General features: G+C 40.9%; 3 protein-coding genes across 4 annotated transcripts; 2 read left to right on the top strand and 1 right to left on the bottom strand.

Moving 5' to 3' along the window:
• The first annotated feature begins 57,802 nt into the window (after positions 1–57,802).
• On the top strand, positions 57,803–118,918 carry MORC4 (MORC family CW-type zinc finger 4). Of its 2 annotated transcripts, none has more exons than XM_049644749.1 (17): positions 57,803–58,164; positions 58,258–58,330; positions 64,725–64,857; positions 76,784–77,001; positions 78,104–78,251; positions 80,749–80,881; positions 81,192–81,320; positions 83,170–83,289; positions 84,708–84,808; positions 94,695–94,793; positions 99,657–99,785; positions 102,204–102,272; positions 102,677–102,725; positions 104,095–104,270; positions 116,395–117,088; positions 117,383–117,628; positions 117,972–118,918. In XM_049644749.1, the coding sequence occupies exons 1-17, from the start codon at positions 58,063–58,065 to the stop codon at positions 118,050–118,052; spliced, it is 2,700 nt and encodes an 899-aa protein (XP_049500706.1). In that variant the 5' UTR covers positions 57,803–58,062; the 3' UTR covers positions 118,053–118,918. The 2 variants fall into 2 exon arrangements, with proteins under 2 accessions (XP_049500706.1, XP_049500705.1); XM_049644748.1 differs by having other exon boundaries at positions 117,383–117,666.
• LOC125932228 (histone deacetylase 1-like) lies at positions 96,042–98,947 on the top strand. Its single transcript, XM_049644728.1, is given in 2 exon segments — positions 96,042–98,774; positions 98,777–98,947. Coding segments are annotated over 2 exon segments (1,443 nt in total). The 5' UTR covers positions 96,042–97,405; the 3' UTR covers positions 98,851–98,947.
• A 13,082-nt stretch (positions 118,919–132,000) lies between the features above and the next one.
• CLDN2 (claudin 2) lies at positions 132,001–132,771 on the bottom strand. Its single transcript, XM_049644737.1, has one exon. The coding sequence runs from the start codon at positions 132,760–132,762 to the stop codon at positions 132,070–132,072; it is 693 nt and encodes a 230-aa protein (XP_049500694.1). The 5' UTR covers positions 132,763–132,771; the 3' UTR covers positions 132,001–132,069.
• Positions 132,772–144,179: the final 11,408 nt, after the last annotated feature.

Below are 144,179 nucleotides of genomic sequence, written 5' to 3'. Positions count from 1 at the left end.
TTTAAGTTAAGTAGGTGCCAATGTGAACATAGGAGTTAGATATCTATGGAAAATTGGTGTAATTTTGAGAAATAAATTCCATGAAGAAGGAGCAGTAAGGATTACTAACAAATGAGAAGAATTCTTCAATGAAAAGGGTGTTTCACAACTATCTTTATGAAGTTTCATAAAGATGCATGATATAAAGTATTTCCCTGGTTCCCCCAATGTCTTTGGTAAAGAATCTATAGCCCCTTTTTATGAAACAGCATTTGAGAAAGGTGTTAGAAAGATCATTACTAGAAATCAGATTTTATTGCTATCCAATCACAGCTTCACAGAGTCAAGGGGATGAGACCAACCTTTCTTTATTTTTCCCCATCAAATCATCACCAATCCAAAATTTTCTTCTAATGGACATTTGGGATTCCCACCTTTACCCCCCATCTCCTCTACTTTCAAGAGATCTCATTAAGTCTTGCTCTTTACCCCCTCCCTTTCCACTCTTGAGTTCTTCATCTGTGATGACTTTATGTAGGTAATTTAGATCCTTAGAGATCTGTGAAGCAATTAGACCTTCAGTTGATAATGCTGACAGTTTTCTGGTATGTTAATGTGCTGCTACCTGTCTCAAGCTCCCAAGAATAGGAGAGAAAAAGAAGAGAGAGAAAGAAAACTTTCCTATCAGAAATACGATTTTGTTATTCCTGTGTGGGCTTGCATTTATTTAGGATTTTCACTGGTAGACCATGAGTAAGATCAAGGGCTGCCATGGGGATCCTGTCACACATGGGTGGTATTGTTATTATTCCCACCATGTTTAACAAATATTATAACCCTGTTATTATTGAAATAACTGAACTTACAGCTTGGAAGTGGCCCTTTTCCCTTAAGGGCCCTAGGCTTGAAGATGTCCTGGAAGATGTCATAGTATCTTTCCACCTCCCAGCTGGTGGACCTGAAAGCCACTTTTGAAGATCAAAGAAATTTAGGAATGATACAAGACTTACAGATCAGGAGAATTAATTTCAAAGGCTCAGAAAGAATGTGGTGCTCAAGGAGGAACAGAGGGTATAAATTCAATGAAGGAGGGGTTTAATTACAAGATTAATGATACAAACAAACTAGCATTAAACACACAGCAGAGAAGGTAGAAAAAAGAAACCAAAACCATTTGATGACAGTAGTTCACTGTGTGCTTTGAAAGTAGCTAAGAGAAGCTCAAGGGGGAAAATTCTAGGTCCAAGGTTGTTGTAAAGTGGAATGTAGAAATATCAGAGGACAGTTACAGAGTAATATAGTGAAATAGAAAAAGGGAGTTTACAAAATCAGAAAAAAGCAGTGTCCATTGGGGAAGGAAAAAGGTACTTTATAAATAGTATGTATTATTGGGCTCCATTCTCCCCTCTGTAGGAAAAAGTAAAAACAGCTCTGAAAAACTGCTGATAAAGTACACACTAACCACTATGACTGATTGTGTGTGAAATACACCCTATAAAGTGCAGTATAGAAGAGATTTAAGTGACAACTTATTCCCAAGAAGAACAAGGCTTATTAAGGAAAACAACTTTTCAAGACCCAGATATGATCTGGTCACTTAACTATCTTTTAGCTGTGCTTTCTATTTTTAAATAACCATTGTGCATGGACAGGGTAAACATTGAATTAATACCATAAGCTGCATTTCTCATAATTTAGAAAAGAGAATACTTATTTCATTTTAATGTTCTAGATTTTCTGGTGATTAGAAAAAGTGACTTTACTCTATTGAAGTTCCAATTATTTTAAAAAAATATACATGTACCTATGACAGTCCAGATACCCTAGTTTCTCTGGCTACTTATAGGTAAATCATAGAAGGAAAGCCCCCAAAATTTGTGTAAAGCCAAGGTAAAGAAAAAGAATGGTTCATTACCTTTTCTTAGTAGTAAAACTGAAAAATTGGTGGTCTCTCTCTGTAGAATGTTCAGCCTTTTCCAACCAGGGTTTAGTTTGAAAGAGATTAATGTAAACTAACTTTTGTACTTAAAGAGAATAGTCCCGATGGTGCTTAAATATTATGTGTGTCTTCCTGAAGAATATTCTTCACAAAGACCTAGATCAAGTATGACTGACCCCTAAAATTTTCATTATGTAAGTTACTCCTGGTCACTTCCTCTTACAAATATCTGAGAGTAAGAGATAGATTCCTGGCTCATATAACATTCTATAACTCCAGTTTAATGGTACATGTACATATATGTGTCAAGCCAGATATGCCCTCAAGTACTAGTCATGGTTTATTTTCGTATTTTCTACATGTGTCTCTAGATGACATATTTAGATTTTTAATGAATCATAGACCAAGAGGTACTTTGAGATATCACTGCCTGATTAGAATAATTTATTTATAAGGTATTCATTATTTGGAAATTTGATCTTATCCACATATTTGCAATGAGTAGCACATGTTTCCCAAATAAAATATTTACCAAGTATAAGTTAATTTTGGTAGGGTTTTATTTTTTGGTAGGAGTGTGTTAAGATACACATTGTAGAAATCAGTCCATTTACAATGGGAAGTCTACCTGACTAGTGAACATTTTTATCAGAGACTTAAAAGCAATGAAGTTCATTTCATTGAGCTTTAAGTTCCAAAGCAACTGAATTCATGAAGAAATAATATTTTAAAAAATTCAATTGAGTTTTTTCATTACTTTTAAATTAGTGTTTCTCCACACTAAACACAATTGAAAATATATATAATTAATTTTTCTCAGGTGAGAACAAAACCAATCTTGTCTTTTTTAATCCCTGAATTTCAATGAAATAGGGTAGGTCCCCACTAGCCAATTTGCAAATGGGACATTTCTTTTAGATGGGCCTAAACATTCATGTAATTACTTCTTCTGGTGAGCAATTTCATGATACTCGTCACTTCAATTGATTAGACTCCAAGTATTACTGTTGATCTATGCTTCCTTCTTTACCATAAGTATCCCTTGAATTATCTGTTAGCTCCTTGGGGGACTCTTAGGTTTCTATCATGATCAGGAGAAGACTGTATCAGAGTCAAAGCATTGCACAGATGAAAGGACCCCTTTCCTACATTATTTAAGGAGGGGGTGCTGTTCTGTTCTCCCCAGAAGGAAGGGGAAAATAGACCTGGCTATAGCATTCGTGGTGATAAGGGAGGGACAATTCAGAACTCTGTTCTGTATTAAAGTAGTTTCTCTGTTGCTATGGCTTTATAATTTATCCAACAAAAATCTAGAAAGACAGCAGCATGTTCCAAAAAAGTTTAGAGATGTTTTTAAAAAGTCTTAAATTTATTCATAAGGGAGATACTGTTGCATTACATGGGCCAATGTTTTATATTATCTTTATGTCTTCTGAGACTATGCTTGGAGTTAGAAAGACTTCAGTTCAAGTTCTAATATAAGTGTTTTCCCCTTCTCTGTGATTATGACTGAAGCCAGTGGAGAATGATGGATGCATGCATTCATATGTACATACACAAAGTAAGGAGTCAAAGGAACATGATTCTCCATCTTGATAATATCAAGGAGTTCTGCCAACTTTGAGATTTTCTCACTTGGCTCTCAAGGAAGTTTTCCAATCACAAGGATATCCTTTTAAAGGCTCAGACAGTAACATACATGTGAATAGGAGAGGCCTATTAAATAACTCTTTCCAAGTGTAATGTCAGAGGGCATGTCATTTATTCATTGATTCATTCAAAGAAAACAAAGTTTGCAAAACCTGACTTGGTGCAAGAGACATAATGATCAATAAAACAGGGTCCCTGGCTTCAAAAGTCACTCAGACTAGTAGGAAGGACAAAGTAAATACCCAATTTTAATGAATGACAGCAGGTATCTTCTTAGGATAGCCTGGTGAAGAGCTATATGGGATCCCTTGCCCTTCCATGATAGGAGCTGCACATGACCTCAACTTCACGACCTCTAGATACTAAGAAGTTGGCATTACCAGCAACTCCCAGGAAAATTGACACCTATGTTCAGATCATTTGGTGTCACAACTTGGGCTCTTTTTGTTCTTCTGGCAAAGCTGCTCTCTTCGTTGTGCTGTAAAAAGGGAGAGCCACAGGGGCTTGGTTTCCTCTCTTGTAGCACAGACTCAATGTGTCCAGCTGCATCTGACCCTTGTACAGCTTTCTCCAGGATTTCAGTAAAACAGGGAACTGTGCATCTACTCCTGGTGTCCATCTGAGTACTGTGCGTAACATTTGAGTATTCTGTGGGAGTATATAGGAGAGGTTCCTATCCTGTCTGGATTATGGATTCTGTTTTATAACCAGATTAAGTCTTATGTGCTTTGTCTGTGGGTTGATTCTGAAGTTTAAAAACCAAAAACCAACATTACATTGTGATGACTACCTAAATACTGACCAGTGATAGGTCAAGTGGTTTGCTGGGTTATATTCTAGTCTCTGAAGATCCAATGTCAACCCCATGTCTAGTGAATCAGTTGCCCAAAATCATGCAATACACTTGGACAGCTTTCTGGTTTTTCCTATAGTTTTTAGTTGCTTAATTCCCTTTCAAAGAACCTGCATAAGAGCCAAGAACTTTAGGGCTCTAATCCTTAAATTTGGTTCAGTATATTCCACAGAAATCCCCTCTACATTTTTAGTTTTATAAACTCTCAGTCAAGTGCTTATTCCAGATAAAGTCTGTGGAGACTATTGATATGAGTGTGGGTTCAAAGTGTATGCCTCATCATCCCTATGTATTTGCTATGTGGCTTTGCATGTCTGACTTGATGACATGTCTTCAGTTATTTGCTTGAAATTCACTTATTAATGGAGCCAATTTTATGACTCAGCAGTTTCCTGAGAGACTCAAAGTCAGCCAGGTCCCAACAGTAGTCTGTGTCCTGAAGAAAGTTGCTGGACCTCCTCTTCCCTTCTCAAAGTTGAGCTTTGGAGCTTCTCAAGCTGGTCATATTTTTTACCCCTTTCCTAGTGCTTTATGCCAACTGCATAAAGGCTGTTCTCTGTAGGCTTGTACCAATTGGATTTCCAGCATGAGTTGAAGCAGAACTTACTACCAATCCCAACAGTAGAAAAGACTATGAAACCTGGGGCATTTGCATCTTGGGGACAAAAGAACTTGATTTCTTTGACTTATCCAGTTACCAAATCTTCTCCAGGTAGATGTGAACTATTTTTATTTAACACTTGATGTGGGATATCAGCAAAAAATGAAAACCCCAGAATTTTGCACCTCCATAAAAACAATTATAAAACCAGCAAAACTGTCAGAATCAACTTTTCAGGTAACCTCAAAACTTAACAAAGCTTTAAATAACATGGGGAGCACTTATTCAAGAAAAACAGCTTATTCTCAGTAAGAATGGCAAGTTTTGTGGCATTTTAACTTTCTCTAGCCCTATCCTTCATTTTCCAGATCAGGATAGCCTTGAAAATATCAGCCCACCTTCCCATATCACAGGGAGCAAAATGGACTGCATTCATAAGGAGTTATAAACATTATTATTCATAGCTTAAAAAATGGAAACAATCCAAATGTCCATCAATTGATAAATGGATAAGCAAAATGTGTTGTATTTGTACAATGAAATATTATTCAGCCATAAAAAGGAATGAATGCATGCTACATTTGGTTTAACCCTAAAATTACTATGCTAAATGAAAGAACCCAGGCCATGTATTATATGATTCAATGTATATAAAATGTCCAGAATAGGTAAATCTATAAGGATCAAAAGTAGATTAGTGGTTTCTAGGGAATGAAGGGGAGAGGAATTGAGAGTGACTGCTAACAGGTAATAAGTTTCCTCTTGGAATGATGAAAATGTTCTGGAATTAAATATTGGTCATGTTTACAACATTGTAAACATACTAAAAACTTTTATACATTAAAATGATAAATTTTGTGTTATTTGTATCTCAGTTAAAAAACTGCTCACACATAAACACACAAAAACAAGTTTGATGAGATCCACAACTACCCTATATGCCCCTACTGACTGTAGCTTTATGATTTGATCAGCTTCAAAATTCCTAGTAAAGTTGTAGCAATTAGGATTATTGCCTGTAAAAGTGACTAAGATACTGGAATGTGGGAGAGGGTGCCCCACAGATAGGATAGCTGGTTTGGGTCACATATAAGCCATAAACAGCTTATATAAATAAGCAGCCATCAAACAGCCATCAAAGGCTGTTTTCATTGGGGTGAAGGTCAATTTAGGAGTTGTAAAGACCTTGGACTGTCTCCTAAGAGTTATGGGAAGACCAGTCAGCTTCATACTCTGTTGAAGAACAGCTAACAGCCTCAATTCCATAAAACCACAAGACCAAGACAATAATAATGACGGGAAATGACCTATAATTAGATGCATGTGCATGACTGAATTCTAAGTAGATTCCAGGTACTGGATATGAAGTGGGGAGGATAAAGATGAAGTTGGCAATCTTGATCTGAAAGATGTCCTTGTTTTGTAGCCATTTTTGTGCATGAGTATAAGTGATACCCCACAGTTCTAAGCAATTTTTATGTGCCAGACCCTGGGAAATATGCTTTGCCTATTAGTACATATAGAAATTATAACTATTATTAATATTATACTTTTAGATTGGATCTAAAAGAGGCCAAGAAGATCCACAATTAGAACAAAAAGCACATGTTCCCAACTTCTTCTCTAAAACATTTCTATGGATGCCTGTCTGCTAACCAACTCCATTAGGTTCTTAGGAAAGTCTTAGACTGAACTGCCAGTTTTTGTTGGCGTTCAGACACTGAATAGAGACAGTTCCTCTGGGAACCTGGCTATATTCCCTTCAGAGGTGTGGTACAGTTGCTTTGGCCTTTGGAGCAGAGCCAATTCTTACATCAAGGTCAGTTCCTTTTGTGAACAGCGGTAAGCCAAGACAGAGGTTTGCAAAAGGTGTGTGTGTGTGTGGGGGGGGTCAGATGGAAAACAGACTCTTAAGAAAGAGACATAGGTTTAGACAAAGTGGATCCTTGACTAAAGAGCAGATTTGAGTCTGAGAGAGTTAGAGGGAACTTAAGAGCAGAATTTCTAGACTTTGTACTCCAGGCTTAACCTGAAAAGGATGGGGTTTGAATCCTGACTCTACAAGTATCCTTATAGCCACCACTTTCTTTCCACAACTAGCTTGATTGGGTCTTGGTTCTTCAGTTCTAATCAAATGATCCTTACTGAGACAACATGCTCCACATTGCAAGTGTTGAGTGTTTGATCATACACCTTCGTCCAATTACCCCTTAGAAACCCTTTCTCCAAAGGCAATCATACTCTGGGAAATAACAAGCTAGTAAATGGGATTTAAAATTCTATCCGCTTGCCATGGGCCTCACCATTTCCTGTGGGCTCTCTCCCCGACACATTTGTTAAAATCAAACCTAAATAAAGCTACAAATTTAATATGAAAAAATAAAATGCCATCCATCTGAATTACCAGTTTCAGAAATGGGATCTTCAAACTTATTTCCTCTTTTCCTGAATCCAAGCCACAGCTGCACCATTGCTCACTCATCCTCCTTGGCGTCTCACATCAAACACTCAGAAATCTTCTCTATAATTCCCATGTCAGATGAGATGGAATCCTGCATAACTATAATTTTTAACCAAATAAAAATATAACTGCAAATTTCAGTAATGCAGCACCTATAGGTATTCAGTCCAGTAAGTTTGGACATCAGTGACATACAGAAAAGAAAACACAACTAAAATTAATGAACACACCCTGACAATTGATTCATGTGTTTTTACATCGTTTTTATTTGAGAAAAAGAGCAAGTGGGGGAGAGGGTGAGAGAAAGCTGAGTGTGGAGCCCAATGCGGAGCTCAATCCCACAACCCTAGGATCATGACCTGAGCCAAAATCAAGAGTCGGTAGCTCAACCAGCAGAGTCACCCAGGCACCCCAATTCATGTGTTTTTAAAGGAAAACTTAAGGAGAAATCAGAATGAAAAACTCACAAAACAATAAACATTCCATGTTGACATGATAGGAATGAGACATGTCAATTTACTATAAAAGCTACTACAGCAGGGTGGCTGGGTGGCTCAGTTGGTTAAGCGTCAGACTCTTGGTTTCAGCTCAGGTCATGATCTCACAGTTAGTGAGTTCAAGCTCCACCTTGGGCTCACGCTGACAGTGCAGAACCTGCTTAGATTCTCTCTCTCTTTCTCTCTTCCCCTCCCCGACTTTCGCTCTCTCCCTCTCTCAAAAATAAACTTTTTAATAAAAAGCTACTAGATCACTAGGTTTTGAGGTGATTTGGTGAGGACCTGTGTCTCTCGACTGATCAATAGGGTTTAGGTTGGCTACAGTAGATGGCCAGGGAGGAGTCTCCTTTCTTCATCAGGAGCTCTTTGTGTGCCTCCCAAAGCTGCATATTTTGTCAGAAATTATACTTTATCCAAATAAAAAGAGCCATTCTTTCCTAGAGAATACCATGTAGACTCCTAGAACTGAGACTCAAATATATTTGCTATAATACCTGCCGTGTTTGTGATACTCACTGAATATATAATAATTTTTCAATGGAATGGATCTCTGCCATACAAAGCAGAGATTACTGTATCATTAAATCCTGTGCTCCTCACTATGGAAACCCTTTGAGTGCACCAAGAGAACAGTGGATTTAGTCACAATAAGGTTGAATGAAAATACCTTATATTAACAGATTTCAGTCAAGAAGAAATTGGCACATTCACACTTGGGTAATTTTAGAGAACAATGTAAGACTGTACCAGGCTTATTTTAAACAGAGAAGGACTTTAATATATGGCACAAAACTGCATGCTGGATAAACATGTTGGATACCTGGAATTAGAAAACTTGAGAGGAATCCCTTCCTCCAGCTCTTCCCATCTATGTGAACTTGAGAATAACTTAATTAACCTGTCTCAATTTTTCCACGGAAAAATGGAGGTTCTTCCTCTTGGATACTCCAATGGCATTTTGTACTGCCTTCATTTTAGTATTGATCATGCTATGTTGTAATTACTTGGCAATTTCTGTACTCCTCACTGTTTCACAACGGCATCCCCTGTCTGTAATTTAGAGATTATATTCACACATCTACAAGTGTAATTACTGAGACTGAGGGAGTGCTTAATCTTAGAAGTGTAATTTCTGAGCTTTAGGGAATGCTTATTAAGTGTTTCTGAATGGCTTTCTAAAGTGGTTAAACCAATTTACACTCCCACAATGAGTATGTGAGTTCCTACTTCCCAACATTGGCCACCACACTTGATGTTATCAGTCATTGATTGTCTTTTCAATGATGGCTATAAAATTAACAATCATTTTAATATGATTTTACCCAATTAGTAGCAAGGTTGAGTATTTTTTACATGCTTCTTATCCAGTTGGGCATCTTCTGTGAAGTACCAAATTTCATCTTTGGCACAATTTCCTATTGGGCTGTTTGTCCTGTTGAATTGTTATTTCTCTTTATTCTGTGTGTAAATCTATTCCATGGTTTTACAATTCTTCAGTTTGTGTCTTGTCTTTCACTTTTTATAGCATCTCTTGAATTTTTTACATCAATTAGTATTTATAAATCCATATTCTGTTTATTTGAACATTGCCTCACAAGTATTTGAAACAAATAAATCATAAAAGTTTAATTAAATGCAGGTTTCAAGGAATTAATTAAAAGTTAGTAGCACTAGGAGAATTCTTACTTTTTCTCCTTGAGTGTTGGGAGACTGAGAATAACTTCAAAGCAAAAATGCAATTGTCTTGGAGCACATGGGTGGCTCAGTTGGATTAACGTGGGACTCTAGACTTCTGCTAAGGTCATGGTTTCACAGTTCCTGAGATCGAGCTCTGCACTGATAGTGCAGAGCTTGCTTGAGATTCTCACTCGCAGTCTCCTTCTGTCCTTCCCCCTCTCAAAATAAATACATAAACATTTAAAAAATGTAATCATCTTGAGAAATTTTCTTGGCCTCCAATATCTAGCTAGCAAATGCTTTAAAAAATATTAAAAGATGACATCAAATGCTGACAAAGGTGTGGAACAACAGGAGCTCTCATTTATAATAGGTGGACATGCAAAATGGGACAGCCAATTTGGAAGATAGTTTGGCAGTTTCTTACAAAACTAAGCATATCTTTACCATGTGATCAATCATGTTCCTTGATATTTACCCAAATGAGTTGAAAACTTATATCCACCCCAAACCCTGCACCAGATGTTTATAGCAGCTTTAAAATAATTGCCAAAACTTGAAAGCAACCAAGATGTCCTTCAGTAGGTGAATGGATTAAGAAACTGTGGCACATGTAGGTAACGGAATATTACTCAGCACTGGAAAGGAAAAGTTTTCAAGCCGTGAGATGACATGGAGGAAACTTGAATGCATGTTGCTAAGTGAAAGAAGCCAATCTGAAAGGTCTGCCTAATGAATGATTCCAACTGTATAACATTCTGAATGATTCCAACTATATAACACTCTGGAAAAGTCAGAATTATGAAGACAGTAAAAAGATCAGTGGTTGCCAGGAGTTTTGGGGAGGAAGGGATGAATAGGTGGAACACAGAGGATTTTTAGGGCGGTGACAATACTCTGTATGATAATATAATGATGGATACACATCATTATAGACTTGTCCCAATTGATAGGATGTACAACACCAAGAATAAATAACAATGTAAACTATGGACTCCAGATTATGATGTATCTGTGTAGGTTCACCAATTATAACAAATATATTACTCTGGTGGGGGATAATGATAAGGAGAGAGGCTTTGTATATGTGGATGCAGGGAGTATTTCAGAAACCTCTGTGCTGCCTTCTTAATTTTGCTATGAACCTAAAACTGCACAAAAGAAATGAAGCCTTCTAAAAGATAAAAATAATAAAGAATAAAAAGCTGCCTTCCATTTCTAATTGAGAACTCTTATTTCTGATTTTATGTTTTTCTAAAAGAGTGAAGTTTACATACTTTTCTCTCACAATTCCTAGGCTCATTATAGTCTTTAAAAAGTTTTTATTTTTAAATTGCTAATGAAGATATATAGGAATATAATTGATTCTCAGCCATCATTGCTTCAAAAAAGGTCTCTTCATTCATTCTCTCTAGGACTCCTGCTACATGTATATTAAGCTTTTTCATGTCTAGTGTCCAACATCTTAACCTCTTGTTCATATTTCTACCTATTTTTGCTTTATTATTTATGATTTCTAAATATCTGTCTTCTGGATCACCAGCTCCCTTTTTGACTGTGCCAAAGGGCAAAGAACCATACAGCTTTTCAAGTATCAAACCAGAGGTAATCTCTAAACTTTCTCACATCTCCTATATCACCTTGCCACCAAGGGTAACAGTACCCTTCTAACTGGCATGTAACTGGAATTAGCTCTCCTTTATTCCAAGCTCAAGATATACTGAATTAATGTCAACATTGTACATTAATGTGTCAAAACCCATCCTCAGAGGACAAGCACTAGAGTACCTCTCTCAAGAGCTGGACGTGGCAGCTAGACTGAAAGAACCCCCAACCCCTGTCTGCTAAGTTCCTACTAACACTATTTCTCCACAGTCCTCAAGGATGATGCAGGGGAACATCCATCACTTTGATCTGAAAATTTATAGATATCTTGGCCTCTATAAATGCTCATAGGTATGCATTTCCAATATAGGAATTCCAGCTTAAGTAATGTGCAAAACTTATAGTCATAGAGGCTGTATTTATCTGGGTTCAAGAATAATGTTGGAAGTTTTGCTGTAAATCTCATATTATTTTGGAGTACACACAAATATAAAAATGTAAAATATTGAGATCTAAAATTAAAATTCCAGAGACGAACAACTGCCTTTAATTAAAAACAAAGATGATTCTTTCCACCTTTTTCTTTATGCCTTTCTTTTCTTCCTTAGAGAAGAATCTCATTCTATCAAGGTAGAACTGTAGAGTTGGGGCCACCATGTAACATATACCAAGGTCAAGAGGAACTAAAAATTCTCAAACTCTGTAGCTTTTTTTAAAGTTTATTTATTTACTTTGAGAGAGAGAGAGAGTCAGAGACAGAGAGAGCATGCCTGGGGGAGGGGCAGAGTAAGGAAGAGAGAGAATCCCTAGCAGGCTCCCTGCTGTCAGCTCAGAACCTGACTCAAACCGTGAGATCATGACCTGAGCCAAAATCAAGAGTCAGACACTTAAATGAGCCACCCAGGCACCCCTGTAACCTTTAATAATAGGTGTCAATCCTTCTTGTTTTTGAGAATATTTTACAACTTCTTGCTCTAGAAGGAAGAATAACTTTTAAAACTTAAGTTTGAAAAATAAACATGTGATGAATTGTAATCATGGCCAATAGTGAATAAATGAATGAATGAAAGGAATGAAGGGAAGAAAGAAAAAGGATAGTCTGTCCAATGTATAAGAGGAGACTATAATTTTAATCAATTTCAAGATGGATTTCAACAAATACTATCAAAAAAATAAAATTGTGTTTAAAACAAGTAATTCAATTTTCCATGAAAAATATTTTCTTAGAAGAATATTTAACTTTTAGACTCTTCTGGAAAATGGCAACACAAACAGAAATAAACAAAATAATTTAAGACTTCTTGTTACAGCTCTGAAGTCTAAATAGTTTGGAAGTCATCACTCCCATCCTAACAATAGGCAAAAAGATGAACAAACTAAAAAGCAATGACCTAAGACCTATCAGAGAATTGAGTGGCAAGCTGCCACTCCAAAATCTAGAGACACAGGCAAATACAGAGAATCACAGACAAAATTAGTTTATATGGAACAGAATGCACTGGAGCCACAGTTGATAAGGACACTTACATGATAATTTCAACAAATTGCTGGAGGCTGAGTGTGGATTAGCTTTACAGTGAAAACCTTCTGGGGACCCACTATTAGGAGCACCTCTACATTTTTACACATTATACCTTCAAGAAAAGATGTAGCAAGCTTGTAAAGTACTTTTTTCTAAAAGAAATAGGAGACATTCTTATCCTTATTATTGTACTTTTGATTATGCAAGCACTTTGATGATATAAATGTTTATGTCCCCTAAGAAAGAAAGAAGAAAGAAAGAAAGAAAGAAGAAAGAAGGAAGAAGAAAGAAAGAAAGAAAGAAAGAAAGAAAAAGAAAGAGAAGCCAAGCAGATTATCAAGATAAAGATCTGAGAAAAATCACCTCACTTCTAGCAGGGGAAAGGGAAAAGTAACCATTTAAAAACATTCCCAGAAGTTTCTCCATAACAAAGCCTTACTATCCATTGGAAAGATTGCATCATAACTTTTCTACCTGAGAGAAGAGCAGTTAACCAACTCCAGCACCATATGGACTTCCGATCTCACCTAAGGGGCCAAGGAAAAATAATCAGTGAGCTTGAAGATATGTCGATAGAAACTACCCAAACTGAAATGCATAAGGAAAGAAAATGGGGAAAAAAGAATAGAGTATCCAAGGACTTGGTACCATTACAAAAGTGTAATCGCAGAAGAAAAAAGGAGAAAGAAAAAGGAGTAGAAGAAAAGGAGCAGAAGTATTTACCCAATTGAGCTGAAAACTTATGTCTACACAAAAACCTGCACGTAAATCTTTACAGCAGCTTTATTCATAATTGCCAGAAACTGGAAGCAGCCGAGATGCCATTCAATAGATGAATAAATAAACAAATTGTAGTATATCTATACATGGAATATTATTCACTGGTAAAAGGAAGTAGTGATCAAGCTGCGAAAAACACAAAGGAATCTTAAGTGCATATTTCTTTTTTTTTTAATATAAAATTTATTGTCAAATTGGTTTCCATACAACACCCAGTGCTCATCCCAAAAGGTGCCTTCCTCAATACCCATCACCCACCCTCCCCTCCCTCCCACTCCCCATCAACCCTCAGTTTGTTCTCAGTTTTTAAAAGTCTCTTATGGTTTGCCTCCCTCCCTCTCTAACCTCTTTTTTTTCTTCCCCTCCCCCATGGTCTTCTGTTAAGTTTCTCAGGATCCACATAAGAGTGAAAACATATGGTATCTGTCTTTCTCTGTATGACTTATTTCACTTAGCATCACACTCTCCAGTTCCTCCACGTTGCTACAAAAGGCCATATTTCATTCTTTCTCATTGCCACGTAGTATTCCATTGTGTATATAAGCCACAATTTCTAGATCCATTTATCAGTTGATGGACATTTAGGCTTTTTCCATAATTTGACTATTGTTGAGAGTGCTGCTATAAACATTGGGGTACAAGTGCCCCTTTGTATCAGCACTCCTGTATCCCTTGGGTAAATTCCTAGCTGTGCTATTGCTGGGTCATAGGGTAGGTCTATTTTTAATTTTTTGAGGAACCTCCACACTGTTTTCCAGAGCGGCTGCACCAGTTTGCATTCCCACCAACAGTGCAAGAAGGTTCCCGTTTTTCCACATCCTCTCCAGCATCAATAGTCTCCTGATTTGTTCATTTTGGCCACTCTGACTGGCGTGAGGTGATATCTGAGTGTGGTTTTGATTTGTATTTCCCTGATGATGAGCGACGTTGAGCATCTTTTCATGTGCCTGTTGGCTATCTGGATGTCTTCTTTAGAGAAGTGTCTATTCATGTTTTCTGCCCATTTCTTCACTGGGTTATTTGTTTTCTGGGTGTGGAGTTTGGTGAGCTCTTCATAGATTTTGGATACTAGCTCTTTGTCCGATATGTCATTTGCAAAAATATTTTCCCATTCCATTGGTTGCCTTTTAGTTTTGTTGATTATTTCCTTGGCAGTGCAGAAGCTTTTTATCTTCATGAGGTCCCAATAGTTCATTTTTGCTTTTAATTCCCTTGCCCTTGGGGATGTGTCAAGTAAGAAATTGCTGTGGCTGAGGTCAGAGAGGTTTTCTCCTGCTTTCTCCTCTAGGATTTTGATGGTTTCCTGTCTCACATTCAGGTCCTTTACCCATTTTGAGTTTATTTCTGTGAATGGTGTAAGAAAGTGGTCTAGTTTCTTTCTTCTGCCTGTTGCTGTCCAGTTCTCCCAGCACCATTTGTTAAAGAGACTGTCTTTTTTCCATTGGATATTCTTTCCTGCTCTGTCAAAGATTAGTTGGCCATACTTTTGTGGGTCTAATTCTGGAGTCTCTATTCTATTCCATCAGTCTTATGTGTCTGTTTTTGTGCCAATACCATGCTGTCTTGATGATTACAGCTTTGTAGTAGAGGCTAAAGTCTGGGATCGTGATGCCTCCTGCTTTGGTCTTCTTCAAAATTACTTTGGCTATTCGGGGCCTTTTGTGGTTCCATACAAATTTTGTGATTGCTTGTTCTAGCTTTGAGAAGAATGCTGGTGCAATTTTGATTGGGATTGCATTGGATGTGTAGAGAGCTTTGGGTAGTATTGACATTTTAACAATATTTATTCTTCCAATCCATGAGCACCTAATGTTTTTCCATTTCTTTATGTCTTCTTCAATTTCCTTCATAAGCTTTCTATAGTTTTCAGCATACAGATCTTTTACATCTTTGGTTAGGTTTATTCCTAGGTATTTTATGATTCTTGGTGCAATTGTGAATGGGATCAGTTTCTTTATGTGTCTTTCTGTTGCTTCATAATTAGTGTATAAGAATGCAACTGATTTATGTACATTAATTTTGTATCCTGCGACTTTGCTAAATTCATGTATCAGTTCTAGCAGACTTTTGGTGGAGTCTATCGGATTTTCCATATATATTATCATGTCATCTGCAAAAGGTGAAAGCTTGACATCATCATTGCCAATTTTGATGCCTTTGATTTCCTTTTGTTTTCTGATTGCTGATGCTAGCACTTCCAACACTATGTTGAACAACAGAGGTGAGAGTGGACATCCCTGTCGTGTTCCTGATCTCAGGGGAAAGCTGTCAGTTTTTCCCCATTCAGGATGATATTAGCTGTGGGCTTTTCATAAATGGCTTTTATGATGGTTAAGTATGTTCCTTCTATCCCGACTTTCCCAAGGATTTTTATTAAGGAAGGATGCTGAATTTTGTCACATGCTTGTTCTGCATCGATTGACAGGATCATATGGTTCTTATATTTTCTTTTATTAATGTGATGTATCATGTTGATTGATTTGCGAATGTTGAACCAGCCCTGCATCCCAGGAATGAATCCCACTTGATCATGGTGAATAATTCTTTTTATATGCTGTTGAATTCGATTTGCTAGTATCTTACTGAAATTTTTGCATCCATATTCATCAGGGATATTGGCCTGTAGTTCTCTTTTTTTACTGGGTCTCTGTCTGGTTTAGGAATCAAAGTAATACTGGCTTCATAGAATGAGTCTGGAAGTTTTCCTTCCCTTTCTATTTTTTGGAACAGCTTGAGAAGGATAGGTATTATCTCTGCTTTAAATGTCTGGTAGAATTCCCCTGGGAAGCCATCTGGTCCTGGACTCTTATTTGTTGGGAGATTTTTGATAATTGATTCAATTTCTTCACTGGTTATGGGTCTGTTCAAGCTTTCTATTTCCTCCTGTTTGAGTTTTGGAAGTGTGTGGACGCTTAGGAATTTGTCCATTTCTTCCAGGTTGTCCAGTTTGTTGGCATGTAATTTTTCATAGTATTCCCTGATGATTTCTCATATTTCTGAGGGATTGGTTGTAATAATTCCATTTTCATTCATGATTTTATCTATATGGGTCCTCTCCCTTTTCTTTTTGAGAAGGCTGGCTAGAGGGTTAACAATTGTGTTTCATTTTTCAAAAAACCAACTCTTGGTTTCATTGATCTGCTCTACAGTTTTTTTTAGATTCTATATTGTTTATTTCTGCTCTGGTCTTTATTATTTCTCTTCTTCTCCTGGGTTTGGGGTGTCTTTGCTGTTCTGCTTCTAGTTCCTTTAGGTGTTCTGTTAGATTTTGTATTTGGGATTTTTCTCATTTCTTGAGATAGGCCTGGATTGCAATCTATTTTCCCTCAGGACTGCCTTCGCTGCATCCCAAAGCATTTGGATTGTTGTATTTTCATTTTCATTTGTTTCCATGTATTTTTTAAATTTCTTCTCTAATTGCCTGGTTGGCCCATTCATTCTTTAGTAGGGTGTTCTTTAACCTCCATGCTTTTGGAGGTTTTCCAGACTTTTTCCTGTGGTTGACTTCAAGCTTCATAGCATTGTGGTCTGAAAGTATGCATGGTGTGATCTCAATTCTTGTATACTTATGAAGGGCTGTTTTGTGACCCAGTATGTGATCTATCTTGGAGAATGTTCCATGTTCACTCGAGAAGAAAGTATATTCTGTTGCTTTGGGATGCAGAGTTCTAAATATATCTGTCAAGTCCATCTGGTCCAATGTGTCATTCAGGGCCCTTGTTTCTTTATTGATCCTGTGTCTAGATGATCTATCCATTGTTGTAAGTGGAGTATTAAAGTCCCCTGCAATTACAACATTCTTGTCAATAAGGTTGCTTACATTTGTGATTGTTTTATATATTTGGGAGCTCCTGTATTCGGCACATAGACATTTATAATTGTTAGCTCTTCCTGATGGATAGACCCTGTGATTATTATATAATGCCCTTCTTCATGTCTTGTTACAACCTTTAATTTAAAGTCTAGTTTGTCTAATATAAGTATGGCTACTCCAGCTTTCTTTTGACTTCCCATAGCATGATAGATAGTTCTCCATCCCCTCACTTTCAATCTGAAAGTGTCCTCAGGTCTAAAATGAGTCTTTTGTAGACAGCAAATAGATGGGTCTTGTTTTTTTATCCATCCTGATACCCTATGTCTTTTGGTTGGAGCATTTAGTCCATTTACATTCAGTGTTATTATAGAAAGATATGGGTTTAGAGTCATTGTGATGTCTGTAGGTTTCATGCTTGTAGTGATGTCTCTGGTGCTTTGTGGTCCTCGCAACATTTCACTCACAGAGTCCCCCTCAGGATTTCTTGTAGGGCTGGTTTAGTGGTGATGAATTCCTTCAGGTTTTGTTTGGAAAGACCTTTATCTCTCCTATTCTGAATGACAGACTTGCTGGATAAAGGATTCTCAGCTGCATATTTTTTCTGTTCATCACATTGAAGATTTCCTGCCATTCCTTTCTGGCCTGCCAAGTTTTAGTAGATAGATCCGTCATTGGTCTTATCAGTCTCCCTTTATATCTTAGAGCATGTTTATCCCTAGCTGCTTTCAGAATTGTCTCTTTATCCTTGTATTTTGCCAGTTTCACTATGATATGTCGCATAGAAGATTGATTCAAGTTACATCTGAAGGGAGTTCTCTGTGTCTCTTGGATTTCAATGCCTGTTTCCTTCCCCAGGTGAGGGAAGTTCTCAGCTATGATTTGTTCAAGTACCCCTTCAGCCCCTTTCTCTCTGTCTTCCTCTTCCAGAATCCCTATTATACAGATATTGTTGTGCTTGATTGCATCACTTAGTTCTCTAATTCTCCCCTCATATTCCTGGATTTTTTAATCTCTCTTTTTCTCAGCTTCCTCTTTTTCCATAATTTTATCTTCTAATTCACCTATTCTCTCCTCTGCCTCTTCAATCTGAGCTGCGGTCATCTCCATTTTATTTTGCACCTCATTTATAGCATTTTTTAGCTCCTCGTGACTATTTCTTAGTCCCTTGATCTCTGTAGTAATAGATTCTCTGCTGTCCTCTATACTTTTTTCAAGTCCAGCAATTAATTTTATGACTATTATTCTAAATTCATGGTCCGTTATATTGCTTAAATCGGTTTTGATCAATTCGTTAGCTGTTGCTACTTCCTGGAGTTTCTTTTGAGGAGAATTCTTCTGTTTCATCATGTTGGATAGTCCCTGGAGTGGCACAGAACTGCGGGGCACTTCCCCTGTGCTGTCTGGAGTAACTTGTGTTGGTGGTCGGGGCCACAGTCAGACCCGATGTCTGTCCCCAGCCCACCACTGGGGCCACAGTCAGACTGGTCTGTACCTTATTTTACCCTCTCCCAGAGGCAGGACTCACTGTGGAGCTGTGTGGCCCCTGTCTGGGCTGCTTGCACACTGCCAGGCTTGTGGTGCTGCTTTGATGGGATCCTGCGTATTAGCTGGGGTGGATCCGCAAGGTGCACATGGGTGGGAGGGGTGGCTCAGCTGGCTTTGCCGTGTGTGGTCCCCTGTGGGAGGGGCCCTGCAACACCAGGAAGGAGGCAGACCCATCGGAGGGATGGATCCACAGAAGCACAGCTTTGGGTGTTTGCGGGGTGCACACAAGTTCAGTGATGGGAACTGTTTACCTTTGGGATTTCGTCTGGGAGATGGGAGAGGGAGATCGTGCTGGCCAGCGCCTTTGTTCCCCGCTGAGCTGAGCTGTCTTCCGGAGCTCAACTCTCCCTCCCGGTGTCCTCTTGCCCTCCCACTCTCCAAGCAGAGCTGTTGACTTTTAACATTCCAGATGTTAAGCCCCGCTGGCTGTCAGAACTCACACAGTCCAGCCCCTCCGCTTTTGTGAGCCAGACTCGGGGGCTCTGCCTTGCTGGGCGGGCTGCCCCTCCACCGCCTTGGCTCCCTTCCACCAGTCCATGTAGTCCATATTTCTGAGTGAAAAAAAAAGCCATCTGTAAAACCTACATACTGTATGATTCCAATTATTTGACACTCTGGAAAAGGAAAAACTATAGAGATAATAAAAGGATCAGTGGTTACCTGGGGTTAATGAAGGGTGGGGGAGAAATAAATAGGTGGAGTACAAGGGACTTTTAGGATGGTGAATTTATTCTGTATGATACCATAATGGTGGATAATGACATAATGTATTTGTCAAAACCTATAGAACTTTACAATGAAAAGTGAACTTCAATGCATGTCAATTTAAAAAATCATTGAAAAGGTCAGGAAATCCCAAGAATGTAAACTGTGACAAAAAAATCTAACTGCCTTACAAATGTATGAAACGACCTCTCTGTGGGGGCTTAGGGAAAAAGGTGATGACCTAAATAACTTTAGAAACCTGGGGCAGCTGGGTGGCTCAGTTGGTTAAGTATCTGACTTTAGCTCAGATCATGATCTCACGGTTTGTGGGTTCGAGCCCCACATCAGGCTTTGTGTTGACACCTCAGAGCCTGGAGCCTGCTTCGGATTCTGTGTGTGTGTGTGTGTGTGTGTGTGTCTTTCTCTGCCCCTTCCCCCTCCCTCTCAAAAATAAACATTAAAAAAATTTTAACTTTGAAACTTAATGGAATCTTTAAGACTGAAGACAAAAAGTACTGTAGTCTAGAAAATAAGTTATTTCTCATTGGATATGGGTTAGCAATTCTGAAACTGATACACATGTATCGGGAATTGAACAATTAAGTAAATAGATGGCAAATGGTGGGAGTCAGATTTCTCACTCGGAGTGGACATTTACAGTATGGCAAGGGGGAGGATCCTAGAATGACCTATGCAGCAATGGATTAGAGCTGGAAACAACAATAATAACCCACATTTAACATAATATGGATACAGATTTACATATAAAAATATTTATAGATATATTGTGTGTACCATTGTAAAGCCTGATCATGCAAGAATCATCAAAGAATGCTAAATCTGAAGGTACCTTTTCAAGAGAAGCAGGACATTTGCATGGTCTTAAAGTGTTTTTCTACAGGATGTTTATAGGTAGCAAGGGGAAAATAGTAACTAAATAGTGTGGAAATAAAGCAACACTTAGATCAGATGATCCCAATTAACATCACCAATGAATGGCAGATGGACATTATATTCCTTTGGATGTGATACTCTGAACTTGTGTAATATTCATTTATGCAGTAGTGCAGTAAAGTATATATAAGCTGAACCTAATCATGAGGAAATATTAGACAAATCCCAAATAAGGAATGTTCTATTTTAAAAAGTGAGGAGAGAGAGATAATTCTTTTTAAAATTGAGTCTCACACACACACACACACACACACACAAATACTATGGGAATGGTCCAAGTTAAAGATGGATAGAGACATGAAAACCAAATACAATAACTGATCCTAGACCTGTTCTGTATGGGAGGGAAAGTATGCATATACTTTACAAAATTGGAATTCAGATGGTCGATTAGATATTGAAGCAGTGTTACATTTATTATAGTTGATAACTATACTCTGATTATGTCAAATAATATTCCTATACTTGAGAAATACTCATGGAAGTACAGTAAAACCTTGGTTTGTGAGCGTAATTCCTTCCAAAAATGTTCTTGTAATCCAAAGCACTTGCATATCAAAGCAAATTTCAAGAACCATTGGCTCAGTTGTGATCATGTGACGTTTGGCAACACATACTACTTGTATTGCCAGACATTGCTTGTTTATCAAGTTAAAATTGATTAGAAATGTTTGCTCATCTTGTGAACACTCACAGAACAAGTTACTCACAATGCAAGGTTTTACTGTATTTGGGGTAAAGAGCCAAGATGTATGCAACTCTAAGATAGTTGAGGGAAAAAAATAATTGTATTTCTTAATTTATGACACATGACAGGATATTCCACACTCATCTCATATATTCCCTGTCTCAAACCTGAAATCAGCCATTTCTCTAAAGATCCCTATAATGGAAAATTTTAGAGACAGACTAAGGTGCTAGGTCTGCTCATTGTAACTGGGGTGTCTTTGCCTCTAAATCCTTTCCGTGGTTAGTGGTAGGAATATATGTATGCACATACACATGTACATATACACATGTAAATATGTATACATGTATATATGCGCATACGTGTCTAGAAAAATACATATGCATTTTAGAAATCAAAGTACATGCTGATACCTCTGATTCCAATACATTCCCACAGGGTTCTTTTTTCTTGCCTTTCCTGTTTGCTATTGGAATGTCCCTTCTTACTCAGTGAGAACCCTGCCTCCCTATAACATCAACACATTATAAGAATTAAAGAAGAAAGCAATGAAATTGAAAACAGGAAATCTATAAAGAAAATCAATGAGGGGCACCTGGGTGGTTCAGTCGGTTGAGCTTCCACCTTCAGCTCAGATCACGATTTCGTGGTCCATGAGTTCAAGCCCCACGTCAGGCTCTATGCTCACAGCTCAGAGCCTAGAGCCTGTTTTGGATTCTGTGTCTCCTCTCTCTGCCTTTCCACCTGCTTGCTCTACCTCTCTCTCTCTCTTTCTCTAACATAAATAAACACCAAAAAATTTTATAAAATAAATGAAACTAAAAGGTAGTTCTTTGAAAAGATAAATAAAATCAATAAACTTCTAACAAAGCTAACTAAGAAAAAAGGAGAGAAGGCACAAATTACTAATATCAGTAATGAACGAGGTACATCACAACAGACCCCATAGACATTAAAAGAATAATAAAGGACTACTACAAATAACTGTATGCCTAAAATTTGATAAGAATAATAAAGGAATATTACAAATAACTGTATGCCTAAAATTTGATAATCCAGATGAACTGGGCCAATTCCTTGAAAGACAAAAATTTCCAAAACTCACACAAGAAAGAATAGATGATCTGAATAGGCCTATATCTTCTGAAGAAATTGAATCAATTATTAATAAGTTTCCAAAGCCGAAAGCACCAGGCCCAGATGGTTCACTGGTAAATTCTACCAAATATTTAAGGAAGAAGTTATACCCATTATCTACAACCTCTTTCAAAGGATAGAAGCAAAGGAAATAGAAGCATGGGAAAATGTAACCCATTTTATGAGGCCAGCAGTACCCTAATGTGAAAACTTTGCAGAGACATTACAAAAAAATAAAACTATAGACCAATATCTTCCATGTACACAGATGCAAAAATCCTTCACAAAACATTAGTAAATTATATCCAACAATATATGGAAAAGATTATACACCACAACCAAATGGGGGTTATCCAAGTATGCAAGGCTGGTTCAAAATCAATTAATGTAATCCATCACATCAACAGGCTAACCAAGAAAATCATGTGGTCATATCAGTAGATGCAGGAAAAGCATTTGACAACATTCATCACCCATTCATGATAAAAACTCTTAGTAAACTAAGAATACAGGGAACTTCTTCAACTTAATAAAGAATACCTACAAAAAGCCTACAACAAATATCATACTAATGTTGAGAAACTTGAGGCCTTCCCACTAAGAGCAGATATAAAGCAATAATGTCCCATCTTACCACTTCTTTCAACATTGTACTGCGAGTTCTAGCTAGTGCAATAAGACAAGAAAAGGAAAGAAAAAGTAAACAGATTGGGAAGGATGAAGTAAAACTCTTTTTTTCACAGATGGCATGATTATCTATGTAGAAAATCCCAAAGAATCAATAATAACAAGAAAGAATTGATTTTTTTAAAATTCTTGAAACTAATAAATGATTATGGCAAAGTTGCAGAATACAAATTAATATACAAAAGTCAAACACTTTCCCATATACCAGCAGTGAATGAGCAGAATTTGAAGTTTAAAAAAAACAACACAACACTGTGGGGTGCCTGGGTGGCTCAGTCGATCAAGCATCTGACTTCAGCGCAGGTCATGATCTCACAGTTTGTGAGTTTGAGCCCCTCATCAGCCTGTCTTCTGTCAGGAAGGATCCTGCTTCAGATCCTCTGTCCTCCCTCTCACTGCCCCTCCCCCACTCATGCTCTCTCTTTCTCTCTCTCTAAAATAAAATAAATATTTAAAAACACAATACCATTTATGTTAGCACCTCTCCAAAAGAAATACTTAGGTATAAATCTGATAAAATATGTACATGTTCTATATGAGAAAAACTACAAAACTCTGATGAACACAACCAAAGAAGAAAAAAATAAATGTAAAGATATTCCATGATTATGGATTGTAAGACTCAACATTGTCAAAATGTTAGTTGTTTTTCCTGTTTTCCCAAGTTGTTTTGATCAAGTTGTTTTTCCCAACTTGATCTAGAAATTCAATGCAATTCCAATCCAAATCTCTGCATGTTATTTTGTGGTTAGTGAGAAGCTGATTCTAAAATTTATATCTAGAGGCAAAAGACCAAAATAGCCAACAAATTATTGAAGAATAGAACAAAATTGTAGGACTGATACTACCTGACTTCAAGAATTAGTATATAAGGTATAGTAATCAAGATAGTATGGTATTGATGAAAGAACAAATAGCTCACTAGAACAAAATAGAGACCCCAGAAATAGACCCACATAAATAAAGTCAATTGATCTTTGACAAAGCAGCCAAGATAATAATGGAACAAAGATAGTCTTTCCAACAAAAGGTGCTAGGACAACTGGAAATCAACATGCAAAAAAACGAATCTAGACACAGATTTTACGTCCTTCACAAAAATTAACACAAAATGAATCATGGACTTAAATGTAAAACATAAAAACATAAATCTCAAGGAAGATAACATAGGAGAAAACCTGGATGACTTTTGGATATGGCGATGATATTTCAGATACAACACCAAAGGCATGATCTATGTAAAAAAATAAGCTAGACTGCATTAAAATTAAAAACTTCTGGGGGCGCCTGGGTGGCTCAGTCGGTTGAGCGTCCGACTTCAGCTCAGGTCATGATCTCACGGTCTGTGAGTTTGAGCCCCGAGTCGGGCTCTGTGCTGACAGCTCAGAGCCTGGAGCCTGCTTCAGATTCTGTGTCTCCTCCTCTCTCTGCCCCTCCCTTGCTCATGCTCTGTCTCTCTGTCTCTCAATAATAAATAAACGTTAAAAAACATTTTAAAAACTTCTGCTCAATGAAAGAGAATATCAAGAGAATGAGAAAACAAGCAACAGACTGAGAGAAAATATTTGCAAAAAATGTGTCTACTAAAAGACTGTTATCCAAAACACATGAAGAGAGGACTTCAGGGAGGATAGCAGAGTAGGAGGACCCTGAGCTTACCATGCCCCACATTTACGACTAGACATCATCCACATCCAAGTCAATAAACTGGAGAGTGAAGACTGGGAGAACAAACTCCAAATCTAGGTATAGAGAAGAAGCTGCATCTGAAAAGTTAGGAAGGTCAGAAAAGTGGAGGTAGGCTGCCTGCATGAGGGAGAGAGCTGCATGCATAGACAGGGAAGAGAAATGGGCCCTTGCACCAGAGAGCTCACACAGGGAATATGGACCCCATAACGTTTGGCTTTAAAAACCAGAGGGGCTGACTTCTGTGAGTTTGTAAAACCAATGGGACTGGGAGCCTGGAGTTCTAAAAGTCAGTTGACTGAGCACCGGTTGAGCTGGAAGGATGAATGATAGCTGGGTTGCACCCTTAGAGACAGCAGCTTGTGGGGAGAGGCAACATAAAAAGGGCAGTTTACACTACTCTGGGGGCAAACAGGAGATAGATCTGTTTATACTGATTTAGGAGTGTGTTGGGGGACTTCTCAAAAAATGAGGGAGCTGGAAGGCACTGTTTTCCTCCCTCACCGCCCCCCAGCATAGACACAGGGTCACCTGTAGGAAGCAGTACTGCACAGACACTTGCTACCTAACCTCCAAACAGTGAACCACATGCCTGAGTTCTAAGGACTCACCCACTCACAGCCTGGTAGCCTTGGCCCTGGGCTCTGAGAAAATTTTGTTAAAGCCACCAGGTGTACAGCTGCTGCCATGCTGTGCCCAGCTGCACACCCCCAGCCACCATTGCATGCCAGGCTACACCATACTCAGTCTCATGCCCCAGCTTCCCTGGTGCACAGCCCCCAGCTGCCACAGCATTTGGGGGGCCGAGCACAAATTTTGTAACATTGTTGCCCAGCTCCCAATTTCCCCAGCATGCATGTCCTCTCAGAGCTAGCCTGCCTGAGTCTCACTAACACCACAGAAAGCAAGCACACCCCACAACAGGCAGAGAGTCAGTGAAGATGACTACACTGAAAGGAAAAGTGACTTGGACACAATAGCAGGACATAAGCAACACACAACGTCTATTCTCCTGAAGTGCTGGGTTCTGGTGAATAGAGGACAAAGTACTGCAGGCACTCCAGTACCTTTTCTTCATAAAGTCACAACTGTGGGGAGAACAAGAGAAAAGAATGGGTTAAAATTAAATGACCATCAACTTAATACAGACTGCTATATATGCAGAAGAGGTTATATACAAACCTAATGATAACCATATATCAAAAGCCACTAATAAATATGTCAAGAAATCCAAATATATCACTAAAGAAAATCAGCAAAATATGAAAGAGAACACAAGAAAGGATTAGAGAAAAATGTTCAGAAACAACCACAAAACAAATTTTAACACGACAATAAATACATATCTATCAATAGTTACTTTGAATGTAAGTGGAGTAAATGTTCCAAACAAAAGACCTAGGGTGACAGGATAGACTTAAAAATAAGACCCATATATATACTGTTTACAAGAAATTCATTTTAGACCTAAAAGACAACTGCAGATGGAAAGTGAGGGTATGGAGAAACATCTATCATGCAGATGGATATCAAAAGAAAGCTGGAGTAGCAGTACTTATATTGGACAAAATGGACTTTAAAATACTGTAATAAGAGACAAAGAAGGACGCTGTATAAAAATAAAGGGGCCAATCCAACAAGAAGATATAACAATTGTAAATATTTAGGCACCCAGCATGGGAGCACCCAATCTGTAAAAAAAATAATAACAAACATAAAGGAACTAATCAATAATAATACAATAATAGTAGGGGACTTTAACACCTCACTTATATCTATGAAGAGATCATCTAAACATAAAATCAACAAGAAAATATTGGCTTTGAAGGGCACACTGGAAAAGATGGATTTAACAGATACATTCAGAACAGTCCATCCTAAAACAGCAGAATACACATTTTTTTCCAGTGCACATGGAACATTCTCCAGAATAGATCACATATTAGCCCACAAAACAAGTCTCAACAAATTCAAGAAGATCGAAGTCATACCATGCATCTTTTCTGACCACAATGCTATGAAACTAGAAGTCAACCACAAGAAAAACTCTGGAAAGACCACAAATACATGGAGGTTAAATAACATGCTACTAAATAGTGAATGAGTCAACCAGGAAATAAAAAAAAGAAATTAAAAAGTATATGGAAACAAATGAAAATGAAAACACAACAATCTAAAACCTTGGAAAGCAGCAAAAGCAGTTCTAAGACACAAGTTTATAACAATACAAGCCTACCTCAAGCAAGAAAAATTTCAAGTAAAAAACCTAACCTTACATCTAAGGGGGCTAGAAAAATGACAACAAACAAAACCTAAAGCCAGCAGAAATAATAAAGTCAGAAGGAAATAAAAAAGGAAATAATAAAGATTAGAGCAGAAATAAGTGATATAGAAAGTAATCAAAACAATAGTACAGATCAATGAAACCAGGAGTTGGTTCTTTAAAAAAAAAAAATCAATAAAATTGATAGACCTCTAACAAGACTTATCAAGAAAAAAAGAGAAAGGACTCAAATAAATAATATCACAAATGAGAGAGGAGAGGTAACAACCAATACCACAGAAATACAAATAATTATAAGAGAATATTATGAAAAATTATATGCCAACAAATTGGACCACCTAGAAGAAATGGATAAATTCCTAGAAACATATAAATTACCAAAACTGAATCAGGAAGAAATAGGAAATTTGAACACATTGATAACTAGTAAAGAAACTGAATCAGTAATAAAAAAAAAACTCCCAAAAAAGAAAAGTCCAGAACCAGATGGTTTCACAGGTGAATTCTACCAAACATTTAGAGAAGAGTTAAAACCTATTCTTCTCAAACTATTAAAAAAAATAGAAAATGAAGGAAAACTTCCAAATTCACTCTATGAGGCCAGCATTACCCTGGTACCAAAACCAGGTAAAGACTCTACTGAAAAAGAGAACTACAGGCCAATATCCCTGATGAACATAGATGCAAAAATCCTCAATAAAATACTAGCAAACTGAATTCATCAATACAGCAAAAAAATCATTCACCACCACCAAGTGGGATGTATTCCTGGATTGCAAGGATGGTCCCATTTTTGCAAATCAATCAATGTGATACATCACATCAATATGAGAAAGGATAAGAACCAAATGATCATTTCAATAGACACAGAAAAAGCATTTGACAAGGTGCAGTATCCATTCATGATAAAAACCATGCATAAAGTAGGTTTACAAAAGGTAACATACCTCAACATAATAAAAGCTACATATGAAAAACCACAGCTAATATCATCCTCGATGGGGAAAAACTGAGAGGTTTTCCCCAGAGGTCAAGAACAAGATAAGGATGTCTACTTTCACCCCTTTTATCCAACATAGCACTGGAAGTCCTAGCCACAGCAATAGACAACAAAAAAAAGCATCCAAATAAGCAAGGAAGAAGTAAAATGTTCACTATTTGCAGATGACATGATATTCTATATAGAAAATCTGAAAGGCTCCACCAAAATCTGCTAGAACTAATAAATGAATTCAGTAAAGTCGCAGGGTACAAAATCAATGTACAGAAAACTGTTGCATTTCTACACACCAATAATGAAGCAGCAGAAAGAGAAATTAAGAAAACAACCCCTTTTGCAATTGCACCCAAAATAATGAGATATCTAGGAATAAACCTAAGCAAAGAGGTGAACCACCTGTACTCTGAAAACCAAAACACTGATGAAAGAAATTAAAGATTATACAAAGAAATGGAAAGAAATTTCATGTTCATGGGTTGAAAGAAAAAGTCTATACCACTATAAACAATCTACACATTTAATGCAATCCCATCAAAATAGCAAAGAGCATTTTTCACAGTACTAGAAAAAACATTTTGTATGGAAAATTTCTATGGAACCACAAGAGACCCCGATTAGCTGAAGCAATCTTGAAAAAGAAAAGCAAAGCTGGAGGGATCACAATTCCAGACTTCAAGTTATATTACAAAGTTGTAGTAATGAAAACAGAATGGTAGTGGCACAAAAATAGACACATGGATCAATAGAACAGAATAGAAAACCCAGAAATGAATGCATAAGCATATGGCCAATTAATTTTCAACAAAAAATTATATCCAATGGGAAAAAGACAGTCTTTTCAACAAATGGTGTTGGAAAAACTAGACAGCAACATGGAAAAGAATATAACTGGGCCATTTTATTACACCATACACAAAAATAAATTCAAAATGGATTAAAGACCTTAATATGAGACCTGAAACCATAAAAATTCTGGAAGAGAATGCAAGAAGTAATCTCATTGATGTTGGCTGTAGCAACTTTTTTCTAGATCTATCACCTGAGGCAAAGGAAATGAAAGCAAAAATAAACTACTGGGACTTCATCCAAATAAAAATCTTCTGCTCAGCAAAGGAAACAGTCAACAAAACTAAAAGGCAACCTACAGAATGGGAGAAGATATTTGCAAATGACATATCTGATGAAAGGTTAGTATCCAAAATATATCAAGAATTTACACAACTTGCCCCCAAAAATGAATAATTCAATTAAAAAATAGGCAGAAGACCTGAAAAGACATTTTGCCAAAGACTTACAAATGGCCAACAGACACATGAAAGATGTTCATCATCACATACCATCAAGGAAATGCAAATCAAAACTACAATGAAATATTACCTCACACCTGTCTAAATGGCTAAAATGAACAACACAAGGAACAGCAGGTGTTGGCAAGGATGTGGAGAAAAAGGAACACTCTTGCACTGTTGGTGAGAATGCAAACTGGTGCAGCCACTCTGGAAAATAGTATGGGAGTTCCTCAAAAAGGTAAAAATAGAACTACCCCCTACAGTCCAGCCATTGCACTACTGGGTATTTACCCAAAGAATACAAGAACACTAATTCAAAGGGATACATGCACCCCTATATTTATAGAGCATTATTTGTAATAGCCAAGATATGGAAGCAGCCCAAGTGTCCATTGATAAATATATAAAGAAGATGTGGTATATACATAAATACATAATGGAATATTATTCAGCCATTAAAAGAATGAAATCTTGACATTTGCAACAACACGGATGGAGCTAGAATATCATACTAAGCAAAATAAGTCAATCAGTGAAATAGAAATATCATATGATTTCACTCATATGTGGCATTTAAGAAAGAAAACAAATGAGCAAAGAGGAAAAGAGAGAGAGAGAGAAAGCAAGAAATAGACTCTTAAGTATTGAGAACAAACTGATGGTTACCAGAGTGTAATGGGTGGGGGGATGGGAGAAATAGGTGTTGAAGATTAAGAAGTGTACTTGTGGGGCGCCTGGGTGGCGCAGTCGGTTAAGCGTCCGACTTCAGCCAGGTCACGATCTCGCGCTCCGTGAGTTCGAGCCCCGCGTCAGGCTCTGGGCTGACGGCTCGGAGCTTGGAGCCTGTTTCCGATTCTGTATCTCCCTCTCTCTCTGCCCCTCCCCCATTCATGCTCTGTCTCTCTCTGTCCCAAAAATAAATAAAAAACGTTGAAAAAAAAAATTAAAAAAAAAAAAAAAAAAGAAGTGTACTTGTCATGATGAGCACCGGGTGATGTATGGAATTGTTGAATCACTATATTGTACACCTAAAACTAATATAACATTGTGTGTTAGATAACTGGAATTAAGATTAAAACTTTAAAGAAAACAAAAAAAACCCAAATATATGAAGAACTCTTGAAACTTAACAATAAGAAAACAAACAACCCAGTTAAAAAATGAGCCAAAGACCTGAATAGACACCTCATCCAAGAAGATATACAAATGACAAGCATATGAAAAGATGCTCTACATCATGTCTCATTAGGAAAATGAACATTAAACCAATGTGATACCACTACACACTACACAGCTATTAGAATGTCTAAAATTTGGAACATTGACAACACTAAATACTGAAGAGGATGTGCACTATATGACATCAAGAGTGAAATGAAATGAAATGTAATGTAAACTATTGACTTTGGGTGGTTATGATTTGTCAGTGTATTTTAATCAGTTTTAGCAGATGTACTATTCTGATATTGGATGTTGAAAACGGGGAAGATTATGCATGTCTGGGGGCAGGGATATATGGGAAAATCTCTGTGTTTTCAATTTTGCTGCAAACCTAAAACTGCTCTTAAAAACTGAAGTCTAAATAAATAAATAAATAAACAAAATGCATTTCTCTTATGAGTTAAATTGAAAACATTTTAATATGCTTAAGTGGCATTTTAACATCTTTTTTAGAATGCCATTTGAAACAATTTTTATAGAAGTTTTGGTCTTTTAGTGCACTATGAAAACAATTCTTCAGAGGCGCCTGGGTGGCTCAGTTGGTTGAGCTTCCAACTTCAGCTCAGGTCATGATCTCGTGGTTTGTGAGTTCAAGCCCTGCGTAGGGCTCTGTGGTGACAGCTCAGAGCCTGGAGGCTGCTTTAGATTCTGTCTCCCTCTCTCTCTGCCCCTCCCCTACTTGCGCGCGCACCTGCGCGCGCTCTCTCTCTCTCTCTCTCTCAGAAATGAATAAACGTTAAAAAATTTTTGAAAATCTTCATGTATTTGGAATATTGCCCTTTCACTATGATATAAGTTTTGCAAATTATCTCTCTCAGATTCTTTTTTTAAAAACTTTATAATCTTTTGTTATTATGGAAGCAGTACATTTGCATTGCAGTAATATTAGAAAACATAAAAGGGCAAAAATAAGAAAATTAAATTACATATTCTCACCTTCCAGATATTACCACAGTTAACATAAGTAGATTCTTTTGTGTTGATTATCTCAAATTTATTGTGTAAATCTTTCTGTGTCATGATATAATGGTTTTGAATACATTGCTGGATTGATTTCATTAATATTCTCATTGGTGAAATTGCTCTATTGCCGTGGTTCTTTTTTTTTTCAGGTTCAGGATTGAATTTATTATTGTATTTGGTTATACAGTACTGAGAAAATATTGAACTCACACAGATAGTTATAAAATTGTGATGGTTTAAAAAGGTGTGTGTAACTTGCTTCACATTTTTTCCATTAACAGGAAGTGTCTATACCCCATCTCCTTAAATCTATGCTTAGTAACTCACTCATTTAAAACAGCTTACCCTGGGGACACCTGACTGGCTTAGTCACTAGAACATGCAACTCTTGATCTCAGGGTTGTGGGTTTGGGCCCCATGTTGGATGTAGAGATTACATAAAAATAAAATCTTTAAATAAATAAAAAATAAATAAAACAGCTACCCTGAAATAGACTTACAATCCATATTTAAGCTGAAAGGAACAGAAGCTTCATTCAAAGGTCTTTCTAAAAATGAGCTAACCTAGCAGCAGAATTTAATGAAAATCAGTGGTTTCTAACCCTTTGGGCATATGACATATATAAGTGTCCCCATGACTTTTATTAAGCTTTTAAAATAAATGCTTAAAAAGTTAAGTCAGATAAAAGGTTATGAACTGGTGCACCTCCACTATACTTGTAATGGTCAGCTCAGGCCACCATAACAAAATGCCTCAGACTAGGTGGCTTAAATAACAGAAATTTATTTTTTCACAGTTCTGGAGGCTAGAAGTCCAAGATCAAGGTGCTGTGAGGGTTGGTTTCTGGTGAGATCTCTCTTCCTAGCTTGCTTGTAGATGGCCATGTTGTCATTGTGTCTTCATGTGGCCTTTCCTCTGTGTGCACTCAGAATGAGAGAGAGAGAGAGAGAGAGAGGGAATGATCTTTGGTGTCTTTTCCTCTTCTTACATGAACACAAGTCCTTGGAACTAAGGCCCTACCCTTATTACCTCATTCAAGCTTTATTAGCCCTTTATAGGCCCTGTCTCCAAATACAGGCACGTTATGGGTTAGGACTTCAACATATGGATTTTGTTGACATATTTTGTCTCTAACAATGCCATAAAGTTCCCTGAAAATGCTGGAGAAAAAAAACAATCTAATTCATTCAGCCTGCTTCCTTTACCTATGAAGAAGTTTGCCCAGAAAAGTACTGTGGCATTCCTGAGTTAAAATGGCTGGACTGTAACTCCGGTCTCCCAACTATCTAGGCTTCTTCCTGCTACAACAAAAGAGATGCTTTTCTTCCCTTTGTTCTTATCCAATTTGGTCTAAAAGCTTCCTCTCATTTCCCATAGGGCTCCTTGCCTAGGGGCCATTTTTAACTGAACTGTTTGAAAACATCTATTTTTCCCAAGAAGCTGGCAGACAACCGAGATCCAAATCCTAGTTCAGCATGGACTCAACTGAACCCCGGCACTCTCCACTCCATAGCACACAGGTAACTCTGGCAAGTTATTGTTTCCTGGGTCTCAGCCCACTGGTAAAGTTAGACAGACTACGTATACTTTACCTGCCAAATTGTTGGGCTGGTCCAGCAAAGCCAAAAGAACCTACAGCTCTAGGATTAACAGAGAACTACGATTCTTTGACAGGGGCTACTTCCCCCTACCTTAGTGGGACTCCGTTCCTCACTCTTTCATCATAATGAGTAGTATATATACATTTTGAAAAGTATCAGCCCTGTCCTCACCAGAATCTCTTTCTACTCCTGGGGTGGTGGAGGTGGTAGTGACAGAACTGGCATTATACTGGCATAGGCAGTTGTAAGAAGACTGTGGTCTCTAAGGCCCTGACTTCACTTATGGCATTCTAGGAAATCCTGCTCATATTGAGAATTCTGCCTGTGTAATTATTATTCTATTTTTTTATTGAGATATAATTAACACACCATCACCACAATTTTAGAACATTTTCTTTACCCCCAGAAGAAATCCCATACCAATTAGCATTCCCCTCTCCATTCCTTTCTCCACACCTCAGCTCTGACCAATCACCAGAGACTGCTTTCTGTCTCTATAGATTTGCCTATTATGGATGTTTCATATAGATGGAATCATAAAATATGTGGTCTTTTGTTTTTGATTTCTTGCACTTAGCATGTTATTTACCAGGTTTGTTATTGCATATATCAGAACTTCATTCCTTTTCAAATTTTTTTTAGTATTTATTTATTTTTGGGAGACAGAGAGACAGAATACAAGCAAGAGAGGGGCAGAGAGAGAGGGAGACCCAGAATCAGAAGCAGGCTCCAGGCTCTGAGCTGTTAGCACAGAGACTGACGCGGGGCCCGACCCTTGAAGCACAGGATCATGACCTGGGCTGAAGTCAGCTGCTTAACTGACTGAGCCACCCAGATGCCCCAGAACTTCATTCTTTTTTAATAGCTGAACAAGATTCCACTATATGAATATAATGTATTTTGACTATTCATTCAATAGTAGATGCACATTTGGGTTGTTTCCACTTTTGCCTATTATGGATAATGCTGTTATGAACATTTATGTGCAAGTTTTCTATGAAATATTTTTATTTATCTTGCACATGCATACCTAGTATTGGAATTGCTGAGTTATGTGACACCTCTATATTTAACCTTTTGAGAAACTGCAAAACCATTTTTACACAGTGGCTCCACCATTTTACGTTCTGGCCCGTAGTATATGAGAGTTCCAATTTCTCCACATCTTTATCAACACTTGTTATTGTCTTTGCCATTGTAGCCATCCTGGTGGGGGTGAAGTGGTATCTCACTGTGATTTTTTTTTAAAATGTTTATTTATTTTCAGAGAGAGAAAAGAGAGAAAGAGCAGGGGAGGTGCAGAGAGAGATGAACAGAGAGAATCCCAAGCAGACTCCACACTTCAGCACAGAGCCCAATGGGGGGCTCAATCTCACAAATCATGAGATCATGACATGAGCTGAAATCAAGAGTCAGATGCTTAACTGACTGAGCCACCCAAGTGTCTCTCTCACTGTGATTTTTATTTATATTTACCTAGTAATAATTAGGGATGAAAAATAGTCATAAAAATATGAGCATCTTTTCATGTGTTTATTGGCCATTTGTTTATCTTCTTTGGAGAAATGTATATTAATTTTCCTTGGTCATTTTAAAATTAGGTTATTTATCATGTTTTTGTTGAGCTGCATATTTATATATTCTGGATATAAAGTTTGCAAAAATTTTTCCCATTCTGTACGTTGTCTTTTCATTTTCTTCCTAGAGTCCTTTGCCCTGGGAATTAAAATTAACATCTTACATTATAACATTCTTGTTGGGACTAATACCAATTTAATTTTAATAATTTACTAAAACTTTGCTCATATACAACTCCATTCTCTCTCCCTCTCCTTTGTATTCTTATTGTGATATAAATTACACCTTTATACATTGTATTCTCATCAACATAAATTATAAATCAACAATTTATAATTAGTAGTTTATGCAGATATCTTTTAAATTAGATAGGAGAAAAGAAGTTTACAAGAAAAATTTATACTACCTTTTATATTTCCCTATGCAGTTACCATTACCTATGCCTTTATTTCCTCATGTTGATTCAAGTTACTGTCTAGTATCCTTTCATTTTAGCCTGAAGTACTTATTCATTACATTTTAGCCTCTAGTGTTTTTGTAGGGCAGATCTGCTAGCAAATACTTCTGTCAGTTTTTGTTTATCTTGGAATGTCTTAACTTCATTTTTGAAGAACAGGTTTGCTGAAGATAGATTTTTTCACTGACAATGATCTTTTTTTCATTATTGCTTTGAATATGTCATCCCACTTCCTTTTGCCTCCATGGTTTTTGATTGGAAATCAGCTGTTAATCTTATTGAAGTTCCCTTGTATGTGTAAGTCACTTTTCTCTCTTGCTGCTTTCAATATTCTCCCTTTGGCTTTAGCTTTTCACAGTTTGGTTATGATGTGTTTATCTCTTCAAGTTTATCCTACTTGGAGTTTGCTGAGCTGTAGATTGAGATGTTATTGGGTTTTGGTTTTTTTTTGAGTCACCTTCAAGAATTTTTTTACATTTTCTCACATATATCTTCTGCCCTTTTGTCTTTCTCTTCTTTTGGAACTCCATTATTTATATATCGGTAGGCTTGATGGCTTCCCACATTTCTCTGAGGCTCTGTTTACTTTTATTTATTCTTTTTTTCTTTCTGATATTCACATAGGATAATTTTAACTGATCTATTTTAAGTTGACTGATTCTTCCTTTTATATGCTCAAATCTACTTTGAGCCTCCTGATTTTATTTCACTTAGTATAATTTTCAACTCAATTTCTATTGGGCTCTTCTTTTATAATTTCTCTTTCTTGGTATTCTCTACTTGGTAAAACATCATTCTCATACTTTCCTTTAGTTTAGACATAGTTCAGTTACTTGGATACATTTAAAACAGTTTAAAGTCTTCATCTATTGAATCCAATGCCTGGGCTTCCTCAAGGATAGCTCCTAATTACTGCTTTTTACTCTTTGTATAGACTATACTCTTTTTTTGTATTCTTCAGATTTTTGTTGAAAAGTGGACATTTAAAATAATATAATGTGACAGCTCTAGAAATCAGATCCCTCCATCCATGGTATTTGTTGTTTGGTGACTTTTCTGAACTAATTTCTGTGAAGTCTGTTTTCTTTATTATGCATGGCCACTAAAGTCTCTGCTTCATTATTAGTGGTCAGGTAATGATTAGAGAATGATTTCCTTAAATACTTGGAACCAATAAACTTCCCAGTCTTTTCTATGGGGCTCTGTGTGCATGTTGGGGCACACTTTTGACACTCAGCCAGGTGACTGACAACTATGTCTTAGGTTTCACTTCCTACTTATACAGAGCCTCAAGGTCAGCCATAGGTGAGAACTTATAGCCTTCTCAGGTCTTCTCTGGGCATGCACACAGCCCTAAACATGTGCATGACTTTTTAGATTCCCAGGAATATGCTGATGCTCTTCAAAGCTCCCTTGTACATATAATTCTCCAGCTTTTAAGTTTTTGGACAGTTTGTTGTTTGCCAACTATTGTCATTGCCTCAGGAAACTGCTATGTTGAACAATTGTCACTGATTGTTTTTGACAAATGCTCCTGGGGAAAAGGCTTTTCAAATTGGGTGAGCTCAGAGTCAGCTCAAATAGAAGCCTTGTGAGTGTGTATAGGTGAGAGGGAATTTTCCATCTGGCATCTGAGATGGGAGAAGGAAGTGAAAACAACAGTGGAGAGGGTCAAGGGGAGGCTACTATGACCCTTTCATTCCCTCTACCCTGACACACCTTTCATCATAACAGTCTTTATATGCTAAGGACCAAGATCAGACACCTTCTTAATGAATGGGAAGGATTATGTATGCTGGTTAAGAGTGTAAAGTATCTGGAGTTAGAAAACCTGAATATGATTCTCTCCTCTAACTTTTTCCAGCTGTGTGTGTGACCTTGCGCACAACTTAGTTAACCTAAGTCTGTTTTCTCATCTATAACATGGGAATAACATTAATTATTTAACATGAGTTGTTGGGGGTTAGATAAGTTGGGACCTGTAATATGGCCAGCTAATTACCACCAGTCCAGGTTAATGTGTTATTTTTACCTCTAACTTGGGTTAAACAGAAAACAATGAACTCACCAAAAAGTATTTTTGAAATCGTTAATTTTTATGAACTTGTCTTTGATTACTTTCAAAAGCAGAGATTGAATGAAAAATCATTCTGTTTAGCTGATGTCAGCACAAATGGAAGTAATGATTCCTCCTTTTGTCAGGGCTTATCTGGCTAACCGTGGTAAAATGGGCAGACTTGTGCATGTGGGCCATAGTTTGTAGGAATCAGTGTAATGTTCAGTTGGTTGAATGTGGATTCTTTGCACTATTGTGTCTGTTATCAAATGCTATATAACAACCCCAAATGAATGACAAAATAACCATTTATTTGCTCACTATGCTGAAGCTCAGAAATTCAGGCAGGGCTCAGGAAGCTGCCTATATTCTACATGGTGTCAACTGAGGCAGATCAACTGAGGCTGGAGGACCCAGGGCGGCCCCACTCACATGTCTAGGATCTTGGTCCTCATTCTTGGGTGGTGTGTCTTGGTTCTCTTCCATGTAGCTTCTCTTTCCAGTAGGGTAGCTCTCCAAAGGGCAAAAATGGAAGCTTCTAAGGCCTCTTCAAGCCTAGTCTCAGAAATTGTACCACATCACTTCTGCTGCATTCCCTTTGTCAAAGCCAGCCACAGGGCCAGTCTAGATTCAAGGACAAGGAAAATAGACTTTTTCTTGACGGGAGGAACCAAAAAGACACATTGCAAGTGGGCCTGCAGGATTGGAGGGACTGTCATAGTCATCTTTGGAAACAATGTACCATAGATAGATTGTGAGCCGTTGGACCCAGAACCCAACTATCTTTGTTAAAGCTGGATATGACTATATTTCCACTTGCTAGCCCCAGGTGATGAGGAAACAGAATATCATCAGTTTGTTTTGAACAAGGATGTGTGGGGAAGATGAAAGAACCAACAAAAGAAACTGAGAAGATGCCTCCCAGGAGAGAGGAAGAGAACCAAAGGGGCTTGGGAGCATGAAAGCTAAGTGAATAAGTGTTTTTTTTAATTTTTTTTTTAATGTTTTATTTATTTTTGAGAGAGACAGAGTATGAACAGGGGAGGGGCAGAGAGAGAGGGATACAGAATCCATGAAGCAGGCTCCAGGCTCCGAGCTATCAGCACAGAGCCCGACCTGGTGCTCGAACCTGTGAACCATGAGATCATGACCTGAGCTGAAGTCGGACACTTAACCAAGTAAGCCACCCAGGCACCCCAATAAGTGTTTTAGAGGGGAGGGAGTGAGCAACTATATGTCAAATGATGCTAATAAGTTGAGTAAAATAAGTACTTTTTTCTGGGAAGAACTATGAGAAACTGATAAAGAGTTGTTATTTTCAGGAAGAGGTTCTGGTGGAGGGGCAAAGGAAGGCTGCCACTTATAACCTACCTTCTCTGAACTTTTTAGCCTTGAGTGTAAATTACTCTTTTTTCCAATACACATTATCTGGGAGATGAGATTACAGACATTTTTCCAAAATCTTTTTTTCCAAACCTTTTTTTAATTTTTATTTATTTTGTTTAATTTTTTTAATGTTTTATTTATTTTTGAGAGAGAGAGACATAGAGACAGAGCATGGTGGGGGTGGCACAGAGAGGCAGACACAGAATCCGAAGCAGGCTCTAGGCTCTGAGCTGTCGGCACAGAGCCCGACAAGGGGCTCAAACTCACAAACCGTGAGATCATGACCTGAGCTGAAGTCAGATGCTTAACCAAATGAGCCACCCAGGCACCCCATCAAAATCTGTTTTTTAAAAGGGCTTCTTACCACCAACAACTTTTCTTACCTTCCAACCAAATTTACATAATACAAAAATCCAAATGTAAGATTGCTCAGGTAACTTACTCTTCCTTGAGTTCTTTGCCACTTTGTGTCTTGGGTGTCATGTACAATCTAAAACAAGGCATGCAGAAATCTCTGACTTGAAGGTTCAATAAGGTTTTCAGCTTTTAAATAAGGCTTTCAGGGCTCAGAAATAAAAGGAACACAGTGAAATTATCTGTATATGAATTTAGGGGAAAGGCCAATTGGGCTGTCCAAATGTGTAGTTCTCAGGGCTATAATTTTCCTCAGGCTGACTTTGTTTCCCAGAGAAGGTGACTTTGCACCTCTGCACAGCATCCCACTGAAGTGAAATGTGATTCGAGCCTTCCAAGTGTCAGATGCAGTTTCATCAGCATTAGGTTCCAATCCCCAAGGTGCTATTCTATGAGGGAGCTCTGTGGAAATTGGGGAGTGCTGCAGATGTAGCTTTTGACCCCTGTAGACTCTTGGCATTATACTGTTTCTCCCTTCTACCCAAGTTCATCAGTTGAAAGCCCCAGGGAAAGACCTATTCCTGCACACGAGGCCCTCACCAGCCTGAAACTTCTATTGCAGCTCCTGACCTCCAAAAGTCCTGTTGCTTGTCCTTTTTAAAAAATTTTTTAATGTTTATTTATTTTTGAGAGAGAGACAGAGTGTGAGCGGGGGAGGGGCAGAGAGAGAGGGAGACACAGAACTGGAAGCAGGCTGTCAGCACAGAGCCCCATGCGGGGCTCAAACTCACAAACTGTGAGATCATGACCTGAGTTGACGTTGGATGCTTAACCGACTGAGCCACCCAGGTGCCTTCTGTTCCTTGTGCTTTCCCTCACATTCAGCACTGCCAGAGCTAGGCCCACCTGCCATGCTGAGAATGCTCACATAGCCTCCAAACTGATACCTTCCTACCAACCTCACAGCCCTGCTGACAAGGCTACGGTCTAATCCAGCCTGGGACCTGGCAGGGACTGCAGCTTCTCCTCACCCTTCCATTCAGGTTGGCCAAGGTGAACAACCCTGGTCAAGGTACACATACATATACATACATACACATGGACAGATACAAATACACACCATATACACATATACACAAATACTAACACACATGCATAACATGTGTATACACATATACATATAGATATAACAAATATATATACATATAGACATATAACAAATACATAAAAATAGAGACACATGCCCTTTATTTGGGGCAATCTTAGGCCCAGCACACATACATTCTTACAAACATACACATGTATGCACAGATACACAGATAAACATATACACACACTTATGTATACATGCATATGTGAGGGAGCCATTCTCAGGCCCAGTGAGGGCACCAGCCAGCCATAGAGACTGTATGTGGGTCTGTTATTACTTAAACAGGATGGAGGATTCTGAATTGCTTTCCATAGCATCCAAAAGGTCAAGTGGTCATTTTAAAGGACATCTGGTCCATTTTGTCAGCTCCCTTATATTCCCACCACCCTCTCAGCTGCATGAACCTTTTCACATGCAAGAGAATAATCTTCGCTGTTTCCATTTCTGGAAAGGTTATTTGTCCCAGGTACTTTGCCAAGCAGTTTACATATATCACCTCATTTTAATCTCACAGTAACCCAGTGATAGGAGCCATAAACACCATGCTGTATGCTCTCCCTCCTTAACACAACACAGGTGGCCCTCCCTCCTTTTGGTTTCCTAAATCCTTTCATATGCAGCACTTTAAATTGATCTTAAGTCTTGCAATAAATAACACTGTGAAGTTAGGAAAGCTTGGCATTGTCATTCCATTTTGCAACTGAGACTCACCTAGGTTAAGGAACTTTCTTAAGACTGTAAAAACCAATAAATATAAGCCAGATCTTAACCCTCTGTCCACATACTCTGGTTCCAGTAATTTTGTCTATTTATTCCTTTGTTCATTTATCATACATTAATGCTCCCTACATTTCAAGAGACTGTACCAGGCACAATGAAAACAAACACTGATTAAGACACAGTCTTGACTTTGAAGTAGCTGGCATTCTAGAGAGGAAGAAAGACCAATAGAGAGGTATATCATAACATCACATACCGGATGCTGGACTAGAGACTTGGACAAACTGGGTGGAATAACTGGTTGTGCTGTGGGAGCCACCATTAAAAGGAAGCCACGTGTGACAGACAACTCAAAGGCCGTGCATGCTTTGTCCATGCTGCTGCAACATCTATTTGCTTTGTGTGTGTGGTAAATCATAGCAAGGCTGGTTGGTCTCTGAAAACTTGTAGTCCATCTCATTCATCTAACTTTTCCTTCTGCAAGGTATGAAAGGCAGTAGTAATTAATTGAAGTACATTTTCTAAGCCAATGCAATATCACTTCATCAAACATATAGCTACTGATAGGATTATTGTTTGTCACAAATAGCTAAATTATTATAGGTGAGAAACTACATAATCAAATGTGCCCCCTTAAAACTGTTTATGTAGCTCCTAGCTATTTTAGAAAGTGAGCTACAGGCTCACTAGAATATTCTAGCCTAAATAAGATCAAATGTTACCTTTTGCATGGACTTCTTACAGTGTTTGGTTTTACTTTTGATTATTGGATGCCTTTTAGTGTTTCTCTCTCTCTCTCTCCCTCTCTCATGGAAATTTGCAAACATACCTAAAAGTAGAAGAATCATATAACCCATACCCATCATCTAGTTTCAACAATTATCAACACTTTACTAATCCTGTTTAATCTATTTTCTTCATACAACCATACTTTTTTTTTCCTGGAGCATTTTAAAGCAACTACAGTCTTATTTTTGAGAAATGTTTGAAGGGGTGTGAAATTAGAATGAGAAAATATATGTCCTTCCAAGCCTCCTGGGTCTTTAGCCCTAATTAAATTGCCAGCATAATTTTTTAAAAATGATTCCAGCTTTAGTGAAATCTCTTTTATGGCATTAGCTCAGCTAGCAACACACAGCTCAACTGGACAAGGTGTCTTTTGGCCCTTCTCCCTTTAGAAGCGTTCTGCCAGAAAAAACAGAATGGAAAAGTTCTTTGAACACTTCAGATAAGAACAAAGCACAGCTCAGACATAGATACATAGGAGTTTGGGCTGGATATAGAGGATGCCATTGTTGCTGCTGTTTGGGAATTTCGGGAGACTTGTGCTTTAAGATAACATTTGTCCTTTCTGTCATTGGAACTATGATTTCATTTATTTCCTTGTCTCCTATTTTTGGGAGAGCTGCCTCTAGTTCATGAGCTTAAGAGATCCTGCAATTCACTGTGATGATTACAAGGTGAAAAGTTGTAAGCACCTTAATGGAGTACAACTGTCAGGCTCTCCCATCATCAGCATTACAAATGGACGATGATTTCAAATTCAAACAGATTTTATTGTTAAAGATACAAGCTTCAGTGTTACTTAAAATAACAAAGCAATAGAAACAGCTGTTGAATAAAAGGGAAATAGAGTGCATCCATACAAATGGAATCTTAAAAAAGCACGGTTGGAAATTGCTTATTTTATCACATTACATGATAAAAAGCAGTATATAAAATTGCTTATTTTATCACATTACATGATAAAAAGCAGTATATAAAAGCTCATAGGATGAGCTCACCTATGTAAAAAGTACATGGAAACAAAATTGGAAGGTAATATGCTAAAAGGTTAGCAGTGTTTGCCTCTGAATTGCAGAGTTATGAGTGAATTTTCTTCTGTTTCTTTTCATACTTTTCTTTTTGAAATTTTCTACAGTGAGCATGTAATCACTTGTATAATCAGAAAAACATTTTTTTCTAAATAAAAGGGACAAGCAAGTCTCAAACGCTCAGTGCCTAGAAGCAGACCAGCAATCTGTTTTGAAAGTTTCCAAGGCAGTGAACCAGGCAAAAGTAAGAAGGATGATTTCAGAGTCCCCAGGGGAGACTTGTGTGGTTAGTTCCTAGGAAACCAGAAGTTTTAGCCACTGAAAACACATGTGTTTTTGGTGTGAATCAAAACCTTCCATTAGACATAATTGCAACAGCAGCTGTTACACAACCTGTATAAACTATTTTTGGTGTGAACCAAAATTTTAACAACATAGAAACTATTAACCATTTCATGGTCACATAGGTATAAACCTCATCCACCACTGGCCAGGTTTAGCTGCCCTAACAGAGGGGAAATTCCTGATACTTTGGTGGAGCTTGCAGGGAAGGCTTAGCCAAGAATTAAGATGACTCTTCTGAATGCTTCTTTTTCCTCTATTGTATTCTCTTAAAAGGACAAAAGGCAATTTGAAAATGGCCTTAAAAATGTACTAGATTTCTTAGAATGTCATAAGTAATTCATGCCCATTGTAATAAGAATAACAAAAGTATTTAAAGACATATTCTAATTTTTTCTGATTCCATCCACTTGGAAAAATCAATATTAATCTGGTGTGTATCCTTACACACTTTTCTCTATGCTCTATACTACGTATGCACACATACCCACATACACACCCCAATAGATAGCTCCTTCTCCCTTCATTTTCTTTACAAAACTGGAGTGTTACTTTACATGCAAAGGAGTCTGATCATAGAATTGCCTTGAGTATTTGTTTTAAAAATACAGATTCCTGGGGTGCCTGGGTGGCCCAATTGGTTAAGCATCCTACTTCTGCTCAGGTCATGATCTCACGGATTCGTGAGTTTGTGCCCAGTGTCAGGCTCTGTGCTGACCGCTCAGAGCCTGGAGCCTGCTTCGGATTCTGTGTCTCCCTCTCTCTCTGCCCCTCCCCCACTCACACTTGGTCTGTCTCTCTCTCAAAAATAAATATTTTTTAAATGTATTTTAAAAATAAATAAATAATAAAAATACAGATTCCTGGGCCGCACCCTATGCAAATTAGTTTAGTGAGTTCTATAATCAGAAGAGTGTGATAAATGCTGTCTATATTATTCTACAACTTGTTTTTATCTCCTAGCAATACGACAATACAATACAACACGGTTATCCTTTCAGGTTAATGCCTATATATTGAAGTCACTACCTTTTGGTAGATGTAAGGAAAGATTAACAGATTTGATTACAAAAAAAAATCGAATTATTTGTTTTGCAAAAAACAATGTAGGCAAAGTTAAACGATAAAAGATTAGGAAAAAAATCTGCAACGCATGTAACAGGGAGTAGATTTTTTTTTTAGAGAGGGAGTAGATTTTTAAAAATTTTTTTAATGTTTATTTATTTTTGAGAGAGAAAGACAGAGCATGAGTGGGGAAGGGGCATAGAGTGAGGGAGACGCAGAATCGGAAGCAGGCTCCAGGCTCTGAGCTGTCAGCACAGAGCCCGCCGATGCGGAGCTCAAACCCATGAACTGTGAGATCATGACCTAAGCCCAAGTCAGATGCTTAACTGACACACAGGTGCCCCAAAAGAGTTTTTTTTAAAGGGCACTGTTGTGGTAGGAAGCAGACTCTGAGATGATGTTGGTAAGCAGGATGTTAATTAAGAAGTAACCTTTGGAGGCACATGGATGATTCAGTTGGTTGAGCATCTGACTCTTGGTTTCACCTCAAGTCATAATCCTAGAGTCATGCGATCAAGCCCATGTTGGGTTGTGTGCTGAGCATGGAGCCTGCTTGGGATTCTCTCTCTCTCTCTCTCTCTCTCTCTCTCTCTCCCTCTACCCCTCTCCTGCTCACTCTGTCTCAAAATTAAAAAAAAGAAATTAAGACTTAAAAAAAAGAAGTAACCTTTGGATCAACAGCTGTGGAAGGGAGAGGAAGGAAGCATGAGTGGGCAGAGGGAGAAGTAGAGCTGTGATGCAGGCTCAAAGACAGTCTCAATTCTTCAGAGTTACCCCTCATCACTTTTCTTCCAAGGCTGTCATGAGCCTGGCTGTAGCATGGCTATCACTCAGTTTCAGCTTATACCTATGCACCATGGTAATCCATCCATGACCCAAGTTCAGGCTTTTCCCTCTGTTGTCAGCTGGTCATAAGGGATGCTTCCATACATTATAAGTGTGAGCACAGGAAGAGATGCCAGTAAACTAACGGTGGATGCCATGGAGGTCTGGGCCACCCACTCATATAGCTACTTGCGTCCTCTGGTCCTACTTGTGCTGGATTTATCACTTCCTTATGAAAGCTTACTCTTAGGCCCAGCTGACCTTAGGATTTGGTGGGTCTAACAGAGCGCAGCTCATGATGAGCAGCTGTGACCACATACTCACTTGGTATCCTATGACCAGCTTGTTCCATTTCTTCCAGTGCCTAGTAGTGTGCTGGGAGTTTTTTCAAAAGCATAGAATTCTCTGAAGATGTCATGGCTCTGTTCTAAAACTCCTGGGGTCTACATTGTGATTATCCCACGGGATTTGTTGTGAACTCCACATAGCATCTTTTCCCACCACTATTACCTTTAATACTATAGGGTACTCTGGTCATATGGCCCAAGCAGCAGTGTCACTTGCACTGTAGTGTAGACCTGTTGCAGAGCTCCTCCTTCTGCGAGTTCCACTCGAAGCTGTCAGTCTTCCCATAATCTAGTATATGGGTCAGAGCAGTATTCCCAAGTGATCAATATACTGCCTCCATAGCCAAAAGAGGCCTGCCAGATGTTGTTCTTTCCTTCCTTATGATGAGAGGCGCAAGGTGCAATAACACGTTCTTTACCTCAGATAGGATTACTCATGTGCCCATAACCAATGGACACTGAGGAAATTGATTGATACGCCAAGCCCCTGAAGCTTCATAGGGTTCATCTCCCATGTTGTGAGTGATTCTCTATCATCATGACCAATATGCAAGCCACTTTTTGCTCCTCCAGGCTGATTAGTGCACTTTCTTTCATGGAATGGATCAATGTGATGTTCTGTAGTGTATCCAGATCTCTTCAGACTATATTACGGCAGAGGGCAAGAGAGTGAACACAGAACTATGACAAAATTACACATGTACGTTGTTGTTTGTTCCATATGAATTTGAACCTTTTCAGATCCTCTTTTCTGAATAGTATAGAAAAGAAGACATTCACCAAATCAACAGCAACATACCATGTACATGAAGCCATGTTTACATGCAAATATACCACATCTAGCACAGTGGCAGAAGTTAGGATGTGACTTGAGTTTAGAATGTTCTGTCATTTTCTAAGATCTGTCCATTTTTTCCCCAGGGGTTACATTAGTGAATTAAATATAGATGTGACAGGGCCTAACACCCTTGCATGCTTAGATCTTTACAAATGGTACTGATTTCCATACCTACCTATTAAATGCAATAGTATTTTCCCCAATTTTCCATTATGGAAGAATTTTAAACTTCCAAAAGGTTGGAACTACTATACAGTTAACACCCATGTAGACACCAACTAGATTCTAAATTTTACATTTTATATTTGCTTTATCCCCTATTTATCTACATTTTTCATCCATCTGTCAACCTATCTCATTTTTATTTTTTTACATTTATTTGCTTTTGAGAGAGCATGAGCAGGGGAGGGGCAGAGAGAGAGAGAGACACAGAATCAGAAGCAGGCTCCAGGCTCTGAGCTGTCAGCACAGAGCCCGACGCGGGGCTCGAACTCAGGGACTGTGAGATCATGACCTGAGCCGAAGTAGGATGTTCAACCGACTGAGCTAACCAGGCGCCCCTAATTTTTATTTTTTTTTAATTTTTTAATGTTTATTTATTTTTGAGAGAGAGAGACAGAGTGTGAGCAGGGGAGGGGCAGAGAGAGAGACACACGCACACAGAATCCAAAGCAGGATCCAGGCTCTGAGCTGTCAGCACAGAGCCCAATGTGGGGCTCAAACTCACAAATCACAAGATGATGACTTGAGCCAAAATTGGATGCTCAACCAACTGAGCCACCCAGGTGCCCCACAACCTATGTAATTTTTTTATATGCATTTCAAAGTAAGTTGCAGACATCAGAACACTTTCCTTGAAATATTTGAGCATGTATATTGACGTTTGTTTACAGTTCTTATTTTAGATAACATTTTCTTATAATGAAATGCACAAATCTTAAGTGCACCACTTGATGACTTGACAAATGCATATAACCCATGTATCATACCATTTAAGTACCTACTGTCCCCAAAACACACCCCCACCTGGGACCAGCCCCACCTGGGTGAGCTAACAAGCTATTCAGCTAGTCCTTTGTGCATAAGTTACACAGGTGCCTTCTTCTGAGCCCCGCATACCCAGGGAACGCATCTCCTTGACTCACAGCTGAAGACTGGCACTGTGGCCAGCCAGCATCAAGAGCACTCCCAGGGAGAGTAAGCTTTGGGTGAGCGAACAGCACACTCCTGCCTCATCTGGAGTGCACCCCCCCAGGGGTTTCCCCCATCCCACTTCTCCTGGTAGCTGAGGCTTCCCTCTCCTTTCCCCTGAGATTCTCTGGGATTCTTGCCAGGTAGGAGCCAGGAGGCGGGCAGCCCACGTCAGGAAGGGAAAACCTTCCTGAAGTCACCGAGCACACATGCTCTGTGCTGACCAGGGCGCCAGTCCCAGGGCAGGTCTGCTCAGGCTCCTGGTTAGACCCCAGGAAGAGAAAGAAGGAGAAAGCCAACAAGGCCCAGAAGGGAGAGTGGCTTTCTGTGGAAGGCCTTACGCCTGGCATGAGCAGGAGGAAAGCAGTCTTGTCCCGCTAACTGGGGAGAGGGACTGAGTTGTATGAAGGCCCGGTGGGGGGCAGGGGAGGCCTGGGGGCTCACTTCACACTTTGTTCCTGTCATCTCTCTCACACTGGCAGGTACGCAGGGCGAGTGCTGACTCCTCTCTCAGTCTGTTATGGAGCCATCACCCTGGCTGCAGAGGGAACTCCTTTGGTAGTCCCTACCACTGACCCTTAGGCCTGAGCCCCTGGCCCTGATTCGCCCTCTGGGATTCTCCCACAGAACTCCCTCTGGTCCCTGGTCTCTCCTGTCCAGGCCCCCAGCCAGCCCTGCTGTTCTCCAGCCCCCTCCTTCCCTGGTGAGGGCTCCACAGCTTATTTCCCCTTGCTATAAAACTTCCTGGCTAATTTAGTTCTCTGGCCTTGATCTGCCACGTGGGGAGTATATCTTCTCCCTCCCCCTGCCCTTTATTTTCTTTATTTATTTTCTGAAATCTGTTTGCCTTCCCTGAGTCTTCACAACTGGAACTGAGATCAGAGCTATAGAACACACCATGCCAGTGGCTGTAATGAAACCAAATCTCTGTTCAAAATGCTTGTTCATGTTGTATTCCAAATGCTCTGTTTTGTTTACCGAAGCTTTTACCAGTAGCCACTGGAGAAATAAGTAGCAAGTGCAAATCAAGTTAGACCCGCCGCAGGTCCCATTCGGTTGACTGGTCAGAAAAGAGATTCAAAGAGCAAAGTGGAAAGGTTCCTTCTAATTAGGAAATAGGGCTTCATATGTTCTCTTCATCAATATGGTTTTATCTTTCTGTTTGTCTTCTGTGTAGTACAAAAGAAAGAGGTATCCAGAGAAGGGGGAGGTTGAAAAAACAAATTAATTTCATCTTATAGAGTTAACCTAGTTTGCAGTCTATGCCAGTGGTGAGTCTCAAACTTGAGCCTGTATCGAATCACCTGTCCTGAGAATTTGTGGGTCTGGTGTGGGCCTAAGAATTTGTGTTTCTAACATGCTCCCTGTGTCACTGATGCTGTTGGTCTGATGACTACACTTGGAAATCAGGAAGTGGCAGTCCTCCTATTTTGTTTTCCTTTTCAAAATGGTTTCAGCCATTCTGGATCCCTTGTGATTCCATGTGAATTTTAAAATCAACTTGCCAATTTCTACAGAGTCAGCTGGGATTCTGACAGGGGTTATCTTGAATCTATGGATCAATTTGGGGAGCCTTGCCATCTTAACATTAAGTCTTCCAATCCATGATCACGGGATGTTTTGCTGTTTATTTCAAGCTTTATAAGCTTTTTTTCATTTGAGTGTAGTTGACTCACAATGTTAAATTTGTTTCGGGTATACAGCGTAGGGATTCAACTTCTCTATACATTATGCTGTGCTCACCCCAAGTGTAGCTACCATCTGTCACCATACAACACTATTACAATATCATTGACTATATTCTCTGTGCTGTGCTTTTTTTAATGTTTATTTTTGAGAGAGAGAAAGAGAGAGACAGTGCAAGTGGGGGAGGGGCAGAGAGAGACGGAGACACAGAATCCGAAGCAGGCTCCAGGCTCCGAGCTGTCAGCACAGAGCCTGATGTGGGGCTCAAACCCACAAGCCGTGGGATCATGACCTGAGTTGAAGTCCGGATGCTCAACTGACTGAGCCACCCGGGCACCCCTGTGCTGTACCTTTTATTCTCGTGACTTATGTATCCAATATCTAGAAGCCTGTGCCTCCCACTGGCTTCCACCTATTTTGCCTAACTCCTCCAACCACCCACCCCCTGGCAGCTATCAGTTTGTTTTCTGTATTTATAGGTATCATTCTGCTTTTTGTTTTGTTTATTCATCTGTCTTTTTAAATTCCACGTAAGAGTGAAATCATACGGTATTTGTCTTTCTCAGTTTGACTTGTTTCACTTAGCATAATACTCTCTGGGTCCATCCATGTTGTTGTAAATGGCATCCTTTTTATGGCTGAGTAACCCTCCATTGTGTATATACCACATCTTTCTTATCCATTCATCTATCAATGGGTGCTATGTTGCTTCCATAGCTTAGCTTCTGTAAAAAATGCTGCACTAAACATAGGGCCACATGTATCTTCTCAAATTAGTGTTTTCCCTTTCTATGGATAAATACCATAGTAGAATTATTGGATCATATAGTACTTCTATTTTTTAACTTTTTGAGGACGCTCCACATTGTTTTCCACAGTGGCTACACACACAGTTTGCATTCCCACCAACAGTGTGCAAAGGTTCCTTTTTCTCCACATCCTCACCAACACTTGTTATTTGATTGATTGATTGATTGATTTAGAGCTTTTCATATATCTTTCAACAATGTCCTATAATGTTGAGAGAATAAGTTTTGCACTTCTTTTATTAAATCTATTTAAATTTATTCCTAAGCATCTTATTTTTTAATGTTATTGCAAATGAATTTTCTTAATTTCATTTTCAGATTGTTTGTGTAAGTGTTCAGAAATCGATTTGTATATATTGACCTTGTATCTTGCAACTTTTATGGATTCATTGATTAATTATAATAGTGGTGTGTGTGTGTGTGTGTGTGTGTGTGTGTGTATTCTTTAGAGTTTTCTGTCTATAAGATCATGTCATTTACAAATAGAGGTCGTTTTTACCACTTCCTTTCCAATCTGAATGTATTTTGTCTCTGTTTCTTGCCTAATTACCTTGGCCAGAACCTCCAGTACAATGTTGAATAGTCATGATAAGAGTGGACATCCTTGTCTTGTTCCTGACCTTAGGGGGAAAACATCAGTCTTTTACCACTAAACATGGTGTTAGCTGTGGGTGATTTTTAGATGCTCTTAACTGGGTTGAAGAAGATTCTCTCTTCCTAGTTTGTTGAGTGTTTTTATCATGAAAAGATGTTGGATTTTTTCAAATGCTTTTTCTTTGTCCATTGAAATGATCATTTGGTTTTTGTTTTTTTTTTATTTGTATTGATATAGTTTATTACATTGATTGATTATCAGATATTAAAGTAATCTTACATTCCTAGGGTAAATCCCACTTGGTCATAGTATCTAATTCTTTTTACATTTCACTGGATTCACTTTGCTAGTATTTTCTTACATATTTCTGCGTCCGTATTCATAATAGATATTGGTCTGTAGTTTTCTGGTGTTATCTGTCTGATTTTGGTATCAGGGTAATGCTGGCCTCATAGATGGAGCTGGGTGGTGCTCTCTCCTCTTCTATTTTTGGAAGAGTTTGTGAAGAATTAGTGTTAACTCTCCAGTAAATATTGAATAGAATTCACCAGTGAAACCATCTTTTACTAGGCTTTCCTTTATGGGGGGAGGGGGGATTTGAATGACTAATGCAATCTCTTAAATCTCTTCACTATTCAGATTATTTCTTCCTTCTTGAATCAGTTGCAGTAGTTTGTGTTTTTCTACAAATTTGTCCATTTCATCTAAGTTATCTAATTTACTGGCATACAATTGTTCATAGTATTCCTTAGAATCCTTTCTATTTCTCTGAGCTCAGTAGTAATGGAGACCACACTTTGAGAACCACTGCTGTAGGTGCTGTGCTGAGTAGGCTTGAAGGTCAGGAATCTCTGGTCCTGGGAGAACTTGTCCAGAGGCAGGGACTGCACCATGTAACCTGGAGGAGGTTCTGGGTCAATGCAGTCAGGCCTTGGGCAGAGCTCAGCAACCCACGCCTGGGACACCTACAGTGACTAAAGAGCATTAAGTTATATGCAGAACATCCTGTCAAAGGTCTAGTCTCTATTGGAGTCATCTAACCCCTGCTGCCATGCCTCCCTCTTCCTGTGTGTGGTGGAGGGAACTGAGGCACCAATAAACCCTAGAACACGTGGCCCATTATGAGCCCTTTGCTGTAGCGCAGGGTGACTCCCCAACTGAACATGCATCACAGTCACTGGGAGAGGGGAGTGCTTGCTAAAACCCAGATTGCTGGGCAACAGCCACAGGGATTCTGATCAGTAGGTCTGGGATGGTGGTGGCTGAGAATGTGCATTTCCAACAAGTTCCCAGGTGGCTTTGACTGACACCTCTTGGTCAAGGAAATAAAAAGGCTTCCTGTGTTCTTGTGCCTGAGGCAGAGGGGCCTTGGCCCCTGAGAGAGATGCAGACCAAGGAGCAGCCTGAACAGGCCTTGGGATTTATTTGGGCATCAAACTAAAAATTCGAAGTGACTTGATTTTTCTTGAGTTAAGAATTAGCAAGAAAAATAACCAAATTATATACAGCATTTGTACATTCTAAATATTTTTGAAACCAATCATTGGATGATGTTGTTTAGGTTCAGCTATTTCAACAAGGGAGAGAGGGAAGAGAACTAACATTTATGAGCTCTGTTAAGCTTTGCACTAAGCCCTGTACATATGTTATGTCATTTGCTTCTTGCCACAACCATATGAAAAGACATCAATAAAAAAAAAAGACATTCCATTTTTTTAGATAAGGAAACTGAGCCTCAGAGAGCTTAAGTGGCCTGTCTAAGGTCTCACAACTGATAAGAATTGGACCTGGGTCCCAGCTCTGGCTGCACAGCCCTTGCAGTCGCTTTGCTCATGAATGCATAAAGGACACATCCTTTACAGAAAGAGCTGAGAAAAGGAGGGGAGAGTGTTTTCTGGAAAAACATGATAGAAACAAAATGCTCCCCATGGAGTAATGAGAAAGGAGACAGAGGGAACGGGTTGGGGCTAGATCGTGGAGGGCCTTGACGTCACCTAAGGAATTTGTACTTTGCCATAGTGGATGAGGAATCCCTGCAAACATTTAAGAAGGGTTGGGACGTTAAACAGGGTGTGGCTTAAGAGATTGGGAGGTGGTGCTAAGAGCAGAGGGGTGAGCTGGTGGAATCAGAGAGCCCTGGAGCTGGAAGGGATCCTAGAACTCATCCTCAGCACACATCTGACAGATGAGAAAAGTGGGGCCCCGGAGAGGGGAAATGACTCCCTGACTGGCTGATGGGAAGCCGTGGGAGCACTTCCCAGCTCCGCCCCGACCCTTTAGTGTCAAAGTCTCATTTCCCCAGCTGTAGGGAGTGTCGGTGGTCATCAGTGCACAGCTGAAGGCCTCGCCAGCAGTGGCCCTTGTCTGAGAAGACCCGCCATGCCCAAAGTCATATACCCATCCCAGGTCACTGGTCAGTGCAGGAGCATGAAGCACCAGCCTGTTTACCACAGTTTAGGACATGTCTGAGGGGCCACGCTGGCTCCAGAGCTCTCTGTGGGATCAGCTGAGGCCTTTGGTGTGGCCACATTGCAGTTCAGCCTCCTCCTCTGTCAGTCCTGTTTTCTTCATTCCCTGTAGGTGTTGATCCTGAGAATGCTCCCCAAGAAACCTCCTGCCCGCAAAGCTCTGTGTCACACTGTTTCCCTAGGTGACACTTCCCCAAGGTCACAGGCCAATTCAGTAGAGTCAGGACAGGAGCCCGTGCCTTCTGACTCTCGACCCTTCACTCCATCTTGCTGACCTCCCATACTGATTCCTCTTAGGCTCCTTCTCTGCACATCCATCTGGGAAGTTGGGACAAGTGACCTTAGAGACTGAGTCAAAAGATGTTAGGAGAAACGCCTCCTTCCCCAGGAGCACCCTGCATGGTAACAAGTACATGTGTGTGTCATACAAATGGAGCTACTTGTTCCAGGCGAATCAGCCAGGAGCAAATGCAAGATGCCTCTCTGTTCTCCCAGGGCTCCTTCCCTTGCCTGGAACAACGGCTGGGAGAACCCGGCCTGGACTAGGCACAAATAAAAGAGATCAAAAAGATGGCTCAGGGCTTTAGACCCAAGGCCCTGGATCAGGGTGAGGCTGGCCTTGACGTCTAAAGCTCTGCCCCAAGACGGAGACAGGCAGGCTGGGGATTTTCAGAGGGCCCCACCACACCCCGCTCAAGCACTTCCCTGATCTTTGTTTTGAAGCAAGACCCAGGGTTTCACAACTGCCACCCATACTCTGCCCACTGACAGGATCTGGTCACTGGAATCTTCCCTTGCAAGATACCAGCTGCTGCTGCAGGCCTGTTTGGTGGTGAAGTATGTGGAACCTTGTGTTATAGCCTTTTTACTGCTCCGTGGAGCCACGGTGATGGGATTTGTATGGATTCATTTGCTGCTTTTGTTTATTGCTGTGCAATGGCAGCAAGGCCCGGAGGAGGCCAAACCCTAAACTTCCAGCAGCTCCCTTGGCCCCTCAGGATCGTCCCTGTATCTTGGGGAGCTGGAGAGGGGCTGAGAGGCAGTCTCTGACCCCAGATGCCAATCAGGAGGCCAAAACCTTGGGAGGAGTAAAGCTTTTGTTTAAACACCAAATCCCCCAAGTAGTAAGCACACCAATACTTAGTGCAGCATCCCCAGTGCCCAAAGCAAATGAGAGACATAGACCACATACCTTAGAAGAAAGCAGTAAACGGACATTGTTGGAAGTTCCAAATCTTGAGTCAAATAAAAGTGAGGGCCAAACAGGGCTTTTAAAATACCATATGTTGCTGCAAGGAAGAAATGGCAGTGGATCACTCTGCAAGGAAAATTAGGAATGCTCCTTCCAGATATAAGGGTTCTGATTAGAATGGACATTTATTGTCTCTGTGCATGTATTCTTCCCCCAGAGATGCTATATTCTATTTCCATAACTGCACTTCAGGCTCTCTGGCTCCTCCTCCAACCTTGTCACTCATTTTGGTAATTGTACCCACCTGACTTCTGATAGTCAGTAACTACTGAGTTCTATTGGTCTTAGGGCTACTATTTCCCCCATATTTCTCAAACACTTGATATTTCATACCAGATCCTATGTTACCTTCTACCAGTATACCATCCCGGTTCACCACCTAGTGAAGATCTTAACAATAATAGGACTGCCACCTTGTGGCAGGGGGCTATCTCTAATGTTGTCCTAATTTCCAACTGGGCAGTGAATGACCTAGCTCCCCAATCCCATCTAAGTGCCAATTTCTTGGATAAGTCTTAGTTTCAAGGATCATCATTTGAGTTCCCCAGGAAGCAAACTCCAAGATAGAACATAGCATGCAGAATGCTTACTAAGAGGTGTCTTTTGGATTAGTGTCAATGGAAGGAAGCTGGCAATGGCAGAGGGGAGATAGACCTGCACTACAGGCCCAACAACAGCCTCAGCCAACTCCACAGAGAGATCTGGAGTTAGAATGATCCTTCAGAATTGTCCCGAGTTGGGCTGAGATGGTCAAGCCTTTATACCTCTTCTTTGGTGAGATACTGTAGACTGCCTCAGAAAACTTTGTGATCCTAAGGGAAGCCATTCTCTGTATCTGGGGCAATCCCTGAAGGGGGTAAGAGCTGAAGTCAGCTTGCCTACAGTGCTCTGAACAGCTGGGCCCAAAAGTCCTTTATTGAAATGGGAGGGGCACCTGGGTAGCTCAGTCGGTTAAGCATCCAACTTCAGCTCAGGTCATGATCTCACAACTTGTGAGCTGGAGCCCCACATCTGGCTCTGTGCTGATAGCTCAGAGCCTGAAGCCTGCTTCAGATTCTGTGTCTCCTTCTCTCTCTGCCCCTCCCCCGCTCATGCTGTCTCTGCCTCTAAAAAATAAATAGACTTTAAAAAAATTAAAACAAAAAATAAATGGAAGATGGGCTGGCGTATCACAGTAGCCACCACAGGCATCATCTCTTGACCCTAAAAATTATCAATTAAAAGTAAAGAATTGAGTACTTATCCTGTCCTTCCTATACGAATTGTATTTCAGAGTAACCAAAGAGCCATGGTTGATGAAGGTAAGCTCTATACAGAAGGATCCAGTTAATACATTACAAGAAATTCTGGGATTAGACAATCATTGTTTTGCAACCCCAATACAATTTTGTTTTAGATGATGAACATGGATGGATGAAACCATAAAGGAAAAGGCTGATGGGGAACTGTATGGTGGAACATTCAAGCTGCCTCCACCTGAACCCACTGATCAAACTGAATACCACTAAGTCTTAGATAGTATGTACCTCCTGATGTGATGTAACAGGAAGTATACAGCACCATCTACAAGCATTCCTTTTTTCAGAAAAATCTTTGTCCTGGAATCTAATGAAGGTTTTAGAACCAAGCCTTTAGAACCAACTCATGATTTATAGCTAAGTTCCACTTATTCTAACAAGAGGATCAGGCTAAGTGACAACATGAGGGAGCAAACAGACACCTGAGAAGAATGTATGGCATTCAACAGTAAAAGTGACTTCGTTTTTTTCAGCAAGTCAATAGCGTGAAGTAGAAGAGGGGAGACTGTTTAAAGTAGGTTTAAGACAAATCCCGTGTGCAATGTGTACATCTTGTTTGGATCTAGATTTAAACAAACCAAATGTAAAAAGGCATATTTTTGAGATAATTGAGGAAATCAGGATATGGACTGGCACTAGAGGACATCAGAGAATTGTTAATGAATTTTGTTTAGTGTGAAAGTGGCATCACAGTTTGTTTTTTTAGAAAAGTGTCCATATTTTTAGAGGACACTGAAGTATATAGGGTAAAATGATGTCAAATTTGCTCTAAAATGGTTACAGAAATGAAAAAAAAGAACGTATAAAGCAAGTATGGCAAAGTCTTGATAATTTTTGAATCTGGATAATAAGTATATGGGGATTTGTTATATCATTCTCTGTACTTTTGTGTATTTGAAACACAATTTTTAAGATACCAAAAAAAAAAAAAAGGATGAATGCAAAGAACCCAGTGGGAGGAAAATGATGCTCAATGGATAGAAACAGGCATTTATATAAAAGAAGATTCAAATGTACAATAAATATTTGAGAAGAGATTCAGCATCACCCGTAGTTGGGGAAATGCAAATTAAAACAATAAAGAGATGCTATTTTTTATTCAAAAGATTGGAAGGAGTTAAAAAAGCAGGATCTGATATGTAGTGCTATGAGCACAGCAAAATAGCTGACTTGCTAGGAGGGCAAATTGCCTCTACCTAAGAGTATTTATTAAAGTTAACCACGCACATGCTATTAGACAGCAATATCTTATAGAAATTACAGTACCAGAAATTAATGATCTATACATGAGGATGTCTGAGGCAGCATTTTTTGTGTAGTCAAAAAAAAATTGAAAACAACCAGAGTTTTCATAGAGGAATGGTCAAATAAATTATAGTTCATCCATACCAGGGAATGTTATAGTTTTTTTTTTAATTAAAAATATCTTGGGGTGCCTGGGTGGCTCAGGCAGTTAAGCATCCAACTTCATTTCAGGTCATGATCTCACAGTTTGTGGGTTCGAGATCTACAAGGGCTCTGTGCTGACAGCTCAGAGCCTGGAGCCTGCTTTGGATTCTGTGTCACACACCCTCTCCCGTTCATGCTCTGTCTCTCAAAAATAAATATTAAAATTTTTTTCTATTATCAAATAGTGTATGTGTGGTAGCACAAAAATTAGAAAATACAAATAAGAAAAATAAGAAACAAATTTAGAGTTCCAGACCTGGAGATATCGTGGAATACATCATTTCAAGTGTTATTCACTGTGTGTGTATATGCATGCATATGTATTATGTATGTATGAATATATATATATGCATATACATCCTTGTTTTTCCAATAAAAAGATATCACATTACACAATATGTTGTAACTTCTTGTTTCTTTAATTCCTTCATGAATATTTTGCACATCTATAAATATTCATCTACAAACATGGCCTTTAAGGTCTGCATAGTATTCCATTTCATGGGCACCCCATAAATTAACCAATACCGTATTTTGGAGCATTTAAGTGCATCCCATTTTTTTTTTCTTTTATAAACAGCCGCCCCCCCCCCCCACACACACACTTGAAAAGCTTTGAAGATGATTTGCCAATTGCGTTCCAGAAATTTCTGGGTGCTTCTGGAGGCACTGGAGCCAGAGGAGTCAGAATGCTTTCCCACCACGCGAGCCTGCTATCTTCCCAGATAGCAAAACTGCAGTCTTTAGAACTTGAAAGACTTGTCTTATCCTGCCCGTTAGTCATGCAGCCTAACTGGGACTCTGTTCCAGAAATCCCTACATCCTCTCCCTTCCCTTGCCTCATTCCCGCCCCTCCCCGCGCACCCCTCCACCCCCGCGCTTTCCCGCTCGGCGGCCTGGCCTATGGCAAACGCCAAGAATTAATTAGGGGCGGGGATCAAGGAGAGGCTGTCAGGAGGTCGCCATATTTCTGTACGGCCCTGAGGCCGCCCCGGCGGGCAGTCTGTGGGTCGGGAGAGGTGCTGACAGGGCGGGGCCGCCGCTCTGCTCCGCCGGCCTCACCCCTCCCGCCCGGGACAGGTGGCTGGAGCGCGCCCCGCCCCCGCCAGCTGCGGGTGGGAGCGAGGGAGGGCCAACCCCAGACGGCCGCCGCCAGTTGCGAGGGAGAGTGAGTGAGGGCCAGTCCGGGACTGCCGGGCGAGGAGTCCGGCGGCAGCAAGCGAGTATCGTGGCGGCCAAAAAAATGCTCCTGTACCGAGGGGCCCCCGCGGGCCCTGGCGCGCCGGGCAGCGCGCTTGCCCGGCCGGGCGGCGGCCCGCAGGCCTTTGGGATCCGCCTGAGCACGGTAGGTCGGGGGCCCGAGGGGCTGCGGGGGGCGCGCGGGGAGGGCCCGGCGGGCCGAGGCCTCACGCGGGACGGGACCTTCTCTCGCCCCCAGATGAGCCCCCGCTACCTACAGAGCAACTCCAGCAGCCACACGCGACCCTTCAGTGCCATCGCGGAGCTGCTAGGTGAGTGGCGAGGGCGGGCCTGGCCGCGATAGCCCGAAGCAGCGGTGCCAACGTGGTGCCGCGGTCGCGAGAGGAATGCGCGGAGCCGCGCGGGGCGGGCCGGGGCTGGCGTGGGGGCGTCGGGACCGGCCCCGACCCCGCAGGCCGAGGGGGACGGCTATCTCGCCAGGCGTGGGGGTAGGGGGCGAGGTCCAGCGAATAAAGCTCAGGAAACAAGGTGTGCCGGAAGAGTTAGGACTCCCTTGTGCGTTTTCTTTCTGGTTCGTGATGTTCCGGGCACTTTAGGATAGCTTAGTTAATAATCAAAACGTGATGCATAAAAATACAGGGCCCTGAGGCAGCTGGGCTCCGCAGGCACTGGCGACAGACGGAGGGCGTCAAGTTAGCAGAGGGGCATTGCGGAGGACCCGATAGGGTCCTGAGGAAAGGTCTGGAAGACGGAGTTCTTCAACTTTTGGGACCAGGGAATCTGGGAATGATGGGACATCCCTTAAGAGATGACACGAGTGCATTTGGCTCCCTGCGACTGCGGAGGGCTGGGTCCGTGGTCCACGAGCGCCCTCACACCGCTGGAATGAATACTGAGCACTTAACCTCTCGCTCCACCGATGTTTGCTTTTAAAGCGTTTTCAGTTGATCCCTTGAAGCCAAGTACATCAGCTTTTGCAGTAGTGTGCTAAATACTGTGTGGAAAGCAAAGAAGAAAGGCATTCCCAGACCAAATGCAGCACACAGAGCACATTGTAAATATTTCAGAAATTGAAAGAAGGGAGAGACGTTTATGGGACAAGGTAGCACGGTACAAAATCTTGAAAGTGGTTTCAAAGCTTGCTAGATGAACCCCAGCCCCTACTTAAAGCAATTGCTATGACCATGCAGTGTGAATTGTCTTGAGCCAAGAAGTCAGCGGGCAGCAGGAGGGTCAGGAGAGTTATTTGGAAAGGTGACAGAGAACTGTGAGGATTAGTTTGGCCATAACAAGAATGCTTACATTATGTATGACTGTTCTTTTGAAGGTACAGGGGGAAAAAAGTGACATTGACACATTCTGAATCCTAGAGAACAGGTATCTTTAAGGTTTTGTACCATGCTTTGAGCGAAGGTCTGTACAGTGGAATGAGATCTCTGTGCATGTAACGTACAAAAAAAAGAGGGAAAAGGAGCAATTTATTTAGGGGAAAATGGGAGACAGAGATGTATTATTCTCTCACAGTGGAACTGTGCAAAACCATACATGCCTATGCTGTACTGTGTCCCGAACTTTACAGGTGACTTAAGGAGTGGGTTCTGTTTGTAATTTTGAATATGCCATATTATTTTTCTCCTAAACATTCAATTAACCTGAGCCTGGCCTAAGATGTCTCCTATGAGTGCAAATGTGTATGTGCATTCTGTACACAGACACATGCCTGCACACATGCATATAGAAACCCAGATTTTATTTTATTTATTTTAATTTTTTTAAATTTATTTTTGAGAGAGAGAGAGAGAGAAACTGCGAGTGGGGGAAGGGCATAGAGCAAGGGAGACACAGAATCTGAAGCAGGCTCCAGGCTCTGAGCTGTTGGCACAGAGCCCCATGCAGAGCTCGAACTCACAGACCGTGAGATCATGACCTGAGCTGAAGTCGGATGCTCAACCAACTTAGCCACCCAGGTGCCCTGAAAACCCAGATTTTAAACACCAAATCACAACTCTTTGTGGTAATATTACTAATAGGAAAAAGAGGAGAGCAAAATGTTAACTGGTAGCCCAAAGCTTTCATTTTAGGTGTTCCTTCAATAGGGTTTTCTTCTCCACTTATGTATTAATTTTCTAGTGAATCATTCATCCGGTGAATATTTATTGAGCACACACTGTGGGCAAGGCCACTGTGGTAGGCACAAAAATGAGCACAGCACAGACTCCCTTTTCTAGTAGGGGGAGATAAAACATGTCCAGGAGGTTTATGCTTTGTATAACAGCAAAACAGAAAGGGGTGCATCAGCAAAGATCCACATCTCGAATGCTGTGGGAGTTCAGAGGAAGGAGGGATGGCTTCCAGCTCACCAGGAAGAGGAGGGTTAGGAAAGGCTTTGTAGAGGAGGTGACATTTGAGCTGAGATTTGAAGGATTGGGACATGTGCATATGGATGTGGGGAGGGGAGGGCATTCCAGGCAAAAGGAACAACTGTGTGAACAAAGGCATGAAGAATATTGAGTAGTTGAGTTTAATTAGAGCAGGGAGTTTACAAGTAGTCAAAACTGTCTGTCGTTAGAGAGCTGATAAAGAGCCTTCACAAATACATTTGTAACTTTACTCTCTGAAGTCAACGGCCTTATTACAATTAATATTAGTACTGTCATTACCATCCTTATTATCCTCATCCTGCAGATAAAGATACAGAGGCTCAGAATTTAATGGACTTTTCCAAGGTTGTAGGTCTAGTAAGTGGCAGATCCAGGACTCAAGCCCAGGTCTTTTTGCTCCAAGTACCAAGTAGATAATAAGGTTAGAAAAGGCAGACTAGGACCAGGATGTGACTGGGAGGCTCAGGTATTGGGCCTTTTAGTCTGAAGTTTTCTGAGCAGGGGGAAGTCATGAGCAGAGCTGTGCTGCAAGAAAGTTAATCTTACAACCAGGTGAAAGATGGATTGGAGAAGAGAGTCATGGCCTTGAGAGACTAGCTAGGAGGTTAATGTGATAATCCAGATGAGAGGGAATACACTCTGTAAACTAAGAAACTGACAGTGGGACCATAAATAGGAAGATGGGGGAGAGCTTAGAGATGCATGGGGTAAAAGAGTGAGAGACAAACCAGGATTTTTGAATTTCACACTTGAGGTCTTTTGGATGCTGGCGTTATATATGTGTATGTGTGTGTGTGTGTGTGTGTGTGTGTGTGTGTGTGTATATATATATATATATATATATATATATATATATATATATAAACCTTGGTTTGTGAGCATAATTCATTCCCGGAACATGCTCATAATCCAAAGCACTCGTATATCAAAGTGAATTTCAAGAACCATTGGTTTGGTTGTGATCATGTGACGATTGGCTGCACGTACTACTCGTATTGCAAGACATCGCTCATTTATCAAGTTAAAATTGATTAGAAATGTTTGCTTGTCTTGTGAACTCTTGCAGAACAAGTTACTTGCAATCCAGGGTTTTACTGTATATGGAACAGAGGAAGAATAGGCTTGTGTTGGTAGGTAATGACCTTAATTTTAGACAAGAATGCTTTTAGATACATGCAGGATGTCTGTAGGGCAGCAGCTTGGCCCTGGCGACTTTGCAAGAATCCACATAGGTTGTCCTCCTGGAACAGGAGAGGATGGGAGGCTTGTGAAGTGCAGCCCTAAAGTCCCCTCCCACTTTCCATTTTATCTGTCCCAGAGAGATTATCATGGGACAGTTTCCCGTTGCCTCCCAGGCTCTGATGAGGTACGAGGCTTCATTTAGATAGAATGCTTTCTTTTAGAAGACCAGGGGTTGCGTGGACCAGGTTAAGGGATAAGATAGATTTCCCTGGGATCTGGTTTCTCATGCTCTTGCCTCAGTGGGGGCAAGGAGAGGTAGAGATAGGGTTTCCCTCCCACTCAGGGTAGCATGGGGCCAGGTGAGGAGAGACAAGACTCCTTGGGATCTGGTAGCACGCAAGCTTGTATGGGCCATGTTGGGGGTTAAGACATCCCAGGGTCTGGTACTGCCTCTCTTGCCTGAGTGGTGGGCAGGGGGAGGGGAGCAGGGGTTCTCTCACTGTCCTACCTGTGCGTTGGCCGGGTGGGCTGGGATAGCCTGTGCAACGTGTTGATAAATTTTTGGAAGGTGAGACAGCAAGAGGTTGGATTGAAACCAGCCACCAGATTGGTGCCATATTCTTATAAAGTCATTTGCTGAGGCTCACTATTATAATGTCATTTGTTGAGACCAAGGGAAAGGCCACTTCAAACTGAAAATAAGGGTAAGCTGTGCTAACTGCTGCCTGCTGTTGTCTTGTTCCCTGCTGCTGGAGCTGACCCTGGCCTCCTGTGTGCCCCTTCCTCCCCGGACTCCAGCAGCCTCTAGCCAAGGAGATAAGATATCTAGCTGCTCCTGGAAGCTACCTTGTAACCCCTGGAGTGCCTGTGTTAAAACTCTTTGGTATGTCCCTGTAAAAAAAAAAAAAGGCATCTAATAAAGTTTGGGCAAAATGCGCAGGAAACAGCAAAGAAGTCAAAGTGATTTTGTGAGAAGCCCGTGTTGATTCATTGAATGTGCTGTTATATAAACTTGGAATTGATACGTGTGACCAGTTTGAACTGTGAATGTTCATAAAGTGTTAGGAAAACTTCCTCCTGTGTTCAAAGTTTGCAAAATAGAAATGATGCCCAGTTGGTTGACAAGGTAAAGGTATCCATCTCAGTGATCCTGGCTTCCTGCCAGCAAGAGTAACTGATAAGTCCCAGAACAATTCAGGGCCTGCTTGCCAAGTAGTTTCTTGAAACAATGTGAGCAGCTTCACAATGCTGAATCCTTTTGTCATTTAAAGAAAAAACTGTTGCCTCTTACACAAAGACTGTATTTATGATAAAGCCTCTATTGCACATCAAACTTCCAATTCTGCCAAAAGTTGGCCCGCTTGATTTACCACATGACACAAGGCTTTGGCCCTACCTAGTCCTTAAAGATTGACTATCAGACCTCATAACTCCCTTCTGGGGCTATTGGTGATGGCTTACAGCTGTTAAGACTTTTGCTGGTTACAGTTAATGACTTCTATCAATGGCACAGGCAGCGCCATTATGACCCTTGAAATTAATCTGTGTCTTGTTTTATTTGATGGCCATGACACACATCTAAGTGTTTGTAGCTTAAACTGTTAATTATATTATAAAAATTGATATTTTGAATATGAGTAATACTTCTCTTGCTTAGATGTTCCCAGTGGAGAAATGCCATGATTTGAACGGTGGTAGTGGGACAGGTATACAGCCAGGACCCCACCTGGCTCTCTCAGCCTAGCCATGTGGTATCAGTAAGGATGCCAGGGAGAGGGAAGGGGGCTGGAAGGGTTAGTCTCTGTCTTGATTAAAGAGCTAGTAGGGACAGGAGTGCTTAGGGAGCCCATCCAACAGATTGTACACACTGCCCTCCCTCTCGGACCAGTGAGCCCTAATGAGACTAGTTTTACAGTACATGTGTCAGTGACCACCAGTTATGTGAACTGGTGCCTGTGGCAGAAAGAAGTGGTTTCTATGGGCACCTGGGTGGCTCAGTCATTTAAGTATCTGACTCTTGATTTTGGCTCAGGTCATCATCTCAGGGTTCGTGAGTTCAAGCCCTGTATCAGGCTCTGCACTGGCAGCGTGGATCCTGCTTGGAATTCTCTCTCTCTCTCTCTCTCTCTCTCTCTCTCTCTCTCTCCCTCCCTCCCTCCCTCCCTCTCTCTCTCCCTCTCCCTCTCTCCCTCTCCCTCTCTCTCTCCCTCTCTCTCTCTCCTCCCCCCTCTCTTCCTCTCCCCCTGCGCTTGTGTGCTCTCTCTAACTAAATAAACATTACAAAATTTGAAAATAGAAAGAAGTGGCCTCTAGACATTGATACCCCCTGCGGTTTTAGACATGGTACATATGTTAGAATATAGCTATATCTGCTGTCTCCTGAGTCTTAAATGATTAGCCCATTATGAAGACCTAACTGGGGAGGAATCGCAAAACTTTCCATATAATTTTTTTTCTGCTTAACTTCTGTGTTCTCTATTTGATGAGGGTTGGTCAGCTTCACCTTTAAGACTATTACAGAGTGCTAAAGCAGAATCACTCTTCTCTAAGCATGCTTGTTACCCTCACTGGAATCTAGTCCAGCAATTAAATGTTTCGATTTGAACTTCTCTTTCAGTGCTCCTTAGGTGGTAAACAGGGATGGTGTTAATATCTGTGTTCTTTAACAGAGGACGTGATGTCAAAAAGTAGAAAATAAAACATTCACAAATGCACTGTACTGTGTAGAGCGTGCATCTATTTGTATACATTGCACACTCAGCTGTTCTCCATAGCCACCCTTTACGTGTTCATGAGCAGTAAAGTGGCTAAAAGAAAGAAGTAGTAATATGAAATGGAGCAAAATGCTTTGTGTATAGGAGTTGTTTTTCCCACAGACCCAGAAATGTGAAAGGAGAAAGGCAGATTGTAGCTCAATCATTATATGAAATCTAGAAATCAGCTTCATAACCCCATCTGCAGCCACGTCTCTCATTCCCTGTAACTTAGTAAGCACACTATCATTAAAGCTCCCTGCCCACCTTTGGGGACATCCACATGAGGGGAATAAAGGATAGTTTCTTTGTCTTGGGGCACTGAAGTAGAGATTTTGATGAAGTACTAGAAAAAGGGATCTAATATCACAGATTTCTACCTTTTGCAGATAATGCTGTAGATCCAGATGTATGTGCCAGGACGGTCTTTATAGATGTCGAGGAGGTCAAGAACAAATCTTGTTTGACCTTTACTGATGATGGATGTGGGATGACACCTCATAAACTACACCGAATGCTCAGGTAAACATGTCCTCATTCTTTTTCTCTTGTCTTGAGTTTATGAACTCTATTTGAGGCTTAATAATTTTTTAAAGTATTTTAGTTTCCCTTTATTCATTCAACAAATATTTATTGAGCATATGTTATGTGCCAGGGCACTGGTGATGAAGTAGACACTATTCTTGCCGTCACAGAACTTACGGTTTATGGAGAATAGTAGAGATTAACAAGGTCAAGGAGCAGGGGGTAAAGGAGGAGAGTTCAGGCAGAGAACAGCAAATAATAAAGACCTAAAAGGCCTTCACTGGTCTGAGACCTCCTCCAACTTATTTTAACCTGAACTCACTCTTAGATCAGAAGTATTAGAGTTGGGATGATTTACAGATTCGAACCATGAACGTGCCTGGGTATAATCAAGCCCCATGAAAGATAACTAGAAGGCGTTGGTACACATAACCTTCAGGAGGTTTTGTAGTAGAATTGCAAAATTAGGGAATTTCCTTTTCTGACTGCTAAAGCTGGTGATAGAGATTTCTGTTGCCACTCTCCATTCATTTAATTACCTTAAAAGGTTTATAGCTGAGAATGAGTTTGTACTTCACATTTCACTTAGTGAAAGATGAGTGTTTCCTCAACTCCTTCCTTCTCTCTTCATTTTTAGCAGATGAGGTTAATTACTCTCCATGTGGCTTCCTGAACTAGTGTGTGAAACATAAGTAACAATGGAAGAGGGGTTCTGTGGAGGAGGGAAAGGGTTCTGAACTATAAAAATGGAAAACGTTCATTTTGTTGTAGTTCTCTTTAAAGGTATTCTAATTGTGTAACTCTATTTATAGGAAATCCCTTTGATCCATCGAAAAAAAATGAAATTTGGGCACTAACCAGTTAATATGTTATGTTTTACCATTCAGCAGTCTGTGTACCTTGTGTCTCAGACCCTTATAATTAGAAGAATATTCAAGGAAAGCTAGAAGTGAGATAAAGATGTGGCCAGTATGTTGGTGAAGGTGTGGAGTTGGCCCACTCTTTTAATTTTTAGCATTACTTTTATCTCCTAAAGTTAATATTTTATATTAAGAAAAATACAGTGTTAGATGGGATGGAACCAAAACATTTCTAATTATGTATGTATTTGCTTTTTTTCTAAAATCACATATTTTCTTTTTTTAAGCTTATTTATTTATTTTGAGAGAGACAGAAACAGTGTGAGCGGGGGAGGGGCAGAGAGAGAGGAAAAGAAAGAGAATCCCAAGCAGGCTCTGCACTGCCAGCTGTGCAGCCTGATGCAGGGCTCAAACCCATGAACCATGAGATCATGACCTGAGCCAAAACCAATAGTCAAATGTTTAACTGACTAAGCCACCCAGGTGCCCCATAAAATCACATTTTTTCTTTTTTTAAATTATTTAAAATTTTTCATTTTTAAAATTAAAAAAAAAATTTATGTTTATTTTTGAGAGAGAAAGAGAGACAGAACGTGAGTGGGAGAGGGGTAGAGAGAGAGGGAGACAAAGAATCTGAAACAGGTTCCAGGCTCTGTCAGCACAGAGCTCCACCCGGGGCTCAAACTCATAAACTGAGAGGTTGTGACCTGAGCCAAAGTTGGACACTTAACTGACTGAGCCACCCAAGTGCCCCCACATATTTTTTTTAATAACTCCTTCCCACCACACTTTATCCTAGTGACATGGGTGTCGAAGAGTGGACCCAGCAAATCTTAACCACCTTCCATTTTGTCTATGGAGCCACATCTATGAAAGTTGGTGCTTATAGTTACAAGGCAAGAGAAGGGAAGAGGATGGTTTCAAAGCAATTGCAACAATTTTTGTTCCAGATTCATTCAACCAATTTTTACTGAGCACCTATGTGAAAGTCACTGGAGATAAAGTGGTGAACCAGACTCTAGACGTGATCCTTGCTCTCAAGGGGCTGACTGACAGTCTAGTGAGAACGCTAGAAAAGAATTGACTAGTGATACAACTAAATAGGTTATCTCACCTAGTGGTAAGTGCTGTGAAGGAAGAATACAGTTTCTATGAGAATATATAATGGAGGGATCTAACCTAGTCTAGGGAATTAAAAAAGGCTATCCTGAAGACATGGCATTTGAGTTGAAATATGAAGGATGAGTATCATCCATTCATGATACTGTTCCCTCCCCAAGGAACAAAACAGCAAAACAGGCAGAAACTTACTTAACGATAGAATTTTTGGCATTATCACACCAAATATGTTTCCCACTAATCTGAACTGGGAAATTGTTCTTCATACTTAAAAAATTAATGTTAGGGGATTTTAATGAGTCCTGGATTAATGCATAGTATATGTACCAGATTTTATTTGTGATTATATCTTAAAACAAACTTGAATGAGCTAGGAGGTCCCATTTATTTACAAGTTCTTGTAGTCTGATCCTAACTCCTAGCCATGGATTCCACTTACCACAATTTGATTATAAATAATTGAACTTTAGAGGTAGCTTTGGAAATTATTCAAGAATGTTCATTTTTCTGGATTTGGTTAGGGACATATTACTTTTGCATAATCATAGAAGTAATTTTACAAAAATGATTAAGCCCACTGAAATTCTATTTGACCTGTATAACATTTTTATTTTTTTATTTTTTTTTCCACAGTTGAATTCTACTAAACCTTTATTTTATTTTATTTTATTTTATTTTCAGTACATGAAATTTATTGTCATTGGTTTCCATACAACACCCAGTGCTCATCCCAAAAGGTGCCCTCCTCAATACCCATCACCCACCCTCCCCTCCCTCCCACCCCCCCAACAACCCTCAGTTTGTTCTCAGTTTTTGTTTTTTTTTTTTAATATTTTTTTTTTAAATATTTTTTTTTAATTTTTTTTTTTTAACGTTTATTTATTTTGGAGACAGAGAGAGACAGAGCATGAACGGGGGAGGGTCAGAGAGAGGGAGACACAGAATCTGAAACAGGCTCCAGGCTCTGAGCTGTCAGCACAGAGCCCGACGCGGGGCTCGAACTCACCGACCGCGAGATCATGACCTGAGCCGAAGCCAGCCGCTTAACCGACTGAGCCACCCAGGCGCCCCTTTAATTTTTTTTTTTAACGTTTATTTATTTTTGAGACAGAGACAGAGCATGAACGGGGGAGGGGCAGAGAGAGAGGGAGACACAGAATCGGAAGCAGGCTCCAGGCTCTGAGCCATCAGTCCAGAGCCCGACGCTGGGCTCGAACTCACAGACCGTGAGATCGTGACCTGAGCTGAAGTCGGAGGCTCAACCAACTGAGCCACCCAGGCGCCCCATGTTCTCAGTTTTTAAGAGTCTCTTATGCTTTGGCTCTCTCCCACTCTAACCTCTTTTTTTTTTTTTCCTTCCCCTCCCCCATGGGTTTCTGTTAAGTTTCTCAGGATCCACCTAAGAGTGAAAACATATGGTATCTGTCTTTCTCTGTATGGCTTATTTCACTTCGCATCACACTCTCCAGTTCCATCCACGTTGCTACAAAGGGCCATATTTCGTTCTTTCTCATTGCCATGTAGTATTCCATTGTGTATATAAACCACAATTTCTTTATCCATTCATCAGTTGATGGACATTTAGGCTCTTTCCACAATTTGGCTATTGTTGAGAGTGCTGCTATAAACATTGGGGTACAAGTGCCCCTATGCATCAGTACTCCTGTATCCCTTGGGTAAATTCCTAGCAGTGCTATTGCTGGGTCATAGGGTAGGTCTATTTTTAATTTTCTGAGGAACCTCCACACTGTTTTCCAGAGTGGCTGCACCAGTTTGCATTACCACCAACAGTGCAAGAGGGTTCCCGTTTCTCCACATCCTCTCCAGCATCTATAGTCTCCTGATTTGTTCATTTTGGCCACTCTGACTGGTGTGAGGTGGTATCTGAGTGTGGTTTTGATTTGTATTTCCCTGATGAGGAGCGACGTTGAGCATCTTTTCATGTGCCTGTTGGCCATCTGGATGTCTTCTTTAGAGAAGTGTCTATTCATGTTTTCTGCCCATTTCTTCACTGGGTTATTTGTTTTTCGGGTGTGGAGTTTGGTGAGCTCTTTATAGATTTTGGATACTAGCCCTTTGTCCGATATGTCATTTGCAAATATCTTTTCCCATTCCATTGGTTGCCTTTTAGTTTTGTTGGTTGTTTCCTTTGCTGTGCAGAAGCTTTTTATCTTCATAAGGTCCCAGTAGTTCATTTTTGCTTTTAATTCCCTTGCCTTTGGGGATGTGTCGAGTAAGAGATTGCTACGGCTGAGGTCAGAGAGGTCTTTTCCTGCTTTCTCCTCTAGGGTTTTGATGGTTTCCTGTCTCACATTCAGGTCCTTTATCCATTTTGAGTTTATTTTTGTGAATGGTGTGAGAAAGTGGTCTAGTTTCAACCTTCTGCATGTTGCTGTCCAGTTCTCCCAGCACCATTTGTTAAAGAGACTGTCTTTTTTCCATTGGATGTTCTTTCCTGCTTTGTCAAAGATGAGTTGGCCATACGTTTGTGGGTCTAGTTCTGGGGTTTCTATTCTATTCCATTGGTCTCTGTGTCTCTTTTTGTGCCAATACCATGCTGTCTTGATGATGACAGCTTTGTAGTAGAGGCTAAAGTCTGGGATTGTGATGCCTCCTGCTTTGGTCTTCTTCAAAATTACTTTGGCTATTCGGGGCCTTTTGTGGTTCCATATGAATTTTAGGATTGCTTGTTCTAGTTTCGAGAAGAATGCTGGTGCAATTTTGATTGGGATTGCATTGAATGTGTAGATAGCTTTGGGTAGTATTGACATTTTGACAATATTTATTCTTCCAATCCATGAGCAGGGAATGTCTTTCCATTTCTTTATATCTTCTTCAATTACCTTCATAAGCTTTCTATAGTTTTCAGCATACAGATCTTTTACATCTTTGGTTAGATTTATTCCTAGGTATTTTATGATTCTTGGTGCAATTGTGAATGGGATCAGTTTCTTTATTTGTGTTTCTGTTGCTTCATTGTTAGTGTATAAGAATGCAACTGATTTCTGTACATTGATTTTGTATCCTGCAACTTTGCTGAATTCATGTATCAGTTCTAGCAGACTTTTGGTGGAGTCTATCGGATTTTCCATGTATAATATCATGTCATCTGTAAAAAGCGAAAGCTTGACTTCATCTTTGCCAATTTGGATGCCTTTGATTTCCTTTTCTTGTCTGATTGCTGATGCTAGAACTTCCAGCACTATGTTAAACAACAGCGGTGAGAGTGGGCATCCCTGTCGTGTTCCTGATCTCAGGGAAAAAGCTCTCAGTTTTTCCCCATTGAGGATGATGTTAGCTGTGGGCTTTTCATAAATGGCTTTTATGATCTTTAAGTATGTTCCTTCTATCCCGACTTTCTCAAGGGTTTTTATTAAGAAAGGGTGCTGGATTTTGTCAAAGGCCTTTTCTGCATCGATTGACAGGATCATATGGTTCTTCTCTTTTCTTTTATTAATGTGATGTATCATGTTGATTGATTTGCGAATGTTGAACCAGCCCTGCATCCCAGGAATGAATCCCAGTTGATCATGGTGAATAATTCTTTTTATGTGCTGTTGAATTCGATTTGCTAGTATCTTATTGAGAATTTTTGCATCCATATTCATCAGGGATATTGGCCTGTAGTTCTCTTTTTTTACTGGGTCTCTGTCTGGTTTAGGAATCAAAGTAATACTGGCTTCATAGAATGAGTCTGGAAGTTTTCCTTCCCTTTCTATTTCTTGGAATAGCTTGAGAAGGATAGGTATTATCTCTGCTTTAAACGTCTGGTAGAACTCCCCTGGGAAGCCATCTGGTCCTGGACTCTTATTTGTTGGGAGATTTTTGATAACCGATTCAATTTCTTCGCTGGTTATGGGTCTGTTCAAGCTTTCTATTTCCTCCTGATTGAGTTTTGGAAGAGTGTGGTTGTTTAGGAATTTGTCCATTTCTTCCAGGTTGTCCAATTTGTTGGCATATAATTTTTCATAGTATTCCCTGATAATTGCTTATATTTCTGAAGGATTGGTTGTAATAATTCCATTTTCATTCATGATTTTATCTATTTGGGTCATCTCCGTTTTCTTTTTGAGAAGCCTGGCTACAGGTTTGTCAATTTTGTGTATTTTTTCAAAAAACCAACTTTTGGTTTTGTTGATCTGCTCTACAGTTTTTTTAGATTCTATATTGGTTATTTCTGCTCTGATCTTTATTATTTCTCTTCTTCTGCTGGGTTTAGGCTGCTTTGCTGTTCTGCTTCTATTTCCTTTAGGTGTGCTGTTAGATTTTGTATTTGGGATTTTTCTTGTTTCTTGAGATAGGCCTGGATTGCAATGTATTTTCCTCTCAGGACTGCCTTCGCTGCGTCCCAAAGCGTTTGGATTGTTGTATTTTCATTTTTGTTTGTTTCCATATATTTTTTAATTTCTTCTCTAATTGCCTGGTTGACCCACTCATTCTTTAGTAGGGTGTTCTTTAACCTCCATGCTTTTGGAGGTTTTCCAGACTTTTTCCTGTGGTTGATTTCAAGCTTCATGGCATTGTAGTATGAAAGTATGCATGGTATAATTTCAATTCTTGTATACTTATGAAGGGCTGTTTTGTGACCCAGTATATGATCTATCTCGGAGAATGTTCCATGTGCACTCGAGAAGAAAGTATATTCTGTTGCTTTGGGATGCAGAGTTCTAAATATATCTGTCAAGTCCATCTGATCCAATGTGTCATTCAGGGCCCTTGTTTCTTTATTAACCGTGTGTCTAGATGATCTATCCATTTCTGTAAGTGGAGTGTTAAAGTCCCCTGCAATTACCACATTCTTATCAATAAGGTTCTTATGTTTGTGAGTAATTGTTTTATATATTTGGGGGCTCCGGTATTCGGCACATAGACATGTATAATTGTTAGCTCTTCCTGATGGATAGACCCTGTAATTATTATATAATGCCCTTCTTCATCTCTTGTTACAGCCTTTAATTTAAAGTCTAGTTTGTCTGATATAAGTATGGCTCCTCCAGCTTTCTTTTGGCTTCCAGGAGCATGATAAATAGTTCTCCATCCCCTCACTCTCAATCTAAAGGTGTCCTCAGATCTCAAATGAGTCTCTTGTAGACAGCAAATAGATGGGTCTTGTTTTTTTATCCATTCTGATACCCTATGTCTTTTGGTTGTCGCATTTAATCCATTTACATTCAGTGTTATTACAGAAAGATACGGGTTTAGAGTCATTGTGATGTCTGTATGTTTTATGCTTGTAGCGATGTCTCTGGTACTTTGTCTCACAGGATCCCCCTTAGGATCTCTTGTAGGGCTGGTTTAGTGGTGACAAATTCCTTCAGTTTTTGTTTGTTTGGGAAGACCTTTATCTCTCCTTCTATTCTAAATGACAGACTTGCTGGATAAAGGATTCTCAGCTGCATATTTTTTCTGTTCAATACATTGAAGATCTCATGCCAATCCTTTCTGGCCTGCCAAGTTTCAAAAGAGAGATCAGTCACGAGTCTTGTAGGTCTCCCTTTATAAGTTAAGGCACGTTTATCCCTTGCTGCTTTCAGAATTTTCTCTTTATCCTTGTATTTTGCCAGTTTGACTATGATATGTTGTGCAGATCGATTCAAGTTACGTCTGAAGGGAGTTCTCTGTGCCTCTTGGATTTCAATGCCTTTTTCCTTCCCCAGTTCAGGGAAGTTCTCAGCTATTATTTCTTCAAGTACCCCTTCAGCACCTTTCCCTCTCTCTTCCTCCTCTGGGATACCAATTATGCGTATATTATTTCTTTTTAGTGTGTCACTTAGTTCTCTAACTTTCCCCTCATACTCCTGGATTTTTTTATCTCTCTTTCTCTCAGCTTCCTCTTTTTCCATAACTTTATCTTCTAGTTCACCTATTCTCTCCTCTGCCTCTTCAATCTGAGCCGTCGTCGTTTCCATTTTGTTTTGCATTTCGTTTAAAGCGTTTCTCAACTCCTCCTGACTGTTCCTTAGTCCGTTGATCTCTGTAGCAAGAGTTTCTCTGCTGTCCTCTATACTGTTTTCAAGCCCAGCAATTAATTTTATGACTATTATTGTAAATTCACTTTCTGTTATATTATTTAAATCCTTTTTGATCAGTTCATTGGCTGTTGTTATTTCCTGGAGATTCTTCTGAGGGGAATTCTTCCGTTGGTCATTTTGGAGAGTCCCTGGAGTGGTGCAGACCTGCAGGGCCCTTCCCCTGTGCTGTGGTGTATAACTGGAGCTGGTGGGTGGAGTCGCAGTCAGACCTGACGTCTGCCCCTGGCCCACCACTGGGGCCACAGTCAGACTGGTGTGTGCCTTCTCTTCCCCTCTCCTAGGGGCGGGATTCACTGTGGGGTGGCGTGGCTGTCTGGGCTACTTGCACACTGCCAGGCTTGTGGAGCTGGGGATGTGGCGCATTAGCTGGGGTGGGTAGGCAAGGTGCATGGGGGCAGGAGTGGCAGGCTTAGCTCGCTTCTCCTTAGGTGATCCACTTCAGGAGGGGCCCTGTGGCAGCGGGAGGGAGTCAGACCCGCTGCCAGAGGGTTGGCTCCGCAGAAGCACAGCGTTGGGTGTTTGCGCGGAGCAAGCAAGTTCCCTGGCAGGAACTGGTTCCCTTTGGGATTTTGGCTGGGGGATGGGCGAGGGAGATGGTGCTGGCGAGCACCTTTGTTCCCCGCCAAACTGAGCTCTGTCGTCCCGGGGCTCAGCAATTCTCCCTCCCTTTGTCCTCCAGCCTTCCCACTTTCTGAGCAGAGCTGTTAACTTATGACCTCCCAGATGCTAAATCCCGCTTGCTGTCGGAACACACTCCGTCCGGCCCCTCCGCTTTTGTGAGCCAGACTCGGGGTCTCTGCTTGGCCGGCGGGCCGCCCCTCCGCCCCGGCTCCCTCCCGCCAGTCCGTGGAGCGTGCACCGCCTCTCCACCCTTCCTACCCTCTTCCATGGGCCTCTTGTCTGTGCTTGGCTCTGGAGACTACGTTCTGCTAGTCTTCTGGTGGTTTTCTTGGTTAGTTAGGCAGGTGTAGGTGGAATGTAAGTGATCAGCAGGATGCGCGGTGAGCCCAGCGTCCTCCTAAGCTGCCATCTTTGGTCTCTGTATGACATTTTTAATAATCCTATTCACGTTTTTCAATTCTTCATGTCACCCTTCCTGTTTCCAGTCTAGTAAAATAGTTCTGTAACTGCAGCAACAGTTTCTCCCATAAATACAGAATCCCAGTGAAAATCAAATTAAGAAGGAACAGCCTATCATTAAATTCCTTTAAAGTCCACAGTGAATTCTCTTTAGCTTCTGGGGATAGTGTGAACCAGCTAGTCTGTATGTTCAGCTACCTTTTTCAGCAAGGTAGAAAACCTCTTTCAAAGGTCAAGGATTAAAAACAACCACAGATCCATGGATTAAAGGTATTTGCTACCTCTGCTCAGAAGTGCATTTCCTAGCAGGTCTGTTCTAAAACAACAGCCAAAGAATAATAATGAGCTTATTAGCAGCCTTCCATTCTTTTCTCTTACCTATTCTACATCACCAGTATGTCTAGGAAACAGCAGTGCCTGCCTTTGTATGTCCACGGATTTGCTGAGGTTTGTTTCATTGGTCAGAGTCTCAATTGGAATTTCTCTCTTCAGATTGTAGAGTCTTGACATTTTAAGGAACTCGGGAGCAAGCTGCTGTCTTCCTGGATTCCACTCAAAAAGCTGGTATCCAAGCCCCCTTGGTGTGTAAACACTGCTGTCTCTCACACGAAAGGGTAGAACAGGACTTACTTAAGGAAGCCACCTAAGCCAAGAGATACCTGGAAAATCAGTGTGCTACACCAAACGATATAAAATTCAGCCCTACAGTTCTTTTCTTCATTGTGAGGGCTTTTCTACTCGGTAGTTATTTGATTGGTATCTGGCAGTCATTCTGCAATTTTCAGTTAAATCGAATACCTAACATGGGAATATAAATAGAATAATGGAACACATAGGATGGGTTAAGTGGAACAAAACAGCAACGGCAACAACAAAATCCTGAGTTTCTCATTTTTCTTATCCTTTTCCGTGTCTGGTTCTAGCCTTGGGCTATTACTTATCTTCTCACCTTAGGTAGTCATTTGGTCTCTCCAAACTAAGTAACATGAGGAGGATTTATACTTTACAAAGGGAAAATGAGATGATAGATGGCAAAAGACACAGGAATGGCTGGGAAATTAAGGGGATTAATATAGTCTCTGTTTTCACCACTTTCTCTTAACCACCAATTTGAAGCTTTTGTGGCATTAGATATTTAAGTCCAGATAGAGGTTAAGTCCATTAGAGGTTTAAGTCCAGATAACCATATAGATTCACTCCATGTGGTAGGTAAGATTACTGTTTATGCAGAGCCCTGAGTTTTAGGTACGACATTTGATCTGAAGTTGAGGTAGAGGATAGCACGGGACGGTTCTCAGAAAGACTTCTAGAGTTAAAGTTAAGGTTTGAACCCTACTTTATAACTTAAAATACATTGCACAGACAATGTGTAATTTAATCCTCCTGATGATGCCATCTTTTCTAGGCCATTCTTAGCCAAGAGGATTAGGAATGCCTGAATTTTACCAGCTTCTATACGTTTTATTTCCTGGCACACTAAGGCCCATGACTACAGAAACTCAATGATCTTTTGGTGTCTTCAAAGGAACTGCTGCCCTAGAAGTTACCTTTTTCTGTGGTTAGATTTATTTGTAGGATATATAAACCTCTTATGAAGCTAGGAGGACATGTTGGTATTATTGTTTAACACTTTGAAAGAGAAAATTAAAAGGTAGTCCCCTTTCTTAAGGAGTAAGCACAAACCACAGCCTTCAGGAAGTGGAAACTAGGCACCTCAACCCTGCTCAAAAGAGTAAGAGCCAAGGCCAGCCTGCTCACCCATGGCAGATAGAGTGTCCATTGATGTTGGAGAAACATCTAATCTGTAATATATGAAATCCTTCCTTACAATGCAAACCATGAAGGCAAGAGTCATGTCTTTCTTTTTAATTAACAGTTATGTCTCCAGTGCTCAGTACAATGCCCAGCACATAGTAGTAGGTACTCAGTAAATATTTGCTGAATGAATGGTAGCGTACAACATTGTATCTGGAGAGGAGCAATCCTTAAAATTAGTTTTATTTGTGGTGAGAGAAGGCATATGAAGAAGCCAATAGTCATTTTCTGGGTTTCATGTCTTTAGTAATTTTTTGTTTCTGTTACTTTGTCATGTATTTTGAGTGGAGAATATAAGAAAGGGAAAGAATCTGGCTTCAGAGATTGTTGAGCTGACTCAGTGAAAGGCCCTTAATAAAACAAGAGAGACTTTATACCGCAGCTGTTTGCTGATATTCAGCGGCAGAACTACCTATTTTTATCCCTTGGCCACATTCCAATGACCTGTCCCAGCAGATGGAGCAGAGGGTAAGAATTGGAAGAGTTATCCTTTGGGTGGAGAGTTGAAATTGTTAAGATATGTAACCTCTGACTTACAGATCTCTAGCGGGTGATATAACCAGGTTAGGGGATGCCTAGTCTAGTACTTCTGACCAGTGCCACCATCTGTTACTTTTGTTACCCTCTCTAGGGGGTACTCTGAGATAACCCCCTTTCGATCTTACCTTAACTTTACTATTAGCAATCAGAACCACTTTATCTAGGCAAGAAAGGCAGCTGCCCATGGCCTTCTCCAGTTCTCTCTGTTACCTTTACATTTGTAAAGTGTGACTCCGCTGTAGTGGAGGTGTCTGTGTACACACAAACCACACAGGAGAATCAGTGCTATTACCTCACAGTAATTTCCTAGGTTTTCCACTTAATAGTTTTGCCCACAAGTACCAAAAGGAAGAAAGCAGGAGTGAACTTTTCTAAGTATTTTGAACTTGCAAGCCATTCTGTTACCTATCTTAGGATGTTTTTTTACTTTTCTGAATTCTTTTTTTTTCTGATTTCTGTTTTCTTGTGTAATTACAGCTTTGGCTTTACAGATAAAGTAATAAAGAAGAGCCAGTGTCCCATCGGGATCTTTGGTAATGGTTTCAAGTCAGGCTCCATGCGACTAGGAAAGGACGCTCTTGTCTTCACCAAGAATGGGGGTACTCTCACTGTTGGACTCCTATCACAGACCTATCTGGAATGTGTCCAGGCACAGGCAGTTATTGTACCAATTGTTCCATTCAATCAAAACAATATCCTTTCTGGAAATGGAGAATGTCAGTTAAAAACGAGTCTGATCTGACTGTTAATGATAGAAACCTCTTTTCTTCAGCTATCAAAACTTTTCATATTTCTTTTTTTAATGGTTATTTATTTATTTATTTATTTATTTAGAGAGCGTGCGCGCACACTCATACACACATGCGCGCGGGAGGGACAGAGAGAGAATCCCAAGCAGGCTCTGCACTGTCACCCTGGCCAGAGGAACCATGAGATCATGACCCAAGCTGAAATCTATAGTAGGAGAGTAGGAAGCTTGGAGGCTCAACTGACTGAGCCACCCAGGCACCCACAAGAGTTTTCATATTTAAAGAGATATTCAAGTATCTTAAATTTAACTGGAATTTCACCCTATTAAGTACTTTTAAAATAATTGTACTGTTGATAGAATGTTAGAAATGTTTTTATTGTATTAAAATTTCCATTGTTTTGAGATTTGATTTAAATAATCTCTCACCCCCACCCCCACCCCACCACTCTCTTGGTAAAGTTCCCAGGGCCTTCTCTGTTTCCCCTAAGGGTAGCTATATTTGCATCATACTCCTAGAAACTATTAGCTTATCTGATTGCAGAATGGCTCATTTCCCTACATCTAGATAAGCTGTTTTTTTTTTTTATTAGACAACAGTTTGTTTTGATCCAAGCAGTATAGCAGTGAAGTTTGAATTTCTTATTCCCAGAGAGTCTAAAAATTCAGCCTTTCATGTTTCTTAAATAGTCTTTGTTTACATTGTACCTTTGAAGGTGCAGTCTGCAGGGGTAAGTGATTGGGTGTTTGTCTCTACAACCTTTCTCCATGTTCCCCCTTTCCTTCCTTCTGTAGCAGTAATGCCTGTGCTTTTCATGCTTTCCCTCTGTATGTCCATGTTTTGTCTAAACATGCAACCCCAAAGGCAGATCTCCCGAATTGATAACCTCTAATGACATTTCTATTATAAAGAGGCTTTAATACGCTAATGTTATTTCAATCTGCATTGAAAATGTTTGACAGAGCTAATAGAGTATGTGGTATTTCCCAATTTTAAAAAAAAGATATTTTTAAGATATTAATTTTTCTTTGACTATATTTGGTTTTACAAAAAATGATTATCACCGAGGATTCCTTGCCTAGCCTAGAAGCCATCTTGAACTATTCCATTTTCAACAGTGAAAATGACCTGCTGTCCCAGTTTGATGCCATCCCAGGCAAAAAAGGCACTCGTGTTCTCATTTGGAACATCCGCAGGTATAGTATTTCTAGGATGATAGATTCAAATAAGCACAGGTAGTATGATGAAGCACGTTTTAAGAAGTCTTCTTTAGAGAAGCAGAGTAGATAAATTTTGACATACATTTGCATGTCATTGCATATTTTGCATTTGCTTCCTTGGACATTTGTAATAGTGGTTTTTACTGGTAAAATGTGGAGCTTGGTAAAGTGGAGACCTGCATATCCTGAGGCTATTGCCACAAATAATCAAGACAGTTCAGCATTATTCCAAGATCTGGAGGATCCATTATAATTGTTTTATATTCATGGGCATTGTTTTGAGATAGGATAATGATAGTTACTTTACATATTTGACAATTGAAATTAAGTATGAGAACGAAAAGTTAGAAAAGCACAACATGATCTTTAAAAATGATGACCTCTTATTTGTGCTTTCAGAGTAGCTGGATTAGAAGTATGAAAATCTTTGAAGCAGGTAAATTGGACCTATAATGTCAATTTAGCTTTAGGTCATGTGTTCAGAGCTAATAAAACCATCTAGAAATGCTCTAGGATACGTCACCATCTGTTTAATCTGGTCATGTCAAGTGTAATACATTTAAGTGTCCACAAAAATCTAGAAGCCTTTTATATAAAATGGATATGATACTGGTATCTAATAGAACAGGCTATCAGATGTATTCATTCTTATTTTTCTCCTTAGGTCAAGTCTTTTGCCTCATTTCTTAGCTGGGTAAAACTGTATAAAAACTATCATGGTTTATATAGACTGCTTTCAATTAAAAAGAAAAAAGATTGGTAATTTAGATCTTCTGCATCCTACTGGAAAAACCTTTAGTAATGACATTTATATTATAAAGGATCATTTTCCTGAGGTGTTTTAATGATTTAAACATATTAAGGAGACTTGTTTCTTTGTACATTGTTTCTCAGTTATATGGTATTAGGTGTTATGTGAATAAAAGATTCTATGGTCAAGTAACTGTGGGGAAAACTGGCTTACACAAAGTTTACCATGTTGCTTTATTGATCGACTTCTCAGAGGCTTTAATATGCTAATGTTATTTCAGTCTGCATTGAAAATGTTTAAGAGAGCAATATAGTATGTGGTATTTCCCAATTAAAAAAAAAAAGTTTCTCCAGACCTCTTCCTTTTTTTAAAAAAAAATTTTCTAATGTTTATTTTTGAGAGAGAGACAGGGGGTGAGTGGGGGAGAAGTAGAGAAAGAGGGAGAGACAGAATCTGAAGCAGGCTCCAGGCTCTGAGCCATTCAGCACAGAGCCCGACGTGGGGCCTGAACTCACAAAGTATGAGATCATGACCTGAGCCAAAGTGGGACACTTAACCAACTGAGCCACCCAGGCGCCCCCAGACTTCTTTTCCATGAATGGTGAGAGGCAGGGAGGACAGGGAACTTCCTCAGAGTATGTGTTATAGTGGGGTGAGGTAGCAAGGATCAGGAATATCCTTGGAAAATCCAGAATATACTATTACAGTGAGGTGGGCTTTAGTACATACCATAATGGCTCTGGTACAGCCCTGAAGAAGGAGCTACAGTTTTAGCACATCGGCTCTGAGCTTGTGGAGCCTGAAGTATGAGGGGGAGGTATCGCTAGAGCCTGAGGTGGCTCTGAGAACCAGGAGTTGTTCCTCAATTTTATTCAGTCATATAACCCTTACTACTTTATTTCTTATTTAAGAGTATTTGGGGGAACTACTGTTCCACTGAACAAACTTTGGGAACTATTGTTCTGATAAAGATGTTTTCTCTATAACCCATCATATGTTTTGAGTTTTTTCCAGGAACAAAAATGGGTCTTGCCTTTTTATCCTGGCAGTTATTAGTGGTACAGTCCAGGGTCTTGGAATGGATCAAAGTTAAGTAGCCCAAAAAGGATTATGAGAAGAAGAAAGATCTTTATGAAAGGAATATGAATACTGTTATATTTAAGTGATAATTCCATAAATGATATTCTAGAGGACTAGCAGATACATGCTGTTGCTATAGCAACCTTTTTCCTCCTCTAAGAAATAGGATTAGATCTGGGAAATCTTGGTATTTCATTATTCCTTATACTATTGCTGAAATTAGAAGAAGCGGGTTTTGATTCATTCATCTATTAACACGGTTGGGGAAGATGCCGTTGAATGACCTACCCAGCAATACCCAGAAAGTTGTGATCTATTTTAAGATCCCACCGTGAGGGTAGCTGACATCCAGTTGATTTATCAGATCACAGACATTCCCACCTTCCCTTTTTTTTTTCTTTTCTTCTGTACTTGGCATCACCACTTCTATGAAATATAGTGAATTTGTTTAAACTGGGAATATGTCTCAAAATTGTGTGATCTTCAAACCAAGTAATTTGTAGTTCCCTTGCACTGGTAGCCAGGGAAAGAAATAGGTATCTGAGTTTTGGCTCATATTGTTTCTTTTCTCTTGGGTTCCTAGTGCATTTTTGTCCTTTGGAGCCAGTATTTGTTAGATTGGTACTTGTCTCTTTTACCCAGAAATAAAGATGGAAAGTCTGAGTTGGACTTTGATACAGATCAGTATGACATCCTGGTATCAGACTTTGGCACAGATGAAAAAGAGACTGGTGGTGTTACCTGTGAGCTGCCAGAAACAGAGTATTCTTTACGGGTGAGTGAGGGTGGTTTTTCTTCAACAATGAGAGGTAAGATTTCTTGTAACCATGAAAACATTATAGGACAAGCCCTCACTTTAGTTAAGATGACTGTCTCTTAGCCCTGTGCTAGGATTCCTTTATCCCTGTCTCCACTGAATTTAGCTAATAGAGTCAATAGCACTTTAGTGTGGTGGTTGACATAAACAAGATATAGAAACTAAGCCAACTCTTTACCCAGAATAGACCTCAGTTACTAGCAGTGTTTTATGAGGGTGTCAGTAGAATTGGCAATGTCATAATAATTTTCCCTTCACTGTTCCATAGGCATTTTGTGGTATTCTGTATATGAAGCCACGAATGAAAATTTTTCTGCGTCAAAAGAAGGTGACTACCCAGATGATTGCCAAGAGCCTGGCCAATGTAGGATATGATTTGTATAAACCTACTTTCACAGTATCCTTACAGCTGCATGAAGTTGACCTCTTCATTTCAGGATTAGATTCCCAAGTTGGCATAGAAGAATAAAAGCCTTTCCTTTTCTAATTAAAAAAATGTGTGTTATAATACTAATCCTTTTACGGTATATTCTTTAAGAAGGTGATCTTTTTTATTTTTAGAAGGTATTTCTTAAATGCCAATCTATGTACCAGTTTTATCAGAGACCACCTGGGAATTATTAAAATCATATAGCATCCTGAGATTTTGGAGATTCTGGAAATCTCTTTTTTCATAAGAAATACTTATTTAATTTTTTTCATATTTATTTTTGAGAGAGAGAGGGAGAGGCAGAGTGGGAGTGGGAGAGGGGCAGAGAGAAAAAGGGAGACACAGAATTGGAAGCAGGCTCCAGGCTCTGAGATGACAGAACACAGTCTTGCATGGGGCTCCAACTCATGAACTGTGAGATCATGACCTGAGCCAAAACCAAGTCGGATACTTAACCAACTGAGCCACCCAGGCACCCCTAGAGATCATTTTTTGAATTGGTAACAAAAGTAAATTTTAAGTTAACTCATTTTGACATGAAGATTTCTCAGTATTTGTTTTTAGGAAAATTTCAGTTTCTCTGTCTCCCCTTTGTCTTTCTCACTCTCTTATCTTGGTTTTTTAAATCAAATAGAATTGCTAAAAACACATCATTGTTCATTTTTTATGTGTCATATTTAGTCCACTTTATTTCATCTATCCAAGCTTTTTCACTTCTTCCCATGAAATATGTTACAACAGGACTATTCGTTGCCCTTTACCTTTAAAAGTGATTTTGTTCTTCATGCTTTTGCTTTCATTGTATTTTGTGTGATTATCAGGACTTACTTTATTGCTTATACAGTTGACTCTTAAACAGTGTGGGGGTTAGGGACACTTACCCCCTTCACAGTTGAAAGTCTGAGTATAACTTTTGACTCCCCCAAAACCTAATCACCAGTGGCCTTCTGTTGATGGGAGGCCTTACCGATAACATACACAGTTTACATATTTTGTATGATACTATATATTGCATTCTTACAGTAGTACCTAACTTTTTCTTTTTTGTGTCTTGGTACTTCTCATTTTTTGTCTGAGTTTTTAAAAATCATCACAAACCTCCAGAAATATTTCCAATATATTTATTGAAAAAAATCCATGCGTAAGTGGACCAGTGCAGTTTCAAACCTGTGTTGTTCAAGCATCAACTATGATTGTGTGGATTTGTGTTGTACTAGCTACAACTCTTATCTTACCTAGCAGCCAACTGAGCAACTAGCAAGGGTTAAGACATGTTTTGTGATTATTTATGAATTTTTAAACCACTGATGGTATTTTGGTGTATTTTCTTACACTCTTTTCTATGCATATATTTATATATACATGTTTTTAGATAATGCTTATTATTATATTCTAACATTTCCTAATGTTACCAAATATTTTTCAAGGACATAATTTTAAGAGGTGCATAATAGACCATGTGACTATACCAACATTTATTTAGTTATTTCCTTAGTGTCAAACATTTAAATTATTTATGTTTTTCTGTCATAACTAGTTGATAAATCTCATAACCTTTATGGGCTTTCCTGACTGTCTCTCTAGGGTAAATTTTTGGAAAGAGAATGACTTGGTCAAAGATTAAGAGTATTTTTAAAGCTGTTGGTACAGATTTTTTTTTAAATGTCCTCTGGAAATGTTATACCAATTTATATCCAATGGTATTTGATTTTTTGTTTGTTTGTTTGTTTGTTTGTTTGTTTTTTGCTGTAACACAGTGCAAAAAGTTGTCTGCCAGATCCCCTGGTGTTTGTCTCCTTAATGATTTTCCTCTCAGAATAAGCAGGTGAAAATAACTTTTGGGTTCTCTTGCAAGAGTGATAACCAGTTTGGAGTAATGATGTATCATAACAACCGCCTCATAAAGTCTTTTGAGAAGGTGGGATGCCAGGTGAAGGTAAGTGGTTAATGTTTCTTTGTCATAGAAGTCTAAAACAAGGAGAACAAGGATTAAAATTTGCAAAGGGCATAGACTCACTATAGGCTTTTACTCCCATCTTACAATGGCTGTTAAATCTGATCCTGGAACTCTGTTACCAGTGAGCTGGTGTGCCGTCTTGTGTTAAAAAGCCCCTTCTACTTCTCATTCTTCACAGATGTTAATCAATCCAGGAACTTTACTGAATGCATTTTCTAGGTAGCTGTTGAGAAGAGAGAGAATTAGAACACCAGTGACTTTGGCATGTGTATCAGCTTATTAATGCTTTAAGGTAGCTCTGTCTTTTTTCTTGGGGAGACAACAGGCCTAGTAGAAGGTGCATAAAATTTAGTGTTTGAGGACCAGGATTTGAGTTCTGGCTTTTCCACTTAAAAGCTGTATAGCTGTAAAAGCTTCACTAAATTGTTTAATTTCTCTGAGGCTCATTTTCCTTCCCTGTAAAATAGAAACAACAATAAATAATTTTACCTGCTCTGCCTGCTCCACAGCTTAAAGGCTTGAGAGACATAAATGGGATAAAGCATGTGAAAATACTTTATGAACTGAACTATACAAATATTACCATTGTCTTTAATGTTTTAATGGCAATTTAAAGTAGTAATATCCATAAGTATCCCATTTGTTCCTATTGTACAGATAGGATTATTAAACCACATAGAATGAGAAGCCACTTTGTATTCTGCAGTAGGACAAAGTTCTGTAAGATCCAGCGTAGCTACTTAACAGCTAAGCTGCTTTTTATTATTATATCATCTTTATATGTACAACTCATATTTATATGCACAACTCATATTTATATGCCAGTCTAATTACACCTTGACTTTTTAAATCCAAAAATCTCTTGTATCAGCTTGTAGTTAATAACCATTGCAAGTCTGACTCCCTTTAGTAATTGTTTGGTAGCCTACCTAATGTATAAATTATTTATATGACTAGAGTGTGGTATTTACATAGCCTCCTTAAAATCATTTTTTCAGATGAAGTTTCGTTTCCATTCTCTAGAGCCGTAGTATATAGCCTTGATTTTTTGTAGCATTGTCATTCTTTGTTCAAAGGAAATCCTATGGCAATCCCATAATATAAAACAGATGGAAATGGAAGTAATGTGGGTGAAGCAGAGATGGCCATTAATCCCTGGAAAATCCCAGAGAATCTATGGATCATGTGAAAATCCCTGCCTTAGAATTTATCAGAGGTTCCAATTCGATTTAATTTTTTGCAGTCTATTGAAGTGCATTTTGAGTATTTCTCTAGATGATGTACTTTCCTTGCCTTTGAATGTTATGTAACCTTTCTATTGCTGTTTAAAATCAAAAGGAAATGCCTCATACAGTCAACAATAATGTAAATGTTGAAATTAATATTTTTCTTCTAAGCCAACTCATGGAGAAGGTGTGGGAGTGATTGGAGTCATTGAGTGCAATTTCTTAAAACCTTCCTACAACAAACAAGACTTTGAGTACACCAAGGAGTACCGGTGAGTCACTCCCGACCTGAGGTGTTTCTGATAGTTTATTCAGGTATGATTCTATTCTCTGAAACCTCTAAAATCATCTCTGAAAACCAGGCAGATAAGTTAACTTGAGAATTCTTTCCAGTCACTTTCCCAAGATTAGAGATAAAATATTTGTTTGTTTGTTTATTTATTTATTTTGAGAGAGAGAGTGAGAGTGTGCAGGGGAGGGGCAGAGAGAGAATACCAAGCAGGCTCCACCCTGTCAGTGCAGAGCCCCATGCAGGGCTCCATCTCATGACCGTGAGATCGTGACCTCCAGGTGCCCCCAAAAGATTTTCTTGAAGCCAACGAACAGATTGAGAGGAAAGCAGCAGGAAGGACATGTGTGTTTTCATGGAAGCATCTTCATGGGTAAGACTAAAAATGAATCGAAAAGGAATTTGACATTGAGGCTGAAGCAGCAAGGATATTTTTAGGAGACAAAAAAGGAGTTGATAAAGCCAGGATTTAATAGTTTGTTGTAAAACTTTTGGGGAGGGATGGATCGTTCATTCTTTCCTTCACCAAGTATGAGGTATTTCCTAGGTGCCAGATACTAGAACATAGGAATGAAAGATAAAAATCCTTGATGCCTATGAACAAATGGGATGAGATATATGCAGATAAGAAACATAAATACCTATAAAATAATTGCTTCAGTGGGAGATACATGCAAAATGGGAAGAGCCTTTAAATATGCCTAAAGGAGTCAAGCAAGGCTTCACAAAGCAGATTATACCTGAGCTTAAACCTGAAGGAGAAATTGGGTTTGTTAGGTGGACAAATAGGGCAGGGACGTTCTAAGCAGAGGGAAGTATATGCAAAGACATGAAAGGACAAAGGGTGTCCTGGGAGTATGGAGGAAGAAGACATCAGGACATTTGGTGCCATTTTCCTTGAAGCCTCAGTAGCAGATTTTAGAGTGGGGGAAAAGTATTTCCCCAAATCTTTTTTCATTTGTACACAAAAAATGTAATAGAATTAGTTAAGTGTTACACTTTAATTTATTGGCAACCATGGGAATTTTAGGTTTAGTGCTTGAAAAAGAGACAGCTGTTTGGATGGCAGCCCCAACTTAATTTCAGGGCAATTGGTTCTTGATCACTAGGGCTGCTCAGTGGGTATGGTAACTACCTGCCCCCAGTGTAAGGAAAATGGCCTTTTATAAATGTGAGATCCTCCTTTTATAATGGAGATCTTTGACTAAGACTTGACTCCTAAGAGTGAAAGCTTAGAAGTGACATCAGTTTGACACTGTCTGTGAGCCAAGTTTTTCTGTTTTTGTTTTTTGTTTATTTGGTTGTTTTTTTGAGTGAAAGGAACGTGAATTTCTGGTGATTAGCCAGGTAGTTAAGATTTGTGAAATTCAAATATTAGATATTAAAAACTATTTAATGTCTTTCTTATATCATCTTTGTCACTGCCTCCCCATATCCTTTTTAAATGTTAGAGGTATTAGACCTTGGCTTGTGATCTTTCAGCATGATGTGTTTGAGGTGATTGCAGGAGATTCAAATAGATTCCATAGACAGTAGGTTTATTTAAACATCTAGGATTTCTGCCTTAAGTGGCTTCATATCTGCTACACATTTTATTAAAAACAGGAAACTATATGTACTGTCCTACATACAGTCTTTTGAGGATAATAAATTTTCACTACTCTTATCCCAGTTCTGGCATCATTTTCCTTTTTTACTCTATTTTATATAAAATGAAAAGGTGTTTAGTTAAAAAAAAAAATAGGGGACTTTGAGAAGAGGATTAGAGAAAGCTGTCTGCTATCAGAAACCCATCCTAAGAGTATTGTAGATAATCAAAACTGCAAATGCTAAAAGAGATACCAGCCATCATACTGCTGGAATGTCTACAAATAAATCATCTGCAATATCACTGTTAATAGTTGTGGATATCAGATTTCAGCTGGACCTATCAGGGCTCAAACTTACAACATTTTTAGAGTGAGTTTCAGCTGAAGAAATATAATGAACACATACCCACTGAGCACCTCACTGGTGCATGGCACCATGGCTGGGCTTTATGGAATTTTCCAGAGAAATTCAAGACATGGTTGCTGTCTTTGAGGAGCTTACGGTCTGTTTGTAATAATGAATTGTCACAGATGTGAAACAATTTAGAGAGCAATAAAATGACTGTGTGATCAATCAAAACCAAATGATATGGTATAGGAAAAATGCCCTGATAAGACAGATAGGGCTTGAGATTTGTCTTACAGAATATGGGATTTAGAAACAGGGGGAAGGGAATTCCAGGACGTAATTATAGCATGATATAAAGCAGTGAGAACTCAGAATGGTGACAATATAGGCCATGAGGATAAGAGATATAACTAGAGTGAAGGGAAATAGAGTCAAACGGATAGAGTAGGGCCATATCCTAGAGCAGGAGTTGACAGACTTATCCTGTGAGGGGCCGGAAAGGAAATGTTTTAGGTTTTGTGGGCCATATGGTCTCTGTCACTACTCAGTTCTGCTGTAGTATGAAAGCAGCCAGTCAATAAGTAAAGGAACGAGCATGTCTGTGTCTGTGTCCAGTAATTAATACACACACACACACACACATACACACACACACACAAAAGCAGGCAGTGGCCTGAATTTAGCCCCCAGGCTGTAGTTTGCCAATCCCTGTCCTGGAGCCACAGTTCCCAAACTATGTGCCCAGCTGCACATAATGAACTCATGGGGGAGCCACAGGATATTTTAGATTTTTGAGGGAATACAGTGATGCTTGACTTCTGCCTATAAATAATAGAAATCGTTTTCTACTCCTGTTGGAACAAATTACTGCGAACTTAGAGGCTGAAGACAACACTAATTTGTTCTCTTCGAGTTCTGTAGGTTAGAAGCCCAGCACAGATCTCTCACTAGGCTAAAATTAAGGTATTAGTAGGGCCACACTCCTTTCTGGGGGCTACAGGGGGGATCCACGTCCTTGCCGTTTGCAACTTCTAGAGGCTGCTGGCATTCTTTGGCCCGTGGCCCTCTTCCTCCATCTTCAGAACCATCAGTGGTGGGTTGAGTCCTTCTCGCATCACATGCCTCCAGTGACCTTGCTTCTGTCATCATTGCTGCATCAACTCTGATTCTGCCTCTTCTGCCCTCACTCTTCTACTTTAAAGGACCCTTGTGATTACAATTGGATAATTCAGGATAATCTCCCTCTCTTAAGGTCAGCTGGTAAGTAACCTTAATTCCATCTGCAACCTTAATTCCCCCTTGCCATAGAATCCTGATATAGTCACAGGTTTCAGGGATCAGTCATCAGGACATGACCTCTTTGGAGAGGACCGAGGACCATTATTCCGCCTACCACAGCCTGCCTCCTGGCCTTCGGAGATCCACTTATGTCTCACATGCAAAATACATTTATCCCATCCCAACATCCCCAAACTCTCAACTATTACAGCAACTTTAAACTCTCATCTAACCATCAGCAGCTCAGAATCCCCAAATCTCATCATCTGAATCAGGTGTGGGTCTGATGCATCCTGGCATAAAATTCCACTCCATCTGCAGTTGTGTCCCTTTTTTTGTATTTTGCTCTCAAGATATGATGGCAAGACAAGCATAGGATACCAGTTATAGATATTACACTTCAGACGGAAAAGAAAATTGAAGGAAAATGGAGTCACAGGTCTCAAGCAATTTCAAAATCCAGTCCAACAAATTCCATTAAATTTCAAGACCTGGGAAGAATCTTCTGGGGCTTGTGGCTTCCTCCTGTAAACTGAAGGCCCTGCCCTGTGGGCTCATGGCTGCACCCTCAGAGTCATCTTACCTTTCTCAGGAAAGGTAGCATGTATTTGCATCTGAGTTGTTGTATCAGCCTGTTTCCTGGCCTTAGAGTTTTGGAGGTCCACCAGCCTTCTTTCAATTTCATACTCTCTCCATCCCTTCAGTCCAGTCTGGCAGTTTTTGTGCTAGCACCCCATATTCAAGAACCTTGTGGGTCTCCACATGTATGTCATGGGTATTCATTCGGTCAGGCAAGAAGCTCTTGACAGGTCTTTCCTAGATAATCCTATTTCTATTCTTGGCTTCTGCTGAGATGGCTGTGGTGATCTGAGTCACATGTTTAATCTTTTGAAAGAGATTTTTGTGTGACCGAATGCTCTGACCTTTTGATCTGAGATGTTAGCAAAAGGTTTTGTAGCTACAGCCTTGACTTTTTCTCCAGAGCATGCTTTCCTGACAGTGAATGTCTTCATTTTAGCATCTTTTGCAATCTGCATAGGCTGAGGATGTCCAAAATCATTTAAGCCGTGGTTCCTTTTTGACATAGTTCTTTCCTGATCTCTGTGTTTCCTCCCACATTTTATGTCAGCAGCAGGAAGACACCCAGCCACGCTTTCACCACTTTACTTGGAAATCTCCTCAGCTAAATGTCTAGTTACATCATTTACAAGTTCTGCTTTTCCACAGAACTATAGGACCCAATTCTGCTAAGCTTGCTGCCACTGTGTAACAAGGACCACCTTCCCTCACATTTTCCATCAGCATGTTCTTCATTTCCTTCTGAGCCTTCACCAGCAGCACCATTAACATCCCTAATTCTCCTAGCCATCTGTTCACAGTGATTCAGATAGTCTCTGAGGACATTTTTGTTTTCTCTATCACGCTCCTCACTTCCATCTGAGCCCTCACCACAGAGCTGTTTAGTATCCGTATTTCTACCCACAGTCTGTTCAATCTAGAACCTAGATTACAATCTCGGCAATTTGTGTCATTCTCCTTAAATTCGTTCAGCCTCTGCCCACTGCTCAACTCTAAAGCTGCTTCTGCATTTATGGGTATTTGTCACAGCAGTACCCCATTTCCAGGTACCAAAATCTGTTGCATTCCTTTTGAGTACACCATATCTTTGTGAATCTGGGTTTTTGGTGGTTGCTGTGATAAAAAGTAATACATGAAAGTCAGTGTTGAATAAGAAGTGAGGGAAACTGTGTCCACTTTCATTCCAAGGTTCGAGTAGGGGTTCAGTACCCAACAGGCATGCACACACTTCCCATTAGTAATTGAGACTATTTTAAGAATGAAATAATTTATTTTCAATTCATGTGCATTGATTTCTCAAATAAATGCTACATTTTAGAACATAAATACCAAATATAAATGCTACATTTTAGAACATAAATACCAAACATAAATTGTTTGGACCTAACTGTTTAATAATTAGAACTGGTACATACCACTTTTGACCCAAAGATGCCATGAAAAACTTGAGACTTCAGGGTGCCATGAACCAAGAAAGTCTGAGAACTTCTGTCTTAGAGGGATGTTGGATAGAGTAGTTGACGCCTCAGATGGTGACACTTCATTGTGTATTCTTGAATAGGGGAGTGACTTGAAACAATTCTAAAGAATATAGTTTGTTATAACTGTGTACTGCTTTGTGGTTTATAAGATCCTTTACATGAATCAGGTCAGCTGACAAATCTGGAAACAGGGTACAGGAAAGATTAAAGGCCCTTTATTGGAGGGACACCTGGGTGGCGGTTGAGTGTCTGACTCTTGATTTCGGTTCAAGTCATGAACTCACAGTTTGTGAGATTGAGCCCCGTGTCAGGCTCTGCGCTGACAACAAGGAGCCTGCTTGGGATTCTCTCTCCCTCTCTGTCTACCCCTCTCCTGCTCACACATGCATATGCGCACACATGCATGTGTTCTCTTTCAAAATAAATAAACTTTAAAGGCTATTGGAGTAACCTAGGTGTGAGGTGAACGTCTGAAATAAGAATAGCTGTGAAAAAGGAAGGGTACAACAGACACTGTGAAGAAAAGTTCAAAAGATTTTGGTGACAGATAAGGCATATAAAGGAGAGGGAAGAACCAAAGATCACTGCAAAGTCTCAAATGTAGTACACTGGGATATTGGCAGGATCATTGATAGAATTAATGACGTTGGGAAAAGGAATAGTTTCATGGAGTGGTGATGGTAGAAACTAGCCTATAGGGGATTAAGACAAGAGAATGAAGAGGAGATAGTGTCTAGTTACATACACCAGGATTGGGGAAGTGGAAGGAGATTAATAGAACAGTGAAGTCAAGCCAGGGTTTTTTTGAGAAGAACTGGAATTTGAGAATCCATAATAACAGTATCTTGGTTAAGGTGGTGGTTACATGACTGTATACCTTTGTTAAAACTGATAGAACAACACACTTAAAAAGATGCATTTCACTCTGTGTAAATTTTACCTGAATACATGAGAACAGAGCTTTAGTTTTCTTTTTAGTGAAGATACAATGCACATACCATTAATGTCACTGTTTTTAAGTGTACACTACAGAGGGTTTTAGTATATTCACAAATCGTTCAACTATCACCTCTACCTAACTCCAAAACTTTTCCACCACCCCAAAAAGCAACCACTTGTCCACTAGCAGCCACTCCACACTTCCCCTTCTCCAACCCCTGGGAACCACACAATCTACTTCCCTTTTTTCCCAATTTTCTTTTTATTGTGGTAAAATATTGTGGTAAAATAAAATTTACCATCCTAGCCATTAAGTGTATAGTTAAGTGGCATTAAGTATATTCATACTGTTATGCAACCATTGCCACCATTCATCCCCAGAACTCTTTTCATCTTGCAGAACTGAAATTCTATACCTATTAAACCATAATTCCCCATTCCCACTTCCCCAGCCCTTGGCAGCCACCATTCTACTTTCTGTCTCTACGATTTTGACTACTTGAAGTACCTCATGTAAGTGAAATCGTATAGTAATTTGTCTTTTTGTGACTGGCTTATTTTCACTTAGCATAATGTCTTTGGGCTTCATCCATGTTGTAGCCTGTGTCAAAATTTCCTTCCTTCTTGGGGCGCCTGGGTGGCTCAGTCGGTTAAGCGGCCGACTTCAGCTCAGGTCATGATCTTGCGGTCCGTGAGTTTGAGCCCCGCGTCAGGCTCTGTGCTGACAGCTCAGAGCCTGGAGCCTGTTTCGGATTCTGTGTCTCCCTCTCTCTGCCCCTCCCCTGTTCATGCTCTGTCTCTCTCTGTCTCAAAAATAAATAAACGTTAAAAAAAAAAGTTTAGGGGCGCCTGGGTGGCGCAGTCGGTTAAGCGTCCGACTTCAGCCGGGTCACGATCTCGCGGTCCGTGAGTTCGAGCCCCGCGTCAGGCTCTGGGCTGATGGCTCGGAGCCTGGAGCCTGTTTCCGATTCTGTGTCTCCCTCTCTCTCTGCCCCTCCCCCGTTCATGCTCTGTCTCTCTCTGTCCCAAAAAAAAAAAAAAAAAAAAAAAGTTTAAAAAAAAATTTCCTTCCTTCTTTAAGGCAGAATAATAATCACACACACACACACACACACACACACGCACGCACAGTACATCTCACTTATCCATTGGTCCATCAACAGACACTTGGGCTGCTTCCACGTTCTAGCTTTTGTGATTCATAGTTTATTTGGTCGGATATTAGTATAGACATCATTTATCTCTTTTAGTTACTATTTACCAATAGCCTTTCCTGTCCTTTCACTTTCAAACTATTTGTGTTTTTTTTTCAAGTTTTTATTTATTTATTTTGAGAGAGAAAGAGAGTGCAGGAGGGACAGAGAGAATCCCAAGTAAGCTCCGCACTGTCAACATGGAGCCCAATGCTGGGCTCAAACCCACAAACCATGAGATCATGACCTGAGCTGAAGTCTGACACTTATCTGACTGAGCCACCCAGGCGCCCCCTATTTGTGTCTTTTTTTTATCTAAAGTTCATTTCCTGTAGGCAGTATATATTTAAATCATGTGGTTTTGTTTTGTTTTGTTTTTACCCATTACACCAATCTGTTTTTTGACTGGAGAGTTTAAACCGTTTACATTTAAAGCACTTACTGATAAGGAGGGACTTCTGTCATTTTGCTCCGTTTTCTGTATGGCTTTTAAGATTTTTTTTGCCCCTCATTTCCTCTATTACTGTCCTCTTTTGTGTTCAGTTGATTTTTTATAGTGAAAGATCTATTCCTAATTTCTTTTTGTGTATATTCTCTAGCTGTTTTCTTTGTGGCTACCATGGGATGACATGATCCTGTGATCAGGAGCAGCAAACAGCAGTCAGAGTACAGATAGCTTGTATTTGGAGGCAGGTTTATTTTGCCCACACTGGCCCCTATAAGCTGCTCTTAAAGTATGTGCACAGCTGCCTGCCATGGGGGCTGTGCGTGGATGGGAGATGGGTAGTTGCTGCCTTTCTAAGAGCTGAAATGTGTCAGTTTACCACTCAAGCCTTCTCCAGAATCCCATCTAATCTACTTCTTTTAAAAATAGTTTTAAAATAGAGGGCTCCTGGGTGGCTCAGTCGGTTAAGCATCCGACTTCAGCTCAGGTCATGATCTCGCGGTTTGCGAGTTTGAGCCCCGTGTCGGGCTCTGTGCTGACAGCTGGAGAGCCTGGAGCTTCCTTCAGAGTCTGTGTCTCCCCCTCTCTCTGCCCCTCCCTTGCTCATGCTCTTTCTCTCTGTCTCTCAATAATAAATAAACTTTAAAAAATTTAAAAATATTTTTAAAATAGAATTTAAAGAGAAGACAAGAAACCGTTCTTCATCCGTGACTTGAAGGAAAGATATAATCATAAAAGTATGAACGTTAGTAGGTTGGAGTAGAGTAAGTGTTTGTGGGAGGGCTCACATATAATGACTTTATTCTTTTCTGTGTAGTCAGAATCTAATTTAATATTAGTAAGGTGGAGGTAAGGAAGAATTCCTTTTAAGGAGAGATGAGGCCTACAAAACCCTTGGACAATGATCCAAGAAGTCCAAAGATTTTTTTTTTTAAATCATAAATTTGTAGTATACCAGGTGTGTACAACTCGACATTATTTTGTGATCCTAGGTTCAAGGGGCGCCTGAGTGGCTCAGTCGGTTAAGCATCCAACTTTGGCTCAGGTCGTGATCTCTTGGTTCATGGGTTCAAGCTCTGCATCGGGCTCTATGCTGACAGCTCAGAGTCTGGATCCTGCTTTGGATTCTGTGTCTCCTCTCTCTGCCCCTCCCCTGCTTGTGAGCGCTCTCTCTCTCTCTCTCTCGCTCTCTCTCTCTCTCAAAAATAAATAAACATTAAGTTTTTTTATTTAAAAAATTATAATCCTAGGTTCTAGAATTAAATAGGAATTCGTCACTCGAATTGACAGTTTTTAAAAGTGAAGTTTAAAAAAAAGTAAAATTCAGGTTTTGTCTTCTACACCTTACATTGTTTGACCCTACGCTTACTGTTGTTCATTTGGAAAGAGAAATAAAGGAGACTGAGAAAGAGCCAGAGCTGGGGTCCAGCCTCCACTAATGGATATGTAGTGGAAGGTTGTAGGGGACTTTGTTGTCCATTGGTGCTGTAACTTCTGTGATCAACATTTGAATGAAGAACTGCGTAGACATTTTTATGTTAGTATTTGATTTATTTCTAATACATAGGGTACAGCATTTGATCCCTGACTTTCAATTTGGTCCTGAATTGTTTACCTGTAGTCATCTGACAGTCTGAGCAGCTCCCCCTTAATCTTACCAGTATTTGGTTCTGTCCTAGCTCTGCAATTTAGTCTTCTGTCATTGTCTAGAATGTCATCTCTCCCACTTCGTGATTCTAAAAGACCTGAAAATTTGAAGAACACAGTATTTCTTAGGACTTGTGACCATTTTACCTTTTCAACCAAAGCGACTAGTAAACAGTATGACTTCGTCATTTTGACATGTAATTTGCAAAGGCAGTAGATTCCCATCCTGGTTTCTGAAAGTGTAGATGTTCAAACTTAGGCTGAATATTCTACATTGGTGGCCTCTATTAAATGGGAGCACCTTAGAGATCATAAAATTGTTCAACAGATCCTCAGCATTGATATGCTTCTTCTTCCTTCTTCTTTCAGGTTGACAATAAATGCCCTTGCCCAGAAGCTCAATGCTTATTGGAAGGAAAAGACCTCCCAAGAGAATTTTGAGACCTCAGCCATAGCCAGGCCAACACCGTGAGTAGTAAATGTAGAATATAGAAGTGTCAGGGGTTAATGTCCATAGAGCAAATGGAAGGAACAAGGGTAAGATGGTGCTTTCACATAGGAAGTTTAATTAACTAAAAATAGGAAATCACAGGTACTGGTTTCATCATTCTCTAGACCTCTTCATTCTGGTTTAACACTTGTGTGGCTTGGGTCATAAATATGCAGAGTTTAGTACTGTCAGTTTATCCTACAGGCAGTGTGATATAGTGGAAGATGATGACCATTTAAATGAGACACTCCTGGGTTGAAACTCTGGATCTGCTTAATAGTTTGGGTGAGCTTGGGTAAGTAAGTTACTACACCTCTGTAAGAATATGAAATGAGCATAACATTTGTAGCATAGTGCCTGGCATATAGTAGGTGTTCAGAAATGTTAGCAAACTTCCCTTCTCTTTATTCTTAGTGAACATTGTTGGACCTGTACCAAGGCATTTGAGGGTAGAAGTAGAGAACCCAGCATATCAGGAAAAAGGTAGAATTTATTGAGTCTAGGATGGCAAATTACATACAGAAGTGTGGATCAGGATGACATGCCTCAGTAACCAGGAAAGGGTAAAACAGAAGATAGAATACATACCAACACATATATAATCAGTTACACCCCTATCATGACAAGGATTAGAGTGTTAAAAGATTTTGGGGTTGACACCCATGCACTTTTTTTTTAATGGAAGTTATCAGGCAAATGTATGATACAAAATTTTGTTTTGGTGCAACATGACTGACTGTTGTGTGAATAACACTCTAAAGATCTCTGCTCATGTATAACCTCTGTGGTTTTCAAAGAAATTCCAGCTAGGACAAGATGCCATTTTTTTGCCTTTCAAATAAGTAGTGATTAATGCCATTAAACAGATGTTCATATATTGCTAGAGAGTGTGTGTATATGTTATTCAACCTTTCTGGAGGCAGAATTGTAATAATTATTATTCTTTATTGAGTACTTACATGCCAGTCAACTGGTCTAAGTTTTTTACATGTATTTAGATTTATTGAATCGTTACAACAACCCTGTGGGATAGACAGATGGTATTATTACCTTTTTACTGACACTGATATACTGAGAGCTTAAGTAACTTGCTCAAGATGAAACAAGTAGAAAGTGGTAGATACGAAGTTCAAATATAGGCAGTCAGACCCCCAAGCCCAAGTGCTTAGCCATGACGCTCTTCTGGAAGGATGCAGTAGGGGAGTATGGATGGTACAGCCCCTTCAACTACCTATTTATTGCAATCACAGCTAAATGCCTCTCCTGTCTGCCTGGTTGGAAGGATCCTCCATAGTCTGATGTAGCCTAAGGCAAGGATTTGCTGTCTCTAATGCTTCTCTCCAAGGCAGTCACATTGGCATGCTTCTGCATGCAACTCTTCTGTGCATCCGCATGCCAAACCAAAGCCAACACGACCTTTCCTCTTCCCTCCCACTGCTGCTGAAACTGCCCTTTGCTGTCTCTGGCTCTAAATTAAGCAGTAGCTGTATGGAAATAAATAGACACCAGAGGTCAGGCCTGAGCTTAGAGCTTGGAAGTTTCAAGGCTAGAGCAGCCTGGAGCTAGGAGATAAGGAAGCCATATATCCAAAAACACGTACGAATTTTCCATGTTAAAACAGACTTTTAAACAAGAAGACACTGTTTGGTAGAAATATGCATGCCTTTTATTTTCTTTTTCATATCTTCCTGTGTTTTCCAGTTTTTCTGTAATGAGCTTATATGACTCCTATAACTAGAAAAAAAGCATTATTTAAACAAAATAAAGACTAAAGAAAAAGATACAAACTAAGACATAAAAGAACTCTGTCACTATTGAAAATGGCTACTGGTAAGAGCAGTATAAATGTGACATATGCACATCATGCTCTAAGCTAAATTACATGTTTCTCAGACTGACCCTTGGTACCCCTGTGCCCTCTTTCTGTTTCTTTTCTCCAGCCTTCTCCCTCCAGTCTGCTTTTCACACCTTAGTTGCTGACTACTTCTGTTCTATATGGACCACCTCCTTTCATAGAGAAACACATTTGCTTTAAGGTGTAGGTGACTGGGTTATGCTTCCTGGCAGGGATTTGAGTGGCTTTGTATCTTAAGCATAGACCTCTAGAAGGATTTTGCCTTAATTTCACTCAGTTGTTAGACTGAAGCCACCCTTTCTAGTTACGAGATTTAATCACATTTATAGGAGTTTTTAAGATTAATGTTGAGGATACCAACCTAATAAAATTTTGGTTGAAGTATAACCAAAGACTTTTAAATGGACAAAAAGAGAGGACTAGGGAGTCTGCGGGGAAATGGGGAAGAGTTTTTGATGATGATGCTTCCGTGACCCCCACAAATACATTTTAAACTTGATACACAGTTGGATAGAAGCAAATACAATGATTATATGGGTTTTATTTCTTGGTAATATTGTAATATATATTCTTCCTTGTTAATTTTAGAGTTAAAATGATCCTCTTGTTTGCTTAGAACAAGAGATACTGGAAAATATTATTTAGTTCCATAAATAATGGTAGCTTACCATGTTAAGACTGGTTACTGGGGAGGCCAGACGGACCGACTGACGGGAGGGACAGGAGCCGAGCAAAATGGCGCAGACTCAGGGCACCCGGAGGAAAGTCTGTTACTACTATGACGGGGATGTTGGAAATTACTATTATGGACAAGGCCACCCAATGAAGCCTCACCGAATCCGCATGACTCACAATTTGCTACTTAACTATGGTCTCTATCGAAAAATGGAAATATATCGCCCTCACAAGGCCAATGCTGAGGAGATGACCAAGTACCACAGTGACGACTACATTAAATTCTTGCGCTCCATCCGCCCAGATAACATGTCTGAGTACAGCAAACAGATGCAGAGATTCAACGTTGGTGAGGACTGTCCGGTATTTGATGGCCTGTTTGAGTTCTGTCAGTTATCTACTGGTGGCTCTGTGGCAAGTGCTGTGAAACTTAATAAGCAGCAGACGGACATCGCTGTGAATTGGGCTGGGGGCCTGCATCATGCAAAGAAGTCTGAGGCATCTGGCTTCTGTTACGTCAATGATATCGTCTTGGCCATCCTGGAACTGCTAAAGTATCACCAGAGGGTGCTGTATATTGACATTGATATTCACCACGGCGATGGCGTGGAAGAGGCCTTCTATACCACAGACCGGGTCATGACTGTGTCCTTTCATAAATACGGAGAGTACTTCCCAGGAACTGGGGACCTACGGGATATTGGGGCTGGCAAAGGCAAGTATTACGCTGTTAACTACCCGCTCCGAGATGGGATCGATGACGAGTCCTATGAGGCCATTTTCAAGCCGGTCATGTCCAAAGTAATGGAGATGTTCCAACCCAGTGCAGTTGTCTTACAATGTGGCTCTGACTCCCTATCTGGGGATCGGCTAGGTTGCTTCAACCTGACCATCAAAGGGCACGCCAAGTGTGTAGAGTTTGTGAAGAGCTTCAACCTGCCTATGCTGATGCTGGGAGGAGGTGGTTATACCATCCGTAACGTGGCCCGCTGCTGGACGTATGAAACAGCCGTGGCTCTGGACACGGAGATCCCAAATGAGCTTCCACACAACAACTACTTCGAATACTTTGGGCCAGATTTCAAACTTCACATCAGTCCTTCCAGTATGACCAACCAGAACACCAAGGAGTACCTGGAGAAGATCAAACAGCGACTGTTTGAGAACCTGCGAATGCTGCCCCACGCACCTGGGGTCCAAATGCAGGTGATTCCTGAGGATGCCATTCCAGAGGAGAGTGGCAACGAGGACGAAGAAGACCCTGACAAGCGCATCTCGATCTGTTCCTCTGACAAACGAATCGCCTGTGAGGAAGAGTTCTTGGACTCTGATGAAGAGGGAGAAGGCGGTCGCAAGAACTCTTCCAACTTCAAAAAAGCCAAGAGAGTCAAAACTGAGGATGAAAAAGAGAAAGATCCAGAAGAGAAGAAGTCACAGAAGAGGAGAAAACCAAGGAGGAGAAGCAAGAAGCCAAAGGGGTCAAGGAGGAGGTCAAGTTGGCCTGAGCAGACCTCTCCAGTTGTGGCTTCCTGCCAAGTTTCCCACCTTTCTCCCACAACCCCTCAGATTTTATATTTTCTATCTCTCTGTGTATTTATATAAAAATATATTAAATATAAATATCCCCAGGGACTAGACAGGAACCAGGGCCCTGAGCCCAGGGCACGTGTTAGGAGTGAGCTTTTCTAGTGGCTGTCTTGCCACCCATCCTTTCCCACTTCTTAATTTTGAACCATAAAGGGTGCTGGGTCTGGAAAGCATATTCTTAAGAAGACATAGGACAAAATCCTGAAATGTTAAGTGCCTGCTTAGTGGCTTTGGAAAGGTGCCCTTACTGGGCATTCTAGGAGTGGCTAGATCTTGAGGGACCCCCTGTCAGGCTCCTTAAGGTAATATCAGCCATTTTTAGATTGGTTCTGTTATCATACCTTCCCACTGGCCCCCTGTGAGCCAAGAAACTCACACTGCCTGCCCTCTATCCTCGCCCAGTTCTGCAGGTGGAGATTGGTAGTCTAGTTTCCTTTTTGAGATACTATTTTAATTTTTGTGAGAGTCTTTGTAATAAAATGGTACATTTCTAAAAAAAAAAAAAGACTGGTTACTATTTTTCTTATCCACGTTTGGTATAATTCTATTATTATTTTCTTTGTGAAGTTCAAGATGTGTGTTTTAAACACTTAGACCATAGCATTACAGTTCTAACACAATTCATATATAAAATTTTATTCTTTACCTTTTAGGGTGTGCCTTTCTAACATAAGAGCACAGAGCTAGGATATACACAGTCATACTTCTGTTTTCCTTCATTCAGGAAGATTCCCGACCAGACATGGGTACAGTGTGATGAGTGTCTTAAATGGAGGAAGCTTCCTGGCAAGGTTGATCCATCTACATTACCTGCAAGATGGTTCTGTTACTATAATTCCCATCCAAAGTACAGGTAAGGTTATTATGCCAGAGAAAATGCCTGATTTGTCTCTCTGTTCTAAAACACTTACAAAAAGCTCTTTTGAGTACAGTTGACATATAATGTTACATTGGTTTCACATGTATGGCATGAGCATAGTGACTCAGTAACTCTGTATGTTACACTGTGCTCACAAGTGTGGCTACCATCTGTCACCGTATGGCACTATTACACTACCACTGACTGTATTGCCCATGCTCTACCTCTTTTTCCCGTGACTTACTCATTCCATAACTGGACTCCCACTCCCTTTCACTCACTTTGCCCACTAAAACACTTTTTATCTCAAGTCTATACTCTTCAGCCTGGCATCCAAGCCCCTTGCTAACTGATCCCACCCTATCTATCCAACCTTATTTTTCACTGTACTTAACCCAAATCATATGCTTTAGCCAGGCTTCTGGCTTCAGTATTTCCAACACATGCCATGCTTATTCCCTCCCCCATGACTCGATAGTGTTATTCTGCTTGCTTACAGTGACGTTCTGCATTCCATCTGCCTATCCAAATCATATCCATCTGGGAAGCTTAAGTATTTTGTGTGATACTTCTCCTGTTGACAATAGTTTACAGTGATTTTATGCTAGCTTCCCATGGTATTTAATTCTTAACATTTGTTTGCATACTGTTTTGTATTTTTTTAGATGCTTTTCATATGTATATGGTTTGGCTCTTCAAAAGATTGTAAACTATTCAAGAACAAGGACTTTACATTTCACGTTTAGTTGATAATTTCACTCATATGCTTCCTATGCCTGAATCTATTATAGTACATATTGTACATTTAATGCCATTTGTTTGCATGTCCCTTGCAGCATCTAACATCTAGATAGTGCCTGGCATACCCACGAGCATTTATTTCAATTTAACAAATATTTATTTGACTCAGTAATCAGAGAGACTCAAAATAATTATCCTGTTTGCTTCAATTAGCTGTGATTTTCTTAATATTTTTTCTGCACAATAGACAGCAGTAGAAAAAAAGGCACTAAAACAGGGTATGCTTTTTAGAAAAAAATGTTTAAAATGGAGGAAATTCAGTAAGTGAGGTCTAGGTCTGTAATGAGTAAGCATTCCCCCATAGTCTCCAGATGTGCCTAAGCACCTCTTCCTGGAGAATAACTGGGATTGTGTGATTGGAATATGGGACTGAGTGTTTAGGAGTCTCATTTTTTAATCCTGTATCTTCTGTCAGTTTCTACTCAATCAGGGAGACATACCCTTCCAGGACACTGCCTCCTTATAAAATGGGTGTAATGGGCGCCTGAGTGACTCAGTTGGTTAAGTGTCTGACTCTTGATTTCAGCTCAGGTCATGATTTCATGGTTCCATGGGATCAAACCCCACACGGGGCTATGTGCTGATAGTGTGGAACCTTCTTGGAATTCTCTCTCTCTCAAGATAAATAAATAAACTTTAAAATAAAATAGTTTTGGGGCGCCTGGGTGGCTCAGTCCGTTGGGCGACTGACTTCGGCTCAGGTCATGATCTCGCAGTCCGTGAGTTCGAGCCCCGCATCAGGCTCTGTGCTGACAGCTCAGAACCTGGAGCCTGTTTCAGATTCTGTGTCTCCCTCTCTCTTTGACCCTCCCCCATTCATGCTCTGTCTCTCTCTCAAAAATAAATAAACATAAAAAAAATTTAAAAAATATATATTAAAAAAATAAAATAAAATAGTTTTAATAGAGGGTTTCCAACTATTATTAATTTTTGTTTATTTGTTCCTAGGACTGCTTTTGATCTTTGAATATACTTTCTAGTACTCCTTTTAGTGTTAACTCCTAAAATTCTCTTCCTTGTGCTTTACATATAACAGATGGCTTTCAATTTATAAAATCCTCCTTTCTCTCCTCTTTGCTAATCTGTTGTGTGGTTTTTGCAGTGTAAACTCCTAATCCCTTACTGTTTCTCTCTCTCATAGCCTTTGATTTTCTTCAGGCATCATCACCTAGTTTAGGGATTCTCGTGCTTCTAAACTGCACTTTGGGAATTACTTTCTTAGTAAACAAGAGGCAAAAGACCCAGGTTCTACTCTTAACAATAATCTCTGTATGGAACCTCAAACAGGTCTCTCTTGAAACTCACTGTGTAAAAATAAAGATTATGCTTCTTGCTGTCCACCATAATAGGAACTTTGTAGCTGTCAAATACTTTGAATGTCATGGGAGAAAGGTGATATATGCACCAAAAGAATTAGATGATGCCTTGAAATAAGAATTGCTACATGTTAACCTGCATACAGGTTTTGTAATGTGGGTGGAATCTGAACTCTGTGAGGTTAGAGGGTTGTTAACCTCAATGACCTGTCTTGTCATAGTTGTAAGGAAAGTAAAGGGTAAAACTGAAAAGCACATTTTGTTTCCAAAAGATGATTTCTTCTCTGTACTGCAGGAGATGCTCTGTTCCAGAGGAGCAAGAACTCATCGATGAAGACCTGTACTTGAACAAAGCCAAGAAACAGTTGAGTATACTTAAGGTTCTAGATCATAAGGTAGAGGAGCCTGACTCTCATAGGACAGGGGACCTTTGAGAAGAGAGATTTTTTTTTCTTTTTTGATTTTTAACTATTTCCCTCTCACTTCTCTATTCTACCAGTTCTTTATTCCTGCTGATCATCACCTGAGTGTCTAATTAGTGATTGTCTTTAGTCTCTTACCTTCCCCTCCCTGTCTCTCGTTTGATGGGGCATTTGAACTCTCTCTTAAGTAGCAGAGTTTGGGAAGGCACCCTCAGTTATTCAGTGAGGCCCACACTATTTTTAAATTGGTAGGAACATTGTATATAACCTAAATCTGCAATTGGTAATCCATTTCAGATGGAGAAATTTCATGAATGAACTAAATAGCACTTTTATCTTCTCCTAGAGATCAAGCTCTTGAGAAGAAGCTGCCAGTGGACAGTGAGAACCACCAGGTGAGAGACAGCCCATCGTCTTTTTTTTCTCACATGAAATTTTCCCCAACAGAGGACATAGGTGGAAGGAAGCAACAATCTTGAAAGCTGCATAAAAATCATGAAACATTTCTCCTGGTGGTCTTTTTTTCTGTTTAATCTTTTGATTTTGCTTTGATCTCCTGTTACTGATGTTCAGATCGCCAAAAATAGAAGAGCCAAATCATATATTTCCCAGATTGGGATTCCATACTGATTCTGGACAGTGTGAATATCACATTCAATGTCACAGAATATTCAGGGTTGCATTCCATTCTCATACAGGCTGCTCCTGTTGAGTGTCTGTTTTTTCCTCAATCTCCTTTCTTCCAGGATTCAGGGGTGATTCCTTCCTCCTTCCTCTTGGGAAGAAGGGGTGGTTCTTTGTGCCCCTCCCCTCTCCCCGCTTTCAGGCTGGCTGGCTTTATAAAGACTCTGCTGTTTTGAATTTTCAGGAGCACTGTCTCTCGGACATGGTTGCCCAGCTCCGGACGCTGAAGGGTGCAATAAGGTTGGCCGTCCTCTCAGGGACACTCCTTTCCTGACAGCCACCATAGCACCCATGTATCTTCCCCACCCAACCTTGCCTTTCTGCATGATTGTCCTCTTGACCCTCTTTCCCAGAGATATCTGCTAGTCGCATGTTAGATTCACCTTCTACCCACTCAATCAGGGTAGGTCAGACTGGTGAGGATAGAGGCAATTTATTCTTCTTCTGACATCCTACCGAGACCCGGGTATATGAATACATAGGTTTCAGACCCTAATGTCTTGGCTTAGTAGTCTGATCTGGAGATTGGGAGATTTCCTGGGACCGCCCTGTCCTCATTCAGTTTGCCTTCCCATTACATCCCTCCACCTTCATCATCTGTACTGTCTTCATAAGCTGGCTCTTCCACAAGATCTTAGATGCATGTCTCTGTGTGTTTGCATTGTGGATATACATTAGTCTCTAGCATGCATTTCTCCAAAACCAGCACTGACACTCGCTGCAATGCTTATTCCCTCCACCCCTGCCAGCATCACAGATTTCAGAGGAGTGAAAACCCAGCCTTAAAACTGGGTCACAGGAGAGAATTAGGTGGTGATTAGGGGGCCTGGGTTTTATGTTGTGGGTGGGATGACTGTAGGAGCTAATAAGTGAGTTGGGGAGGTCTGTCCAGCTGATAAGGTTATAACTGAACTGGGTTCAGTGTTCTAGTGTACATTACCGTGTGCTGTTTGTTTTGTGTAAGAAACCAGTTTCTTTTTATTTGGCCAAGTGTTTTCTCCGAGCATCAGAAGGATTGACTCATCCTTTGGTATTTCATTTGAAATTAGGATTTTTATGAATCATTTCTCTCTTTGTTAGGTGTTCACTAATCCACTGAGGATTCCTGCTATTCAAGATATGGATGAATTGAACAATAAGACAATTGGATATGAGGGAATTGATAGTCCTAGCCGGCCTCCATCTGTTGGAGAAGAAAGCAGGACACCTTCTCTTCAGCTTAAGCCTCTGGATTCCAGTATTTTTCAATTTTCCAGGTGGGTAAAACATAGTCTCTCTTCAATAGTAAGCCTCAGGTCCATTTTCCTGTAAAGTAGGTATGGTTATCATGTTTATGTGTATGTTTCTCCTAAGGCCTAGCATAGAACTCAGATGGAGAAACACCATTTGGAGCTGATAGACTTGTGTGTTGCATGTATTTCCAATTTTTTTGACATTACACCTGCTATGTCAAGTCTGTCTGTCTCTTTTGAGCTAGTCATCTGACAAATACTCATTTATGTATTATGTCTTCACATTATGTTGGGAACTATGTGAGTGAAATAACGGGCATGAAAACTCTTTCAAAAGCATAATATGCAATCCAGATATAAGGGAGTGGTACCTAGATAAGCATTACTTCTCTCCTTACATTTAGTCCTGTAGGGCCCCATAGGCCTAACATGTCGGTCACATATAAATAATAACCATTAGAAGTTTGTGTCAGTATTGGTATGAGTTTAGTCAGGGTCTTCCCATGTCCATCTTCAAGCACCTCCTCAGTACGATTTTGTTCATCTTTATAACAGGAAGAAGCATACCTTTCCTTTTTCTTAAATAACAGGAGTGTTTGAAGTGCTGAAAGATATGACTGCCCCTCTACCATAAGACTGCCATAAGACTGGAACTCAGGGCTCCTAATTATGACTTGCCTTCTCCTCTCTACTATGCTTCTCACTTCTGGCAGGGCCAAACCATAAGGCAGATAACAGAGTTGCTCTCTAGAAGTAGAAACTTCTGCAGTCATCAGTAATGTGACGATTATATAAAGGGTTGTTTTCTTCTTAGGTGGGTCTCTTCAGCTTCTCATCTAGATAGACATCTCTGCATGTGTGCAGGTCCCCTATTCTGTGATTCTTCACAATTAAGCCCCATAGATAATGGAAGAATCGCATGACCCCCCTTCAATCCCCCACCCCCGAACATGAGCAGAAAGTCTCAAGAGGAAGTAAGCTATTAGGAGTAAAACTAACACAACGCTAAAGGAATTAAATGAGAATCTGTATGAAATCATCTAGAACAGTGCCTTGGAAGATAATAGGTACTCAGTAACTAATGTTAAATCTGAGTGATACTGGAGTATCACTGGAGTGCTGAAGGAGCAATTTCTAAGATTGAACTGTGCCACAAAATATAATCCATTCAGTGTCAGGGCCTTGAGTCTAATTCGACTCTGTTCCTATCCATTGTTTTCCAATTCCCATTGTATATTGGGAGGGATAGACAGTAAAGTGTTATGTGTTTTCAAAGCACATTGTTATCTCTCTACTTTGGTTTCCTTGAGATGGTCATGCACCCAAATTGCCACTGCCGTATCAATGTTTCATTGCCCTTGCAGGCTATTCTTTCCCTTCTGTGACAACTTTTCCTTTTGCTTCAGTGTTTGTTTTGTTACTCTAGAGTGGTTTCTGGTAATCTGAAGGAGATTGCAAATGCTGATATATATATGCGTGTATTTTATGAGTGCAGTATGGCAGTACATCCATTGGGTGGCATACTTCATCATCCTTTAATGGGATTTCCGTATGAGTTGTTTATGGAGCTGCTGTATCTAGATTTGGGTTTTGGCTATAGAGGATAGGTAAAGTACTTCAATCATGTGTAATTTTAATTTGACAATAATATTCTTTCAAGGGAAAGAGATACGTGATAATTGATGCTGCTAATGTTATGTTTTATGTAAGCTCGGTAAGATGATTTTGTCATTTTAAGCTACATGTATAAAGGGATTCAGATTGATTGCAAAGAGTCTGCCTTTTTATAGGGAAAAATGAAGGTACACAAGAGTTTAGTAAAATTTACAGGGTTTTCTTGGTAAAACAGTGTTTGAAATAATAGGTTTATTCAGGAGTTACAAAGGTCCCTGTTATTATCAAAACCTAAAGCTAATAAGGCTCCTTGGGTCGTGCAGTACAGCTCTCCAACTCTAGATAAAATAAAGCCCACAGTATCCTACAGAGTTTTTTAAAGTTCTAGTGGAGTACAGGGCTCCAAAGGTGTCATTGGAAATAACTTTGTGGGGCGCCTGGGTGGCGCAGTCGGTTAAGCGTCCGACTTCAGCCAGGTCACAATCTCGCGGTCCGTGAGTGAGTTCGAGCCCCGCGTCAGGCTCTGGGCTGATGGCTCGGAGCCTGGAGCCTGTTTCCGATTCTGTGTCTCCCTCTCTCTCTGCCCCTCCCCCGTTCATGCTCTGTCTCTCTCTGTCCCAAAAATAAATAAAAAACGTTGAAAAAAAAAAAAATAAAATAAAAAAGGAAATAACTTTGTGAGTTTTCACAAACCAGCAAGGGGATGGGAGAACTTGCAGTAAAGAATGGGTTCAGCCAGTATGTAAGCAGGCATAATCGTTTAGCATATTTTTGTTAAAGGAAATAGTCCTTTTTTCTTTATTCATTCTGCATATATTTGAGTGCTTGCTGAATGAAGGGTGGTGTTCTTTTTTTGGTTTATTTATCTATTTTTGAGAGAGAAAGAGAGAGAGAGAGGGACAGAGAGAGACAATCCCAAGCAGGTTCCATACTATCAACACAGAGCCCAACGCAGGGCTCAATCTCATGAACTGTGAGACTATGACCTGAGCCAAGATCAAGAGGCAGACACTCAACTGACTGAGCCACCCAGGCGCCCCTGAAAGGCAATGTTCTAAGGCAGTAATGGAATGAAAAATGAAGCAACTTATGGTAAAGTTATATATGTAAGGATCTCCAATATATGCTACTTTTCATTAGGTGTGATACAAACTTAAGTTCTAAAGTATCCATTAGCATATGGACAAAGGAGAAAATTAGTGGCTGTAATTCATTTAGCTATTTAGAGACCCTTTGAATAAACTATGTGTCAAAGGCTAATTATAATTCATGTTTTAAAAGGATAACAAAAAATACCATCCAAATGACACTGCGATAGCTGAAGGAGAGGAAGAAAGACATTCTAATATGTTTAAAGGAATATTTGAAACAACAAATACAGGTAGAACTAGAAGAACAGTTTTATAAATGAGTAAGGTTGATTCAGCAGCTAGTATTAATATTTTAAAAGATGATCTTTGAGAGCAACTTCCAGACTGGAGAAATGAGGAGTGTGATGGACTCTTTCATGAACAAATAACAATTTAACTGGAAAATATTATTAAACAGCAAAAACAATTATTTGGAGTTCCTAGAAATGGTCCTAGAGGCATACAGAAATATTCAATCAAGAAAATCTATGAAATCTCAGATACAACAGCAACAGTCTTCAACATTTAGCTTGCTCTCACTCACCCCCTTACGAGCTATATTTTATAAAAACTTCTCAGGGAGCTCTAATGCAGGTGGGTATGATCAAGAAGTTCTTTCCCTAGCTCCCAGTCTAGAGCTATGGTTTCACCTGGGAGGAATAGGCTTCTGATATTTCTCATCTCCCCCAGTTCTGTCATGCAGAAGCTCTATTCCAGGCAGACTCAAAAGGAATAGGTCTCTCTTCTCCTATGCAGTCCCCACTCAGGGGAAGCACTCACGTAGCATGTAGAGATAGTATGTTGACAATACTGGACTCCTATTGCTCTAGCCCAAGCTTGCTTATAGGGCAGAGGTTCATGCCTGAAGAAGCAAGCCAAAAAACATCACCCAGCACCCATTCATAAAGAAAATTTTCTTTTCTTTATGCTACTTGTGCACAATGGCACTGAGGCTCTGCTTAGGGAGAGGCCTTAAAGATGAATTCCTTAGTTCTGCCCAAAGGAGCTGCCTTTATGTGGAACAGATCATGGAGAATTCCATTCATAAAAGCATTGTCAAAAATAATGGAGGGGTGCCTGGGCGGCTTAGTCGGTTGAGCGTCCAACTCTTGATTTCTGTTCAGGTCATCATCCCAGGGTGGTGGGATTGAGCCGCATGTCAGGCTCCTCCCTAAATGTGGAGCCTGTTTTAAGATTATCTCTCTCCCCTTCTGTCCCCCTCCCCTTCCCTGTCCTACTCATGCTGTCTTTCTTTCTCTAAAATTTAAAAAAAAATGGAAATCTTGGTGAGCATTAAGAGGACACTCATAGCTCCATGATACAAGTTACAACAAGAAAGGTGACTGAACAATCAGAAGTTTGATAACAGAGAAAACCAAGGAAAAAGTCAAGAAGACCTCTTCTGGGATCATAGTCAGCCCTAGGATTAGGAAGGCTGTGTATAAGCATAAGGCTGCATTTACTCTAGAGCAATCAAACTAGGACATAAGGTGGACTGTAAAGCAGCCCTCAAGCCTCACACAGATCAAACAACAAAGGACAGGGCTCTCACTGGCACTAAGGGCTTAAGCACAACCTATAACCACTGGCTGAACAGTAAGCTTTTCTGACCCATAGGCAATTCCTAGGAAACCAGGCTTAAAAATAAATCACACTTTTCCTGGTAGACTGGAAGACTGTGTGCATGCTCAAAGTTGTGTCCTCTCAAAGGTGATTAGAAAGGGAAAATCCAAACTGCTACTATCTGGCTGAATGTGGGGTAGAAACAGATTCCTTGAACTGTGATAGCAGCCTCCAAGCCAATGGTACCATACATGAAATATAAAAGCTAAAAATATAACTGGATAAGAGGGCTTAAGCATAATCTTTGACCAGTTAAGGGGCCTCTGTTGACCCAAGGGTGACTCTTAGGTTGTCAGGTAAAAGGTAAAAACCAAGAAGAAATCTGAACAGGAACATCAGAGGCTGCATACCGCAGAGGAAATAGATTTCATGGAGTCAGTTCAGCCAAGTCACTAAATAAACAACCAAGCAAACAACAACAGATCAACTACTCTGGGAGATGGGCTCAGTATCTAGAGTTGTTATGCTGTGTTATCTGAAATATCCAATTGTTGGGGTGCCTGGCTGGCTTTGTTGGTGGAGCATGAGACTGTTGACCTCAGGGTTGTAAGTTTGAGCCCCACATTGACTATAGCAATTACTTAAAAATAAGAAACCTTAAAAAAAATATCCAGGTGCCTGGGTGGCTCAGTGGGTTAAGCGTCGGACCCTTGGTTTCGGCTCAAGTCATGATCTTGTGGTTTCATGAGTTCAATTCTGGCATTGGGCTCTGTGTTGGCAGTGTAGAGCCTGCTTGGGATTCTCCCTCTCTCTATCTCTGCCCCTCCCCTGCTCGCACTGTGTCTGTCTCTCTCAAAATAAATAAAGTTTAAAAAATATTCAATTGTCAACAAAAATTTATGAGACATGCAAAGAAACAGGAAAGTGTGACCTGTACATAAGAAAAAAAGCAAATAATAGAAACTGCTCTTAAAGAGATCCAGATGTTTGATTTAGCAAAGACTTCAAAGCAGCCATTGTAAATATGTTCAGAGAACTAAAAGGAGAGCATATCTCATCAACTAGAGAATATCAATAAAGGGGAAAGTTATCTATACCTACATCTGTATCTGTTTCTATATCTGTATCTATATCTATATATTTTATATGTAAATACATATATAAAAGAACCAAATGGAAATTCTGGACGTGAAAAGTATAGTAACTAACATGAAAATTTCACTAAAAAGACTCAAAAGTGCATTAGAGTTGGCACAAGATAATTAGCAGACTTGAAGATATATCAGTTGGCACAAAATAATTAGCAGACTTGAAGATATATCAATTATAGATTATGCCATCTGAAGAACAAAGAGAAAAAAAGAATGAAGAAAAATGAACAGCACCTCAAAAGAAATGTGGGACACCATTAAGTACACTAACATCTGAGAGTAGATGTATTTACTTGTATTTACAAGAAGAAAAAGGGTAGAAAAAATATTCAAAGAAATAACGGCTGAAAACCATTAATCTACACATCCAAGAAGCTTAGCAAATTCAAAATAGGACAAATGCAAGGAGATTCAGTCAGACATAGCATAGTGAAAATATTGAAAGCCAAGGGCAAAGAGAAAATCTCTAAAGCAGAAAGAGAAAAATACTCATCATGTACAAGAGAATCCCAGTAAGATTAACAGCTGACTTCTCATTAAAACAGTGGAAACTAGAGGGCAGTAGGATCACATATTCAAGGTAGTAAAAGAAGAAAGAGTGTGAGGCCAGAATCTTAAATCCAGGAAAACTATCTTTATAATATGAAGGCGAAATAGATACATCCTCACATAAACAAAAGCAGATGAAATTTGTTTCTACAAAACTGCCTTTCAAGAAATACTCAAGGGAGTTCTTTAGGCTGAAAGCAAGTGATACCCGATAGTAATTCAAATTCACATGAAAAAATAAAAGAGCACTGGCAGTGGTATCTAATTAATTATAAAAGACAATAGAATAGCATTTTTCCTGTTTCTATCTTTAATTAAAGAATAATTTCACAAAACAATATGTATATATTTGTATATAATTTTATGTACATATATAACCTTATTGTTGGGCTCATCTACAGATGTAAAATGTTTGCCAATAATAGCACAGAGGAGGTGAGTGGGAGCAAAGTGGTATTGGAGTAAGGAAATAACACCATAGTAAGAAATGAAGAAAATTTTAAATGGAAAAATAAGGTTGATTTAGCAAACTCTATAAACATCAATATGCAATTGTTCTGCTTTCTTCTCTCAGCTTCCTCAAAAGACATAACATTACATAAAACAATAATATATTGTTAGATTTGTAAATGTTAAATGAGAAAATATCCACATAACATAAAAAGAGAAATAGTAGAGGAAGAAAGGAACAAAGAATGCATGACACATGTATAAAACAGAAAGCTAAGTAGCAGATGTAAATTCTGTCATTTCAATAATATTAAATATGACAACTTTAAACTATCCAATCAAAAGACAGAAATTATCAGATTAGATTTTTTAAATATCTAAATATACAGGAGACACACTTTGGATTCGGAAATACAAATAGGTTGAAAATAAAAGGATGGAAACAGATATACCATGCAAACAGCAACCAGAAGAGAGCTTCAGTGGTTATGCTACCATCAGACAAAATAGACCTGACTTTTTAAAAAGTTTTTATTTATTTATTTTGAGAGAGAAAGTGAGAGAGAGGGAGCAAGCACGAGCAGGAGAGGGGCAGAGATAGAGGGAGAGAGAATACCAAGCAGGCTCTGCACTGTCAGCACAGAGCCCATTGTGGGGCTTGATCTCACAAACCATGAGATCATGACCCGAGCTGAAATCAAGAGTGCAGCACTTAACTGACTTGAGTCACCCAGGCACCCCAAGACAAAATAGACTTTAACCAAAAAAAAAATGTTACTAGATATAAAGGGACACTTCATAATGATAAAGTTCATCAAGAAGATGTAATAATTATACCTAAATATGGACCTAACAACAGATCCCCCAAAATACATGAAGGAAAAGCAGACAGGATTGAAGGGAGAAATAAACCAATAATGGTTGGAGACTTCAATGGCCCACCTTCCATAATGGGTAGAAGATCAACAAGGAAGTAGAGGAATTGAAGAATGCCATAAACCAACTGGACCTGATGGACACATATAGAACACTTCACCCCCAAAAAAGCACGATGCATATTCTTCTCGAGTGCACATGGAATATTCTCCAGGTCAGACTATGTGTTAGACCATGAAAAAAAAGGCTTGACAAATTGAAAGTATTGATAGCATACAAAGGATGTCCTTCAGTCACATTGGAATTAAATTAGAAATCAACAACAGAAGGAAGCTTGGGAAATTCACAAATATGTGGCTATTAAAGAACACTTCAGAATAACAGATGAGTAAAAGGAAAGCTCACAAGGGAAATTAGAAAATATCTTGAGATTAAAATGAAAATAAAGTATATCAAAACTTATGGAATGAAGCTAATGCACTCCAAGAGAAAATTATATTTGTAAATGCTCATTTTAAAATTGAAGGAAGACCTGAAGTCAATAACCTAAACTTCCACTTGAAGAAACTACAAAAACAAGAGCCAGCTAAACTCACATCAAGCAGAAAGAAAGAAATAACACAGATCAGAATGGAAATGAAATAGAGAGTAGAAATACAATACAGAAAAATCAGTGGAAACAAAAGTCAGGTCTTTGAAGAAAAAAAAAAACAAATTAAAACAATTCCTAGAAGAAAGCTTTGACATTGGCCCTAGAAACATTTTTCTCAATATGTCTCATCAGGCAAGGGAAACAAAAGCAAAATTAAACTATTGGGACTACACCAAAATAAAAAGCTTTTGCATAGTGAAGGAAACCATTAACAAAACGCCAAAGCAACCAGTACTGAATGGGAGAAGGTGTTTGCAAATTATCCTATAAGGGGGCTAATATCCAAAATATGTGAAGAACTTATGCAACACCAAAAACACCCACAAATAACTTGATTAAAAAATGGGCAAAGGACCTGAATAGACATTTTTCCAAAGAAGACATACAAATGGCCAACAGACACATGATGCTCAACATCACTAATCATCAGGAAAAGGCAAATCAAAACCACAATGAGATACCACCCTACACCTGTCAAAATCAAAAAGAGCAGAAATAATAAGTGTTGGCAAGGATGTGGAGAAAAAGGAACCTTCGTGCACTGTTGGTGAGAATGCAAAAGAAAATAAAAACACTAATTTGAATAAATAATATGCAGCCCTATGATTATTGCAGCATTATTTACAGTAGCTTGTCATGTGCAACACTAGAGGGTATAATGCTAAGTGAAGTAAGTCAAAGAAAGATAAATATCCTATAGTTTCACGCATATGTGGAATTTAAGAAACAAAATAAGCAAACAAAGAAAAAAGAGACAAAAAAAGACAAAGGAAAAAACAGACTCTTAAATATAGAGAATAAACTGGTGGTTGCTAGGGGATGTGTGGTATGGAATGGATGAGATAGATTAAAGGGATTAAGAGTATGCTTTTCTTGATGAGCACTGAGTAATGTATAGAATTGTTGAATCGTTACATTGTATACCTCAAACTAATATAACACTGTATGTTAATTATACTTAAAATAAATAGCCACCAAAAATTAAGAAAACAGTAAAATGATTCTATTTACAGTAGTCTCAAAAATGAAGTATTTAGGAATAAATTTAACAGAAGTGCAAGAACGACTTGGGAACTGAAAACCATAAAATATTGCTGAATGAGATTAAAGAAGGCCTAAATGAATGGAAAGACATTTTGTGTTTATGGATCGGAAGATGTAATGTTGATAAGATGTCAGTACTCCTCAAATTGAGCTACAGATTCGATGCAATCCCTATCAAAATATCAGCTTTTCTTCTGCAGACAGACCTTTGAGGGATATGACAAAAAGGAGAAAGAAAATGAGAAGAAACTATGCAGTTGGAGAAGAATTCCTGCTATTCAAACCCTATATTAATCTTTACTAAAATGAGTGACTCCAGGTCTAGAATAAGAATCAATCCCTAAAGGGAAGAACCAGACCTTAATTTACAGAGCTAGTAAGTACTTATAGAACCAATAAGTAATATCTACCTATTTTTCTCTCATTCACATAATAGTTTCTTTTTGATTTCCTCTTATATGCAAAGTTTTGTTCCTTCATTCCCATCTAGCATAGTTAGTTAAGCTCTCTTCGTTTAAGGAGTTTCTACTTTGGTACTTTAGTAGGGAATTTACAAGAGACACATAGGCATGCTGTAAAAAGTGATATACATTATAATAGAGCGCTAAGGTGCTATGGGAATTCAGAAGTAGCATTTGAGCTGGACTCAGATTTGCAGTGTTGGGTAGGAGAAGGGCATTCCAATCAAAAGAAGCAGCATGAGAAATCATGGGACATTTCTTTTGGCTGGTGTTCTTGAAGGGAGGTAATGAGAGAGCAGCTAGGGCCAAATTATGTCCTAGCTCTGTCACTGACTAGCTGCAGTTAGTGCAGTCAGTGCTGTCACTGACTAGAGAAAGTTAACATCTCTAGGTCTGCGCATCCTCTTCAAAAAATGCAGATAATACCAACACCTACTTCAGGGTTATTGGAAAAATTAAATGAGACCATACACATTAAGCACCTGTCACACTGTCTGGCACAGAGTAAGTGCTGAATAATTGTTTCTTATGTTTTGGAGTCCACTCCAAATGGACTAAGCTAAAGCATACCAAGCTAAGGCATTTGAACTTTTCTGTTGTGGGGAGCAGTACATAAAAATTTCAATTAATGGTATAGCATAATCAGAGTAACACCTTAGGAAGATTAACTTGGCAGCAGGTAATCTGGAGATGAGAGAAGGGGAGACTGGAGGAAGCCACTGCAGTAGTTCAGGAGAGGTAATGTGAGCTTGAACTTGAGTATTGATAGTAGTAGAACTATATGAAATTACTGAGAGTTTGCTGGTGTCATAACATATATCAGAAACATAGGGGAGGGAACAGGCTTAAAGATGAAAATGGAAAGGCCAGTTTTATACATCGTGAGGTACAAGTGGGACCTCCAGGAAGGAATGAGTGATGGGCAATTAGAAATTCAGTACTAGAAATCAGGGCTGGGGAAATGACTTTAGAGTTACTGACCAGAAGTTATAGCCAAGAGGTTGTATGAAGTTACCAAAGAAAAGAGAGAAGAGAAGCGAATTAAGGACAGAACCCTTAGAGGTGGGAAAACGAAGAGAAGGCAGATCATTTGACTTTCATTGCCTTTCATAAAACTTTGGGTGTTGTTATCCAGTATCCCATAACCTTCCTTCATGAAGATCTCTGAACTGACTGCTTTTTTTTTATTTTTAAAAATTTTTTTTAGGGTTTATTCATTTCTCAGAGACAGAGCATGAGTGGGGGAGGGGCAGAGAGAGAGCGGGAGACACAGAATCTGAAACAGGCTCCAGGCCCTGAGCTGTCTGCACAGAGCCCAATGCAGGGCTCGAACTCTCGGACCATGAGATCATGACCTGAGCCAAAGTAGGACGCTTAACTGAGCCACCCAGGTGCCCCTGAATTGACTGCTTTACTATCTTCCTCAGTGCTGCAGCTAAATGGGCCATCTGCAGTGGCCCTTGCGCATGTTATATAGATGGATCCATGTGTTCTCACATTGCCCACAAATACTTTGGCTTTCCCCCAAAGGTTGACACAGCAAGATCTATTAAGATGCAGACCAGTTTTCTTGCTGAGTGAACGCTAGTTTTGAAGAACATTCATGGTGCTATAAGAAGCTAATGTTTGAGATGTCTTACGGATGTTGCCAAAAATTGCAGAGAAAACCTAGTGGCCTCAAAATACTGTGAGGTGGCCCATAATGTGCCTGACTCTTTCTCATTGAAAATTCAAAAGTTGATTTTTTTACCTTGAAACTTCTTTGGTTTTCTGCAGGGAAGACAGAACAGTGATATGGGTAAAAATTGGGGGGGGGGTCCCCATCCTACTGCATGATTTTAAATTGCCTACAGATTTCATGGTACAAGTTTGTTTTGTTAATTCCTTCAACAGTCAGTGCACATAGCAGCCAGAAATGGAAGGTGACTCAAGATTACTGTCCTGCACTTTCCTGAAGAAATGAGGGAGTGCCTGTTTGCCGTGACAGAGGGGAGTTCTTTTGCCCTAAGAGGGAAATGACTTGAATTGGCCGATTCAATTTGTTTGTTCCTGACTAGCACCCTGTGTTTTAATTAACTTTTACAAGTGAATAATGGGCAATAACCACAATCCAGTTGGCTGGCAAAGAAACTGTATGGTGTTCTCTTGCAATATTAAAAAAAATATGTCTAAGTCTTTGATACTGGAAGGTTTTTGTGACACTTTAAAATTAACGAGCTGGCTTGGTTTTCCTCCACATACTCTGCGGGGCTTTTTATGACCTTTTTTCCATTCTTGTGTTAAGGGATTTTGCATGTGTATTTTTTGTTTGTTTTTTCTGCCTTTCCTTGCATTTTGGGACCTCCTAAGTCAGTCTGGTTTCAATCCTGTTTTCAGAATTCTTACCAAAGTCAATCTGGTCTTGTTATATCCAGATGCTCACTCTCCTACCTTTTGATTTCAGCTGTCCCTTCAGACCGACTGCTATCTCAGCAAGTCGCATGAGTTGAAGGGTTTGGAGTTTGGGGGTTGAGTTATATTCCTAACTTGAAATGCTCTGTGGATAAAAGCTCAAGTCAGTTTTAATGTGGGAAATTTGGAGAGAGGCTCCACAGGATTAAGAATATATTTAGCTTGTATTGTGACAGCTTAAAATTTAATTTCCTCTTCTTCTTGCAGTAAGTACAAATGGATCCTGGGAGAGGAGCCGGCAGAGAAACGAAGAAGGCTCCATAGTGAGAGGACAACACCTCCTCTAGATTATTCCATGCCTGGCCCTTACAGGAGGGTTGAGGCAGCTGTCACATACCCAGATGGGGAGAACAGCCATGATAAATCCAGTTCCGAGAGAAGCACACCACCGTACCTTTCCCCAGAATACCCAGAAGCAGGCAAGAGTACCAATCAGAGTAGGGAGGTCTCTGTTCTGTATTCAGGGGCCCAAGACCAACACCAGGGGTCCCTGCTCCCTGAAGAATTAGAAGATCAGATGCCAAGATTGATAGCAGAAGAGTCTAACAGAGGCAGCACAAACATAAACAAGGAGGAAGTGAACAAGGGACCTTTTGTAGCTGTCGTGGGTGTCGCAAAAGGTGTTAGAGATTCAGGAGCTCCCATTCAGCTGATCCCTTTTAACAGAGAGGAGCTTGCTGAGAGAAGAAAAGTGGTTGAATCCTGGAGCCCAGTGCCTTATTCCTCTGTGGCCTCTGTCAACACCCCTGCCGCAGCCACTGGGGAGAAGGGACGAGGTTATGAGGAGAGTGGAGGGCGCAGTACGCCAAAGACGAAGAACCAAAGAGAGCTGGAAGAACTGAAAAGAACCACAGAAAAACTGGAACGTGTTTTGGCCGAAAGGAATTTGTTCCAGCAAAAGGTTAGGGCACCCCCTTACCACTAGGATATAAGACCTCATTTTAACCAAGGGACCAGACAGTTGGAGCTCTGATGGTTTCGTGTCCTGAGGCCTTTAAACACAAGAAGACATTGAGTCATTCTGTGCTAGGTCTCAGATTGAATGGGCCCAAATGGGCTTCCCTCCCGTATTTGGGGATTGAGAAGGCCCATAAGTAGAATATGGATAGAGAAATCACAGAGTGAAATTGTCAGGGGCAATCCAGGGCACTCATAGCATGTGGGGGTCATTGAATTTCTGTTTCTTGGACTGCAGGTGGAGGAGCTGGAACAGGAGAGAAATCACTGGCATTCTGAATTCAAGAAAGTCCAAAATGAATTGGTGACCTATACTACCCAGGAGACAGAAGGCTTGTACTGGAGCAAGAAACACATGGGCTATCGCCAAGCCGAATTCCAGATTCTGAAGGCTGAGCTGGAGAGAACCAAGGAGGAAAAGCAGGAGCTCAAAGAGAAACTGAAGGAGACAGAGACACACCTAGAAGTGCTGCAGAAGGCTCAGGTCTCCTACCGGACCCCAGAGGGAGATGACCTAGAAAGGTTAATTACTAGGGTTTAGTTATCAGCTTGTGAGTGCTAATGGGAAGCATCCCTGAGGAACCCCAGTCACTGGCCATAGATAAGGGTGGAAGCCTTAATTAATGCATAGGCCACCAAGGATCAAGGAATTACTTAGAGAGCTGCAGTCAGTCTCCCTGTGCTTAGTGGCACTGTGCTTTCTTCTTTCTGTCTAGCTAATGAAAACCTAATTGTTGAGAAATGTAGGCCCGTTTGTAAGGAGCTTCATTTTGTTGTTGGCTAATGACTTCATGTCATCTCTTCTGCCCCCTCACTCCATCATACAGGGCTTTGGCAAAGCTTACGCGGCTGCGTATCCACGTCAGCTATCTCCTTACTTCTGTCCTCCCTCACTTGGAGCTTCGTGAGATCGGGTTTGACTCAGAACAAGTGGATGGGATCCTGTATACGGTGCTGGAGGCAAATCACATACTGGATTGAGCACCAGACTTACTACTTTATACACCCTCCTTTACCCTACTCTACTTTATTCTCCTCTCTTTTCTCTTGTCTTCTTCTCTCCTCTCTATCCCTCCTCTCTCTCTCTCTCTATTCCTCCTCCCTCTCTCTCTGTCTCTCTGTCTCTCTCTCTCTCTCTCTCTCTCTCTCTCACCTTTATGCCTTATGTAGAGTATCTTTGAGTAAATCCTGGCTCTTACTCAGTCTGCTTCTTACTCAGTTTTGGTGTGGAGAAAGAGGCTAGTTGATGGGCTTTCAGGACTTCCAGGAATAGAAAAGCAATAGTCACCAAGCCAGATGACCTGAAAGCTGTAATTTTCATGATGTAGATACTTGGCCTGTTTTATATCCTTTCCTAAATGGTTTGTATTCATTTAGGTGAAATCAGCCAGCAAATATTGGGTCCAATGCAGTAGGTGTTTGGGGATAAATTAAGAAATATAACTCATGGTTTCAGCCTTCAAGGATCTAACAACCTAGTTGGAAGCACAGGACACACACCAGGTCAACTAACTTGTACAAGGGAGTGGTACAAACATGACAGAAGCATTCTGGGGGCGAGGGGAGGAAGTTGAAGGAAGGCATCACATCAGATATGGGACCTAAACTAAGATTTGTTTAAAGCACTAGCATGATCACATTGTTAACAGTGGTCATTCTTTAGGTGGTAGGACCATGGTTGGTATTTTTTCTTCCTGCTATCTTCCTGCCTTTTTCACATTTTCTATAATAAACCTGTTACTCTTATATTGGAAAAAATAAATTGTTTTAAAAATGAGTAGGTTTGGATTTAGATATCAGATGAGAGACTGTTTGACATATAAGGTAATTTTATATTTATAATTTATGTTATATTTAGCATTACCTCTGGAAAATAACATGAACAAAAGCATGGAAGATGCTAGAATGTGAAAAATGTGGTTTTTTTGGCAGAAGTGATGGGCTCATGTAAAGGAAACTAAGGTCAAATCGTGACCATCTACCCACCTTCACGTGGTATTTGCATTTTGATAAAGAGTTCTTGAAAAAAATCTTCAGGGCACAAATTTTAAAATATATATATACCACCAAACTGTGAGATTTCAGGTAGTGGGGGTAGCTATTTTAGAGCAGGGAGATCTATTTGATATCCCTCAGAATACACCATCTACCTACTCCTGGTCTAGTGCTGAGTAAGGGGTTGATCTCATACTATCAAGAATAGTAAAACCTATACTCTTGTAAAAGTAGACATTTTGTTTATTCATTACTTTATTGTATTTATATAGCATGTACGCTCCAAAGAGTTCAAGGTACTCTTCACAAAACGTTGAAGAATGGACGCATAAAAATATGCCAGCCGTGAAAAAGAAAAAGTAAAGGAGAAATTTTAAAAGAAGGGGGTGGGACAGGTGGGCTCAAGCAATTGCAATAGGATTAGTCTGTGCAGAGAAACGTTTTGGATATTTGTTCTGTTTTCCTCTGCAGGGTTACTTTGGAAGACTCTCCCATGCTTATTTTATCTCCTTGGAGAGGAAGCCCATCATAGTTGCTCTAGTGAAACCGTCAGGAGTGGGGGGAGGCCAGAGCCAGGCTTCACCATCAGAATGAGAACTGAAAGATACCCCTGGTCCCCCTGCGCTCCCCTCACCGCAGCTGTGGACTGCCGTGTGGTTAATCTCTGTGTCAGATAGATGGACTGTGATATTGAAGGCCCCGTTGTCTAAATGTAAATATTCCTGAGAAAGGGGGAATGTATTCAGATATCCTGTCAGTGATACTGGTTCTTCAGACGGGAGCTGTGAAAAGGTGGGACTTTGCACAGATACGGACAATATGGTTGGAAGGTGGTGTGGGAAAAAATTCAGAGCATTGAAGTTTCAGCCTGTAGGAGAGTGAATGCATGCGTGCATGCATGTGTGTGTGTTGGGTGAGTGGGGGGCAAAGTAGGAAAGAGTACAGGCAATTGGGCTTTAAAACAAAAAAGTTGGAAAGCTTCTAACTCCTCTACTGGTGCTTACTCTCAGCCCATTTCCTGGTCTCAACCCCATACTGCTTCTTCCGGTGACAGTTACCTGTGTGAGTCCATTTACTGCCATGCCAGAACTACCTCTTTGTTACCTATTTACAGTGAGACTGGGCCAGCACGAGGACCCTTTAACCAATGTTCAATGCCACTGTGGAGAGATTAAAAAGTGTCACACAGCTTTACCAGAGCTTATATAGTGTGGAGGCAAAAGACATCTGGAAGAAAAAAGTCGGTGCCTCCTCCTGGCTGTCCTGTTAGGTTAACAATCATAATTGCCCTTTCAAATATCTTTCGTAATTTACCTTTTAGCTTTTCGTTTCCCCAATCAACACTTAAGTCCTTATTATTTCGTGCCTTAAAAGGTGGAATAGGTTCTTAACTGGCCCCCCTTTGCTCCTGTTCTCACTCCTTCCGTCCACTCTATTCACGATCACTAAATTCCTTTTAATGACCTCATCAGGTTATGCCTCTGCTCAAAGACTTGCTAGTGTTCCCCGTTGCCAACCAAGTTGTAATACAAATTCCTCTCCGCTGTCACTGAGCTCTAGAGTCCTTTTTTAACATTCCAAACACAACCCTCATTCCATCCAAGCTGAATTAGTTTTTCAGTGTCTGAACCTGCCTTGAGAATTTCTCCTCCACCTTTGCTCTTCCATTCCCTTGGCCTGGAATGTTCTCCCTCATCATCTTTCCTTTGGCTCAAATGTCAACTCCCTGCCCCCCCAAATTCCTCTGATTAACCCAGCCAGGCATAACATTTTCTTTGAACATGTAGGCTTTGGGTCGTTTTTAAGGCCCTTACCACAAACTTCCTTGTCCTGTCTTGCTTTTAGAAAGCTCTAGATTCAAATATATAGCTACCTACTTGACACTTACATTTACATGTCTCGCAGGCATTTCAAATGTGTTAAAAATAAACAGTGACACACACACCCCGGGACCATTCCCTCCCCGTTTTCCTTGTTTTAGAAGATGGCACCTCCACCAACCCAGTCACATAAGGTAGAAACCTGGAAGTCATCCTTAATTTTCTTCTTTTGTAGTCCCCTACATTCAGTCTGTCAGAAAGTCTGTCCTTTCTATCGCCAAAGTATTTTGACTTGACTTTTTACCACAGCTACATTAGTCCAAACAACCATCATCTCCCACAGATCATTGCAACTCATAACTGATGTCCTTGCTTCCACTCTTGTTCCCACGATTGTCTTATTACAACAGCCAGATTAAAAAAAAAATACAAATCAGATTATATAACTCCCTGCTTAAAGCCCTTCTATGACTTCCCATTGCACTTAGAATAAAACCCATACCCCCTACTTCATCTGCTTTGTCTCCTGCTATTTTTCATCAGATCTCACTTTTGGTCTTCCCACTGAAAAATGTCAGGCTCTTACTTCCCTCCAAGCCTTTCCCCATACTGTTCCCTCTTCTAGAATGCTCTCATCTCCAGTTTGGGCATGGCTGCCCATTTCTCATCCTTCAGGTCTCTGTGTAAGTGTCCACTTTCTCAGGCCTTCTGTGCAGCCTCTTTTCCCCTCTCTTTACCCTACTCTATTATTATTTCCTGTTTTGTTTGATTCCTGGCGCTTCTCACAATGTGCCGTTACATATTTGGCTGTTGACTTTCACCCATTCACCAAATACTCACTGGCTACCTACTATGTGCCGTGTGATACACAGTGGTAAACACAACACACATGATGTCTGTCTGCCTCTTTCCCTAATGAGTTCTGTGAGGGGAAGGGCCTTGCACATTTTTGCCTATCACTTTATCCCAGAGCTGATTATAGTACCTGGTATATAGTAGGTAATCAGTAAATAATTCATCCTTAATGAATGAGTTAATCATGGGAACTTGATATTTCCATCTACCTCAAGAGCCTGTAACAGTGCCTCATTTGTAGAAGAAGGGGTTGGCTAAATTGGTATGAACAAGGTAGGTCACAGCCCTGAACCTTAAAATCTGCAGACGCAAAACAAATGGTAAGTGCAACAGGTTGCAGGGGTCAGTCGGTGTGAGCCAGAGCAGACTACTGTTTTCTCTTTGGTTGAGTTTTCATTTGGATAATTGAAAGGGCTACAAAGGAGAAAGGGAATACAGGTGTTCTTTCCCACAGACTCTGAATGTTATTGAAAGGAAGCTCCCTAGCATGCAATTTTAAAATATGGAGGATTCATCAACCCTCAATTTGTTCTCAGTTTTTAACAGTCTCTTATGCTTTGGGTGGGAGGGAGGGTAGGGTGGGTGATGGGTATTGAGGAGGGCACCTTTTGGGATGAGCACTGGGTGTTGTATGGAAACCAATTTGACAGTAAATTTCATATATTAAAAAAAATAATAATAATAAAGTCATAATTGACTCCCCAAAAATAATAATAAAATAAAATAAAATAAAATAAAATAAAATAAAATAAAATAAAATAAAATATGGAGGATTACGGAATACAATCAGGAGAAGTCTATAGAGACCAGATCTTGGGAGTAAGAAAACATTTCTGTTCCCTTTTTCCAAGAGCACCAATAGCTTCTTTCAAGAGAAGAAAGAGGAGCTATCCTTAAAGGTCAGACAGAGCAAGCCTCAACGAAATAAGTTCCTGGCCCATGTTAGGAAGTCAGTACATGCTTGTTGGATGAACAAATGGGCACCTAGCAGGGGACCAAGTCAGATTTTGCAGAAAAATATGCTTGTCCATGTCCGGTGATTGCAAATAATCTGGGGCAATCATTTTGAAGCAGAGGCTCAGTTCCCAAAGGCAATCCCCAGATAGAACATGTTTCAGAGTTCTGTACTATGAGTCAAAAGCTCTTTCTGGGGGACGAGGGGCAGGGGAGCACCTGGGTGGATGGGTCGGTTAAGCATCTGACTCTTGATTTCAGCTCAGGTCATGATCCCAGGGTCGTGGAATCAAGCCCCGCTCAAGCTCTACACTCAACACAGAGCTTAAGATTCTCTCTCCTCTCTCTCTGCTCTGTCTCTAAACTTAAAAAAATAAAATAAAACCTCTGTCTGTAGTACTGTGTTAGGAGTGAAGCATGAGGGTATGTTCAGGAAACCTAGGGGTGAGCTCAGGCTAAGTCAAGTGTAATTTCCCCAAAAGAATAACTTAGTCTTGATGACATGGACATCCCTAACTTAGGACTTCTCTTAGAAAATTCAGAGAACATACTTTCTGAATCCAAAGTCAGGGCACATGGTTGGATAATAAACTAGACAGTTTGAGAGAACTAACTTAGTCTTGGGTATATGAAAGCTTTAGTCATTGAGACATACATAGCATTCATTTTTCTCATGTAAAGTAGCATCTGCAGAAGAAATGTGTTTTGTTACTTGCCTCCATCCCCAAGTCCAAAGTTTTGATGTGAATCCTCCGAAACCCCCAACCCACTTGTAGATAAGAATAGTTCAAATGTTTTGCGTGCCTTCTGCACGCCAAACACATTTCATACATCTGACCATTGAGTCCTCAGGGACAGGTAAGATGACTTTAGGCAGAGGCTCTGGCAGATGTCGCCAAAAGACCTGATATTCCAGAAGGCTATGGGAACCTGTAAAGATTGGAAAGGCAGAGGTGTGGAGTTTTCTAGGTTGTAGGGAAGAGTATAAGTGAAGTCACAAGACTAGGTAGGGGGAAGAGGTGTGAATAAAGCAACACCCGAGTGGGTTTGAGAAATATTGAATTATTTAACTTGGAGCCTAAGGAACAGAATGCATCCAGGGCTTGGGAGTACCAGCAAGGGTGGGGGGGGGGTGCTGCTATGCTAAATCTGCTTAAGAATGGAGCCTTTGTAGGCTATGAATTGGGGAAAGTGGTTGTTGTACCTCCCCAGTTGTCCCAGAGTTGGGGACATTAAGTTTGCAGTTCCCTTGGACTAAGATTTTCTCTAGGAGTAGAACCTGATTGGTCATGCTTCTGCTTGACCTCAGATTTTCACAGATCTGGATGAAGGTCTAAGAGCCATCACCACTCCTTTCTTCTCCAACTTCTCAAGTCTGCTTTTCCTCTGGCCTCTGTTAATGGAATCTGTTGAGTAGAAGTCTGTTCAAGGTCTTTAAGGTGTTCAGACTTTTGGAGAATATCGAGAAATTTTGACCTGGGAAAGTATATCCTTTGCACATGTCAACTGTTCCTGCTCCCCAAAGACACACGTTTTGGTGTGACTTTGACACTACCCTTTGGGTCACCGATATGCTTAGAATACAGTTAATTACTTGCTGAGGACCTACTATATATTATACTGTGACCATAGTAAGAGGCAGGTACCATTTCCATTTTACATATGAAGAAACTAACATGTAAAGTATTGGAAGAGTCTCTCCCAAGGCCACACAGCTAGAGCATGCAGTGGCCAAACCAAACCCAGGTTTGTCTGACTCCAAAGCCCAGGCTCTTTTCCCACTACACCATACTTTGGGTCTTGAAAACAACTAATCTCATCTTCTTCCTTTTGATAAGAAAATGCTAAAGCTAGCCCACACTACTAGGAATTTCCAAGGAAGAAAGTTCCACAATCCTACACAATATTTAACTGCCCTCATGATCAGGAAATCGTTCACTTATGTAACGAATATCCCTCCAAACAATGTGGAAATTCATTTCCTCTTGACTGGGTTTTTCACTCAGGGCTGTCACTTGGCAGCTTTCCTGATATCAAAACAGCCATCAAGATCGTATTCTTACACTCCAGGAGGTCTTGGACTTGTTGGCCTCTGCCTGTGAGTGTTCTCACTGGCTCCTCTGCACCCCACCCCCACCCCAGACAGTGCTGAGGTGGACAAGTTTCTTGGGGAGTGAGAAAGTGACACTTGAGAACATACTGGTTTATTATTACATACAGAGAAGTAAAATTAACCACACGAGGTACCTCTGGAATTGTCAAGAAAAAGATGGCACCTCATCTTGTCTGCCTTTTCTTGATTTCTACTCTGTCTCCGTTGGAGGCCATTGAGTCACTGAGTTGAAGAGTGCATGTGTTCCTCAGAGAAGTCCCCTGCTCCCTCAAGTTCCATTTTTTTAAACCCATTGGACTCATCTTATTCTGCCTCTTTTTAAAAAAGCGCTAAACTGAGAAACTAGTGCAAATACTGACGTCAAGGGCTAATCTAGAACTGGGCTTCTCTTCCTAGAAAAACAGATGTGCTTTTTCATCAAGGCACTCAGTGCCTTTAAAATTTTTTTCAATATTTGTTCTTGAGAGAGAGAGCGAGCGAGCAAGCATGAGCGGTGGAGAGGCAGAGAGAGAGAGGGAGACACAGAATCCGAAGCAGGCACCAGGCTCTGAGTTGTCAGCACAGAGCTGGGAGCGGGGCTCAAACCCACAAACTGTGAGATCATGACCTGAGCCAAAGTCGGACGCTTAACCGACTAAGCCACCCAGGTGCCCCTACACTCAGTGCCTTTAAATCAAGGGATCAGATAGCCTTGGTGGGGGAATGCCGATCCACCTCATTGCGTCCCGTTGGGTAAAATCCCCGAAATAAGTGCAAATGAAGAGGCTACTTGTAATTTTGGTGTGACTGGCCTTTCTCCCAAACAACCAGCATAGAACTTTGTCAAATGTCACAGACTTCCAAAAGTGGTGTTGGAGAAAAGAAGCCACCACTGAACCCTGGGTTGCCTGCCACACTGCTTATACTCATTTGACATCTTATTTTGCATCACATTATACATGTCTCTTTGCAAGCAGGTGTATTCTCTCTGTGTTATCTCCATGAGGTCATGTTTGCAAAAAGAAAGTTCTTCAGAGCCCTCCTAAGGAAGTGACTTGTGAAGTGACAAGGGTGCCATTCTGGAGCAATGGGACCTGAGGAATGATGGGAAACAGAACCTGATAATCTCCCCGTGTAGAGTGAATTCCTGCTCTGTTAAGACCTGAGACAACTGCCACCTGTCTCATGCAGAAATGAGGCCCAGAGCAGGGACCTGTAGGCAAGAGTTAACTGGGAATTCCTGAGCAGCAATTCTCAGGAAAGTGGTAGCTTGTGTGAGGCAGAGGGGGTGGTCAGATTACAGCTTCTGTATTGCTGTGCCCAATAACAACCTGTTAATATTTTATCAGTGATCACATCGCAGCATGGAGGAGCCACCACTTAGGGCAAGAGTGAGAGATAACCCGCTGGACTTCCTGTTTGAGGTTTTCTCTCCCGTTGAGATAACAGAATTTCACATCAAAGCTAGGAGCCGCTTGCTTGGGCAGGGAGACCAAGCTGGGCAAAGGCCAGGCTTCAGGAGGGGCACATGCATTTCCTAGCCTGGGGCCTCTATGTCCCAGAGTGGGCAGCTACAGGCACAAAAAAATCTCCTGTCCATGGGCCTGGGGCTGAGTGGGAGGGAACAGTTGACCCTTCAAGGCCTCATTTGCCTTCCTTTAGCGCTGTGCCCCTCTCCCTCCTTTCTCCCCTCTCCTACATCCTTCCACGTCTGTCTGTGTGTTTCTCCTCTGGTCCAGAGACGAAAGGCCTCAGGACACTGCCTCTGCTGCCTCTACCAATTTCCAGCTACCTGCCAGAGGAAAGGAGATGAGAGCAAAGGTGCTGAGCCCCAGGGTCACTCTTTCCATTGTAGCCGCCTAGGAGCCCTGCGAGGCAAACTCAGAGGGGTTCTGGGTTAGCTGCACAGTATAACCCTGTTTCCTCATTAGCATTACTGTTCACCCTTTTTCTCTATTTCCCATGGTCCTTCAACCACAGGAAGCAGTTTCTTTGGTCATCATTCCCCCGAAAGCTCAAGCGGTGCCAGACCCCCCACTTCATATGGATTGAGATTTGAGGGGACTTACAAACCTTTCTAAACTAGCCCCTGACACCTCTATCTTATGGCACTTTTCCCTCACCTCTCACAGGACAGACTGTATCATGCCTTGACCACACTTAAGTGTGCATGTCTTTTTTTTTTTAAACACTATTTTTTTTCATTTTTTTAAGTTTATTTATTTTTGAGAAAGAGAGAGAGAAAGAGAGAGAACACCATCAGAGCAGAGCCCGATGCAGGACTCGAACTCCTGAACTGTGAGATCGTGACCTGAGCCGAAGCCAAGAATCAGATGCTTAACCGACTGAGCCACGCAGGCGCCCCAGGTGTGCATGTCTTAACTCCGCTAGATCATCTGTCAACTCCTGCAAGGCACAGACTTTACCTTGTTCACCCTTGTTGCACTCAAAGACCTCAGCACACTGACACAGATTAAGAGTGCAGGTGGTATGGGCAGGCTGGCTGGCTAGAGAGCTGGTTGAGTGGATGTTTGACAGGCTGGAGGAAGGTCTCTCAGAAAGTTGGAACTTGCTTTTCCCCCCCAAGAAGCCAGTTTCAGCCTCCCCCTCCTCCATGAATGATCCCATAGCAGTAGGTCACTAGGGCCCCAAGGGGGAGAAAACATGAGTCACACTATTATCAGAGGAATGAGGGAGGGCAGAAACATCTCTCCTTGTGCAAGGGTCAGAGCCATCAGTTTGGGGCATAAACACAATGGCCTTCCCTATCCCCTCAGTTGTGGCTAATCTAAATTACTTTATGATGGAAGGCAATGGGGTGAGCTGAAAGCCGTTCAACTTGGACTCAGACACAGGAAGATTTCCAGGAAACTATTTAGAGCAAGGATTTTCTTGTTCAACCAGCCAAAGGGAACAGTTGCTCTTTATCGGGTTTGCCCTGGTTTTTCTAGTTGAGGATGAAATGCTAACTTCCTCCGTAGAATCTTCCCTAGTGAAAAGGAAGGAGGATGTCCCAGGGCAGCCTCATCCTAAGATGAAGGGAAGCACTGTGCCCTGTTTCCCTCGAAGGTCCTTATATCCCAGCATCAGACAGGGATAGGATGGCTGCAGGAATCTGAAGAGCAAAAGGCACTCTTAAGCCTTCCAAGACAGAATCCCAGACCCATGTTGCTGTGGGAAGAATTTCCAAGCTTATAGTCAGACTCTGACACTCGGTGACTTTAGAGAATTTACTCACCTCTCTGGGCCTCCATTTTGTCTCCTGTAAAAGACCTGCTTTGTTCCGGGTATTCGGAGAATGCAATGATGTGGATCTGAAAGTGCTTTGGCTGCCAGGTGGTGGGTCATCAGAGCCCATACCAGACTGCTGCCCACTCAGCACAACACAGTCAGCAAAGCAACCCCATCTTCCAGCCCCTAGTGGCCACTAAAGCACTCTGGGGTTCCTGGTGCCAGACGAGAGACATGACCTCTTATTAAACTTCTGTTCAGAGAGCCCTTTCTCTCCACACTATTCCTGCCTGCCTCCATTCCCTCCAAATGGGCTTGGGGTAGGGGGGGATGCACCTGGGTGACACAGTCAGTTAAGGGAAACTCTTGGTTTCCGCTCAGGTTATGTTCTCACAGTTCATGGGGTAGAGCCCCGCATCAGGCTCCGTGCTCAGTGCAGAGCCTGCTTGGGATTCTCTCTCTCTCTCTCTCTCTCTCTCTCTCTCTCTCTCTCTCTCCCTCTCTCTCCCCCTCCCTTGTTCATGCTCTCTGTTTCTCTCAAAATACATAAATAAACTTCAGTTAAAATTTTTTAGAAATAAATGGGTTTGGGTGCTGGGGTCCAAGCCACTGCACCAAAGAAGGCCTACTTCAGGAGTGCAAGGTAGTACTGGTTATAACAGACTCCTGTGTGCTAAGGCCTACTAGGTCCAGGAGCTGGGTAATTTGAATCTTGCAGGGCCCCATTATTGTCACTGTTGCCATGGTTAACATCTTTATGAATTAGGCTTTGTTAACTCCCAGTGAGGCCAAATCATTGGCCTCCAAAACTCTTACACCTCCAGAGTTAGGGAAATTAGAACTGAGGTGTTGTGTCTTACTCAAAGGTAAGCTTGGCATTGCCCCCCAGATGACAACCAGCCAGCTTGACAGGAAGGGCAATTCCAGGTGGCCCACTCAGTGAATTGGTCCTGCTCTCCTACATCCGCCTCACAGGAGACCAGGAGAATGTATGTGTCCCCAGTGTGACTTTGTTGGCCATAAGTTGTTTTCCTCTGGCACCTTGGGGACCCTGGCAGGCTCTTCCAATTATTGGATCAGCAGAGTCCTATTTAGGGAGTCTCGAGACTGGGACACTAACACCAGCAATGTGGCCCTGGGAAAATCTCTTTACGTGTGGGCCTTTGTTTCCCCATTTGCTGAATGGAGGTTGTCAGATCTGTTTTGCCTTCTTCACAATGCTGGTTCAGAAGATGAAAGGAATAAACACATAGCCATTTACTAAATAACTTCAATGAAACAGTTAAACACAGGGATGAGCCCTGGGCAAGACAAAAAGGTTAAGGTTCCCTGGGAAGGTTGGGGGGTGTCTTTATTTTTTTTTTAATGTTTATCTATTTTTGAGAGACAGAGTGTGACCAGGTGAGGAGCAGAGAGAGGAGACACAGAATCTGAAGCAGGCTCCAGGCTCCAGGCTATCAGCACAGAGCCCGACGCAGGGCTCGAACTCACAAACTGTGAGATCATGACCTGAGCCGAAGTCGGATGCAGAACCAACTGAGCCACCAAGGCACACCTGTCTTGCTTTCTTAATGTCTCTATTAAGGTCTAGAATTTTTTATCCACCCAGTGAGGAGAAAAGCCAGTCTCTTTTCTCTTCTTTTCTTTTCTTTTCTTTTTTCTTTTCTTTTCTTTTCTCTCTTCTCTTTTCTGTTTGTTTGTTTGTTTGTTTAGAGTGCATGAGCAAGGGAGGGGCAGAAAGAGAGGGAGACAGAGAATCCCAAGCAGGCTCCCTACTGACAGTGGAGAGCCTGATGTGGGGCTTGATCCCACTAACTGTGAGAACATGATCTGAGCCGAAATCAAGAGTCAGATGCTTAACCCACTGAGCCAGCTAGGCACCTCAAGAGTAAAACCAGTTTCCATCCCTCCTCCCCTTGGCCCAGTTCTCTCTGTCACATCTGCCCTGTCTGGGCCTCTTTGAATTAATAAAACAGTAACAAAAGTACTCAATCAACCAGTGTTTATTGATCACCTACTATGTGCCCAGCGCTTTTACAGATAGTCTGAAGGATACAGAGAGGTCTCAGATATGGCCCCTACCCTCCAAGAGTTTACAATGTAATCGTGAAATCAGATACACACATATGAAAAGATAACTGTCCATCCAAAAAATATGAATAATAAGCATCAAAGAAGCAATATTTACATGTTGAGGGTTGGAGGAAAGAGGGTAGGAGAGGGACGGAGTGGTCAGAAGAGACTCAGTGTAGGAGGTGGTGCTGAGCAAGTTCTCCAGAAATGAGGAAGATGTGGCTAAGTAGAGAGGGCCTTCCAGCTTTGGAGAAGTGCTTAATCACAAGCAAGAAGGTAGAAAGGTGAAAGGCATGTTAGAGACGAGTGAGCCCCTTCTGCTGGCACTGAGGTTTGGGGAGGTGGACTGGAGTTTGTCAAAAGCTGGGTGAGCATGCTTTGGCTGGTGAGGGAAAATGCCTTTGGTCTAGCTGTGACTCCTGTCCCCCACTCCCTCCCCAGGGGAAATGGAACATTCTCACACCTCCGAGCTGAAACTGTGTGCCTGGGAACCATCCTCTACTCTCCCGCCTCAACTGAAATCCCAAGGGGCAGCTCAGCTATGGCTTAGATCAGGGCTACAGCTCATTGAGCATTATTGTTCCATGCAGAAGCCCTCAGACACCTTCTAGCAACTCTGAGATGTCTGGTGAAGGATGGTGGGGCCAGCCTGAAGGGTGGCGGGTGGGGGGCAGGCACCTGATGCTGTGGTCACTCAGAGGCTCTGTACTGTTCTGTGAGGAGACCCCGGGGCACTGATTGCAGACTTCAGGCTGATTGTCCATTAGGGAAGGTGCCTCTCTCTGGCCTGATAGAAACATCCACTGGAGCCACCACACGTGCCCACCCAGCTTCTGAGACCAAAGTTCTTATTCTTTCTTGGGCAGCATCAAGGAGTGGTCTCTTCAGTCCCTCATGACACCCATGCTGTCATCCCCCAGCCAAGAGCCATCTCCAGAAAAACTAGTTTCCCCTTCCTAAGGAGATCACTGTGTAGGACCTATAGCCTTGTTTCTTAGCAGGAGGCCAGGTCAGAGGGAGGCAGGGGCGTCAGTGAAAGTTGGGGCTGCAGCTTCTGGGGCAGTTCCTCAAGTGGAGTCAGAGTCTGATGCTGCCTTGAGCTTTCCACCATATCTTTTTTCTTTGTGCTTTCCTCTAGTGGGGGAGCCAGATCCCCAACCCACCACAGGAGAGAATTCCAGGAAATGTCCTGGGCAGTGATTTTTTTGGTCCTTGGCTGCCTTCCCTCCCTCTCATCCTGCACCCAGTCATTCTTTGTTCCCTTGGTACAATGGGATGGTTTTATTTCAGTTAATGCACAAACCAGTCTGAACACTGCGGAGTCGTAACAACAGTGGGATGGAGGCTCCAGACCCCATTACTGGCCAGTCAGTTTCTTTGGAGAGAAGCTTGGAAAGTTGGTGAGAGCCATGCCCATAAAAGCCACCACTCTTCCTCCCCCCACATCCCCCAGCAATGAGCTAAGAGCCAACAGCCGACCTCAGCCAGAGGGAGGGTCTCTGATCACAGAGAGGATTAGCCAGTGGGATATAATTAGTAGGTTTGGGGATGGATTCCCAGGTAAATCAAAGGGCAGAGGGGAGCTTCTGTGGCATGGCCTAGGGTAGAAGGTGGAGTTTGGAGTTGAGGGTTGAGGACTCCAGGTGGGGAGTGGGTGGTGGGCAAGGTGAAGAAAACAGAAAGGCTGGCTTGGCAAGCATCTTGACAATTCAACCTGCATGCTGTCACACCAGTTCCCATTTCTGCCTTTGCCTGATCCAGTGGCCAAAGTCAGTCTATCCTCAGCAGCACCTTCTGACATGGTCCAGTGGCAATGTCCCTTACTTATGGCCCTTGGGGGGGGGTGCTGTCCACTGTTTTTCACAGACCCAGCCACCCCTATCCCCAGCTCTGGCCCCTGGTTCTTCACACATACCCTGTCAGGCTGTAGGAGTTAAACTCACTCTTGACCTTGGGTGGTTGACCAGGTCTTGGAGAGCCCCGAGTTGCAAGGGGCTGGGCCTGATAGGCATCATAGTAGTTGGAGCGATTTCCCTGGAGTGGGCAGGAAAAGCAGAGGATGATTCCAGCTACCAAGGAGAACAGGGAGGAAATAATGCCCAGGTAAAGAGCCTCTCCGATCTCAAATTTCATGCTGTCAGGTACCAGTGGGGAGTAGAAATCCCGCAGGATCCCGTGAAGATTCCAGGCAACAGGGATGAAGCCCAGGAGGCCTCCAAGGATGAAGAAGACTCCGCCCACCACCGCCAATCTGTCTTTGACTCTGGAGTCCTGGCAGAAGACTGTGCATCTCATGCCCACCACAGAGACGATGCAGGCCAATGAAGAGACTGCACTGGATGTTACCATCATGGCCTGGGCAGCCTGGATGTCAGCCGGCAAGCCTAGAAGCGTGCTATAGATGTCACACTGGGTGATGCCTGTGCTGTGTGTGGCACACTCCATCCAGAGGCCCTTGGAGAAGCCGACTGCCGTCACGATGCTGGTGCCAACGTAGGAGCTGGTTCGCCAGCTGGGAAGCAGCATGGCTACCAGAGTGCCCAGCAACCCCAGGAGGCCCAGGATGTAGCCTACAAGCTGGAAACCAACAGAGGCCATGGCAGACCTCTCAGCAGAAGTGTCTTCCGTACCTGCTCCCTTGCCTTCTGGCTGCAGCTCTCACTCCTTGGATCTTGGCCTTTAATCCCTCATTTCAGAGTGTCTCTACCAGGCTGATTTCTCTCCTCCTTACAAGTGTCTGTGGGTGGCCACAAGCAGGCTCAAGAAGGCATCTAGAAGACCTAAAAAAATCCATAAACCAGATTAAATATTGACCAGAAGCTTATGAGAAACCAGAAAATGCTGGATGCCTTTTGACCTTTGTTATCTTTAGAAATAACACATGAGAAAGAAAAAAAAAAAAAAAAACTTTGAAAGTGGAGCCAAAATGTCATCGCCTCCTGCGTAGGCACATGCCTTAGGTTGGCAGCCAGACAAAGCCAAGAGCCAGACGGGTGACTCTTTTCTGAGAAGGTAGTGGTGGAAGTGGCGGTTGTGCTGGACGCGTTAGCTCCAGGTCAGGCTGTTCGCTGGCACAGTTCTGTATCCAAAGCTGCTGTTTAATACATTGCCCAGCAACAGTGCCACAGGGCCCCTCAGTTGCAGACTGAGGCCAAATTCCAGGAGACTGGAACAGGAGGAACAGGTCCTAAGATATAGCTTTGGACTTCAGGTTATTAGAGGCCTCTTAGATATCCAGGGGCCTAGAGGGCAGTGGTCTAACCCTGAGTCATCCTTCCCAAGGAGAAAATCTACTCCAGGGCAGGTTGGGGTAAGCAAAAAACACTTCTGTCCACACTCTGAGAGTTTAGGTCCTCCCAACCCTGCCCAAATTCCCTCTGCAAGCCAGCCTAAGTAAGGCCTCCTGCATGCATAACACACTCAGACATTTCCTACATGCTCTCTTAATAGATCCCCTTACCAGGTCTGGCCTCTCAGAAAATGGGGAAAGATTCTGGAGCAAAGGTTGTGCCAAGGCCTAAGGGGAGCCCTAAAATTCCCTAGGCTATCTTCTAGGGGCACTAGGATAAACAGAGGAAAGGGGAACTATTCTACAATGGAGGGCTTTGAAGGAAGAAAGCATCTGAGCCAGTCCTTTAGAATCTCAGAGCTGTCTAGGATTTTTCAGTGCTCAAGGTGCAAGCCCCCACACTCTTGCCAAGGTTCAAGACCCTGAGGGTCAAGGGCACATCCTTTTCCCCATTCTCTACAAGACCTTCCAGCCCACTCACTTTTCAGCCCCCCTAATCTGGCTATTCCATTTTAACCTTCTTCAAGATTTCTCTTTTCCTAATCATCTCTTAAATTCAAGTATTCCTCAGAAGTCCATTCCTTTCTCAAACAGCACTCCATCCCTGAGCAAGTGTCCCATGACTTCATCTTAAATGGACTTAATCCACCCCATGACTTGATCTCCAACCTAGCAATTGGCACTTCCAAATCTGAATTTCCATCATAGATCTTCCTCCTGGGCTTCAAGACTGGCAGAGCAATCACGTATTTAAATATCCACTTGGGGGGCGCCTGGGTGGCTCAGTCGCTTAAGCGTCCAACTTCAGCTCAGGTCATGATCTCGCAGTCCGTGAGTTCAAGCCCCGTATCCGGCTCTGTGCTGACAGCTCAGAGCCTGGAGCCTGTTTTGGATTCTGTGCCTCCCTCTCTCTCTGACCCTCCCCCATTCATGCTCTGTCTCTCTCTGTCTCAAAAATAAATAAATGTTAAAAAAAATTTAAATGTCCATTTGGAAATGCTATACGCACCTCAAATTTGACATGTTCAAAAGAGAACTCATCACCTCTCCTATCTCACTCTTCCCCAAACAGTTCTTCCCTGGGTCCCCGTGATCACTGAATGATACATCTATTCATCCCCTTGCACCAGACTAAAATCTTGGGAGTTATTCTTGATGCCTTTCATGCTTATTCATCACCTTCCATGGTCAATGTGTCACCAACTCTACCTCTTGCAATACCTCAAATCCATGGTACCCTTCTCCCTATCGCTACTGCTACTTGCCCAAATCAGTGCTTCATCATCCTCTCTCCCCCAGAATATAGCAATGACTTCCTAACTTGTCTTATTTCTAATCTTGTCTCATACAATTCACTTTCCACGTTGCTAAGGTGATCTTTCAACACATTAATCTGATCAAGTGTCTACATAAAGCGTTCTAGTGGCTCCCCATTGGCTAAAGGATAAAGTCCAGACTTGTTTGTACTCTATGACCTCTCAAGTTTCATCTCTTGTCATTTCCCTCCTCATATTCTTGCTGAACTAAATTACTTTCAGTTCCTCCATCATGTCATGTTGTCTTTTGCTTCCAAACCTGACTGCAGGCTGTTCCTTCTATGCAGGATGCCTGGCATTCTTCTCTCTCTGTGTAGTGACTTCTCTCTGTTTAGGGTTCAACTCATATACCTCTTCCTCTAGCTTGGAACAAGTGCCACTTCTCCATGTTCTTGCAGCATTTTGTGTTTACTTACCTCCAACGTAGTAGTAGTAGTAACAGTAATAATAATAATGATAGCAACACTTACATAGTGTTTCTGATGTGACCATTATAAGCACTTTATACAGTTAACTCAATCATCACAACAACTTTTTGTGGTAGGTGCTAATAATCCTATTGTATAGATGAGAAAACAGCTACAAATAGTAGTTATTACACTGTATTTCAGTTTCCTTCTTAAATCTGTGTTCTTCCCCACTATTATGTGAGCTACTTGAGGGCAAGGACTGTATCTTATTCATCTGTGTATCTCAGGTGACTTGCATAGTACATTACTCAGAACAGATGTTAACAAATCTCTTCTTAATGAGTGGATGAAAGTGATAAAGAGGTTTGAGGGACTATAAGATATGGACTTTCTAAATGAGCCAGTGTAAGGGACTAGAGCTGCCTGCTGTTGGGAAAAAAGGTTGAGAAAGGGAATCAGAGGAAGGAGGGAAATGGAGAGACAGAGAGACAGAGAGAGAAACACAGAAGAGAGCCAGAAAGGGAGAGAGAGAAAAAAACAGAGACAGAGACACATAGAGAAAGAGAGCCAGAGAGAGAGACAGATAAAGAAAGAGAAACAGAGACAGAATTTCATCATTTTCTATGTATATGCATTTGCCAAATATCTTGTCTCTTCAAATTCTAAACCACCTGAGGGAGGAAATATATTATACTTATTAATTATTGAATATTTTAAACATATATTAAAAGTCTGTTGTGCCTCTGCAGCATTGGGTGCAGAGATGACAGTCAATACTCTTCATCAGTGATGAGTATGACAAGGCCAATGTTGATGCAAAGCAGCGTGGAGTGGAGGAGGGGGCACTACACAGTTGATGGGATGGGGAGGGAAATCTAGTTTGAATCTCAGCTCTGGCACTTACCAACTGCACAGGTCCTTTCCACGCATTGGTGTTGTTACTACTAAGCTGGCACAACTCTACCCTATCCTGATCATGACTGTGCATCTCAGTGGGGCTTTCAGTGTTCTCTGGAAGTCCTTTTACTTCTCCCTGCTGAGCATCTCCTGGTGACTACTTCAAATATTTAGCACTTTCTTTGAGCTCCCTATCTGACCTCCTCCCTCTGCAGCTCTTACCCTATCCTCATCATTTTCTTGCCATCAAGATTCCTAAACAAGCCATTTAATGTTGATGTCTCTCTTCTTCCCCATCCCACCAAATGCCCAACCCTCTGCAGCCTGGCTTCTGCCATTAGCCCCCTGCTGAAACTAAGGTTACCAACAATCATATTGTTCCCAGACCCAACAGTCATCTTTCCATCATCTCACTTTGTCCCTCTCCTTCATAGAACTGTCCTCTCCCTTGTCTTCTGTAATACCCCTCCCAGTTTTCCTTGCCCCTCAAAATGATTCTTCTAAGTCTTCATCATAAGTTTTTTTTTCTTGTTCCCACTGTATAAATCTGACTATTCCCTCCAGGGTTTCATCTGGACTTCTAGACTTCTCTTTCTTATTCTTCACATTCTCTAAGGGTGGTCTCATCATTCCGTCTCTATGCCAGTGACTCCTGAATCCATACCTCTGGCACAGATCTCTCTCCTGAACTCAAGATTTGTATAATCAACTGCATTTTGATTGACCCCATCTGAATGTTTTAATGGCACCTCAAACTCAACATTTGCAAATCTAAAATCATCTGCTCTCTTCTTCCTCCACCTTCAAACTATTCCTCACACAGTGTTCCCTATCTCACTAGGAGCATCCCTCGTCCAGCAACACAAGCCAGTCATCCTTGATTCCTCCCCTCTTCTTGACATGTAATCAGTTATAAAGTCCTATAAGATTTACCTTCAAAATATGTTCTGAATGCATCCACTTGTCTCCATCTCCACTACCTAAACTTTAGTTCAAACCATGCAGCTGTTATCTCTTGTCCATCTGGAAATCTCATAGGCACCTCAGACTGGTTTCTCTAATTCCACTTCTGCAATCAATTATCATCCAGTAGCCAACGATCTTTCTAAAATGGAAATCTAATCCTAAGTGCCACTCCACCCCTTTGCCATGCTTTAAAAACTTCAGGGCCTCTTAATTGCTTTGAAGATTAAGTTCAAACTCTCTAGCACAGGAAACCAGGAAAGCTCTCCATTGTCTGGCTTCTGGTTTTTTCAATCTCATTTCCCATCAGTTACCTCCAACCTCATGTTTTATGCTTACACACACACACCTAATCCAGCCATACCTGAACATGTGACTTCTCTGAATTTGCCTTTCTGTCTGTTTCTAAGCCCTGAAGTATGCTATTCTACCATCCAACATTTGCTTGGCTAATCTCTGGTCATGTTTCAGTACTCATCCTCTCTTTGAAACCTTCCTTGCACTCCCTCTTCCAACCCAAGCTAGCTTAAATACTTTTCCTTTGTATCTCCTAGCTATATGCGGGTTTTCGGTGAGTGTTGGTGAGCTACCTTTAGGTTTTTAGGGAGCAGACCCCCTGCTGTTCTGGGAAGATCTCCTGCTTTAGCTTTCCTGGGATGGTGGCAGAGGAGACAAGCTTTGGTTTCCCATGAAAGTCAGGAGTGTCCCCAAGAGGAGAGCTTCTCCCCAGAGTCAGTCCTGACCTGGTAAGCATAAGTAGAAGTAGATTGGGGTGGGGGAAGACAGATTTTTTAATAATGCCACCCCTGAGGTTTGGAATCTCTAGAGTCTGATTTGGCATGGCTGGGCAAGAGGAAGAACCAGTGGTTGGGGCTTATTCAATTGGGAGAAATGGCCCAAAGGAGGTCAGCTTTCAGTCAGGGTCAGGAAAGCAGGGATGGACAAAACAGCAGGTGGTTGGATAGTGCGCCAGTCACCTGTGTTTATGTGATGAGCAGTCGATGATTTAGAGGAAGAGTCTTTACCTGAGAATCAAAAGACTAACTTCTAGTCTCAGTTCTGCCTGGAACCTGTTGAAGAAGTCCCCTAACTTCTCCAGGCGCAAGCTTGCTCATCTCCAAGGTTTTGAGTCCCAATTAAGGTAATGAGGACAGGAAACCACTTGGACAAATATAGAAGACTGAACAGCTGTTATTAGAAGCAGACATCTTTAAAGGAAACTCCTCTCTCTGAGGGATCCTCCTTGAAGTCAAGCCCTGGCTGCTTTGGAGAAACAGAAAACTCTAGGCCTTGCCAGGTGAATTTGTCTTCTGGGCATGAGGCCAACACACTCCATGGCCCAAAGGCTGGGAAAGAAAGCTTCATTTAGGATCGTTACCTAATCTTGCTTAGGGGAGGGATTGGAACTGCTGGAGAGGATTAGGAGGGTCAAGACTGACAGCAGCTCCTGAATTAACCCCTTCTTGCCTGGGTACTTGCCCTGCCTTTCAACAGTCCTTGACCCAAGAGCCTTGTGTATGGCACCTCTTCTTTGGGCTCCCATAAGATTGAGCAAAATAAGACAGGTGGGGTTCTCAGGCTCAAGGAAGAAGCTGAAGTAGTGTCCTGGGGGTGATGGTGGTGGTGATGAAGGCCACCACAGCCCTCTTAGGCCAGTCAGCCTCCTTTCTACAACCCTTGATCTGACAGCCCCTCTCAGGAATCTGAGACCCTTGCTCTCCTCTCTGCACCTCATCCCCAGCTGCTGAGGGCTCTAGTAAGAGGCAAAGCCATTATTCTGAAGCCTTCTTTCTGCAAAGTGTGTCCTCAGAGCAGTTCACCTTTCCTTCTGCATCAGTTTTGGGTGACAGCTCAGGGAACTACAACTGGATTGAGAGATTTTCTAATTGCTTTAAAAAGAAGTTCATTTTTGTCCTGACCACCAAAGGAAAACACTCTCACTCTGCAGTGCTAGAAAACACAGAAAGGCAGGACTTAGAAAACCGACATCATCTACAATCTCTCTAGCTATAAACGCAGTTAGTGTTTTGTTTCCACCTCCATTTTCAAAGAGGAAGAGAGAATAATGCCTAAGTCCAAAGAAGAAATTTCTTTTTTTATTGAGATCAAACAGGCATATAATATTGTGTTGATTTCATGTGTACAACATAATGATTTAATATATATGCATATATTGCAAAATGATCACGACAATAAGTTTAGTTAATATCCGTCACCACACATAGCTACCAATTGATTTTCTTTCAGTGAGAACTTTTAGGATCCACTCTCTTAGCAACCTTCAAATATACCACACAGTATTGTTGGCTACTGTCACCACACTGTGCATTACATCCCCAGGATTTCTGTATCTTCTAGCTGGAAGTTTGCACCTTTTGACTCCCTTCACCCATTTCGCCCACCCCACCTCTGACAACCACCAGTCTGTTCTCTGTACCGATGAGCTCGGGGTTTTGTTTTGTTTTGTTTTTTCGGATTCCACATATAGGTGAGCTCATCCAGTATTTGGTGTCTCTGACTTACCTCATTTAGCATCCTGCTCTCATGGCCCATCCATTTTGTTACAAATGGCAGGATTTCCTCCAAAGGAGTTTCTGACAGACTTTACAGACCAGTGGGGGAGAGTTATTTAAGAGACTGATGGGGAGACTTTATGACTTCACTCAGAAATCCACCTTCTGCTGACTCCCCAAAGCTTCAGGCAGAAGAAGGCACTGAAGCTGGATGTGAGACTGTGCTCCTCCCAGTCCTCCTCTGCCCTCTACGGTTGGGCACAAGGGTAAGCTGTAGCTCCTTTCCTCCCATATTGGTATCTCAGTCCTTGTGCCCTTGAACACTCCATTCAGAAATTAGTATCTGATTTGGAGAGTGCTTCCTCTGGCCCTGTAATTTCAAACACTGGAAACTTTGAGGAAATAAATACTACCAACCCAGGTGTGCACCTGACTTATCCCTCCTGTGCCCTTCCCTCGGAAACCCAAGGTGGCCCAGCCTGGCAATACCATGGGCCAAGATGGTAGCAACTAGGTAGCAAGAGCCCATGGGTGAATTTAAAAGGCAGCAAATAAATCAGAATTGAGACACTTACAAAGCAGTTCTTTTGCAGAGCCTCGAAGGAGCTGTAATGATCCTGGAGAGGGAAGAAAGGGTCCTGATGGAGGGGAGCAAGGTGCAAAGGGCCCCAGGCTGAGGTGATAAAGGATTTCTAATTGTTAGCCACAGCTTTGCAAAATCAATCTGCAAATCTCAGCTTTGGGTCAGAGACTTATTACAGATCAGAATTAAACCCCTGCAGTCTGTGGAAGATTGAGGTGCTTAAAAAAAAGTTTAGTGAGTTTTGTGTTTTTCCTGTCAAAAACTCCAGCTGGGCTTTTGTGTGGTGACCTCTTGTGAGCCCAGGAGAGGCCTTGCGGGGAGAGGGGTTTGGCCTAAGGAGGAATTTGGAACATTCCAGCTTTGGGGGTGGGGAAAAGAGGGGGCTCTGCTAGGCCCATCAGTTGTCCCTGGCTATGGGCCCTGAGACCCAGCAGGAAGTAAGCGTCATAAACACAGGTCTGGTGAGCTAGTGCCCATGAAGCCCTGCACTGCGTCCAGCCTTGTGGACTCTTCCACCCAGCTTTATTCTCTAGCAAACTCCCAGCCCTGCCCCATCCCTGAGGTTGACCCCAGTGTGCAAAGACAAACACATGGACTGTGGGTTTAGGCTTTAGTGGGTTCAAAAGAGTGGTGTCCCACGAGGTGGAACCGAAGCAGTTACCACGGGCCTCCGCTTTGTACTATACACAGCAGTACCAAACCCCATGCCATTTGAGTATGTCAAAAGTTCTGTGGAGTGAAGTGCTGTGATTGGGTTTCCTCTCCAAATGAAACACTCACAAAAAGGCTTTTATGTTTTGTTTTGTTTTGTTTTTCTGATTAGAAACATACTAGATGTGCAGCACCTGGGTGGCTCAAGTCAGTTAAGCATCCGACTTCAGCTCAGGTCATGATCTCACAGTTTATGAGTTCGAGCCCCGTGTCGGACTCTGTGCTGACAGCTCAGATCCTCGAGGCTGCTTCAGATTCTGTGTCTTCCTCTCTCTCTGACCCTCCCCTTCTCACACTGTCTCTCTCTCTCTCACTCAAAAATAATAATAATAAATAAGAAACATACTAGATGTTATTGCAAATAATTCAGAAAATAAAGTATAAAGAAGAAAATAGAGGTCCTCATAATACCACCGGCAAAGGACATACTGTTAATCACTTTAACATTTTGATGTACTGTAGAAGAGATGAATAGAAACATTCATACAAAGTTGAATCACGTCATACCCTACAATTCTGTAACCTTGTATCATTTTTAATGAATGTAATGATATGGCCTGGCCTTATTTCCATGTCAGTTAAACAACAGACCTACATCATTCATCATGGCCCCATCTTATTCTGCTATATGGAAATACAATTTATGTAACCATTCTCTAGTGACATTTTGGTTATTTCCAGGTTTTTACTATAACCTAACATCTTTGCACACGCTACTGAAGGCTTTAAAGGTTCATACAACATATTTCAAAAGCAGGGCAGCCATTACTATTTGCAGATGAGAAAGTCTAGGCCCAATGAGATGAAATGAATGAATGAATCACCCAGCATCCCAAGTTGAGCAGTAATAATTAGACCTGGAATCTAGGTCCCTAGATGTCTGTTCAGTAAACTGCACTGACTCTCTCCCAAAGATTCCTATGTAAACATGATAAGGCTAGTTGTCACTATTCATTGAACACTTTCTGAGTGTCAGGCCTTCTGCTGAGGGTTTTCATACATGTTGTCTCACTGAGCTACTGCAGAGCTGAGGCAGGCCTGGGCACCAAATCCAGCCAGCTCTGGCACTTGACTCTTAATTATTATGCTGTACTCCATTTTTGAAGTAATATCAAAGCAAACAGATTTGTTGTCCAGTGTGAATTCAGTGAAGCAAATCAGAAATCATCATCCTTCCCAAGGTGGCCCGGAACTGGATTGCAGGTACATCTGGGGTACTACCCGCTCCCTGCCAGCAGTGCTCCTGAGCAGGGTCTCTCCAGGGTGCTACCCCTTGGCAGGCTGGAACAGGCTAAAAGGGAAGACAAAACTCCAAATGGAGTTTGGGGGAATGAAAGCAAGCAAGACTGAGGGGGTGGGAGGGATAGCAGGCTAATCCCCTAACCGGCTGTGTGACCTGGGGCAAGTCTTCACATCTTCTTTCTCCAGGTTTCACCCAGCTCACTTTCCAAGGCTGGACTCATGAATATGAAAGCATTCTGGCAAGTAGAAAATGTCAGTTGCGTGCAAGATAGAATTTGTAGGAGAGGGGCACCTTATCAGCTCATAGTCACTCTGTGCATTTGAAGGTAGGAAAAGGCAGAATCGCAGTGGCAGGTGCCAGGGCGGATGAGGGCAGGCCATGTTGGCAGGATGTGGTTACCAGATTGGCAATCATTCAAGGACTAGGTTTTAACACTGTGTTTCCTACAGGTCAGCACTGTCACATCCTGGTGGATTCATGCCAGAGACTATGACTCCTCAGTGTTGAGACTGCGAGGCTCCTTAGTAATCAGCTAAGACCCCTGCTAAGATTCAGAGAGCTTAGATAGGTTGGGTGGGGGGCGGATGGAGAGGGACCTAAAAAGAGAGGGGAAAATAACAGTCTGAGAAAAGCAGTATCTGCTTGAGAGGAGTAAGCAGTGAGATAATAAAGGGAAGAAAGTGAGGATCTGGGAAGAGGTGGGTTAGGAAAGAAAGTGGAAGAAGAAGAGGTAGAAGAGGGGTCTTTGAGGAACAAAACCTAAGAGAGTCCTATATAAAGCAAGGTCTTGAAGGAGAGGGAGGACATGGTGCTATGAAAAGAGGAGCCTAGAAGGAGAAATGAGAGAGATTCTCGGGGCAAAAGGGGCAGGGATGAAAAGTCTATGGGAGAAGGAGTTAGAACCTCAGGCAGAGAGAAAATTAGAGACATTCCATCCCTATCATTCCACCAAACCAAGAGATTCACATCAAGGTCACGAATGACCACACCTTCCCCCCCACCCCAAGTCACCAAATTTAATGGGCCCTTTTCAGTCCTTAACTTCCTTGACCTCTACGAGACATTCAATGCTCCCAGATAACTTTGCCCTTTCTTCTCTTGGCCTCTGTGATACAACTCTCTCATGATGTTCCTCCTATCTCTCTGGCTACTTCTTATTGAGTCCTCCTCCTCTGCTAGATCCCGAGATAGAGGTATTTCTCAGGAGCCTGACCTAGTTCTTCCTCCCTTCTCACTCTGCATTCCCACTCTTGGAGGGCCCATTTATCTCTCATGTACTTAGATGACTCCCAAATTGTCATTTTCCTCTGAAATCCAGACCCCTATATACTGACATCTCCATTTGGATAACTGAAAATCATCTCAAACTCAACACCTCCAAAATTATATCCTTGATTCCCTTTGAACTAAAACCAATCCTCCATCAAGTCTTCTCCATTTGGGAAGGCCAGTTGTTTAAGCCAGCAACCTCAGAGTTAGACTTGATTTCACTCCTTTTTTTCTCTGACCCTTCACACCCCATCTCATCCAATCTGTAAATCCTTTTAATTCTATTTCCACTATATGGCTCTTTTATCCATGTACTGGTTTCCCATGTAAAAATGGTACCTCCATTACCATTTCTTATAATCATCTCTCAAAATCTGTGGTTTCAGGATGATTTACACCCTTAAAATTATATAAGAAAAAACCCAATGTCCTTCAACTAGTGAGTGGATAAAAAGTGTGGCACAACTGTACAATGGTTTACTACTGAGCAATAAAAAGGAATGTACTATTGATATAAGCAACTGCATGGATGAAGCTCAAATGTATTGTGCTGACTGAAAGAAGCCAGATTCAAAAGGCTGTTTATGGAATAATTCCACTTATATGACTTTTTTAAATTGTTCATTTATTCATTTTGAGAGAGTGAGAAAGAATGGGGCAGGGGCAGAGAGAGAGAGGGAGAAAGAGAATCCCAAGCAGGCTCTGTGCCAACACGAGCCTCTATCCCACAAAATGCAAAACCAGGACCTGAACTGAAATCAAGAGCCAGATGATTAACTGATTGAGCCACCCAGGCACCCCTATATGACATTCTTGAAATG

Source organism: Panthera uncia, chromosome X (genome assembly GCF_023721935.1).
Source record: "Panthera uncia isolate 11264 chromosome X, Puncia_PCG_1.0, whole genome shotgun sequence".
In the NCBI taxonomy this organism is placed as follows: Eukaryota; Metazoa; Chordata; class Mammalia; order Carnivora; family Felidae; genus Panthera; species Panthera uncia.
This window is presented reverse-complemented; position numbering and strand designations above follow the sequence as displayed.

Bases quoted from the DNA above. Each gene is read 5' to 3' on its own strand.
- MORC4 (XM_049644748.1), top strand. From the start codon at position 58,063: ATGCTCCTGTACCGAGGGGCCCCCGCGGGCCCTGGCGCGCCGGGCAGC. The intron at 77,002-78,103 runs TCCTTTCTGGAA...ATTTGGTTTTAC, and splicing joins TCCATTCAATCAAAACAATA to AAAAAATGATTATCACCGAG. The intron at 104,271-116,394 runs GTGGGTAAAACA...TTCTTCTTGCAG, and splicing joins AGTATTTTTCAATTTTCCAG to TAAGTACAAATGGATCCTGG.
- CLDN2 (XM_049644737.1), bottom strand. From the start codon at position 132,762: ATGGCCTCTGTTGGTTTCCAGCTTGTAGGCTACATCCTGGGCCTCCTG.